Source organism: Pleurodeles waltl, chromosome 4_1, assembly GCF_031143425.1.
Source record: "Pleurodeles waltl isolate 20211129_DDA chromosome 4_1, aPleWal1.hap1.20221129, whole genome shotgun sequence".
Taxonomy (NCBI): domain Eukaryota; kingdom Metazoa; phylum Chordata; class Amphibia; order Caudata; family Salamandridae; genus Pleurodeles; species Pleurodeles waltl.
The window spans coordinates 187,014,150-187,158,328 of record NC_090442.1 but is presented as its reverse complement, the minus strand read 5'-3'; the positions used below and the strand labels follow the sequence as shown (position 1 = coordinate 187,158,328).

The following is a 144,179-nucleotide window of genomic DNA, read 5'->3' as shown; positions in this document are numbered from 1 at the left end:
CGTCACGCAGGTCATTGACGACAGCTTCATGTGGAGGCGTCGGCAATGTGCCGGCCCTGCATTCTGCTGGGCCGGCGGGCGGGAAACAATGTTTCTGACTACCGCAGCTCATTTGGCTTCTGGAATACTCTCTGTTATTGGCAGGGTGGCAGTGTAACCATGGTGTTTCTCCCTCAATGCCTCTAAACTCTACAAAATTCTCTGAGACTGATTGTTAGGGACACGTTCTGGGAAATGGATAGTCTGTTGCTGTTGTTGATGTGGATGGGTAAGTGAAGCAGAGACCAAATGGCAATTTTAAAAAGGCTTACGCCTGCCAGATATGGAGCTTGATTGCCATGGGGCTCAACTCCAATATGCAGTTATGTGGTGTGGGGACTCAGGGACTTGCAAGACAAGACTACTAGAAGAGCTGATAGAGGCCGAAACTTTACCAGTGTGTTTAATGAGGGAGACAAGGCAGCCAGTCAGACTCCTGTACATAGCTCAGAGAGTGACTGAAGCATGAGAAATAACAGTAAGGGGTGTCCTCAAGCGGGACCCATATTTGAGTGCCCTACCTTTGCAGTGGATACAGCCTGTTCAACAGATTCAACAAAATATGTCCCTGAGAATCTATATCCTGGGAACAGGTTAATTATCTATGCGGAAGCTAGGGAGGCATTCAGCACAGAGAGAGGTCAGTTTCTACAGTTTACAAAACTGGCAGGGTTGGCTAGAGAGTTCCGACCTTGCTTTCAAGATCTGCCCCAGATCAATGTTACCCTAAATATGCTGCTGGCACATGATATGTGATTTCTCAATTCTATAATGCTCTGCAGGCAGACAGACTGAGAATTTCCCCGACAGCCAAGTGGCTATGGAATGAGGAACAGATGGTACTCTAAAGGGAGGAAAAATTGGGGCGAGCACGTGCATTAGGGCAACACATAGCATGCAATGCAAGATTTAAACTGATTCATTTTAATTTTCTGCACTGCACCTATCTCACACTGAACAGGTTGCACAAGACAGACCTGAGTAGGCCAACAGCCTGTGTTTGGTGTGAGGTCAGCAGGGCCACGTTTTCTTATATGATCTGGCAGTGTGGCCCCATACAGGCGTTCTGGCTGGAAGTGGAGCCGACCTTATGAAGGGTCACCACCATAGCTATTGAAGATGAACCTAGACACTGTGTGCTGTTGTATAGTTATTTTAGCCATATTTTAGACACATTATTTTAGCAAACTAGGCCTGCCACTGTGCACTTTAGCCCAGTTACATTTTATTCAGCATTGCTTTATTTTTCTAGCAATAGCCACATTTGCGGTGTTGTTTTATTTCTCTCTATCTAATTGTTCTTTCGCCTAGGAAACCATTATGTTCTCAGTAGGACATTCATTTCATTTTGTGCTTTCTTCAAGGCTGCAGTCAGATAGGGTTGCCGACAAAAGTGTGTTGCTGTGTCTCCAACATTAATACAAATGCACATATTCCTACGTGGGGACCCTTTCTTATAATGTCAACTGTTTTATTAATAAAACGCTCATTTGTCCCATACACATTAGAGGGAGATTCCAGCCAGATGACCGCGACTGCATGCTGATTGCTTCGCTACAGCTGCTTGCCGAGACTGCCGAGCCCCTTGGCTACATGGGGATGGTGTCTCTCTAGAATACAGGCTTCCTTACTCAGATATGAGGGATGATGTCTACCCAAAGGGGAAATCTGAGGGGCGGATTAAGGCTTATTATACAGAGCTCTAACATAGCTTAGGTAGGAGAACTATATATCACTCCTTGAGACAGTATGGTGAGACTGTTTTTGTGTTTCACTCTCCTCATCACAATTTTGCTTTTATTGTGTTTTATCATCCTAGTTATTGCAATACATGCCATTTCATCTAAGATGTAGTTACTTCAATAAATCCTTATTGAACTATATTCTGCCTCTGTTTGTCTTTGACTGTGTGAGACTAACGTAACTGAAAGAAAGGGATGCAATCTGATCGACCATGATTCCCCTGAGGAGTCTTTCTTGTCATGTGCCCGGTTGCCACAGTCATCCTTACTCTTGGGTAGGGATGAGGTCCTACTAGTTAGCCGGAAAATCTGGTTTAGGCAGACAGGCGTCACATGGTGTGGAATTGTACTTAGTACCCCACAGTCTATGCAATTCTGCCGCCCAAATCCAGTAGTCTGATTTGGATAATGAGAACCTATGTGACATGGTGCCACCAATGTTTGGTCAGGCACTAATTTTCGGATATACGGAGACATCCCTGGTATTGAGGACTTTCTCCTCAGCTGAGTAGGTAGCACCCATCTAACGCTGTAGATTGTTCAAGCTTGAACCTTAAAAGGATTAATCCCCACTTGGTGTCCTTATCTCTGAAAAAACATCTTTTACCATTAACATAGCGAACCCACAACAGGTAGCAATTGCAGTAAATATGCGACTACCCCTTACTGCACACTTATTGGCACGTGGCCTAACGGCCCAGGGGGGGTCAAGTCACATTTGTTATTGAGGCCTATCCAGCTTACAGGACAGAAACATTTTATTCTGTGGTCACTTTTCCAGCAGTTAATGGGAACACAAACACATTTCATCACTATACGCCTGCAAACATATCTGCACAATACAGAGCTTATGCATATTTAGAAATATCTTTATCTTATCAAGACCATAATAATTGGCTTGATGGCACGCTACCACATAAAATATTACAAGTGAGGTTAGTTCCTCTGAGCAATGACGACCAGACCTGGCCTTTATTGGCCACATATACACCGCACCCTGATGCAATAACTTTAGAGGTATCCGAGGTATGCCGCTTACGTACAGAACTGACCAAATATACCGACTATTAGTACAGTTTGTAATGCAGACATTTAATACTAACCCAGCATGTGCTGCCCCAGCACAACCACGGGCAGTTACACCAAGCACCAACCCTACAATTGTCCATTCGATCATGGGTAAGGTACCCACCAAACAGGAGGAAATTCCGTTTTGGTTAGCTCAAAAAATAAAAGCGCTGGAAGTAGTCATTCCCCATACGGGTCCTCAGGATAAACATAGAATACTCACTATGTGCTTGCTATTTGGGACGGTTCCCACAGTAGATAATTGCAATACATGGGGCACAGTATTTGTCATGATCTATACTACAGCACATGGTACACCAACACTTGTCAATCTTCCGGAGGTGTTAAACAAATCCAAGATGAATACGGCGCTGCCCAGGCCCTGGACTTGGAGATGAAATTAATGGGAAATTTTGCTACAGTGTCTTCAATTATATTAAGTAACCTTAAAGGGGAAGCAGTTGCACCAGCAGTGCGCATGGGGCTCCAGGACGTTCCTGTACAGGATCAAGAACTTGAGCTGCCGAAGATTATCGCTGAGACCTACTCCAGCATTGGTCAAGGTAGTCTGGGTGCCAGACCAATTAAATCACAATTACAAGGTAGATCTAATAAAGATTCTACAAAGCAAGCACCTGAAGGTTCTAAAAAACGCTGTGAAAACAAACAACAAACACCTAAAAAAAGGAGGGGAATCTCCGCTTTCGGAGACCCCTCAAAAAAGATATAATCTTAGAAACAGAGATAATATAAAACGCCTGACAGATATCAATGTACTGATACAGGCCAATCTCGTTCCTTTCAGGACTCACTGGAAAAACGCAGTGAGATAGGTGGGCGGTCAGAGCAGCAAACAGAGTACGTGAAACCGAGAAAGGACTCACAACGCTCGTCTGAAGTTTCTGTTAAGAAAGAAGAGAAACTTCTCAAAAAAAAAAAACAGTTTAAAAAGAGAAAAGTGGCAGCAGTTGCAATATGATATGCCACTCAGGAAGAGGGCTTTACTGAAGAACAGGAAGTGGGCACTGGCACTGCTAGACAGTACAGCAGAGGTCACAATAGTTCACTGGGATCTTCAATAGCATCTGGAGGTGAAAGCAACTGATGACTTCTTACAAGTTGAGACTGCAGGCATGAATGTCTCCACACCCGACAGGGTGTAAAAAGTAACTCTACAGTTAGAGGGAGACATTGAAAGCATAATAGACACTATCTTTTGGGACTGCGTCGTCACTATTTATGACAATTTACTGGCCGAAAAAGATTGGCCACTAGAATTTGTTTGTTATCTCCAATATGGAGAAGAGGTTATTGAAATATCCTTCTCGCCCCTTGCTTCCAGAAAGTTTGTGGAAATATACGCCATTGATTGGGCAGTGGCGCAGGTACCTGCGATATATCACAACCACGTAGGGTGAGATAAAGATTCCCCCTATCATGTAATTCCAATAACATCTCAACCTCATCCCAATATCCAATAAAACATGAAGCTAAAGCACCCGTGAGGGAAATGCTCAAACAATTAGAGTACCAGGGCGTAATTGAACCCTGCGTCTCTTCAATGAACAATCCATTGTTCCCTTGCCTTTGTCCCTTGGATTGGGTTTGTCATTGTTTTTTTCTTATTTATACATGGTCATTACCTTCCTGGACGCTCTACAGTTGAACTGGTGATGAGGTCTTAAAACCACATTTTTCTTCCCACAAAGTCCGCAGAGGCTTATCCCTAGTGAACATTTCTGCTATAACGATTCCTGATGGGGTTGTTTAGGATAAAGTCTTATTTGATATATATGGCCCGACAGAGGACATTTAAATTCCATATGTATTCAAACATTCCATGAACGATATATTACACCTGGAGTGGTTTCTGATGATTGGGATGTGAAAACAGTTGATTCTATGATGTCTGATTTGCAGTATTATACTGTATTTGAAAATGAGAATGTGTATCAATCCAAAGAAAATTATGGAGATATGTTCTGTTACAATTATTTTGGACATCATTTTATACACAGAGCAAGTACTCCAAAGACAAATTTTAATTACACACAGTGGGAACACTGTCCGACTCCACCAGTGGGGAGTTCTAAAAAGTATACTGAACAAAATTGCTTATTTTTCTGGGCACAACGTTAAAAATGCTGAGTCATATTATTTTAAATTGCCAGTGATGGAAAGTCAACATATTTTATTGACTGATACAAAATCAATTTATTCTGATTCCTTTGTTTCCCGATTGGCTATTGAAGCAAATGATTATTAGCTGAAGTCAATAGACTTGAAATGTGTGTGGGGAACTAAAAATTGGCAAATAAGGGGAAAGGAAGCTTTATTTATAGCATGCTTGATACCTGTTCAAATTATATTTTTAAATGAAACTGTACAACAAACAAGTTGTTTAGGCTTAGCAAAAATTAAGGAATTGAATGCGCCCAGCATTCCTACCCCTGCAAAATTTTACAAATGGCATAAGTATATAAATGCATCTGAAGATCAACTCGATGAATGGGTCCAGAATGGAACATTTAACACATCACTGTCACATCCTGGCAGATGGTTATTGTGGCCTGTAGACACCAATGGGTGCCATACATGTTTTTTGAAATCCATGGGGGGTTTTAGAACAAATAGGACGGACCCTCGCTATGTGTCCCCAGAACTCTCGGGTAATATGTCAACATATAGTGTAGGGAAATTGTGCCAGCAATGGTTGAATAGTTCCTCACTAGATGCTGTTACAGAACACCTCAGTCTCCGATCCGGTGAATCAGACTTACAGGATTTCCTATTAACCCCAGAAGACAACACAGCAAACGCTTCTTTTGTGCAGTATATAATGAAATTTGGAAACTTTCCCAACAAGAAGCGGCTGCCCAGTTAAGGCAAATTGATCAGGAACATTTACAGAAAGCATTCGCCATTGTAGATAATGGTATTAACATCTTGTCCAACAGGATGTACTTTAAATAACATTGTATCCTCTGCAATTCACATAGTACAGAGTGACATGTCATCTTTACACCACGGACAGAGTCAGCTAAGGTCCATTATGCAGTTAGGTTGGACACTACAAACACTGAAAGCAGGTTGTGTTCCCGGGCAAAACGTTGGAGCAAAAGACATATTTTCAGCATTTAATTTAACGCAACAACAACAAATAGTGGCTAAGAAGGAAACGACTTATGTCATGCTAAACATAGAAAAGTTAGAAAAGTTGCCTTTTACTGTGGCTGAAATACCATCTGCTGAATAGCTAATACATGGGATTATAAATCTGCCTATTTCAACACTTCAATTTAAACCCTCTTTGAAACATATTCCAGTAGGCAGGTATGAACGGCTGGGAGATAGTTACATAAATGAGGTGTGGGAGCTTTACTTTTCACACAAATGTTTTAATGGCACGAAAGAGGTCTTTCTTAGCGGTAGTGAATGCGAGACCACTGTGAGCCATTCGATGGTTTGTAAACAGCTGTCCTCGCATGGGCATTGTAGGAAAGTACCATCTTGCCTGGCATGTTACCCCCATTTTTCACTGTATATATGTTGTTTTAGTTGTATGTGTCACTGGGACCCTGGTAACCCAGGGCCCCAGTGCTCATAAGTGTGCCTGAATGTGTTACCTGTGTAGTGACTAACTGTCTCACTGAGGCTCTGCTAATCAGAACCTCAGTGGTTATGCTCTCTCATTTCTTTCCAAATTGTCACTGACAGGCTAGTGACCATTTTTACCAATTTACATTGGCTTACTGGAACACCCTTATAATTCCCTAGTATATGGTACTGAGGTACCCAGGGTATTGGGGTTCCAGGAGATCCCTATGGGCTGCTGCATTTCTTTTGCCACCCATAGGGAGCTCTGACAATTCTTACACAGGCCTGCCACTGCAGCCTGAGTGAAATAACGTCCACGTTATTTCACAGCCATTTTACACTGCACTTAAGTAACTTATAAGTCACCTATATGTCTAACCTTTACCTGGTAAAGGTTAGGTGCAAAGTTACTTAGTGTGAAGGCACCCTGGCACTAGCCAAGGTGCCCCCACATTGTTCAGAGCCAATTCACTGAACTTTGTGAGTGCGGGGACACCATTACACGCGTGCACTACATATAGGTCACTACCTATATGTAGCTTCACCATGGTAACTCCGAATATGGCCATGTAACATGTCTATGATCATGGAATTGCCCCCTCTATGCCATCCTGGCATTGTTGGTACAATTCCATGATCCCAGTGGTCTGTAGCACAGACCCTGGTACTGCCAGACTGCCCTTCCTGGGGTTTCACTGCAGCTGCTGCTGCTGCCAACCCCTCAGACAGGCAGCTGCCCTCCTGGGGTCCAGCCAGGCCTGGCCCAGGATGGCAGAACAAAGAACTTCCTCTGAGAGAGGGTGTGACACCCTCTCCCTTTGGAAAATGGTGTGAAGGCAGGGGAGGAGTAGCCTCCCCCAGCCTCTGGAAATGCTTTGTTGGGCACAGATGTGCCCAATTCTGCATAAGCCAGTGTACACCGGTTCAGGGACCCCTTAGCCCCTGCTCTGGCGCGAAACTGGACAAAGGAAAGGGGAGTGACCACTCCCCTGACCTGCACCTCCCCTGGGAGGTGTCCAGAGCTCCTCCAGTGTGCTCCAGACCTCTGCCATCTTGGAAACAGAGGTGCTGCTGGCACACTGGACTGCTCTGAGTGGCCAGTGCCACCAGGTGATGTCAGAGACTCCTGCTGATAGGCTCCTTCAGGTGTTAGTAGCCTTTCCTCTCTCCTAGGTAGCCAAACCCTCTTTTCTGGCTATTTAGGGTCTCTGTCTCTGGGGAAACTTTAGATAACGAATGCATGAGCTCAGCCGAGTTCCTCTGCATCTCCCTCTTCACCTTCTGATAAGGAATCGACCGCTGACCGCGCTGGAAGCCTGCAAACCTGCAACATAGTAGCAAAGACGACTACTGCAACTCTGTAACGCTGATCCTGCCGCCTTCTCGACTGTTTTCCTGCTTGTGCATGCTGTGGGGGTAGTTTGCCTCCTCTCTGCACCAGAAGCTCCGAAGAAATCTCCCGTGGGTCGACGGAATCTTCCCCCTGCAACCGCAGGCACCAAAAAGCTGCATTACCGGTCCTTTGGGTCTCCTCTCAGCACAACGAGCGAGGTCCCTCGAATCCAGCGATGCTGTCCAAGTGACCCCCACAGTCCAGTGACTCTTCAGCCCAAGTTTGGTGGAGGTAAGTCCTTGCCTCACCTCGCTGGGCTGCATTGCTGGGAACCGCGACTTTGCAGCTACTCCGGCCCCTGTGCACTTCCGGCGGAAATCCTTCGTGCACAGCCAAGCCTGGGTCCACGGCACTCTAACCTGCATTGCACGACTTTCTAAGTTGGTCTCCGGCGATGTGGGACTCCTTTGTGCAACTTCGGCGAGCACCGTTTCACGCATCCTCGTAGTGCCTGTTTCTGGCACTTCTCCGGGTGCTACCTGCTTCAGTGAGAGCTCTTTGTCTTGCTCGACGTCCCCTCTCTCTTCAGGTCCAATTTGCGACCTCCTGGTCTCTCCTGGGCCCCAGCAGCGTCCAAAAACGCCAAACGCACGATTTGCAGCTAGCAAGGCTTGTTGGCGTTCTTTCGGCGGGAAAACACTTCTGCACAACTTTCCACGGCGAGAGGGATCTGTCCACCAAAGGGGAAGTCTCTAGCCCTTTTCGTTCCTGCAGAAACCTCAGCTTCTTCTGTCCAGTCGAAGCTTCTTTGCACCCACAGCTGGCATTTCCTGGGCATCTGCCCATCTCCGACTTGCTTGTGACTTTTGGACTTGGTCCCCTTGTTCCACAGGTACCCTAGATTGGAAATCCACAGTTGTTGCATTGCTGGTTTGTGTCTTTCCTGCATTATTCCTCTAACACGACTTCTTTGTCCTTAGGGGAACTTTAGTGCACTTTGCACTCACTTTTCAGGGTCTTGGGGAGGGTTATTTTTCTAACTCTCACTATTTTCTAATAGTCCCAGCGACCCTCTACAAAGTCACATAGGTTTGGGGTCCATTCGTGGTTCGCATTCCACTTTTGGAGTATATGGTTTGTGTTGCCCCTATCCCTATGTTTCCCCATTGCATCCTATTGTAACTATACATTGTTTGCACTGGTTTCTAAGACTATACTGCATATTTTTGCTATTGTGTATATATATCTTGTGTATATTTCCTATCCTCTCACTGAGGGTACACTCTAAGATACTTTGGCATATTGTCATAAAAATAAAGTACCTTTATTTTTAGTATAACTGTGTATTGTGTTTTCTTATGATATTGTGCATATGACACTAAGTGGTACTGTAGTAGCTTCACACGTCTCCTAGTTCATTCTAAGCTGCTCTGCTAAGCTACCATTATCTATCAGCCTAAGCTGCTAGACACCCTATACACTAATAAGTGATAACTGGGTCACTAATAAGTGATAACTGGGTCTGGTGCAAGGTGCAAGTACCCCTTGGTACTCACTACAAGCCAATCCAGCCTCCTACATTGGTTGTGCAGTGGTGGGATAAGTGCTTGAGACTGCTTACCACTCTTGTCATTGTACTTTTCATAAGAGAAAAATATACAAAACAAGGTCAGTGTATATACACATAGCCAAAAAGTTTTGCATTCCCTCTTTTCACTCTTTTCTAAGTGCTGAAAAGTACTTCTAAAACTTTCAAAAAGTTCTTAAAAGTTAAAAAAGTTTTTTTCTGTCTTTCCAAAAAGTTCTGAAAAGTTTTTTCTCTTTTTCTATCACTTTAACTCTCTCTAAAAAAATGTCTGGCACAGGAAAAAATGTTGAACTGTCCAAACTTGCATATGATCACCTTAGCTGGAAAGGAGCAAGGAGTCTCTGCATAGAGAGAGGTTTGAGTGTAGGGAAGAATCCTTCCTTAGAACTGTTAATTAATATGCTTAGAGTACAGGATAAGGCCATAAGTGCCCAATCTGGTGAAAAAGTAGCTAATGGTTCTCAATCTGATCCAGGGACTCCCCCAGGAAAAGATTCAGGAAAGAAACTTCTCAGCCTGCCCATTACTAGACAGTCTAGCATAGTTGGTACAGAGGTTGAATCACACCATACTGATGGTGTGCTCTCACATTATACTGGTAGCCAAGCTGTTAGGGTGCCCTCTGTAAGGGACAGGTCTCCTTCTGTTCATTCCCATCATACCTCTGTATCTAGAAATGTCCCTCCCACCCACCCTGATGACAGATTGTTAGAAAGGGAGCTCAATAGATTGAGAGTGGAACAAACCAGACTGAAGCTCAAGAAGCAACAGCTGGATTTGGATAGACAGTCTTTAGAATTAGAGAAGGAAAGACAGAAGTTGGGTTTAGATACCCATGGTGGCAGCAGCAGTATTCCCCATAGTCATCCTGCAAAAGAGCATGATTCCAGGAATCTGCACAAGATAGTTCCCCCTTATAAGGAGGGGGATGACATTAACAAGTGGTTTGCTGCACTTGAGAGGGCCTGTGCTGTACAGGATGTCCCTCAAAAGCAGTGGGCTGCTATCCTATGGCTATCATTTAGTGGAAAAGGTAGGGATAGGCTCCTTACTGTAAAAGAAAATGATGCTAATAATTTCCAAGTTCTTAAGAATGCACTCCTGGATGGTTATGGCTTAACCACTGAACAGTACAGGATAAAGTTCAGAGAGACCAAAAAGGAGTCTTCACAAGACTGGGTTGATTTCATTGACCAGGCAGTGAAGGCCTTGGAGGGGTGGTTACATGGCAGTAAAGTTACTGATTATGACAGCCTGTATAACTTAATCCTGAGAGAGCATATTCTTAATAATTGTGTGTCTGATTTGTTGCACCAGTACTTGGTGGACTCTGATCTGACCTCTCCCCAAGAATTGGGAAAGAAGGCAGACAAATGGGTCAGAACAAGAGTGAACAGAAAAGTTCATACAGGGGGTGACAAAGATGGCAACAAAAAGAAGGATGGTAAGTCTTCTGACAAGGGTGGGGACAAATCTAAAAATGAGTCTTCATCAGGCCCACAAAAACACTCTGGTGGGGGTGGTGGGTCCAAATCCTCCTTTAATCAGAACAAGGAAAAGAAACCATGGTGCTATTTATGTAAAATAAAAGGCCATTGGACAACAGATCCCAGTTGTCCAAAGAAAGGCACCACAGCTCCTACCACTACAACCCCTACTGCTACACCTAGTGTCCCTACTAATAGCAGTGGTGGTGGGAGCAAACCTACTAATAGCCAATCCAAGGGAGTAGCTGGGCTCACTTTTGGTAATTTAGTTGGGGTTGGTCTGATTAGGGAGACCACAGAGGCTACTTTAGTCTCTGAAGGGGCTATTGATTTAGCTACTTTGGTTGCTTGCCCCCATAACTTGGAGAAGTACAAGCAACTAACCCTAATAAATGGTGTTGAGGTCCAGGCCTACAGGGACACAGGTGCCAGTGTCACAATGGTGATTGAGAAACTGGTGCACCCTGAACAACACATACTTGGACACCAGTACCAAGTAACCGATGCTCACAACATAACACAAAGCCACCCCATGGCTGTTGTAAATCTCAACTGGGGGGGGGTAACTGGTCCAAAGAAAGTTGTGGTAGCTTCAGATTTACCTGTAGACTGTCTATTAGGGAATGATTTGGAGACATCAGCTTGGTCAGATGTGGAGTTGGAGGCCCATGCAGCAATGCTGGGCATCCCAGGGCATATTTTTGCTTTGACAAGGGCTCAGGCCAAAAAGCAAAAAGGACAGGGAAGCTTGGATCCTGGAACAATGGACCAAGTGCTCCCTAAAGCTAGGGCTAGTAGAAGCAAACCACTTCCTACTATCCCTCCCTCTACAGTGGATTCAACTTCTGAGGAAGAAGAATTCCCTCCCTGTGCAGAACCTACACCAGAGGAGCTGGAAGCAGACACTGCTGAGCTTTTGGGTGAAGGGGGGCCTGCCAGGGAGGAGCTGAGTGTGGCACAGCAAACCTGTCCCACATTAGAGGGTCTCAGACAGCAAGCTGTCAAACAGGCTAATGGGGATGTCAGTGACTCTCACAGAGTTTACTGGGAGGACAACCTCTTGTACACTGAGCATAGGGATCCTAAACCTGGAGCTGCCAGGAGATTAATGATTCCTCAGGAGTACAGAAAGTTCCTCCTAACACTGGCACATGACATTCCCCTAGCTGGGCACCTGGGTCAAATGAAAACTTGGGACAGATTGGTTCCATTGTTTCATTGGCCTAGGATGTCTGAGGACACAAAGGAATTTTGTAAGTCCTGTGAAACCTGTCAAGCCAGTGGCAAGACAGGTGGCACTCCAAAGGCACCCCTTATCCCACTGCCTGTGGTTGGGGTTCCCTTTCAAAGGGTAGGGGTTGACATAGTTGGCCCCCTTGACCCTCCTACTGCTTCAGGCAATAGGTTTATCTTAGTGGTAGTGGACCATGCCACAAGATATCCTGAAGCTATTCCTTTAAGGACCACTACAGCACCTGCAGTGGCAAAGGCCCTCCTGGGAATATTTTCCAGGGTGGGCTTCCCAAAGGAAGTAGTATCAGACAGGGGAAGTAATTTCATGTCTGCATACTTAAAGGCCATGTGGAAGGAGTGTGGTGTAACTTACAAGTTCACAACACCCTATCATCCACAAACAAATGGACTGGTGGAGAGATTTAATAAAACTCTCAAAGGCATGATTATGGGTCTCCCTGAAAAACTCCGCAGGAGATGGGATATCCTTCTACCATGCCTCCTTTTTGCCTACAGGGAGGTACCCCAGAAAGGAGTGGGCTTCAGCCCCTTTGAACTTCTTTTTGGACACCCTGTTAGGGGTCCACTCACACTTGTAAAGGAGGGTTGGGAACAACCTTTAAAAGCTCCTAAGCAGGATATTGTGGATTATGTACTTGGCCTCAGATCAAGGATGGCTGAGTACATGAAAAAGGCCAGTAAAAACCTTCAGGCCAGCCAAGAGCTCCAGAAGCAATGGCATGATCAGAAGGCTGTTTTGGTTCAGTACCAACCAGGGCAGAAAGTGTGGGTCTTGGAGCCTGTGGCCCCAAGAGCACTCCAAGACAAATGGAGTGGACCCCACACAATTGTTGAAAAGAAGGGTGAAGTCACCTACTTGGTTGACTTAGGCACTGCCAGGAGTCCCCTTAGGGTGCTCCATGTCAACCGCCTGAAACCCTACTATGACAGGGCTGATCTCACCCTGCTCATGGCAACAGATGAGGGACAGGAAGAAGACAGTGATCCTCTACCTGATCTCTTCTCTTCCACAGAACAAGATGCTCTTGTGGAAGGTGTAGTTTTGGCTGATTGTCTTACTGCTGAGCAGAAAGATAATTGCATAAATCTCCTAGGACAATTTTCAGAACTCTTCTCTACTGTGCCAGGCACCACTTCTTGGTGTGAGCACACTATAGATACTGGAGACAGTTTACCTGTCAAAAGTAAGATCTATAGGCAGCCTGACCATGTCAGGGACTGCATAAAGCAAGAAGTTCAGAAAATGTTGGAACTAGGAGTGGTTGAGCACTCTGACAGTCCATGGGCTTCTCCTGTGGTACTGGTACCAAAACCCAATTCTAAAGATGGAAAGAAGGAAATGAGGTTTTGTGTAGACTATAAAGGTCTCAACTTGGTAACCAAAACTGATGCTCACCCTATACCCAGGGCAGATGAGCTTATAGATACACTGGCATCTGCCAAGTATCTAAGCACTTTTGATTTGACTGCAGGGTATTGGCAGATCAAATTGTCAGAAGATGCTAAACCTAAGACTGCATTTTCTACCATTGGAGGACATTACCAGTTTACTGTAATGCCTTTTGGTTTGAAAAATGCACCTGCCACTTTTCAGAGGTTGGTGAACACAGTCCTGCAAGGGCTGGAAGCTTTCAGTGCAGCATATTTGGACGATATAGCTGTCTTTAGCTCCAGCTGGGATGATCACCTGGTCCACCTTTGGAAAGTTTTGGAGGCCCTGCAAAAGGCAGGCCTCACTATCAAGGCTTCAAAGTGCCAGATAGGGCAGGGTAAGGTGGTTTATCTGGGACACCTTGTTGGTGGGGAACAGATTGCACCACTTCAGGGGAAAATCCAAACTATTATTGATTGGGTTCCCCCTACCACTCAGACTCAGGTGAGAGCCTTCCTAGGCCTCACTGGGTATTACAGGAGGTTCATTAAGAACTATGGCTCCATTGCAGCCCCTCTTAATGACCTCACATCCAAGAAAATGCCTAAAAAGGTATTATGGACAGCAAGCTGTCAGAAAGCTTTTGAGGAGCTGAAGCAGGCCATGTGCTCTGCACCTGTCCTGAAAAGCCCTTGTTACTCTAAAAAATTCTATGTCCAAACTGATGCATCTGAATTAGGAGTAGGGGCAGTCCTATCACAACTTAATTCTGAGGGCCAGGATCAACCTGTTGCTTTTATTAGTAGGAGGTTGACCCCTAGAGAAAAGCGTTGGTCTGCCATTGAGAGGGAGGCCTTTGCTGTGGTCTGGGCTCTGAAGAAGTTGAGGCCATACCTGTTTGGCACTCACTTCATTGTTCAGACAGACCACAAACCTCTACTTTGGCTAAAACAAATGAAAGGTGAAAATCCTAAATTGTTGAGGTGGTCCATATCCCTACAGGGAATGGACTATACAGTGGAACATAGACCTGGGAGTAGCCACTCCAATGCAGATGGACTCTCCAGATATTTCCACTTAGACAATGAAGTCTCATCAGGTAATGGCTAGTCTTATTGTCCTTCGTTTGGGGGGGGGTTGTGTAGGAAAGTACCATCTTGCCTGGCATGTTACCCCCATTTTTCACTGTATATATGTTGTTTTAGTTGTATGTGTCACTGGGACCCTGGTAACCCAGGGCCCCAGTGCTCATAAGTGTGCCTGAATGTGTTACCTGTGTAGTGACTAACTGTCTCACTGAGGCTCTGCTAATCAGAACCTCAGTGGTTATGCTCTCTCATTTCTTTCCAAATTGTCACTGACAGGCTAGTGACCATTTTTACCAATTTACATTGGCTTACTGGAACACCCTTATAATTCCCTAGTATATGGTACTGAGGTACCCAGGGTATTGGGGTTCCAGGAGATCCCTATGGGCTGCAGCATTTCTTTTGCCACCCATAGGGAGCTCTGACAATTCTTACACAGGCCTGCCACTGCAGCCTGAGTGAAATAACGTCCACGTTATTTCACAGCCATTTTACACTGCACTTAAGTAACTTATAAGTCACCTATATGTCTAACCTTTACCTGGTAAAGGTTAGGTGCAAAGTTACTTAGTGTGAAGGCACCCTGGCACTAGCCAAGGTGCCCCCACATTGTTCAGAGCCAATTCACTGAACTTTGTGAGTGCGGGGACACCATTACACGCGTGCACTACATATAGGTCACTACCTATATGTAGCTTCACCATGGTAACTCCGAATATGGCCATGTAACATGTCTATGATCATGGAATTGCCCCCTCTATGCCATCCTGGCATTGTTGGTACAATTCCATGATCCCAGTGGTCTGTAGCACAGACCCTGGTACTGCCAGACTGCCCTTCCTGGGGTTTCACTGCAGCTGCTGCTGCTGCCAACCCCTCAGACAGGCAGCTGCCCTCCTGGGGTCCAGCCAGGCCTGGCCCAGGATGGCAGAACAAAGAACTTCCTCTGAGAGAGGGTGTGACACCCTCTCCCTTTGGAAAATGGTGTGAAGGCAGGGGAGGAGTAGCCTCCCCCAGCCTCTGGAAATGCTTTGTTGGGCACAGATGTGCCCAATTCTGCATAAGCCAGTCTACACCGGTTCAGGGACCCCTTAGCCCCTGCTCTGGCGCGAAACTGGACAAAGGAAAGGGGAGTGACCACTCCCCTGACCTGCACCTCCCCTGGGAGGTGTCCAGAGCTCCTCTAGTGTGCTCCAGACCTCTGCCATCTTGGAAACAGAGGTGCTGCTGGCACACTGGACTGCTCTGAGTGGCCAGTGCCACCAGGTGACGTCAGAGACTCCTGCTGATAGGCTCCTTCAGGTGTTAGTAGCCTTTCCTCTCTCCTAGGTAGCCAAACCCTCTTTTCTGGCTATTTAGGGTCTCTGTCTCTGGGGAAACTTTAGATAACGAATGCATGAGCTCAGCCGAGTTCCTCTGCATCTCCCTCTTCACCTTCTGATAAGGAATCGACCGCTGACCGCGCTGGAAGCCTGCAAACCTGCAACATAGTAGCAAAGACGACTACTGCAACTCTGTAACGCTGATCCTGCCGCCTTCTCGACTGTTTTCCTGCTTGTGCATGCTGTGGGGGTAGTTTGCCTCCTCTCTGCACCAGAAGCTCTGAAGAAATCTCCCGTGGGTCGACGGAATCTTCCCCCTGCAACCGCAGGCACCAAAAAGCTGCATTACCGGTCCCTTGGGTCTCCTCTCAGCACGACGAGCGAGGTCCCTCGAATCCAGCGATGCTGTCCAAGTGACCCCCACAGTCCAGTGACTCTTCAGCCCAAGTTTGGTGGAGGTAAGTCCTTGCCTCACCTCGCTGGGCTGCATTGCTGGGAACCGCGACTTTGCAGCTACTCCGGCCCCTGTGCACTTTCGGCGGAAATCCTTTGTGCACAGCCAAGCCTGGGTCCACGGCACTCTAACCTGCATTGCACGACTTTCTAAGTTGGTCTCCGGCGACGTGGGACTCCTTTGTGCAACTTCGGCGAGCACCGTTTCACGCATCCTCGTAGTGCCTGTTTCTGGCACTTCTCCGGGTGCTACCTGCTTCAGTGAGAGCTCTTTGTCTTGCTCGACGTCCCCTCTCTCTTCAGGTCCAATTTGCGACCTCCTGGTCTCTCCTGGGCCCCAGCAGCGTCCAAAAACGCCAAACGCCCGATTTGCAGCTAGCAAGGCTTGTTGGCGTTCTTTCGGCGGGAAAACACTTCTGCACGACTCTCCACGGCGAGAGGGATCTGTCCACCAAAGGGGAAGTCTCTAGCCCTTTTCGTTCCTGCAGAAACCTCAGCTTCTTCTGTCCAGTCGAAGCTTCTTTGCACCCACAGCTGGCATTTCCTGGGCATCTGCCCATCTCCGACTTGCTTGTGACTTTTGGACTTGGTCCCCTTGTTCCACAGGTACCCTAGATTGGAAATCCACAGTTGTTGCATTGCTGGTTTGTGTCTTTCCTGCATTATTCCTCTAACACGACTTCTTTGTCCTTAGGGGAACTTTAGTGCACTTTGCACTCACTTTTCAGGGTCTTGGGGAGGGTTATTTTTCTAACTCTCACTATTTTCTAATAGTCCCAGCGACCCTCTACAAAGTCACATAGGTTTGGGGTCCATTCGTGGTTCGCATTCCACTTTTGGAGTATATGGTTTGTGTTGCCCCTATCCCTATGTTTCCCCATTGCATCCTATTGTAACTATACATTGTTTGCACTGGTTTCTAAGACTATACTGCATATTTTTGCTATTGTGTATATATATCTTGTGTATATTTCCTATCCTCTCACTGAGGGTACACTCTAAGATACTTTGGCATATTGTCATAAAAATAAAGTACCTTTATTTTTAGTATAACTGTGTATTGTGTTTTCTTATGATATTGTGCATATGACACTAAGTGGTACTGTAGTAGCTTCACACGTCTCCTAGTTCATTCTAAGCTGCTCTGCTAAGCTACCATTATCTATCAGCCTAAGCTGCTAGACACCCTATACACTAATAAGTGATAACTGGGTCTGGTGCAAGGTGCAAGTACCCCTTGGTACTCACTACAAGCCAATCCAGCCTCCTACATTGGTTGTGCAGTGGTGGGATAAGTGCTTGAGACTGCTTACCACTCTTGTCATTGTACTTTTCATAAGAGAAAAATATACAAAACAAGGTCAGTGTATATACACATAGCCAAAAAGTTTTGCATTCCCTCTTTTCACTCTTTTCTAAGTGCTGAAAAGTACTTCTAAAACTTTCAAAAAGTTCTTAAAAGTTTAAAAAGTTTTTTTCTGTCTTTCCAAAAAGTTCTGAAAAGTTTTTTCTCTTTTTCTATCACTTTAACTCTCTCTAAAAAATGTCTGGCACAGGAAAAAATGTTGAACTGTCCAAACTTGCATATGATCACCTTAGCTGGAAAGGAGCAAGGAGTCTCTGCATAGAGAGAGGTTTGAGTGTAGGGAAGAATCCTTCCTTAGAACTGTTAATTAATATGCTTAGAGTACAGGATAAGGCCATAAGTGCCCAATCTGGTGAAAAAGTAGCTAATGGTTCTCAATCTGATCCAGGGACTCCCCCAGGAAAAGATTCAGGAAAGAAACTTCTCAGCCTGCCCATTACTAGACAGTCTAGCATAGTTGGTACAGAGGTTGAATCACACCATACTGATGGTGTGCTCTCACATTATACTGGTAGCCAAGCTGTTAGGGTGCCCTCTGTAAGGGACAGGTCTCCTTCTGTTCATTCCCATCATACCTCTGTATCTAGAAATGTCCCTCCCACCCACCCTGATGACAGATTGTTAGAAAGGGAGCTCAATAGATTGAGAGTGGAACAAACCAGACTGAAGCTCAAGAAGCAACAGCTGGATTTGGATAGACAGTCTTTAGAATTAGAGAAGGAAAGACAGAAGTTGGGTTTAGATACCCATGGTGGCAGCAGCAGTATTCCCCATAGTCATCCTGCAAAAGAGCATGATTCCAGGAATCTGCACAAGATAGTTCCCCCTTATAAGGAGGGGGATGACATTAACAAGTGGTTTGCTGCACTTGAGAGGGCCTGTGCTGTACAGGATGTCCCTCAAAAGCAGTGGGCTGCTATCCTATGGCTATCATTTAGTGGAAAAGGTAGGGATAGGCTCCTTACTGTAAAAGAAAATGATGCTAATAATTTCCAAGTTCTTAAGAATGCACTCCTGGATGGTTATGGCTTAACCACTGAACAGTACAGGATAAAGTTCAGAGAGACCAAAAAGGAGTCTTCACAAGACTGGGTTGATTTCATTGACCAGGCAGTGAAGGCCTTGGAGGGGTGGTTACATGGCAGTAAAGTTACTGATTATGACAGCCTGTATAACTTAATCCTGAGAGAGCATATTCTTAATAATTGTGTGTCTGATTTGTTGCACCAGTACTTGGTGGACTCTGATCTGACCTCTCCCCAAGAATTGGGAAAGAAGGCAGACAAATGGGTCAGAACAAGAGTGAACAGAAAAGTTCATACAGGGGGTGACAAAGATGGCAACAAAAAGAAGGATGGTAAGTCTTCTGACAAGGGTGGGGACAAATCTAAAAATGAGTCTTCATCAGGCCCACAAAAACACTCTGGTGGGGGTGGTGGGTCCAAATCCTCCTTTAATCAGAACAAGGAAAAGAAACCATGGTGCTATTTATGTAAAATAAAAGGCCATTGGACAACAGATCCCAGTTGTCCAAAGAAAGGCACCACAGCTCCTACCACTACAACCCCTACTGCTACACCTAGTGTCCCTACTAATAGCAGTGGTGGTGGGAGCAAACCTACTAATAGCCAATCCAAGGGAGTAGCTGGGCTCACTTTTGGTAATTTAGTTGGGGTTGGTCTGATTAGGGAGACCACAGAGGCTACTTTAGTCTCTGAAGGGGCTATTGATTTAGCCACTTTGGTTGCTTGCCCCCATAACTTGGAGAAGTACAAGCAACTAACCCTAATAAATGGTGTTGAGGTCCAGGCCTACAGGGACACAGGTGCCAGTGTCACAATGGTGATTGAGAAACTGGTGCACCCTGAACAACACATACTTGGACACCAGTACCAAGTAACCGATGCTCACAACATAACACAAAGCCACCCCATGGCTGTTGTAAATCTCAACTGGGGGGGGGTAACTGGTCCAAAGAAAGTTGTGGTAGCTTCAGATTTACCTGTAGACTGTCTATTAGGGAATGATTTGGAGACATCAGCTTGGTCAGATGTGGAGTTGGAGGCCCATGCAGCAATGCTGGGCATCCCAGGGCATATTTTTGCTTTGACAAGGGCTCAGGCCAAAAAGCAAAAAGGACAGGGAAGCTTGGATCCTGGAACAATGGACCAAGTGCTCCCTAAAGCTAGGGCTAGTAGAAGCAAACCACTTCCTACTATCCCTCCCTCTACAGTGGATTCAACTTCTGAGGAAGAAGAATTCCCTCCCTGTGCAGAACCTACACCAGAGGAGCTGGAAGCAGACACTGCTGAGCTTTTGGGTGAAGGGGGGCCTGCCAGGGAGGAGCTGAGTGTGGCACAGCAAACCTGTCCCACATTAGAGGGTCTCAGACAGCAAGCTGTCAAACAGGCTAATGGGGATGTCAGTGACTCTCACAGAGTTTACTGGGAGGACAACCTCTTGTACACTGAGCATAGGGATCCTAAACCTGGAGCTGCCAGGAGATTAATGATTCCTCAGGAGTACAGAAAGTTCCTCCTAACACTGGCACATGACATTCCCCTAGCTGGGCACCTGGGTCAAATGAAAACTTGGGACAGATTGGTTCCATTGTTTCATTGGCCTAGGATGTCTGAGGACACAAAGGAATTTTGTAAGTCCTGTGAAACCTGTCAAGCCAGTGGCAAGACAGGTGGCACTCCAAAGGCACCCCTTATCCCACTGCCTGTGGTTGGGGTTCCCTTTCAAAGGGTAGGGGTTGACATAGTTGGCCCCCTTGACCCTCCTACTGCTTCAGGCAATAGGTTTATCTTAGTGGTAGTGGACCATGCCACAAGATATCCTGAAGCTATTCCTTTAAGGACCACTACAGCACCTGCAGTGGCAAAGGCCCTCCTGGGAATATTTTCCAGGGTGGGCTTCCCAAAGGAAGTAGTATCAGACAGGGGAAGTAATTTCATGTCTGCATACTTAAAGGCCATGTGGAAGGAGTGTGGTGTAACTTACAAGTTCACAACACCCTATCATCCACAAACAAATGGACTGGTGGAGAGATTTAATAAAACTCTCAAAGGCATGATTATGGGTCTCCCTGAAAAACTCCGCAGGAGATGGGATATCCTTCTACCATGCCTCCTTTTTGCCTACAGGGAGGTACCCCAGAAAGGAGTGGGCTTCAGCCCCTTTGAACTTCTTTTTGGACACCCTGTTAGGGGTCCACTCACACTTGTAAAGGAGGGTTGGGAACAACCTTTAAAAGCTCCTAAGCAGGATATTGTGGATTATGTACTTGGCCTCAGATCAAGGATGGCTGAGTACATGAAAAAGGCCAGTAAAAACCTTCAGGCCAGCCAAGAGCTCCAGAAGCAATGGCATGATCAGAAGGCTGTTTTGGTTCAGTACCAACCAGGGCAGAAAGTGTGGGTCTTGGAGCCTGTGGCCCCAAGAGCACTCCAAGACAAATGGAGTGGACCCCACACAATTGTTGAAAAGAAGGGTGAAGTCACCTACTTGGTTGACTTAGGCACTGCCAGGAGTCCCCTTAGGGTGCTCCATGTCAACCGCCTGAAACCCTACTATGACAGGGCTGATCTCACCCTGCTCATGGCAACAGATGAGGGACAGGAAGAAGACAGTGATCCTCTACCTGATCTCTTCTCTTCCACAGAACAAGATGCTCTTGTGGAAGGTGTAGTTTTGGCTGATTGTCTTACTGCTGAGCAGAAAGATAATTGCATAAATCTCCTAGGACAATTTTCAGAACTCTTCTCTACTGTGCCAGGCACCACTTCTTGGTGTGAGCACACTATAGATACTGGAGACAGTTTACCTGTCAAAAGTAAGATCTATAGGCAGCCTGACCATGTCAGGGACTGCATAAAGCAAGAAGTTCAGAAAATGTTGGAACTAGGAGTGGTTGAGCACTCTGACAGTCCATGGGCTTCTCCTGTGGTACTGGTACCAAAACCCAATTCTAAAGATGGAAAGAAGGAAATGAGGTTTTGTGTAGACTATAGAGGTCTCAACTTGGTAACCAAAACTGATGCTCACCCTATACCCAGGGCAGATGAGCTTATAGATACACTGGCATCTGCCAAGTATCTAAGCACTTTTGATTTGACTGCAGGGTATTGGCAGATCAAATTGTCAGAAGATGCTAAACCTAAGACTGCATTTTCTACCATTGGAGGACATTACCAGTTTACTGTAATGCCTTTTGGTTTGAAAAATGCACCTGCCACTTTTCAGAGGTTGGTGAACACAGTCCTGCAAGGGCTGGAAGCTTTCAGTGCAGCATATTTGGACGATATAGCTGTCTTTAGCTCCAGCTGGGATGATCACCTGGTCCACCTTTGGAAAGTTTTGGAGGCCCTGCAAAAGGCAGGCCTCACTATCAAGGCTTCAAAGTGCCAGATAGGGCAGGGTAAGGTGGTTTATCTGGGACACCTTGTTGGTGGGGAACAGATTGCACCACTTCAGGGGAAAATCCAAACTATTATTGATTCGGTTCCCCCTACCACTCAGACTCAGGTGAGAGCCTTCCTAGGCCTCACTGGGTATTACAGGAGGTTCATTAAGAACTATGGCTCCATTGCAGCCCCTCTTAATGACCTCACATCCAAGAAAATGCCTAAAAAGGTATTATGGACAGCAAGCTGTCAGAAAGCTTTTGAGGAGCTGAAGCAGGCCATGTGCTCTGCACCTGTCCTGAAAAGCCCTTGTTACTCTAAAAAATTCTATGTCCAAACTGATGCATCTGAATTAGGAGTAGGGGCAGTCCTATCACAACTTAATTCTGAGGGCCAGGATCAACCTGTTGCTTTTATTAGTAGGAGGTTGACCCCTAGAGAAAAGCGTTGGTCTGCCATTGAGAGGGAGGCCTTTGCTGTGGTCTGGGCTCTGAAGAAGTTGAGGCCATACCTGTTTGGCACTCACTTCATTGTTCAGACAGACCACAAACCTCTACTTTGGCTAAAACAAATGAAAGGTGAAAATCCTAAATTGTTGAGGTGGTCCATATCCCTACAGGGAATGGACTATACAGTGGAACATAGACCTGGGAGTAGCCACTCCAATGCAGATGGACTCTCCAGATATTTCCACTTAGACAATGAAGACTCATCAGGTAATGGCTAGTCTTATTGTCCTTCGTTTGGGGGGGGGTTGTGTAGGAAAGTACCATCTTGCCTGGCATGTTACCCCCATTTTTCACTGTATATATGTTGTTTTAGTTGTATGTGTCACTGGGACCCTGGTAACCCAGGGCCCCAGTGCTCATAAGTGTGCCTGAATGTGTTACCTGTGTAGTGACTAACTGTCTCACTGAGGCTCTGCTAATCAGAACCTCAGTGGTTATGCTCTCTCATTTCTTTCCAAATTGTCACTGACAGGCTAGTGACCATTTTTACCAATTTACATTGGCTTACTGGAACACCCTTATAATTCCCTAGTATATGGTACTGAGGTACCCAGGGTATTGGGGTTCCAGGAGATCCCTATGGAATGCAGCATTTCTTTTGCCACCCATAGGGAGCTCTGACAATTCTTACACAGGCCTGCCACTGCAGCCTGAGTGAAATAACGTCCACGTTATTTCACAGCCATTTTACACTGCACTTAAGTAACTTATAAGTCACCTATATGTCTAACCTTTACCTGGTAAAGGTTAGGTGCAAAGTTACTTAGTGTGAAGGCACCCTGGCACTAGCCAAGGTGCCCCCACATTGTTCAGAGCCAATTCACTGAACTTTGTGAGTGCGGGGACACCATTACACGCGTGCACTACATATAGGTCACTACCTATATGTAGCTTCACCATGGTAACTCCGAATATGGCCATGTAACATGTCTATGATCATGGAATTGCCCCCTCTATGCCATCCTGGCATTGTTGGTACAATTCCATGATCCCAGTGGTCTGTAGCACAGACCCTGGTACTGCCAGACTGCCCTTCCTGGGGTTTCACTGCAGCTGCTGCTGCTGCCAACCCCTCAGACAGGCAGCTGCCCTCCTGGGGTCCAGCCAGGCCTGGCCCAGGATGGCAGAACAAAGAACTTCCTCTGAGAGAGGGTGTGACACCCTCTCCCTTTGGAAAATGGTGTGAAGGCAGGGGAGGAGTAGCCTCCCCCAGCCTCTGGAAATGCTTTGTTGGGCACAGATGTGCCCAATTCTGCATAAGCCAGTCTACACCGGTTCAGGGACCCCTTAGCCCCTGCTCTGGCGCGAAACTGGACAAAGGAAAGGGGAGTGACCACTCCCCTGACCTGCACCTCCCCTGGGAGGTGTCCAGAGCTCCTCTAGTGTGCTCCAGACCTCTGCCATCTTGGAAACAGAGGTGCTGCTGGCACACTGGACTGCTCTGAGTGGCCAGTGCCACCAGGTGACGTCAGAGACTCCTGCTGATAGGCTCCTTCAGGTGTTAGTAGCCTTTCCTCTCTCCTAGGTAGCCAAACCCTCTTTTCTGGCTATTTAGGGTCTCTGTCTCTGGGGAAACTTTAGATAACGAATGCATGAGCTCAGCCGAGTTCCTCTGCATCTCCCTCTTCACCTTCTGATAAGGAATCGACCGCTGACCGCGCTGGAAGCCTGCAAACCTGCAACATAGTAGCAAAGACGACTACTGCAACTCTGTAACGCTGATCCTGCCGCCTTCTCGACTGTTTTCCTGCTTGTGCATGCTGTGGGGGTAGTTTGCCTCCTCTCTGCACCAGAAGCTCTGAAGAAATCTCCCGTGGGTCGACGGAATCTTCCCCCTGCAACCGCAGGCACCAAAAAGCTGCATTACCGGTCCCTTGGGTCTCCTCTCAGCACGACGAGCGAGGTCCCTCGAATCCAGCGATGCTGTCCAAGTGACCCCCACAGTCCAGTGACTCTTCAGCCCAAGTTTGGTGGAGGTAAGTCCTTGCCTCACCTCGCTGGGCTGCATTGCTGGGAACCGCGACTTTGCAGCTACTCCGGCCCCTGTGCACTTCCGGCGGAAATCCTTCGTGCACAGCCAAGCCTGGGTCCACGGCACTCTAACCTGCATTGCACGACATTCTAAGTTGGTCTCCGGCGACGTGGGACTCCTTTGTGCAACTTCGGCGAGCACCGTTTCACGCATCCTTGTAGTGCCTGTTTCTGGCACTTCTCCGGGTGCTACCTGCTTCAGTGAGGGCTCTTTGTCTTGCTCGACGTCCCCTCTCTCTTCAGGTCCAATTTGCGACCTCCTGGTCCCTCCTGGGCCCCAGCAGCGTCCAAAAACGCCAAACGCACGATTTGCAGCTAGCAAGGCTTGTTGGCGTTCTTTTGGCGAGAAAACACTTCTGCACGACTCTCCACGGCGAGAGGGATCTGTCCACCAAAGGGGAAGTCTCTAGCCCTTTTCGTTCCTGCAGAAACCTCAGCTTCTTCTGTCCAGTCGAAGCTTCTTTGCACCCACAGCTGGCATTTCCTGGGCATCTGCCCATCTCCGACTTGCTTGTGACTTTTGGACTTGGTCCCCTTGTTCCACAGGTACCCTAGATTGGAAATTCACAGTTGTTGCATTGCTGGTTTGTGTCTTTCCTGCATTATTCCTCTAACACGACTTCTTTGTCCTTAGGGGAACTTTAGTGCACTTTGCACTCACTTTTCAGGGTCTTGGGGAGGGTTATTTTTCTAACTCTCACTATTTTCTAATAGTCCCAGCGACCCTCTACAAAGTCACATAGGTTTGGGGTCCATTCGTGGTTCGCATTCCACTTTTGGAGTATATGGTTTGTGTTGCCCCTATCCCTATGTTTCCCCATTGCATCCTATTGTAACTATACATTGTTTGCACTGGTTTCTAAGACTATACTGCATATTTTTGCTATTGTGTATATATATCTTGTGTATATTTCCTATCCTCTCACTGAGGGTACACTCTAAGATACTTTGGCATATTGTCATAAAAATAAAGTACCTTTATTTTTAGTATAACTGTGTATTGTGTTTTCTTATGATATTGTGCATATGACACTAAGTGGTACTGTAGTAGCTTCACACGTCTCCTAGTTCAGCCTAAGCTGCTCTGCTAAGCTACCATTATCTATCAGCCTAAGCTGCTAGACACCCTATACACTAATAAGGGATAACTGGGTCTGGTGCAAGGTGCAAGTACCCCTTGGTACTCACTACAAGCCAATCCAGCCTCCTACAGGCATGTAATGCCTTGGCAGCGAACTTGCCTTGTTATCTGAAGGGAGTTCCAGTCCCCTTGATTAGACCTGCGTTCAAGGTGCTCTGAAATGGCAGATATGTGCTCCTTAACAGTGAGAGCTGTTGTGGAATGCGAGCCGGAATAGCTTATGTCATTTTGTTCTCCCAAATTGTCACATGTTGCGGGAATGTTCTTTTTCCCCCTACACAACAAAGAGGAGTAGCAGACATTTGGCCTCATAGTGCTACTTCTGATGTGAATTTTGACAAGTAGAACAGACTCAAGGCTTTATTGTTTCAAACGCATGTAGTGCTTACATCTGCACATGAGACCTATGCGCTTCAAGTTGCGAGGTCATCTGAAGAAACTTGATTCCTTTCAAGCACAAATTTTCCAAGACTCTTTGGTGAACTTGTGGGACGAACATTCAACGCCTCCAGTACTACTGGAATTGCACACTTCTTTAAGGCTGTTGGTTTTGGTTCTCCTCTATATTTGGCTTAATACCTTGAGCCATACACTCAATATTTTTAAGTATTTTCGGGGATTTCCGATTACTTTGGCTATAATAGGTGGCATCTTGCTGTTGCTTCTTTTTCTGCGCAATGGCTGTCCCTTCACAGCAAGGAGGACTGAAAGCGCTCCCACCAGTGCAACTGTGTCATGAACGCATGATGTAGTATTTCGGAGCACCACTCCTGAAACAACTGGAGTGTGACGACTGGTCTTTGTCATTCTAACCGGTTTTGGATTGTGTGCAGCCCGTGTTTCAATGCTTTTGGTGCCTTTTCGAATGTGCACTGAAAGTTTGTCTTTCTCCGCCGTGCTTACTTTCATTTGACGCTAATCTATTGATGTTCTCGATGAGGGCTCATTACCAGACATGTGCGTTGAGGGTGGGTTTGCTACAGGAAACTGTCTATGAGTTGCCCTTTGTGGATAGAGTGACTCTTAACTTAACATTGGGCACAACACAAAATGCTGCTGCCTCAGCTGGAGCTCAGGCTTTGGAACACAAGTGCTCTGTAGTGTAACGCTGCGCCTTGATGCGGCGTCTCTCTCTGCCTCCACGGTAGGAACGCGCTGCCGTTATTTGGAGCGTCGTTCCTCGCGTTATTTGGTTTCCTTGGCAGCCCGTCCTGGGAAGCGTGTATTGCGATCCCGTTCGCGTTGCCCTTACCTGTGACTCATTTTTTTTCTCCCCTGTCGGTGTTGGCCTTCTTCTGGTCTTTTTTCTTTCTTTTTCCTTGTCTTTGTCTTCTGCCTTTTTCATGTCCATGTTGTGTCCATCTTGTCTTCTTCCTGTTTGTAATTCCCAGCATGCTCTCTTTATTATATACTTCTTTTTTTTTCCTATTCTTGTCTATGGGCTTTTTCCCAATTCAAGATGGTGTTCTTTTCCTTTCCTGTGATGTCACTTCCCCTTTTTCAGTAAAAAAGCCATTCAGTCTTGCTCTATCTTGCGTTGCAAACACTTCCCTTTGGTTGTGCTCTTCGCTCCTGTTCATTGTTCCTGCTTTTTGCCTTGGAGTATTTTTGCCTTGTTTTGTTCCTGTTGTCAAGTCCTGTTTTTCTTCTTTTTTAGGAGTTCCTGTTTGAAGTTTATCCTCAGTTCTTGGGGTTTTTTCCTCTGGGACTCCGTCTGGAAGGTACGGTCTGCTTTGGCGTTCCCTGTCAAGCAGCACCGTGGCTACTAGAAAGGGTCGCCCCTATCTGGGATTATCCAGAACCTGTAGAAGACCGGGTTTGTTCTCCAACCTTGTATCCAGAGGTGAGAAGTCAAGTGCAGTTCGTGACAGATTGCAACGCCAAAAGATTCCACGTTGCGAGGCAGCCATGGAAGATCCACAGGGAGAGGCGGCAGAAAATGCTCAAGCCATGCTGCAGACAGTCCAACGACAAGCCCAAGAGTTACAACAATTACGGGCTGAAAACGCTGCACTACGACAGGTCTTGTCTTCCGGGCAATGGACATACCACCCGTATCTGCCACTACTCCTCGATATTCAGGAGATCCTCTGAAGATAAAGGAGTTTTTGGATGCCATAATGGTTTTCTTTGCCTTTCGTCCACTCCAGTTTTCCTCTGATAAGGCTAAGGTGGGCTATCTGATCAGCGCCTTGTCTGGTCCTGCGCTTGCTTGGGCGACTCCTCTGGTCTCCGCAGAAGATCCAGTCCTGGCTAATTATCGTGCTTTCCTGACTCTTTTCAAACAGATGTTTGAGAGGCCTAGGGTAGAAGCAGCAGCTGAAAAGGCCTTATGTGACATTCAGCAGGGCAATCAGAATGTTCTGCAGTATATAACTCGTTTCAAACAGCTGGCAGCTGAAACCTCTTGGGTGGAACGCATCTTTATAACCTTATTCCACCGAGGCCTGCGTGAAGAAATTAAAGATGAACTTGTACATTCTCCTCCAGCTTGTTCCTTGAAGGAATTGATGGATCAAGTCATGAACATCGAATATAGACTTTGGGAGCGCAAGATGGAGAGACGTAGAACGCGAGTTTCATACCAGTCTGGTAATTTTCGTACCAGTAGTCGGCGAACGGACGAAGTTCCATCCGAAGCCTCTCCATTCCCCCCGGAAGAACCCATGCAGATTGATCTTGTTTGTGATCCATTAACTGAATCAGAAAGGGAGGATAGAAGACAAAAGGGACTTTGTCTGTATTGTGGTAAGGCTGGCCATCTGATTCGTAGTTGTCCGGTACGTCCCTCAAGACCTGCGGGAAACGCCAACTCCTGTCCCCTGTAATGAGGAAGGAGACGGGAGGAGCTGAAGTACCATCGATATGTTCCTCCAGAGAAAGTATGTCCACCCTGTTTATCCTCTCGGTCAAGTTACAAAGTTGACAGGATCAAGAAGAACATCTCCTGGTGCTCATAGATTGTGGAGCCAATGGAATCTATTTGGATGAGGCCTGGGCCATGAATAAAGGAATTTCCAGTATTCCTAAAGAAACTCCTGAGCAGGTATACACGGTTGATGGCTCTCCTTTAACATCAGGTCCTGTGGTGGCCTCAATTCCTACACTTTGTTTGACATTTGGGGGGCATCAAGAACATGTTGCCTTTAATCTTATGGCCTCACCAAATCACACCATGATTTTAGGAATGCCCTGGTTAACTCGACACAACCCCTATATCAATTGGGAAACAAGAACAATATCTCTAACGTCTTTGTTTTGTCAGCAGAACTGTTATTCCACTAACTCCTATTGGTCTCCTAAAAGGTCCCGTCAGTCAACTAAGGATAATACTAACTCTATAAATATGATCCAGGGAGTTCCAGATTGTTATCAGGAATATATTGGAATTTTTCAGAAACCCAGTAATCCCATTTTACCGCCTCATTGAATCTATGACTGTGCTATTCCATTAGTTCCTGAGGAAGTCGTACCGTTTGGTTGAATGTATTCTCTGACAGACGAAGAAAAGAAGGTACTAAAGGAATACTTAGATGATAACTTACAGAACGGATTAATTGCTCCTTCTACGTCTCCTGCTGGGGCTCCTCTTTTCTTTGTCCCCAAAAAGACAAAAGATCTGTGTCAATGTGTTGACTTTCGCAAACTCAAAAGAATAACAATTAAGGATCGTTACCTGTTATCCTTAATTAGGGATATATTGGATGCCATTCAAGGAATCAAGATGTTCACCAAATTAGATTTAAGGGGTGCCTATCATCTTCTACGGATCAAAGAAGGAGATGAATGGAAGACAGCTTTCCGTACTCCTTTTTAGGCACTATGAGTACTGTGTCATGCCTTTCGGATTGACCAATGCACCTTCTGTTTTCCAACGATTTATGGACTCAGGCCCTCATTCTGACCTTGGCGGTCGGCGGAGAGGCGGCGGTCGGACCGCGAACAGACCGGCGGTCAAAAAAATGGCATTCTGACCGCGGCGGTCACCGCCGCGATCGACCGCCACTTCCCCACTCCGACAGCCACGGCGGTCATGACCGACGGGCTGGAGTCTGCGCACTCCGGTCCGGCGGTCGACCCAAGACCGCCAACGGTATCATGACCCTGCTTACCGCCGCGGTTTCTGGCGGTCGGGAACCGCAATGCGAACCATGGCGGTAGGCACTATCGGGGCCAGGGAATTCCTTCCCTGGCACTGATAGGGGTCTCCCCCATACCCCACTGCCCCCCCGAGTCCTCCCCCCACACCCTCCACCCCCCTGCCACCCCCCAGAGGTGGTACGAACCCCCTCCCCACCCCCACCCCGACATGCACATACACGCACCCCGACATGCACACACCCCCAACATGCACATATACACACCCCTACACACACACATACACAACGGGGACACATACCCGCACACATACATGCCGACATGCGCACCCGCCGAACTACACACATTGCCCATAGGCACAGCAGCACTCCCCGCCCGCATGCACGCACTCACACACCCCCTCTACACACTCACACGCACACCCCCATGCACGCACACATCACACAACACCCCCCCACCCCCTCCCCTCACGGACGATCAACTTACCTTGTGCGTTGGTCCTCCGGGAGGCGACAGGAGCCATGGGGAGGTGACCGCCAACAGAAGACCGCCAACAGAAGACCGCCACACAGAAATGTGGGTCGTAATTCTGTGGGCGGTGTTCTGCTGGCGTGGCGGTGGAGGTTGACCAGTCTCCACTTTCCCGCCGACCGCCAGTGTGGCTGCTGGCGGTTTTCCGGCGGAACGCTCCCAGCGGTCGGAATGCGCACAGCGGCATACCGCTGCGGTCGGCGGTCTTCACCGCGGCGGTAACTCGGCGGTCTTGCGAAAAGACCGCCAAGGTCAGAATGACCCCCTCAGTGTTCTCTGATTTATTAAACCAATATGTAGTCATCTATTTGGATGATATCTTGATATATTCCCGTGGTCCTGAGCAACATACAGAACATGTACTGCAGGTCCTGAAAAGACTTAAGAAGAACCAGTTATTTTGTAAACCAGAGAAGTGTGAAGTCCATAAGACCGAAGTGAAGTATTTGGGATTCAGTATCAATCAACACGGAATATCCATGGCCCCTGACAAGGTCAGCGCCATCTTAGATTGGCCTTCTCCAGCGTCAATAAAGGAAAAGCAATGTTTCCGTGGTCTATCAAACTTCTATTGTCAGTTTATCCAGAACTTTGCCCACCTACAAAGTTTCATTACACAAACAATCAAGAAAGAGAACCAGAAGAAGGGCTTTGTCTGGACCGAGAATGCTGAATGCGCTTTCCAAGAATTAAAGAAGGCCTTTACCCAAGCACCCATTTTGCGACACCTGGGCATCACCAAAAAATGTATCGTTGTGACTGATGCCTCAGACAGAGCCATTGGGGCAGTTCTGCTGCAGAAACAAGACAACGATGGATTAGGACATCCTATCTTTTATCTTTCTCATATCTTATCAGAAGCAGGACGCAATTATTCAGTACTGGAACAAGAATGACTTGCTCTCAAAGTAGCATGTAAGGAATGGAAGCATTTCTTGATGGGTTCCAGAGAGCCTATTGAAGCCAGGACTGACTATCGCAATTTACAATGTCTTCAGAGTTTCCAGTGTCGCAACAGTCATCAAGCAAGATGGGCCTTCTTCTTTAGCCAGTACGATTTTGTGATCACGTACATACCTGGCTCCCAGAATTCAGTGGCAGATACTTTATCCTGTAGATATCCTGACATAGCCAAGAACTCTTCTCCACATCTTATTGAGTCTAGTAGAATCATCGGAGCTACCCAATCTTTTCAAGAACGTGTTAAATCAGAGTACCAGTTTCTTTCCACTTCAGAATGGGATAGAGTGACTCCATTTTTGCAGAAGAAGGACGACTACTTCTATCATCAGCAGGCTCTTTTCTTACCTACCAAGAAAGTTCAGACAGAGCATTACAAATGTGTCATGATTCACCGATAGCCGGGCATCGTGGAATCAGAAAGACCCAGGAGCTGCTTCAACGATCATTTTGGTGGCCTTCGCTTAAGACAGATACAGAAATCTATGTTTCAGCATGTCCAGTATGTACTCAGACTAAGACACCCCGAAATAAGGCAGCAGGTTTATTAGGGCCTTTACCGGTTCCCTCAGCTCCTTAGTGTACTCTATCCACGGATTTCATATGTTCTTTACCTACCTCCTCTGGTAACCATGTAATCATGGTAACAGTAGATTCATTCACCAAGATGGCACATTTCACAGCCTTAAAAAAATAACGGACAGCCCCAGAAATGAGTCTCATCTTCGTGCGGATATTTTTCGCCTCCATGGTCTCCCGCAAGAGGTCATTTCGGACAGAGGGCCACAATATGTGTAACGTTTCTGGAGAGCCTTTTGTGCCTCATTAAACATTGAGATCTCCTTGTCCTCTGGTTTCCATCCACAAACGAATGGTCAAACTGAAAGAGTGAATCAGGAACTCCAACAGTATCTGAGATGTTACTGTAATGCCACACAAAGTAATTGGTCGGAGTTTCCTGCTCTTGCCGACTTCTCCTATAATAACACGGTGCATAGTGCGACCAAGGCCACACCTTTTTGTTGCACCTATGGGTTTCATCCGAGGACCATCTCTACTGTTTCCAGTACATCCTCTTTTGTTCCTGCAGTCACTTCTTTTGCACATCAGATCCGCCAAATCCAGGGCCTACTTCATACAACTCTCTTAGCTTAGAAACAAGCAATGAAACGAAAAGCGGATCGGTATCGACAAACAGCACCTTCGTATCAAGTAGGCCACAAGGTGTGGCTTTCCTCTAGATTTCTACCTTCCCGATTTTCTGTCAACAAATTCAAACCACGTTTTTATGGACCCTTTCGGATTTTGCAAATCTTGAATCCTGTTCTTGTGCGCCTGCGCTTACCTCATACCTGGACGGTTCATCCAGTTTTTCATGTGTCCCAATTAAAACCCTTTATTCCTGATCCGTACCACTGACATTTCCAGCGTCCTCCTACTCTTTCCATTGACGGACAGCCTGAATATGAAGTCCAGGAAATTTGTGATTCCTGATTTTCTTCAGCGCAGACTGCAATTTTTGGTTCACTGGAAGGGCTACCCTCTCAGTGACTATTCTTGGGAAGATGCTTCCTCCGTCCATGCTCCCCGTTTGGTTCGCCTGTTTTTTGACCGTCACCCTGGCAAACCTGGGGCCTCGGGGAGGGGACCTACTGTAACGCTGCGCCTTGACGCGGTGTCTCTCTCTGCCTCCGCAGTAGGAACGCGCTGCTGATATTTGGATGTTCCCCGCATTTTTTGGTTTCCTAGGCAGCGTGTCCTGGGAAGCGTGTATTGCGCTCCCGGTCGCGTTGCCCTTACCTGTAAGGCATTTTTTTTCTCCCCTGTCGGTGGTGGCCTTCTTCTGGTCTTTTTTCTTTCTTTTTCCTTGCCTTTGTCTTCTGCCTTTTTCATGTCCATGTTGTGTCCATCTTGTCTTCTTCCTGTTTGTATTTCCCAGCATGCTCTCTTTCTTATATACTGCTTTCTTTTTCCTATTCTTGTCTATGGGCTTTTTCCCAATTCAAGATGGTGTTCTTTTCCTTTCCTGTGATGTCACTTCCCCTTTTTCAGTATATAAGCAACTCAGTCTTGCTCTATCTTGCGTTGCAAACACTTCCCTTTGGTTGTGCTCTTTGCTCCTGTTCATAGTTCCTGCTTTTTGCCTTGGAGTATTTTTGCCTTGTTTTGTTCCTGTTGTCAAGTCCTCTTTTTCTTCTTCTTTTTTAGGAGTTCCTGTTTGAGGTTTTTCCCCAGTTCTTGTTTTTTTTTCCTATGGGACTGCTTCTGGAGGGTACGGTCTGCTTTGGCGTTCCCTGTCAAGTGGCACCGTGGCTACTAGAAAGGGTCGCCCCTATCTGGGATTATCCAGAACCTGTAGAAGACCGGGTTTGTTCTCCAACCCTGTATCCAGAGGTGAGAAGTCAAGTGCAGTTTGTGACATGTAGTTTTCCTTGGCAACAATTTTGTTACTTTACCACCTACTGAAGTGGAACATTTCCTTGCGTCAATTGTCCCTAATATAATTGGTGATTTTTGGCGGCATTATTGAAGTTTTAAATCATCCTTCTTTTCCTTCATACTCAAGTGTCTTTTAACTTGTCATCATTGACGTTTATGTTTGAATGCTTTATTGATAGAATTCTATTAGGCTTCATTTTATTTTAAAGTTTTAAACCACCTTTGAACCGGCAAGAGGAGGGTGTTATATAGCTATTTTAGCCATATTTTAGACACATTATTTTAGCAAACTAGGCCTGCTGTTGTGCACTATAGCCTAGTTCCATTTTATTCAGCATCCCTTTATTTTTCTATCAATAACCACATTTGCAGTATTGTTTTATTTCTCACTATCTGATTGTTCTTTCGCCTAGGAAAGCATTAGGACGTTCATTTCACTTGTGCTTTCTTCAAGGCTGCAGTCAGATAAGGTTGCCGGCAAAAGTGGTACGCTGTGTCTCCAACATTCATAGAAATGCACATATTCCTACGTGGAGACCCTTGCTTAGAATGTCAACTGTTTTATTATAAAAACACTCCTTTGTCCCATACACGTTAGAGGGAGATTCCAGCCAGATGACCACAACGGGATGCGATCTGATTGACCACGATTACCCTGAGGTGTCTCTCTGGTCATGCGTCCGTTTGCTACAGTCATCCCTACTCTTGGGTAGAGATGAGGCGCTGCTAGCTAGCCAGAAAACTCAGATTAGGCCGACAGGCATCACATGGTGTGGAATTGTACTTAGTACCCCACAGTCTATGCAGCCCAAATCCAGTAGCCTCATTTGGATAATGAGAACCTATGTGACAGTGCTAGGGCTAATACCACATCAAAACAGAGGAAAGAGTAGGTATAAACTCCCCTCTCTGGGGCTAGTGCTAGGCAAACGTCACCTGCCAACACATTGTCTTTCTCCTTATACATGCTGATGCACTGATATGAGGGAATGGGCACTAGCGGAGGAAAGACGGATGAGAGAAGTGGGTGCTGATGAAAAACTGGAGGAAGATTTATAATTGTGGAGAACCATGCTGAACAAGCTTTCGGAGACTTGGGAGAGGATGGATGCGGAGGGGCTGGAGTCACCAGAGTGACTAGGTGGCTGCACTAACACACCTGGGCAGTGGTGGGCATGTCCACTATAGAGGAGTAGTCAGTTACAGGTTAGACCACTAAACCTCCCAATCAGAAGTACGGGACGGGGATAATCAACCCACAGAAGGCAGCTTTCTTTGTGTTACATGTGTGCTGTGGTTTCTGAGGGGCAGTTGGTACTGTTACATGTACTGTTTACCATTATACCTTATTGGAGCTGTTGCTTGCACTTTGTATGAACAAGCAATAAAGATATATTTCAAAAAAAGATATCCTCCAATCTAAAAAAAAAAAAGAATAGACATGTTATGAGTCTCCTTGAAACATTGCAGATGCCTGCCTAAGTGTTGATTGTAAAGTGTGCAGCACACAAGTGTGGAAACGATAATCTTACCGCTGGTAATCGTTATGCTGATGAAATTACCAGATATGTGTTCTTGGATCTTGCATGTTAATTGGGGACTTTTCAAATTAATCGGAAATTGACAGGTCTCCGAGCCTTTTGTTGATGGTTGCTGATACATGGGTAGATTTGAAGGGTTTGCAGGAAGAGGTGCCAGAATGTGAGCAGGAGTGGGGCATAAAAACAGGGTATATGAAAAAAGACAATGAGATGTGAGTTTCAGTAGATGGCAGACCTGTGTTACCAGGCTCTATGTTGCCCACTATGGCCCATTACTTTTACGGTGCCACCTAGATAGGCGGAGATAAGATGGTTTGCCTTGTTAGGACCTATTGGTTCAAATCCTGATTTTGAGTCCTTGTAGCAGAACTCCGTCACTGGTATGTTACATGCCAACAGCTAAATGCAGGAAGGAGGACATTTCAGGAATAGTGGAGAAGATAAATGGTACACTGAGGTCTTGTCTTGCTTAGGTGTGTGTAGCCACATCTTTGAAATGTCTGGATGCCCTTCTGTTGCTATTACAGAATTTGAAAAGCATCCTGGAATGGAGAATAGGATTGTCCTCACAAGAAATTCTCATGGGCAAACCATGTGAGTACCCTCTGTGCCTGCAACTGTGCTTGTAAATATTGCCGACAATATGGTTCTTGAATACTGCAAAGGACAGGATGATGTTGTTCCATTCTGTCCCTCACCAGGTTGAGTTGGTGACCCCCATTCCAAGGCAAGAACAGTCCTCAGTGCTGGTGAATGGGTTATGGTAAAGAAGCATGTGAAGAAGTCATGCCTTTATCTGCCATTCTGTGGCCTCTATCACATAATCCTGGACACAAACACTGCTGTTAAATGCAGAGATTTTCTGAATGGAATCATACTTCGCACAACTGGAGAGCGAGGCAAGCTTGAGAAGTGGTGCTGGACACTGCTAAGGCACAAAGGCCAAACCTGGTGCAACGTGACAGCTTCCAAAGAAGAAGAAGAGTGCGCACAACTGTCTCAAAGCCAGCCCGAAATAAGTGCAGAAACGGTGGTAAATGGGCCAAGAGTAACAGCAATGACTGAAGATAAAGAAACTGTAAATGCAAACTCTGAGCGTGGAATAAAAACAGGCAGGGCGATCAGTTGGGTGCCAAGGAATGAGAGGTGGCCAAGAACAGGTAAGCGATTAAGAGTTTCAATGTCTCAAGAGCACATCCCAGACACCATTGACGAGGAGACAGAGAACAGTGAACAAAGTGACAGGGAACTAAGAGTAGTCAGACGATCAAGAATAACACAGATGCCTAGTTGGAGGTTCTCAGCTCCTGAATGGACCTACTTTGCTGAGAGTGAAGCTGACTTGAAAATACATGAGACTGAGGACCGACAGATTGATTTTGGAAAAACCTCTGTGATTAAAGCTGTCACACTTTGACTTTGATTACATTTTTGATTTTGACTGATCTGAAGTCAACTGACATTTCTAAATGATTAAATTTTTAGATTGAACTTTGTGGTGGCCCAGGCTCCAGTAAAAAGTAGGGATGCCATTTTAGAAGAAGATTGATGTAGACTTAAGGATTGATGTTGAAGCAGTTGAATTTGATATTCATTGTAAATAAGTCAACAGTGTTGCCGATTTGAACAGGTAGAAGCAACTAACAGAAATGATTGTCTTATGCTATTTTGAGTCTTGTGTTTTTCCTTTCTGATTCGCAAGAAACCATGTTGATCCTTTCACTAAACCATAGAGCAACAGTGGCCATGGTATCATTCATTTCTATCATTCTTATGATATGCTTATTAATATGTCTAAGATCCCCTGCAGAGCAGACTATTTGTAAAGCTAAGCCTACTACTGCTCCGTAGGAGAGCAGCTTAGTTTTTATTTGAAATTATTACACAGAAATAGTTCCGAGGGAACTTTTACAACTAATGTGTTTTTCAATCTTTTGCATGAGTAGCCTCATTTGATACATGCAAAATATTGCGATGTGCATAGCCATTCCCCTGCATCTGTGGCAGTGGGCATGATCTACCATCATATTTTGTATCATCAGGGACACTTTGAATATTATTTTTCAAATTATGATGTGGTCTGTTCTGAGGTGCTCATTCATAAACATTTGAACACCCATACTAATGACAAAACTATGGATAGTGTGTACCGCTTTTTTAGGTCCCAATTTAAGCTTGACATTGCCCAAACCCATAGAATGTAGATAAATTAGATAATTAAGGATCTGTGGTTCCTTAGAGAGCCAAACACCGTGCTTCTCAAATAGTAGCTACTATATCTGTAGTTTTAATCCCCTCTATAGGAGTAGCTTTAAATCATTTGAAGATTAGGAGGGTGCCTAACTTAGTAGATAAACGTTCAACCAGCACAGCTGGTTCATTCTTAGCTGTTAACACAAAATTAGTTCCTTTAGAGCTATGGTTTTGCAGAATAGGCTTGTTCTAGATATTTTGCTCATGAAAGAAGGTAGAGTTTATAGAATGTTACATGTCCAACAATGGTGTACGTATGTGCCAGATAAGAGCAGGGAGATCAATAAGTATGTGAAGAATATCACAAGTCTATCTAAAGAATTGACGGAGCTGAAAGACACAGGTACATGAGACACAATTTGAAAGGGTTTTTTTGCTGTAGGCAAATGGCTTAGTGGGATTGGCAGTAGGCTTTTAGGTGCTATAGTTGGACCCTTATTGATTATTGGTATTTGTGTGATTTGTTTGTTTGTGATGTGAAGGGATTTAATCTGATTAAAGGGGAGAGAGCTTCAGACAAGAAAGGAGGAGGGAAAGATGCTGAAAGAAAGAAGATGAAAAGAAACATTGAGGAAATAGAACTGGAAGAGAGGCAGTGTTGTGTCTATGATGAGTTGAAGGAGTTAGAGGAACCTAGACGTAAGCAACAGCAGTCAACACCTGGTTTTTGAGTTGTCATTGTGAAGAAATGAAGTGTATTATATAGTGTGACCATGCTGTACAATACACTACCAACCCCTTTAGGACCAGTCAGGTTTTTTGTGCTAAACTATAGCTCAACCCTGGGTAGCTGTGGCTCTGAGCAGTCAGGCTTAGACAAAAGAACAACTGTAAAGCATATACACAGAACCAAAACACTTGAAGAAGAAAGACATTTGACATTCAAGAAATCTGACACCAATTTATGAAAATAGATTATATTTTTATGAATTTATGAACATCAAAATGAAAAAGGTCCACCAGAGGGTTTTGTAGATATAGATTTTACAAGATAGAATAAATCAAGGCTGATCACTTAACCACGAACAAGCATTTGTAAATTCAACAATTTATTCAAGAAAACCTTTGCAGGGTGTTATGCAGTTACTTAAAGTTACCTTGGCTGAACCAGTCAAGAGGACCAGCCAGGAGTGAAAAAAACAGTTACCTTGCCAGGAAAAACAGTCTTTAGTCCAGTTCAAGCATCAGTAGTTCCTTGCCATTGACTTTTGTGGAGTGGTTCTAATACAAGGTATAAAGGATGCTGAAAATGCTCATAGATGCTGTGCAGTCTGTGGAGGTCTTCATGGGGCTGCTCCTCGGTCCTGGTGAGGTGGTTCTGGGCACAGGAGTGGACATCCCTCAAAGTCCTCTCAGGGTCAGTAGAAGTCCAGTCGCCACTGGGCTACAAGTAAACCAGCACAGCAGAATCTGCAATTTCCTTCTTTTGGTGATAACTCTCCTTCTGGGTGACCAAGCTGCACTCCAACAGCTTTCCTGGGTCCAGAAGACTTGAGTTAAACTTTTGAGCATCAGGTCCTGCTCTCTTAGGCTGCACGGAGGCGATAAGTGATGATCCAGTGATCTTGGCCACCTCCTCGCCAGGCATGCTACTTCAGCTTTTGTGGCCCTGTGCTGCGAACAGGAAGTAACTGGTCCAGAAAGACAATCTCCATGAGCAGAACACAGCAGGTAGAGCCTGTTCCTTTGGTTGCCCAATGTGCAGCAGGTGCAGTCCAACTTTGGGGCAGCCTCTCCTTTGCCGGGTCCAGGGTCAGCAGTTCAGTCCTTGTTTGGTCCTCTTCTCCAGTCAAGCAAGCTCTGAGTTCTGTCCTTTTTATGCCCAGCAAGTGCCTTTAGGGGAGGTCATGGTCACTTGCCAATGAGATGCAAGGTTCACTGCTGCCTGATGATAACTTCCTGTGATGTGTGACATCTAGCTATCCCAGAGTGCTCTATTCTGCCCTCTCCCAAGATGTCAGGAACCATCTTTTGGTATGTGGAGCTGGATAGCTCACTCAAGAGTTGTGGCTATCTATGTGCTACACACCAATGGAAAACTGGTGTGGCCAGTGATTCCCCTTCTCTGTCCCTGATGCCAACTTGTCTACCCGAACAAAAGAGCAGTCCCTCTCTAGTGTGTCCACCATTTGCCCTTCAAAGGCAGCTTCCCCTCTGAAGCTCACCTTTTGGGCCAACATGCCTTGTGGCTTCCTGGCAGGAGGTAACACCTCCTCCAGTGGCAGGCCTCTATTGTTAGCTATCCTGGGAGTTGTTGGCACGTCTCCCCGGGTGAGCAGAAGGCTGTCTCGTTATCAGACCCAGCAAATGGCCAGTGGAACACTGGACAACAGAGTGGCAACTCTATAAAAATTGCGCTTGGCAACAAGTTACATTAATTTTTACTTGGGCATCAAGTCAGACTTAATGTAACAAGTTGATTGATACCTTAAATTACGAACTTTGGTAGTCCCACTAAGAAGTTAGCAGAATTAAGGAACTGTTAAAAGGTTTAAAACTGAGTCCCGACAGAAAACCATTAAGGTTCCACATTACCTCAAAGAAACATCAAGTGTAATGCATCTTTCCAGGTGTATTTCAGTCAGAATACTGATGTTAGTTGGACGGTGAGTTAGTACAATACATTTATTTTTGCACACTTATGGTGTCAGCAGCCTTTGCATATTGGCCATCGACTCTTTGTTTACCTTTGGGCCACTGAAGGTGGCCCACAGGGGAGCGACCCTTGACCTCAGGGTAGGTCGCTCCCCTGCCCTCACAGCGCCACCAGACCCTCTGTGCCTGCCTTCTCACTGTGTCTGTGGTGTTGCCTGTACCCCGAGTGTCTGTGCTGTCGCCTGTATGTGATCGCGCTCCCCTTCACTTTCTGTCCCCCTGAGTGTCTGTTTGGCCGTTTGTGACCGCGCTCCCCTTCACTTTCTGTACCCCTGAGTGTCTGTTTGCCCGTTTGTGATCGCGCTCCCCTTTCTCTCCCGTGTATCCCGAGTGCCTGCTGTTCTAACTGCCCCCGCAGTCCCCCTCGTCCTCCGCCGCTTTTCCCTTGTTTTTCTCTCGTTTTTGTACCCTTTTTGGTACTTTTTGTTTTCCCAGGCCTCCTCGCCTTTCTCGAGGCCTACCGCCGCTTTTCCTGCTTTTTTCCCACCTACCCGCCCCCCTCCCGCCTCCCAGCTGACCCCACCTCCCCGGCTACCCTTAAATGGCGGCCGCTGCGAGGCAGTGGTAGCGACCCTTGACCTCAGGGTAGGTCGCCCCCTGCCCTCACAGCGCCACCAGACCCTCTGTGCCTGCCTTCTCACTGTGTCTGTGGTGTTGCCTGTACCCCGAGTGTCTGTGCTGTCGCCCGTTTGTGATCGCGCTCCCCTTCACTTTCTGTCCCCCTGAGTGTCTGTTTGGCCGTTTGTGACCACGCTCCCCTTCACTTTCTGTACACCTGAGTGTCTGTTTGCCCGTTTGTGATCGCGCTCCCCTTTCTCTCCCGTGTATCCCGAGTGCCTGTTGTTCTAACTGCCCCCGCCGTCCCCCTCGTCCTCCGCCGCTTTTCCCTCGTTTTTCTCTCGTTTTTGTACCCTTTTTGGTACTTTTTGTTTTCCCAGGCCTCCTCGCCTTTCTCGAGGCCTACCGCCGCTTTTCCCGCTTTTTTCCCACCTACCCGCCCCCCTCCCGCCTCCCAGCTGACCCCGCCTCCCCGGCTACCCTTAAATGGCGGCCGCTGCGAGGCAGTGGTAGCGACCCTTGACCTCAGGGTAGGTCGCCCCCTGCCCTCACAGCGCCACCAGACCCTCTGTGCCTGCCTTCTCACTGTGTCTGTGGTGTTGCCTGTACCCCGAGTGTCTGTGCTGTCGCCCGTTTGTGATCGCGCTCCCCTTCACTTTCTGTCCCCCTGAGTGTCTGTTTGGCCGTTTGTGACCGCGCTCCCCTTCACTTTCTGTACCCCTGAGTGTCTGTTTGCCCGTTTGTGATCGCGCTCCCCTTTCTCTCCTGTGTATCCCGAGTGCCTGTTGTTCTAACTGCCCCCGCCATCCCCCTCGTCCTCCGCCGCTTTTCCCTCGTTTTTCTCTCGTTTTTGTACCCTTTTTGGTACTTTTTGTTTTCCCAGGCCTCCTCGCCTTTCTCGAGGCCTACCGCCGCTTTTCCTGCTTTTTTCCCACCTACCCGCCCCCCTCCCGCCTCCCAGCTGACCCCGCCTCCCCGGCTACCCTTAAATGGCGGCCGCTGCGAGGCAGTGGTAGCGACCCTTGACCTCAGGGTAGGTCGCTCCCCTGCCCTCACAGCGCCACCAGACCCTCTGTGCCTGCCTTCTCACTGTGTCTGTGGTGTTGCCTGTACCCCGAGTGTCTGTGCTGTCGCCCGTTTGTGATCGCGCTCCCCTTCACTTTCTGTCCCCCTGAGTGTCTGTTTGGCCGTTTGTGACCACGCTCCCCTTCACTTTCTGTACCCCTGAGTGTCTGTTTGCCCGTTTGTGATCGCGCTCCCCTTTCTCTCCCGTGTATCCCGAGTGCCTGTTGTTCTAACTGCCCCCGCCGTCCCCCTCGTCCTCCGCCGCTTTTCCCTCGTTTTTCTCTCGTTTTTGTACCCTTTTTGGTACTTTTTGTTTTCCCAGGCCTTTCTCGAGGCCTACCGCCGCTTTTCCCGCTTTTTTCCCACCTACCCGCCCCCCTCCCGCCTCCCAGCTGACCCCGCCTCCCCGGCTACCCTTAAATGGCGGCCGCTGCGAGGCCGCGCAGCGGGCGCGCCTAAGGCAAGCCCGTCTGCGCCCGTCCGCGCCTGGACCACGCCCAGCGCCCGAACCCCTGGCCCCCGCAACCCCTGCCTGACCTACGACTCCGCCACCCTCGCCATCCTCAACACCGGCCGCACGCCGGACTGCTACCGCGCCACCCCGAAACGAACCCACGGACCCTTCACCTGCAGCAACTGCCGCTTCACCAGTCAACGGACTCACACCGCTCCCGTCAAAATCGACTCCCCCGGAAGCAATCTCCACTGCATCCTGGTCAACACCCGATCCGTCCACAGGCACGCCATCGAACTGTGGAACCTCATCAACTCAACGAACCCGGACATCGCCTTCCTCACCGAGACCTGGATGAACCCCTCCTCGGCACCCGACATTGCCATAGCCATCCCCGACGGCTACAAAATCATCCGGAAAGACCGCACCAACCGCATCGGAGGAGGCATCGCCATCGCACACAAAAGCTCCATCCGTATCTCGACACACACCGACAACTCACTCCCCGACGCCGAACACCTCCACTTTGCGATCCACAGCGACCCCAAGACCACCCTCAGAGGCACCCTCATGTACAGACCACCAGGACCACGCACCAAGTTCAGCGAAGACATCGCAGACTTCGTCAACCCTCACGCACTCTCATCCACCGACTACATCCTCCTAGGAGACCTCAACTTTCACCTGGAGAACCACACCGACAACAACACCACCGCCTTACTGGACAACCTCACCAACCTGGGACTGAAACAGCTAGTCAACACCCCCACCCACTACGCCGGACATACGCTCGACCCCATCTTCTCCTCCAGCAAACACACCACCTTCAGCCACACCACCGAACTCACCTGGTCGGACCACAGCTGTGTCCACTTCAGCTTCAAGAAGACCACCGTGCATCACCACACCCAGCAACCACCAAGAAGACACTGGAACCGAATCACCACAGAACAGCTCGCATCAACCCTCTCCCAGAACCAACCCACCAGCACCACCGACCCCAACAAAGCCGCCTACAACCTCACGAGCTGGATCGCCGACTGCGCCAACCTCCTGGCCCCCCTTAAGACTCAAGCTAACACCAACAACCACAAGAAAAACTCCTGGTTCACCCCCGACCTCAAGGACTCCAAGAAAGAATGCTGCACCCGCGAGAAGGCGTGGCGCCTCAACCAGACCGAGGAGAACATGTCAGCTCTCAAGGACGCCACCCGCCAACACCACCAACACCTCCGCGCCGCACGAAAAACAGCCTACCAGAACAGACTCGACAACAACGCCCACAACAGCAAGGAACTATTTGGCATCGTCAAAGAGCTCTCCAACCCGGACGCAGAAAACAACTCCATCCCTCCCTCACAGGACCTCTGCGACTCCCTCGCTGCCTTCTTCCACCACAAGATCACCGACATATACGACAGCTTCACCACCACCAACACGAACCCCCCCTCGGAACCCGCCACCGACATCACCACCATCCTCACCTGGAGCCCAACCACCACCGAGGAAACCACCCGAGTCATGAACTCGATCCACTCTGGATCCCCTTCCGACCCCTGCCCGCACCACATCTACAACAAGGCCAACAACATCATCGCACCCCACCTCCGAGACGTCATCAACGCATCCATCACCTCCGCCACCTTCCCAGAGAGCTGGAAACACGCAGAGCTCAACGCCCTCTTAAAGAAACCCACAGCAGACCCCAACGAACTCAAAAACTACCGACCCATCTCTCTCCTACCGTTCCCCGCCAAAGTGATTGAGAAAATCATCAACGCTCAACTCACCACCGCCCTGGAATCCAACGACTCCCTCGACCCCACACAGTTCGGCTTCAGGGCTAACCACAGCACCGAAACCGCCCTCATCGCAGCCACGGACGACATCAGATCCCTGACCGACAAGGGAGAAACCGTGGCCCTCATACTCCTGGACCTCTCTGCAGCCTTCGACACGGTCTGCCACTGTACCCTGATACACCGCCTCAGCAACACCGGCATCAGAGGCAAGGCCCTGGAATGGATCGTCTCGTTCCTCTCCGGAAGAACTCAGAGAGTCCGCCTGCCCCCCTTCAGATCTACAGCCACGGAGATCATCTGCGGCATACCCCAAGGATCCTCCCTCAGCCCCACTCTCTTCAACGTCTACATGACCCCCCTGGCGAACATCGCACGCAAACACGGACTCGACCTCATATCCTACGCCGACGACACCCAGCTCATCTTATCCCTCACCAACAACCCCACCTCAGCAAGGACCAGACTACACGAAGGCATGAAGGAAGTAGCGAACTGGATGACAGACAGCCGGCTGAAACTGAACACAGATAAAACGGAGGTCCTCATCCTCGGCCCTACTCCCAACGCATGGGATGACTCCTGGTGGCCTCCCGCCCTAGGCAGCACTCCCCAACCCACCGACCACGCACGCAACCTCGGCTTCATCCTGGACTCATCCCTCTCCATGGCCAGACAGGTTAACTCGGTGACCTCAGCATGCTTCAACACCCTCCGCATGCTCCGCAAGATCTTCCGCTGGATCCCCACCGACACCAGGAAGACCGTCACTCACGCCCTCGTCACCAGTCGCTTGGACTACGGGAACACTCTGTACGCCGGCATCACCACCAAGCTGCAGAGGAAACTGCAACGGATCCAGAACGCTGCTGCACGACTCATCCTGGACATACCCCGCCACCACCACATCTCCGGACACCTGAGGAAACTTCATTGGCTCCCAGTCAACAAAAGAATCACCTTTAGACTCCTCTCCCACGCACACAAAGCCCTGCACAACCTCGGACCTAAACTCATCAACAACCACGTCTCCTTCTACACTCCTCCGCGCACTCTACGCTCAACCGGACAAGCCCTGGCAGCCGTACCCCGCATCCGCAAAGCCACCGCCGGAGGGAGATCCTTCTCTTTCCTGGCAGCGAAGACCTGGAACTCTCTACCCAGCCACCTTCGCAGCATACCCGATCACCTCTCCTTCAGAAGGCAGCTCAAGACCTGGCTCTATGAGCACTGACCCCCCCCCCCCCCCCCCCCCCAGCGCCTTGAGACCCTTTAAGGGTGAGTAGCGCGCTTTATAAATGCGAATGATTGATTGATTGATTGATTGACTGAATCACAGCTCTTGTCTTACCTTTTGTAGGAGTTTGTGTGTTAAATAATTTGTGCATTTTTAACAACATGCAGAATAAGGATCTACACTCACGTGTACACCTTATATGATGATATTGCCTTTAAAACAATGTTGATATGACCTCTTAAAGTACCTTTTCTTAGCTTCTGCTAACTAGCCCTCAGTTAGGCCTCAACGCCAACTTTTCGTGTGTGTTTATTTCTGAATTATTTGTTCTTGCTATTCTTGAAGAAACCTTCTTCATCACGGGCATAGTAATATTTCAACTGCTCAAGGTATATTCCGCTAGCTTGCTGTATTGCATGTATTGACAAACGTTCACTGTTGTTCTGTAACTAGTTGTAGCTAGTTTGTTCCATCATCTCCTGCATGATTTCAGCCACTCTAGCTGAATCAATAGTCATGCACTGGGATAGTGCTTAGGTGGTAAGGCCATATAACGATTGATAAATCTGTTCTCCGATTTGCCGAAATTGTATTCTGTTTACTCACACCATATTGGAACTGTGCTCTCAATCTATTCCTATGGAACATTTCACTTAAATTCGGTGGTGAGCCAGAGAACTCTGGAGACTTTTCCGGAGCTAGTAAGAATGTTGTCCAATTTTTTTACTGGTTTGCTACTCATTTGGGACTGATATTTTTTGACTTTGCTTATGCTCCTTCATTGCCCTTTTAAAGACAGTCTTCTTGGCAATGAATTCGTGCATCTGCACTTACAATTTCTGTATTGTACCTTATGAATTTATGTAACAAATATTTCAATTTTTTAAAAATCTTGACCTAAAACTCACTCACTTCCTTAGTCTGTCCTTACCTAATGATTTTGTGACATGCTGTATGGTGCCTTGTCATGCTACACATTGCCTCATAAAATGAGGTTTAACAGCGTCCCAGACGGATCCACCTGTGGTGTCGTTTTTGGGTGTGAGATTTTAGGGATGCCGCGCCAACACTTTATACAGTGGGACAGGGTGTGTGTTCCTTGTCTACAATAGTCGGATGGACAAGAAAAGGCTCATTTGCTATATACACTTTATGCTTCAAGAAAAAACGCGCCATGGGCATTTCAACATGCTATGTCACAAATAAAGAATGTGTGTTCGGCCTGGGGAAAAGCTACGCTGCTTCCTTATCTATAGCCCCCAGTGGATCTCCACAGGCTGTTTCCCGTGTTTGCTACAGGTGCCGTCTACCTTAAGTGCCAACAGAGGAGTACATTTGGGGAGTGCCAGGTATGCAAACAGACAGGATGAAAGAAGGGGCTCCTCGCTCCAGCCCCGTCCGCGCCGGATGTCAGGGCTCTGCTCACTGAGGGGAAGCGTAACCTGGTAACCGGCGGCGGCCGTGCGCATGGTACGGCCCAAAGCAGCCTCCCCCCTCCGCGCCGCAGTGGTTCTGCCCGCTGCCCCCACAGAGCGGCGGCATCACGAGGACCCGGGTGCTGGGGCGCGCGCCCTGCCTCCTGTCGCGACATGGGCCTGCCAATCGTGATCTGCTCGGCTGAAAGGACCTGAGTCGGAGGGAGACCCGGGCACCGATGGCCCAGCGGAGCCGCGGTGAGGCAACGCGGATACCTGGGGTCCGGAGGAGCGGCGCGCAGCCCGGAGCCGGGGGCCCCGTCCACGCAGCAGCCCCGCGGGGACCACTGAGGCAAGCGGCGGGGGGTCGGGGAAGCGGGCTGTGATGTGCGGGGGAAGTCCACGCAGAGCGACCTGCAGCCCGGGGCTCTCGCTGCTCCAGCCTCTTGTAATCACGATTTAGGGGGACTCGCTTAACATCCGACTCTCCGATTTTAAAATCACGCAGTTGCTGTAGCCTCCTAATTACCCCAGGCACCCCTGACCCCCAAAGAGGACGGGGTAGGTGATGGGGTGCTGCGCTGAAGGGTGGCCGTGGATCTCTGCTGTGCAGCAGGGAAGGGCGCCCAGAGCTCTCCCAGCCTTCACTTCACAGTGCCCCCGCCACCAGCTTGTTCTCTTTATTTTCATGCATTTGTGCTCTCCTGTCGTAGCTCCTTATAAACAGGTGTGTAATTATGCACCTTCCCCTGAATCGGGTCACTCACCGGCCGCAGGGGCCTGTGTTACGCCCCCCCCCCCCCCGGCGAAGCGTATGTAAATATCACATAGCATAAACCCTGAAGAAACGAAGCACTGGCATAATGGATGGTACTAACATAAAACGCATTTTAGAAACCTTGGAAAGATGCAAGACCGTGACACCGCTGGCAATCATGGCAGTGCCAGTGCTAGAGAAGTTATGCAAAGATCCTTGTAGCAGCATATACCCCCAGCTCACTGATTAGAAGAGGTGTTCCGTCTACTGTGCATCACACAATGTGATGGGAGGAATTCTTGCAATAAGTTTAACTACTGTCAGTCACTTGGGATGGCATTCCAATCCATTTACTTTTGCTCACCATGCCACTTTACTGTGCACCCAGCTATGTGCATAGCAGTCTTGACCAGCGGTGCTCTGCTCAGAAAGCGCCGTGGGCGAATCCAAATTTGGCGCCCCCTCCCTCTCTTCCCCTTTGATTGCCATATGTCTTGAAAGTTTGAGAGGAGTAAGAGAACGGCGAGGGGTGCAATATTAAGGATCGCCGTAGAATGGGAAAAAAACTGACAAGGGCACCAGAAGCATTCGGCAGCCTTTTTGGGAGGGGGGTAGAGTTTAAACACACTTTAGTTTACACCAAATTTAGAGGGAAGCTGCTGCAGGGAAACTCCAGCGCCCCCCTTGGAGGTCTGCGTCCTGGGCGTGGGTCCAGTTCGCACATGCGAAGGGTCGCCATGATCTTGATCCTGCTCCAGTATGATCATCCTAGCCCTAACTGTCAGCCATTCCTTCCAGGACTCCAGCTTTTCTTCATCCCCTTGTTCCTTTTGCAGCTCTTAAGAGTAGGCAGGGGAAGTTTGTTGCTTTGGTCATTGGCCTGTACTCTTCGTAATTGCTGTTCAGTGTTGTCTATAAGGACAGTAACAAAGGTAGGCCTCTGCAGTTTCCTAGTAGCCAACCAGCTACTCACCAGTAGAGCAGAACTGAGTAACCCATCCAGGCCAGGCGTTTTCTTTGCATCCTGAGACGAGTGGGACTTAGTCTTGATTATCCCATTTCAAAATCAGGATTACAAGCACCAAAATACAGTGCTATGATCCTGGACTGTACGAGTTACTCACGTCTGCACATAGGGAACTGACGACTCCTCTCATAGGTGTTGTTATTAAGACCCCAAAGCCCAACTCAGTGGTATTGGGGTCTTACTTGTGTCAGAGATATGTAATTGGCTGATTCTGAGTGGACTATAATTTGAACCTGCGATATGCCCAAACCCCTGTCAAGCGCGCAGGACCATGTGATCTGTTTTATTGGCTTAAGTCGCTGTGCGCCTAGGGTGCCACGGACTGAAGATGCTGTGGCATGCCTTCTGGAGAAGGCTCCCTCTGCACTCACACTTCGGAGATCTCAAGGCGGCACTGCACTGAGCATCATAATGGCGAGAGCACGTCACTTGTTGTGCTCGGTGCGCCCTGTTTGCGCGTCTGGACCACTGCAATGTTGTGTCTGCTTGAGGGCTCTGTGTACGTGGCGTCGGGGCGGCTGAGGCTGCATGGCTGAGAACCTTTTTGTGTGGCAGGCGAGTGTCTGTCTGGAGAGACCTGTGCCCTTGCTGAAGGGGTCTTTACATGATGGTGTCTATGGGAGTATCTCGGTGAAGGAATGGCCTTTGCAGGTCGTTACTGGGGCATGCTGACGTGGTACCTGACGCTATGTGCGCACAGGCTTTGCGTCGTTTAGGGGTCTGATGAAGTCGAGGGTGGGGGTCCGTTTTGGTGCCACTGTTTGTGAAGATAGTTGAGGTACGTGACCATAATTGTTGGTTTGTGTGTACTTTACGTGGCGTCTTTGGGGTTGTGCGAGTCAGGTTGTTAGTGGGCATGCAGTTGCAGTTTGTTAGTCTATATCGGTCCATCTCTTACCAGGTGAGAGGATTCCTACGCAAACTTTCTCATTGCTTCACTTTCGGTTTTACTAATCTGACTTTTGCACTGAATAGCAGACCTCTGAACTTTCCCAGTTCCACGCGCGAGTAGCTCATCCAGTCTGTTTTTGTTTCACGCTGCAATTTGTAGCCCTATTTAACCAATTATGCCTGCACAAGATGAACTACTCGCGCATAGAATGGGACATTGAGATTTCTGTTATAGTTTTTCCACGCGTTCCTCACATCACCAGCCTCATACATTTTAACAGCATCCATTGAGCTCATACTTCTTTGGCTAATTCATCATCAATACATATGCTAGTGAGATCTTGCAATCTTTCATAGAAATGGTGAAAAGGTTTGTTTTCTCTTGTTTGTGCTTGGCGCAAAACAAATCTTTTGTAGTCTGGATTTAACTGTGGGTTAAAGTTTGCCTCTATTGTTGCCACCACCGGGTTGTAGTTGGATAGGTTTCCAGTATGGGGTAGGTTCAGGCATAATTTTATTATCTCTTTTCCTGTGTAGTGCAGAAGTAGGGAGCTTTTCAGTTTGGCATTAGCCTCCCTCGTGGCTACGAAGTTATTGTTGAGGCAGCCCAGCTACAAGCCCACTGGAAAGATGGGCCAATGAATGGCAGAAACCATTGCACTAATGCCATATCCGGTAGAGGACCAGTAGCATCCGGTACAGGAGAATGCACTGGAGTGGGGCTGTTGCCTCCTTGGTTCCTGCCATCCTTAATAGTACAACCTGCACCTTGGGGAAATATGTCATCTTCAATAATTCCCATCTCTGTGGAGTGCCTGATAGTTTTACAGTAGTTTGGGGTAGGCAGAAAAACTTGGTGCCTCGACTGTCTACTCCGCTTCTCAGGAAAGGGCTACTGCACTGAGTTCAGGTGTGTGCTCATTCATTATCGCTATTAATGTTTCTTGCTGAACTCTCGAAATGGGGCCACGTTTTGATCTCATCTGTGGGCTGTGCTAATGCAAGTTATGAGGTGGTCAGTCCTAATGTGATTTTATGCTTCATATATTTGGTAATTATTTTCTTTCATTGTTGAACTTGAATTGTTGCACCGACTCAGACATGTCTGTTTAGCTTCTTTGGGATCCCTGCACTCTGTGATGTGGTAAGCAGAGCCTGATTGCGCCATGCACCAACAATGTCAGACTAGGGATCAAGCACAGCGGTTGTCTGCAGCATCACGCTCACCAATAGTGAGTTGAGGGGGTAATTGCAAAGATGATTTCCTATGCTTTTGGGCTCTGGGTGGGATTAGGCTGGTACACACCAGTTCCCTGTTTATCGCCTGTATGGCGACTTTGTGCATACATGTGCAAGTGCTAGGTGGTACTCTGCAACTACCAGCATCTCTCTTACAGCGAGTTGGCCTCTTATCTCAAGACAGCTACAGCACTTTCTGGTGGTTCAGGACCCAAGTCCAGAGCACAGCTCCTAGTGATCAGACAACTTGACAGAAGACACTGCAAGGCAGACCTTCCTCTGGGAATTTAATGTGGCAATCTCTTTTATCCTGCAGGCAGTTCCTCCTTCTCTAGGCAGTCTTCAGCTGGCCTTGTATGGCTCTGCCTCAGATTTGTGGCTTACTTGAAAACAAGACTGTCAATCAAAATTCGTTGCTCTGGCACATAATAGCCTTCTTTCCTATGCTAATGTGTTGTGTATGGCACAAGAACCTTGGGTAGCCAACCCTGGGTTTCTACCGATTGTTATCTCTGGCTGGCAGACCAGTTGTACATTTAATCTGTCCTTTCAGTTTTGGGTTGTTGGAGAGTTTCACACAGTGTGTCCCACCCATATTTGCTGAATTGCAAAATCATCATGGAGATAGGATGGAGGTGGATATGCCCTAACAGGAGAGATGGATGACAAAGGCACAACTGAGAGAGTGATGTTTCAACTGCTATACAAATCAGCGTGCAGTAACACTTCTTGGGAAGGAGACAGGGTTTGCCTTTGCACTTCTTCAAAGACCTGGCTCACTTTAAATGGGAGGTCTCTGGAATATCCCAGGGCTTTCCCTCAATCAGCATCTATGCTAAGCAGGCCCATCTCTAGTGGTTTTGTCAGCCATCTACAAACAGTTCGAAGTTGAAGGTATTCCCCCGATAAAGTGAAGCACAACACACACTCTATGCTCACCTTATCTCATTCATGCAGAGAAAGCATGCTCTCTCCATTCATGTGGCACCTGGATGGAAGTAAGGACCTGCCTGAAGGGGACTAGACAGACCTTTTAAAACAAAGGCCTTTGGGCATCTGAGAAGGTTACAGCTAAAAAGAGTGAATCAATTTTCCTATAAGTAAATGTTGTCACCACTTTGTTGTCCCTTCGAGCCCAGTGAGAGGATCATAGTCTTTCTCTAAAGAAAGAATGCACTTTTAGTGCCCTCCATGACATCAGACCTGCAGTCTAAGACCCCCCAGTAAACCTGTCTGATCGTTGAATTTACAGAGAAAAAACCTACAAAGACATACTGTGATTTTCCTGGCAGTGTAGCCCAGAACAGGGGAGCATAATGTACAGAGCCATGCAGAGGAAATTTTTGCCCCAACACCTGTTTATCTCACATTTTGTAACTTATTTTTATGGAGCTAGCATGGACATATTACTTGCCTGTTGTAAAAACCGGGCTAATTAGCTATATCCTCTGTAATGTGGTTGGCCTCCCTTTTATGTTTCTGGTGCAGTCATTGTAGTAGTGCAGCTTTTGTGCATATTTGTGACTATAAGTGAGCGAGACCCTGCCATGCATGAAAGGGATGCACAGTATTTCCTACAGCTCCCCACTTTATTAATGTAATAAGACAATTTTGGACATTATACAAGGCAAAGTAAAATTCCATGGTGCTGATGATGGAAGGAAATGTATCATATTAAGAGTACAATATTACCTTCAATAAATCTAATTCTCACATATGTCTGTAGTCGCAGAAGATGAACTTAGGGACAGGGGTAGGTGTTTAAGCCACAGCTATGCACTGTGTCAACTGGCCTATCTGGGCCTTTATCTTAAATTTCTGTAAACCAAAGCCATTGACTTACCCAAAAGACCATGTCTGCTCCCTTACTTGGCAAGACCCTTCCTGTATAATCTCCTAAGATTCTTCTGCAACTCGTAGTAGATGGCTAATCCCCTAGTATGTTGTGATGTGCAGTATCACAAGTATATAATGATTAAAACAATCTCACAGGTGTCCTTATGTGGCACTAACATTTTTAGGTCTCACCTGCCAGACATCTCTCAGGTTGCTAAAGACTTATTTTTAGCTTAGAAGAATTTGCAGTGGATTTGCAGCCATTCCATTGCTTACCATCAGTTGACTTTACTGTCATTCCTATTTGCTTACTCCTTATTTGATGACTTTCCCTGTACCATCTTGCCATCTTGTGTTTGACCCCCCTTTCGAGCATAGCCTCTTTACCATCCCTTTGCCTGGTTGGGTTGTAAACTTCCTCTGTTCCGTCTTGCTTAACTTCTATTTCTGTTCAGTCAACCACTCCATGAGAGTGCTATGTTTTCAGTTCTCTCCCTGATGTGCTTTTGCCTATCCCTGGCCCCGTGCTCTGTGTTGCACTTACCCTTGTGTGCTTACCCTACACTCAGTGTTACTCTCTTCCTCTTGTGCCTTTTCCCTGCAAACCCCTCTTCCACGGTGCTCTAAGTTGCTCTCCCTTGTGTGCTTATCCTCCCCTGAAAACACTATGTGATTCTCCTTGTTTGCTTTCCTCTCCAAACTCCTCTCTCCCCAATGCTTCATATTACTTGCTTCTAAAAGTGCCTCTCTCCCTAAAAAAAATAAAAATCCTATGAGCGTCATGTTGCTCTCCCCCTTGTGTGACATCCCTGGCTTCATGTTTCTCCCTCCGATATGTGCTTCTCTCCCGCACAACCCTCATCCCCTTGCTCGGTGTTGGCCTCCCTCTGTACTTGTCTGTGCCAGAAAACACCCTTATGTGTTCCATGTTGCTTTTACTCTCGTGTTGCCATGTACTGCCTGTTGCTTTCTCCCTAGTGCACTCTCTCTGGAAACTCCCCGTCCTTGTGCTCCATGTTGATCTCTCCCGTGTATGCTTCTTCTCCATGAAAACACTCTCCGCCTCCATGATCTGCGTCGTGCTCTCGCTCGTTCGCTTCCCCACTGTGCAAATGTGATTCATGCCCCTCCGCAGTCCATGTTGATCTGTCCATCCTGTGCTGCCCCCTCCCCCGTCCTTTCCCCCATTCCCAAACATCTTGTAAAAGTAAATAGATCCAAAATCCGAGACCAATTGGCTTTGCCAATGCTCATTGGACTACTGTTTTTCCATCTAGGGCCTTGTACCTTGTTTTCACAACAGTAGATTGTTGTCCTCCAGCCCCCCTTATCATGTCGCACCGTTTAACCTAAACAGTCCCTTTCATCTCTTGTAGCCCACTCTTTCCTTTGAATCAGTCAGTGCCTGTCACTACAAGAAACTGCCCGACTGCTTTATGTCAAACAGCATCCCTGCTGGTGAAACTTCAGTGGCATGCACAATCCGATAGCTTAGCTGCTCAAACGAGGGATCAGAGGCCTGATGCTGCGGCAGTATTAGCAATGTTTAAAAAAATGTATAATTTATGCCTACAGCATGTCTTTGTAGCAGACGGTTTGATATCTGTACTGAATGATAGACTTTTAGGGAACACCATAGTGATTGCATTGCCCTGTCTGCTGGGAATAAGTGTTGTATTTTGCAGCTCAGCTCAAAAGTAAAACATGAGGAGAATATTTTGCATAATGGTATTGAAACTTCCTGTTTCAGGCCAATTTAGTATCTTGCACAGTTTTTACAAGTTTCTTACCCCGCCACAAAATACTGAGTATTCAAATATTGTGGAAACTCAAGTATTGACTGTACATGTGATCTAAGGAACCGCTGTGAAATGCAGAAATAGACAGCAGTTTATTGATAATGCCATGTATTGGAAACATTTATTAATGCTACCTCTTTTACTACAACTGATATACACTAGCATTTGTATGTGTGTATATCTATCTTTCTATCCATATATCTGACTATAGCCGTGAAATAAAGAATTAAGGAAAATGATTCACAGCTCCCAAAGCACTTTGCAGAACATAACCATTGTCAGGGCTACTAAGATTATGTGTCATTGTCGCGTAGGTTCTCATTATCCTAATGAGACTACTGGTTTCGGGTGGCAGAATTACCTGTACCGCGGGGACTGAGTCTGAACCCACACCATGTGACACCTATCGGCCTAATCCAGGTTTGCTCCGGCTAACTAGCAGTGCCTCATCTCCACCCAAGAGCAGGGATGACTAGGGCAACCGGGCGTATGATGTAACTGACTCCTCAGGGAAATCGTGGTCACTCAGATCTCATCCGTTTCTCTCAGTTACATTAGTCTCACATATGCAAGGACAGTCGGAGGCAGAGTATAGTTCAATAAGGTTTCATGGAAGTAACTGCATCTTAGATAATAAAGCGTATATTGCAATAACTAGGTCAATGAAACACAATAAGATTAAAATTGTGACAAGGAGAGTAAAACACAAGAATAAAACTACCACATTGTCAGTAGAGTTTACAAAGATAGTTCCTACATAAGCTATGTTAGACAACAGCATGTTAAGCTCTAATTCTGCCCTTCGCGTTCTCCCTGGGAAAACATCATCCCTCATACCTGAGCAAGAGGTCTGTAGTCTACATAAGCAGCTGTAGCAAAGCAATTGGTAATCAGCATACAGTTGTGGTCATCTGGCTGGAATCTCCCTCTAATGTACATGGGTCAAAGTAGTGTTTTTATAATAAAACAGCTGATGTTCCAAGAAAGGATCGCCACGTAAGAATGTGTATGTTTCTGTGAACATTGGAGACAAAGCGTACCACTTTTGCCGGAAACCTATCTTACTGCAGCCTTGAGAATAGCACAGAGTTGTCCTAGGCGAAGAACAGCTAGATAGAGAAAATAAAACAAGACCGCAAATGTTGCTAATGTTAAAATAATATAACAAAGCTAAAATAAAACATATCTAGATTAAAGTGCACAGTGGCAGGCATATATATATTTATTTTTATATATATATATATTCTACTAAAATTCATCCTAAGGCATATGTATGGGAATGTCAATAATGACAAGTTAAAAGACACTTGAGCATGTTTTTAAAAGGACAATTTAAAATATTAATTGTGGCGTCAAGAAAAGGCCGAATTTCATAAGTCAGTCATTCTTAAAGTCGCCAATTGAAGACAGGAAATCTTCCACTTTGGTAGGTGGTAAAGTTGGAAGTTCATCGCCAAGGAAAACCAAGGAGCATTCGTGTTCCAAAGCCTGAGCTCCAGCTGAGGCAGCAGCATTCAGTGGTGAGCCACATAATCCACAAAGGGCAACCCATTAACAGCTTCCTGTAGCAAACGCATCCTCAATGCGCATGTCTGGTAATGAGCCCTCAGCGACAACATCAAAAGATCAGCGTCCAATGAAAGCAAGCGCTGTGTAGAAAGACAAACTTTCAGTGCACATTCGAAAGGGCACCAGAGGCACCGAAACACGGAATGCACACACTGCAAAACCGGTCTGAATGACAGAGACCAGTCGCACTCCAATTGCTCCAGTAGTAGTGCTCCAAAGTACTGCATCATGCGTTCACGACATAGCTGCGCTGGTGGAAGCTCTTTCAGTCCTCCTTGTTGTAACGGGACAGTCATTGTGCATAAAAAGTAGCAATAGCAAGATGCCACCTATGATAGCCAAAGTTACTGGAAATCCCCTGAAAATACTGGAAAATATTAAGTGAATGGCTGAAGGTATTAAGCCAAATATAGAGGAGAAGGTGTGAAAGAAACCAGAACCCGCAGCCTTAAAGAAATTTGCGATTCCATTGGTACTGGACACATTAAATATCCTTCCCACGAGCTCACCAAAGTGTCTTGGAAAGTTAGCACTTAAAAGGGACTGTTTCTCTGTGGATGACCTCGCAACCTGAAGCGCATAGGTCTCGCATGCAGATATAAGCGCCACATGTTTTTGAAACAATAAAACCTTGAGTCTGCTCAACAAAATTTACATTTGAAGTAGCGATATGGGGCCAAATCTCAGCTACTTCCCTCTGTCATGAAGGAGGAAAAAGTACATTCCTGCAGCATGTAACTACTTTGGAGACCGAAACGACACAAACTATTCCGGCTCGCATCCCATAACAGCTCTCACTATAAAGGAGCACATAGCTGCCATTCGAGAGCACCTGGAACGCAGGTCTAATCAAGGGGACTGGGACTCCCTGCAGATAACAAGCCAAGTTCGCTGCCGAATCGTTGCACGCCCTGTGCAAGGACAGCTGTTTGCAAACCATCGAATGGCTGACAGAAGTCTCGCATTCACTCCAGCTAAGAATGACCTCTGTCATGCTACTGAGACATATGTACAAGAAGGGTAACCCCCACACCTTGTGTATGTAACTATATCCTGGCTTTTCATATCTGCCCACTGGAATGTGTTTTAAACAGGACTTGAATTGAAGTGTTTAAATAGGCAGATTGATGACCCCATGTATTAACCACTCAGCCGATGGTATTTCAACCACAGTGAAAGGCAACTTTTCTAATTTCTCAATATTTAACATGACATAAGTCGCTTCTTTTTTAGCCATTAGTTGTTGTTGCGTTATATTAAATGTGAAAAATATGTCCCTCGCACTGATGTGTTGCTAGGGAACGCGAGCTGCCTTCAGTGTTTGTAGTGTCGAACCTAACTGCATAATGGATCTTAGTTGACTCTGTCAATGGTGTAAAGAGGACATGTTGCTCTGTACTATGTCTTGTGCAGAGGAGACGATGTTGTTTAAGGTGTATATCCGGTCGGTCAGGGTATTAATCCCATTATCTACTACAGACAATGCCGTCTGTAAATTTTCCTTATTGATTTTCCTTAACCGGGCAGCAGCTTCTTGTTGAGACAGCTTCCAAATGTCATTATAGACTGCATATAAGAAGTGCTTTGTTGTTTTCTGGGGCCTAACAGGAAATCCTGTAAGTCAGTATTATTACACAGGAGACTGAGGTGTTCTTTAACAGCATCTAGTGAGGAACTCTTCAACCACTCTGGCATAGTTTCCCTTCAGTGTATGCTGTCACTATACCCGCGTGTTCAGATGACACATAGCAAGGGTCAGGCCTACATGTTCTAGAACTCCTGTGGTGGTTACAAAACGTTTATGACGCCCATTGGTATCTGTTGGCCACAATAACCACCCACCAGGGCGTGAAAGTGAAACATTAAATGTGCCGTTTTGGACCCTTTCATCGAGCTGATCATCTGTAGCATCAATAAACTTTTGCCATTTATAAAATTTTGCGTGGGCAGGAATACTGGGCCCATTCAAATCCTTAATTTTTGCTGTTTCTGTTGTACAGTTTCATTTAAAAATATCATTTGAACAGGTATCAGGCATGCTCTAAATAAAGCTTCCTTTCCCCTTATTTGCCAATTTTTTGTTCCCCACACACTTTGTAAGTCAGTCAACTTCAGCCAATATTCTTTGCCTTCAATAGCCAACCGGGAAACTTGAATAAATGAATTTTTTATCTGTCAATAATATTTGTACATTTTTCATAAATGGTAATTTCAAATAATAAAACTCAGCATTTTTAACATTGTGCTCGGAAAATATGCAAATTTTCCAGAATATATTTTAAAACTTCCTTTTGGAGGAGTTGGACAATGTTTCCATTGTGTATAATTAAAGATAGTTTTCGGGGTACTTGCTCTGTGAATGAAATGGTGTCCATAATAATTATAGCAGAACATGCCACCATAATTCTCTTTGGATTGGTAAACATCCTCACTTTCAAATACAGTAAAATACTGCAACTCAATCATCATAGAATCAACTGTTTTTACATCCTAGTCATCAGAAACAACTCGAGGTATAATTATATCATTCATAGAAAGTTTAAACACATATAGTAATTGAATGACCTCCGTCGGGCTGTATATATCAAATGTGACTTTATCCCAAACAATCCCATCAGGAATTGGTATAGCAGAAATGTTACAGTAAGAAAAGTCTCAGCGGACCTTGTGAGACGAAAAATGGGGTTTTAGGACCTCATCCACCAGTTCAACTGTTGACCGTTCAGGAAGGTAATGACCATGTATTTGTAGAAAGAAAACAATAACAAAGCCAGCCCAAAGGAGGAAAGCTAATATAATCAAGGAAAGCCACAGATAGTTCCATGGGAAAACAAAGTAATTTGTTTTGAGCCAAAATATCAGCTTATGTGTTTTTTTATAGTTCAGCTGTAGAGGAGGCAGATGAGTCTGAAAAGGTGTCAGTAATGTTGGCAAAATATCCAGAAGCAGTTTGTGCAAAAACCACCCGCGTGGTTCGTAATAGACAATGTCATCTGTCTGTGTAGAATTTGAGACTGATTGTTCAACATTTTCTGTGTTGCTTGTTCTAAGAGAAGCTAGTGGAACTAATGAAAGATAATTTTCCACCCTCCGCAAGCTCGGAGAGGTGTCTGCATTGCTGCTCAAAACTTGTAGGAGGACATCTTGACCAGTAGTGAGAGTGATACGGATACTACTGGTGTTCCTCTCGGTCTGCTGTGCAGGATCGGCCATATGGTGTAACTTGACATTGTCGATGGAGACAAAGTGATTATCTTTAGAACCAGGTAGCAGTTGTAGAATAACAGTTCTGGTACTGTGTATTCCCAGGACTGGAACCGGTGCAAGATAGGAAGTACAGAACTCCTTTTTTCACAGCAACCTTTTCACATACTAGATCGCCAACCATTGGAATGTAGCCAGTAGATGTTAGTGGTACATCCTTAATTCCTAAGGAGGCAGCACTGGCGGACGTGTTGTCGTCACTGAACTGTTGTAATTCCTGCAAGACAGTGACACGCTCATTTATGTCAAAAGGTGTTTCTGCTGCCTCCACGCCAGGACCATCAAGATCTGGAACATTCATTTGAGTTCCAAACAGGCACTCGTATGAAGTACGACCCGCCAGGGACCTTCTAGGCAGATTATTAAGTGCTCTCTGGACTCCATACAGGTGATTAAGCCAACTATGACCCATACCTTATACTCTGCTGTTAAGGGTTGTTTAAAATCTCGGTTTCGTCGCTCCATGATACTATTTCCCTCGGGATGATATGGATACGAGTAATGTAGTTGGACCCTTAAGAAAGCCATGGCGTCCCTGAATGCCCTTGAGGCGAAAGCAGGGCCCTGGTCCGAGTGGAAAGCACATCTGCATATGTGCCGATAAAGACTTGCAAATCTTTAATAATAGTCCGAGCGTCAGCCGAGCATTGTGGTCACACCCATAGAAATCTGGAGCAGGAGTCAACAGTGACTAAGATGTATTTATATGCACTGCCAGGTGTCAAAGGACTGCAGTGGTCTAGGTACACACATAGCAATGGTTTGTTAGAAATTAGGAGGGGTGTCTGCGGTGGGCGTTTGACGTTGGTCACCTTAATGTGTTGGCAGATATCACAACAAAGGACATACTGCTTGGTCTGTTTGGATAGACCTGGCCACCAATAACAAGCCTGCAATAATATTGTAGCTGCCACACCAGCATGGGCAGAGGCAACTCCCTTATGCGTTGCTTTGATTAACTCTCATCTTAGGTCTTTATTGGGAATTATGCGAACTGCCACGCCTGGTATTTTTACTTCTGCGTCAAGGAAGCCTCCAATTCGGTAGGAATATTTAACGGGATATCCTTTAGGTAAAGGTGTGCCGTCAGCCAAGGCTTTCACAGCAACCAGCATTTCACTGTCCGGTTTCATTCTAGAACGAGTTACTGCAGCAACAGAAGCCATAGCTACTGCTGATTTGGCTGCTTCATCAGCCAGTGTATTTACTGCAATGTGTATGCCAACTCGCTGGTATCCACGTGTATGTACAACATGGACATTTGGTAGCGTTTTCCTTCAGATCCCCTACTTTCCCCCACAGAAGTCTGTGTTTGATGGTGTTACCTTTGGAATCTCTGAACTCATTCTGGCCCCATTAATGCAGATATTCATTGAAGGACTGGACACAATAGCACGAATCACAGACAATCGTCTTTAGCTGGTCAGGATCCGTATGTTCCAGTGCCATCACCAGAGCCTTTAGCTCTGCTAGTTTTGCAGTGCAATCCCCTAGGGTTTGCATAAAGATATGTTGTGGATAGAATTTACTATCTTCCATATAGCCGCTTATGACTGTGTAAGCAGCGGAGTATTGATGCTTTGGGCCTATAGCAGGTTGTGCTGAGCCATCAGTGTACATGACTCTTTGATATTGATCAATAGGCAATGTATTTGCTGGAACTGGGTATTCTAGTTCATACTGCAAAAATTCTTGAGTTTGTAACTTTGGGTCGAAAATATAGTCAACATCAGTGGCTGCCAGAGACGTTGCCCATTGGATCCAAAATGGATGTAATGCTTTAGCATTTGGAATGCTGGCTTTGGTAACTGCTTCAAGGGCTGGGATTGGAGATACAACAGTAATGCTTTTGCCCTGGGCTAATGGTCTTTCTTTAATGACAGGCATCTGAACAGCAGTGAGAATTTTCTCAATGGGAGCAAAACGTTGTTCTGCTGTAGAGTACAAATGTGATTTGTATGCAATCGGGACTGTCCACCACCCCACCTCAGTGAATGTAACATAGGTGAAACCAATGGCACCTTTAATTACTCAGATGACTGGATTTTTTTTATTGTCCCTTTTGTGTAAGTGTTATGCCGCAAGCATGTCTTGTTGCAATGCTCTGAGAATGCATGTTTGTTCAACTGTCCAAAGTTTGCTGGAAAAGTCAGGACGTATCAAGTCATATAAGGCTTTGATGCATAATCTGGAATGTATGTTCTGCCAAAATTTAGAAAACCCAATAGTGATTGGAGGTTTTTAATTGTATTTGGAGGTTGTAACTGTGCGCATTTTTCTAAGAATTGTAGCGCTAGGCTCTTTCCTTCACTTGATAATTCGTATCCCAGAAACAGGACACTAAGGAAGGCTTTTTTTTTTTTTCTTGAAGTTGAATTTATAGCCGAATTCGGCAAATCCTACAACAATGTGGGCTACCCGTCTTAAATGTTGCAGTAATTCATCGTCTGCAAGGTAGATATCATCTACGTAGGATAATGCTTCAGGGTCAGTGTCGTGCAATATTGAAGTCACACGAGCCGCGAACAGTCCTAGACAGTGGTAAACAACAGAATTTTCTGGGAGCCTATTGCTCTGAAACTTGTTAAGTCTCTACTCTCGGGCACTATATTTTGGCAGAAGAAACCATTGGAAATATCCAATTTTGTTTTGTATTTTTCACGCACTATGTTATTCATAAGTGCTGTGCTATGAGAGTTTTGTATAGCATACATGCTTGTATGACAGTTTAAGTGTCTATAGTCTCTAAGACTATTCTGTATGAATGGTCCGGTTTAGCTACAGGGAATGGAGGATTATTAATTGGTGAGACATAGGGTTCGATTACGCCCTGCCACTCTAGTTGTGTGGGGATTTCCCTCACAGGTGCTTTAGCATCAAGTTTGATTGGATACTGGAGTTGAGGTTGGTTGATTCCTAATTGGAATTATGCAATAGGGGGAATCTTTATCCCACCCTACGTGGTTGTGATATATAACGCGGGTGCCTGTGCCAATGCCAAATCAGTGGTGTAGGATTCTGCGAGCTCATCGGGAACAACAGGCGAGAAAAAAGGTTTGATAACCTCTTCCCTATATGGGCAAGTACAGACAGTCAGGTGGCCAATACTTTTTGGCCAGTAAAATATCATAAATGTTAACGACGCGGTCCCAAAAAGATTGCATTGATTGTGCGTTCAATGTCTCCTTCTAACTGTATCGTTACTTTGTACACCCTGTCAGGAGTGGAGTCACGCATGTCCGCAGTTTGAACTTGTAGGAAGTCATCAGTTGCTTTCACCTCCAGATGCTCTTGAAGATTCCGGCGAACTATTGTGACCTTTGCTGCGCTGTCTAGCAGAGCTAGTACCCACCTCTTGTTCTTCAGTACAGCCCTCTTCTTGAGTGGCATGGTGAATCGCAACTGCTGCCACTTTTTTCTTTTTAAATTGGAGTTTGTGTTGGGGAAGTTTCTCTTTTTTTTTTTTTAACAGAAACTTCTGTTGAGCGTTGTGATTCCTGTCTCGGTTTCACATACTCAGTTCTTCGCTCTGACCGCCCACTTCTCTCACTGCGTTTTTCCGGTGAGTCCTGAAAGGAGCGAGATTGGCGTATATCAGTATATTGATATCTGTCGGGCATTTTTATATTATCTCTATTTCTGAGATTATATCTATGCTGTGGGGCCTCGTATGCGGAGATTCTCCCCTTTCTTTTTTAGGTGCTTGTTGTTTTTTTAACCCCGCGTTCTTTTAAAACCCACAGGGGCTTGCTTGGTAGAATCTTTATTAGATTTACCTTGAAACTGTGAAGTCTAGAGCCGGGGCAGCCCCGTATTCATCTTGAATTTGTTTTAACACTTCCGGTATATTGGCAAGTGTCGGTGTACCGTGTGCAGTACTATAGAGCGTGGCAAATACCATGCCACAAGTAATGCAGTTATCTACTGTGGGAATAATCCCAAATGGCAAGCACATAGTTAATATGTGAGGTCCCGTATGGGGAAATACTGCTTCCAGTGCATTTATTTTTTGAGCTAACCAAAATGGAATCTCTTCCCGTTTGGCGGGTACCTTATCCATGATCGAATGTACAGTCACAGGATTAATGCCTGGCATTGCTGCATGTGGTTGCACCGGGGCAGCACGTGCTGGGTTTGTATTTAATGTTTGCATTACAAACTGTACTGATAGTCTGTATATTGCCGTAAATTCAGCATGTATGCAGCGAACCTCCGCTACCGTCAAGGTTGCTGCATCAGAGTGTGGTGTATATGTGCCCAATAAAGGCCAGATAGGACCATCATTACTTAGAGGACCTAACCTAACGTGTAGGACTGTATTTGGTAGGGCGCCATCAAGCCAATTATTATGGTCATGATAAGGTAGAGGTATTTCTAAATATGCATAATAAGCGCTATATTGTGCAGGTGTGTTTGCTGGTGTATATTGGTGAAATGTATTTGTGTTCCCATCAACTGCTGGAAATGTGACCCAAGAATAGAATGTTTTTCTGTTCTGTATGCTGCATGAGCTTCAACAACAAATGTAACTGGAACCCCCTGGGCTGTGAGGCCATGTGCCAATAAATGTGCAGTAAGGGGTTGTCGCATATTGACTGCAACTGCTATTGTTGCAGGTTCACCATGGTGAATGGTAAATCTTGTTCAGAGATAAGCACGCAAAATGGGGATTATCCTTTTAGAGTTCAAGCTTGAACAACCTACAGCGTTAGTTAGGTACTTCCTACTTAGCTGAGGAGGAAAAATCCTCAATACCACGGACGGCTCCGTAAATAGTACTGAGGTGTCTTTGCATATAGTGATACAGATCTACTTAGTAGGACCCAAAAATTAGTGCCTGACCAAATGTTGGCGGCGCCATGTCGCGTAGGTTCTCAATATCCTAATGAGACTACTGGATTCGGCCGGCAGAATCACCTGTATTGCACAGGTCTGAGTCTGAAACCCGCACCATGTGACACCTGTCGGTCTAATCCAGGTTTGTTCTAGCTAACTAGCAGTGCCTCATCTCCACCCAAGAGCAGGGATTACTAGGGCAGCCGGGCACATGACATAACTGACTACTCAGGGGAATCGTGGTCACTCAGATCTCATCCTTTTCTCTCAGTTACATTAGTCTCACATATGCAAGGACAGTCAGAGGCAGAGTATAGTTCAATAAGGTTTTATAGAAGTAACTGCATCTTAGCTAATAAAGCATGTATTGCAATAACTAGGACGATGAAGCATAATAAGATTAAAATTGTGAAAAGGAGAGTAAAACACAAGAATAACGCTACCATATTGTCCCTAGAGTTTATGAAAATAGTTCCTATCTAAGCTATGTTTGAGCACAGCATGCTAAGCTCTAATTCTGCCCTTCAGGTTCCCCATGGGAAGACATCATCCCTCATACCTGAGAAAGAGGTCTGTAGTCTACATAAGCAGCTGTAGCGAAGCAATTGGTAATCCGCATGCAGTTGTGGTAATCTGGCTGGAATCTCCCTCTAATGTACATGGGTCAAAGTAGTGTTTTTATAATAAAACAGCTGATGTTCCAAGAAAGGATCCCCACGTAAGAGTGTGTATGTTTCTGTGAACACTGGAGACAAAGCGTACCACTTTTGCCAGCTACCTATCTCCCTGCAGCCTTGAGAAAAGCACAGAGTGAAAGAAATGTCTTGTTTAAGAACGCAGTGCTGACCTAGGCAGAGAACAGCTAGATAGAGAAAATAAAACAAGACCCCAAATGTGGCTAATGCTAAAATAATATAAGGAAGCTAAAATAAAACATATCTAGATTAAAGTGCACACTGGCAGGCCTAGTTTGCTAAAATAACGTGTATAAAACTATAGCTAAAATGGCTACACAACAGCATGGAGGACAAAATTATGTGGCAGGTTTGCTAAATTATGAAGCAAAAATACAATTTGTATGGCATATTTCCTGGCAGTATTATTTTAATACATTCGAGTTAGAAATACTTTTTTTGTGAAATCTTCAGATTATTTGATTAATGAAATGGTAAATGCGGTGAATCCATTGTTATGTGGTAAACTCTGCAGCCACAAAATAACATAAATCTATTGGCTTTCACCTTCAACCATTGTTTTATCAATTATTTATGAAAGGTAAACAAAACCTAAAACGTGGGAGTTCTGGTGACTTGTGTGTATATATATATATATATATATATATATATATATATATATATATATAATCTGCACAAATCACCCCCTCCCAGAAAAAAACTATCTCCCTCCTTTGGCTCTTTCATGGAAAGCTTTGCGCTGACCCATCAAACGTGAGCCTAGAAAAAGGCAGGAAGGGGGTCTAAAAGGGCAGTTTCCTATGTTAATTCCCATAGCAAACCTTTCTCTCCATTACAAAAAAAGGTGAATGGAATTTAACCAACTTTGCTAAAAGTAGATCTTTACTCAGAAAACGACCTGTTTGTTATTTGGCGTAAATCTGTTCATCCCCCTCTTAAACAGTGTTTAAAAAGGGTCTCAGGTTGGGCACAAAAGTGTTAAAGTTAGCTGTTCTTGACTGTTGGTGTCCAAATATGCTCTGGTTGACCAGTGTAACGGGCTGATCACCCTTGATTGAGACAGGCCACAACATGGACAATGTGTTTTGGCTGCCATTACAGGAGTCGGAGATATGCTGCTCAGCGAATTGCATTGTAGTGAATGTCCGGTTTTGTGGGTCATAAAACAGATCACATACAAAGGGTGATAACAGATTTTAGCCACAACATGAGTCATTTGTTGGTGATAACACACTCATTATACTCATTTTAGGAGTTCTAGTAAGTTCTCAAGTGATATTACTCTGTGAAAAATGCTGACCCTTAGCTGGGATTTGATGAACCATGTTTGAGAGAAAACTGTCTTCTCTCGTGATCTTCTTAAAGTGCTCCAGAAGCTACACTATATTTTCTATAGGTTTACAATATCTTCCACAGCCATGTGAGAACACAGTCTAATATTCTGCCAAAAATATTTACTTCCAGCAGCAGCCTGACAGTAGACTGGCAAGTGGTTTTTATTTTTATTTTTTTATTTTTTTTACTGCAGCTTCATTAGAGTGTTTTAAAGAAGAACTAGAGCCCTAACACTCTGCATTTATGACAAATGTGTGCCACACTTCATTGTCTTGGAAACAAAGCTGTAAACCTGAAAGGAATTTCCCAAAGAAGCTACTGCAGTAAATTAAGAAATAAGGGGGTTATTTTGTTATAGAATTTATGGTTAGTGTTGTAGAACAGTGGCTCCCAAATGTTCGAGAACCAAGGCTCAATTTTTAGAACAGACTTTCGCATCCCACCAAGATTTAATGGATATGAAAGTGGCTTTTTTGTTTTTATGTAACTGAAGCATGTGGCAGCGCACTGTTATTTACGGACAGCAAATATTCCATTGAAATTTTCACAAATTTACAGTTGTACTGATAAAACAATATTGCTCACAAAAGATAATGTGTGTAAATCAGGTTTCAGAGAATGTGTTTGATTTGTGCATCACAAAGTAAAGTACCTTTATTTGCTTTGATCCTATGAAAATATTTGTTTCCATCACACTTCTGAATTACAAAATAAAAAGTGATTCATTTTTGTTTTCCTAACTGCTGAGCTTGTACAGCTCATTTACAGGTATTTACATTCTGTTGTGTGTTACAAAAAACATTTACATGCGGCAAACTTCCATTTAACACTCCGTGTACCCCAGCAAGATTATAACATGATTTTTACTTTCTCTGGCTGAAAAGTGAGGGGAGTTTGTAAGCACAAATCCCCATGCTAATAATAAACAGCAATTTGTCAGAAGACATAGCCTGACATTTGATCTCTCTTTGAAGCACAGAAAATGTGACAATATAAATACAGAATTTAAAGGCATCTTTATTCATTGCCTGGACTTTCACAACCCACAAAAATTAGTTTGTGAACCCTGAGTAGGTCGCGACCCACAGTTTGAGAAACTCTGCTCTAGAAAGCTAAAATGAGGACATATTTTCTATGCGCTCTCAAATATCTTGTTCATCCATTTTAATAAAACATTCTGACATGCAGAGTAAAACGTACTTACAGCATCAGTCTTAGCAGTTAATTCCATAGTAATAAACTGCAGCTTCACCAAAGTTCCAATGAACAACTAGAGCACTAACATTTTGAATTCAACACAAAAGTGAGGCACTCCTGGATCACATTTTGTTGGAATAGGAGTTGTTGAATTTAAAGCCTTTGCTCAGGAGTAGTCTGAAGTAAACAAACTTTGAGATGTTAATGCAGGCATGAAACCAGTGGGTTAAAAAAACAATTTATATAAAAAATTTATGTATGTTCACTGGAAAATACCAAAGGTTAAAAAACAATTTAAAGTCACATTATACTTCGGTGTTGGAATGAGACAAAACACAGAAATGTATTTATAGCTTAGTGAACCAATTATAACTTACGCCTCCATCATGCATTGCTTATAACCTTGCATATTACATTACTCATGACATATTAAATGACATCTCAGTCATAGTCTCCAGCCAGACTCTGCATGCAATCCGGATCACGACTTGGATTTGGTGCCTAGACTCCAGTAAATCAAAGCACTTAACCGTCTACCAGCATCAGGCCTTCACTGCACACGATTTTCAGCCCTTAGACAAGTTTGACATGAGTTTCACCAGTGGCCAGGGTCTGCATCCACTCCTTCATAAGCGACCAACCCCCACTGTGCACAGACTTCGGAATACAAATTGAAGGTTGTGTGCAAGGCGCGATATCACACCAGACCATCTATGCCACATGAAATAGGCAGGGCCACTGGAATTATGCAGCAGGGGAGGGCCATATTATGCTGCAAGGTTGAGTAAATTATCCAACAAGAAAAAGCAAAATTATACGGTGTATTGTTGCACATTTTTTAGACAGTATTCATTTTTTGTCAGTTTTACACTTGTTAACACTGTCCGGGCATTGGTTGCACTTCATTAGTACCGTGCCAGTTTAACCCCAAAAAATAGCACTAAACAACAGAAAGGTGGTAGGTCAAGCTTTGTAAAGGGCCCTCCACTGCGCAGCAACACGTGTTGCTGCGTTGTTATGAACTTATTAACCGTTTAAGCTAGTAACTTTTTTGTTTTTGTTAAAATCTGCAGATTGTGCATCAGATGATGGATTATGCTGCAAATGCAGTAAATCTACATTAATGTGGAAATGCCATTGCCACTCAATTGCATAATTCCAGGGGCCCTGACAATAGGGGATGTGTTAGGGGATTGGCCTATGGCAACACCCTGTGCACACCCCTCCACCTAAGCCCTACTTGCTCAGCCTTCAGCCCTTTTAGAGGCAACGATTGACCAAAGGGTTAAGTTGTTCATTGATGTTCACCAGCCAGCTCTCCACAAGTGATGTACAGCTACTGCACCTATCCTTTGGGTGAATATAAGCAAAAAGGCAATGACATCCATCAAATGTGTTTCATAAAATTTCTTTGGCATGTTTTGAAAGCTCACATACACGCTTCTAAGGGTCCGACTATCAATTTCAGTTGTTCTATCACTCCTTGTTGAAAAAACCTATAGCACACTGTCCGAATCATTGGTTGATCTCATTAGTAATTTCAACAATGCAGTTATTTAAATATAATCAGTGATACAATCAATGTCATTTAACATGTCATGAGTGATGTAATCTGTGAAGTCATAAGCAGTGCATGTTGTATGTCACAACTTATAGTTGGTTTGCTAAACTATAACTGGCATGATTCATTGTTTCTTTGGATGTTTTAATGTTAAGTGGTATTAAAATTGTGTTTCTATATTTATGTATCTGTTTATATAAATGTACACACACACCACTAATATGTGTTTGTGTATGTGTATATATATATATATATATATATATATATAAAATTACCTACTGGTAGTCGCCAGTAGGTCGTTATAGTTGGGACCTAGTTTTCATAGATCAAGCATTTTTTGTTTTGATAACTTTAGTGCAGTTTGATGAATCTTTGCGAAAGTTTCTAAACTAGTTCGCCACTCCCCTCACTTCTGTCTTGAAAGTTTGGGGGTGATTCATCAAGTAGGGGCTGACAGAAAGGGGGGTCCCAAAACATGTTTTCCCCATACAATTTCCAATGAGGATTTTGAACACGACTAGAGTCTGAACCGCTGAATGGCATTTCACCCAATTTGACAGAACGCTAGATCTTGGTCCAGAAAGATCTCTTTTTGAAGATATTAAAGAACAAATATCTGACAAATCATGGTGTGGTCTGGTAGGCTACCACCACTTCAACCAGGAACTGTTGGCAGCCAACTTGGGACTTGAACTCAGCCAAGACCCAAGAAAATAGTTTTTTTTTAAAACAGAGTGGACAGGGTAATTAAACCCTGACACCCCCTCCCCCTCAGGTCAGGTGGTAAAAAAACATTTTTGGAGACAATTCACAGAAGATCTGCAAATCCCTGGCAAAAAAAAGTGTGGTCTCCTGCACTTGTTTTCTAATTTGCCCCCTGCATGGGCTCGGTCCTCAATGGGAACTCTTACAAATATAAACATAGCAGGTGCCCAGTTGAAGCTCCACTTCTGTAAAGGACATATCCTCCAAATTCTTTAACTTGTCCAAGGCAAAGCAGTTGTATTTTCTCTGCAGTTCCACGTTGAAACACCATCTCAAAAACATGATGGAGGTGAATGTATCATTGCTCTGTTGGAGCACAATCTCTTCTTTAGTGACTATGATGAGTGGGATCTTTCCTGTCGTCTCCTGGTGAGAGCAGAGTCCATCCTTCATTCTTTAATTACTCTGAGTATGTAAATGCGCGAAATGACTTTGAAGCTTCTCCCTTTGGCCCCACCCTGTATACTTTAGTAGTAAGCAACAGTCTTCTTGCCTTTTTCCACCTTGATGGACACCTTCCCAAAGGGCTCACAAGCGTTGGTGATGCAGAGTAATAAGATCACAGCTCCACAAAGAATCCCTTACGTCATATAATTAAGAGGAAGTGCCCTTATTTGGTGGAGATTCAACTCTGTAGTCTCCCTGTCCCCTCCCTGTCTTCTCTATACGACGACTCCTGTTGGCACAGATTTCAGTATGAAGACGCATGAGGAGCAATCACAGTGCAAAAATTACACCACACAATGTCATTGAAAAAATTACTTTGTGGTTCTTTATGCAGCCGTAGTGTAGGATATGCACTATACATTTACCCAACAAGGTAATGCTTGCTACTTAGCCAGTAGAAAGTATTCAGTTTGGGTTGACATTTTAAGCAAAAACTGTGGACTCTTGGATAAATAAGCAGGTAAGGATCCATTCTGGCACTGATGATCTCTTCACATATAAATGAAACCTTAACAGGAAGCACTTACAGATATAGGCCCTCATTATGAACATGACGGTCTGTTCCGCTCCGCCGGCGGTGGCAGTAGAAACCGCCAACAAAGGAGCGGGCCGGACCGCCAAATAATGAACCAAACGGAACACATGCATCCCACGCACCACCCACCTCCAGGAAAGGAGTCCCGCTGATGACGGCAGAGTCCGCCCACAGGCCGTCGGAAAGGACCATCCCGCCCATCAAATTATGAACCACCATTCCGCCACCAGTTCCGGGGCGGGAACCCCCGCCACACAAAGCCAGGCGGAAATGAAACAAATAGAAGGAAAGACTCACCAGAGCTCCACAAAATGTGCAGCGGCAGCCATGGACAGAGAGCTGCTGATCATGCCAGCCTTGCTCCTTGCCATATACCTACACGACCGAGACCGCCGACGAAGACTCACTGAGCTAAACAGTGGCAACAGGGCCAATGGCCAGTCCATAAAATTCACATTGTCCTTGGCCACAACTGGCCACACCTGACTCCCACAAGTGCTGGGTACTCCACTGAACGGGGCACCATATGGGGATCCAGGCACCTCACGGAAGGGGGGCAGGGGGGTGGGGATTTTCGACTGGGGTGGGACTTTGACTTGCGTGAGGCGGTAGGGGGGGTGGGCTTCTCCTTTGAAGGGGGTGGGGGCTGTTTGGCTCGGGTGGAGCTGGATGGCCTAGGCTCTGAGCGGGCCGCCTTCTTCACCGGGGAAGGGGCATGGGAATGGGAAGGCTCGACCGGGGTGGGCTATGATGTGGAAGGAGCGGAAAGGGCAAGGAGGTGGGCATGTTTGGGGACAAGACTGGGTGGGCCAGTGGGTTGGAACAGGTCTGCACGGGAGTGGAAAAGTTTCTTGGGAGCAATGGAGGTGGGCGTGGAGGCAGAGGGAGTTGATGTATGGGGTGTAGGTGTGCGTGTAGTGGGTGCAGGTGACTGCTCAGTATGTTGTGGTGTGGTGGATGTCTGATGGGTGGGTGTCTTGGTGCGTTTGTGTGTTTTGGGAGGTGGGGGGTGAACACAGTGGGAGAAGACAGACAGCAGTGTGAATGTATGTTGGGTGGGTGTCTGCAAGTCTGGTGAGTGTGCTGCATGGTTCAACTACAGTAGAGGTGGTGAGTGCAGGTGTGGTGTATGGGGTGCATGTATGGCTGTCTGCTATCGTGGTGAGTGCAGGAAGAGGAGCAGTAACAGTGAGTGAAGGTGCAGTGCATGAGGGTGTAGATGTAGAGGGTACAGACAGGGAGGCGGAAGAAGTGGGCACACTGGGGGAAGTAGACGTTGTGTGTGCAGGTGTCTGTTTGCTGTGTGAATGCTTGTGGTGGGAGGTGTGGTGCCTGTGTTTTGAAGTGTGCCTCTTGTGTGTTGATGTGCCTGTAAGCAGGTCTGATTGTGTGCTTTGGACGGGTGAAGGGAGTGGGGTGCTGAAAGGCGTGGAGGAGGTTGGAGGGGGGACGGAATGGCCAGGGAAACTAGCTGCTGTCCGAGAGGTGGCCACAGCCTGAAAAGATCTCTGTAGGGCAGACACGGCACCGTGAATGCCATCCAGATAGGCATTGGTCTGCTGCACCTCTGATGCCAGACCCTGGATGGCATTGGCAATGGTTGTCTGCCCTACCAAAATGGTTCTCAGGAGGTCAATTAGCCTCCTCTGTGAGGGCAGCAGGGCTGACTGGGGCAGGGGAGGAGGTGCCTGGGGCGAAGGGGACGCCCACCTTTCTGGGTGGGCAGGCACGGGCAACTTGGTGGGGAGCAGAAGGGAGTGCGGTGATGGTATGGGTGGTGGCGGCAGATCTCACGGTAGTGGTGTGTCCACTATGGTCTGTCACTGCCGGAGGACCCCCATCGGGGGAGGTCTCAGAGTCACTACCTCCTGTGGTAGTAGCCTCCCCTGTGGAAGTCCCCTCGCCCTCCCACCTACTGGTCCTCTGGGCGTCCGTTGTCTCTGTCTCGGAGGATCTGTGGGCCGCTGCCTCCCCACTTGCCGATGCCTTAGCTCCCTCGCCTGATGTTAATGCTGTACCAAACCAACACAAGAGAACAGGGATGGGGAGACAAAACAGGAGAGACACTTGTAAATAGCTGAATGCTGATACACAATGGCCAGACATACACCCACCCAGCAGACACACCCAACAGGCAGCACCCAGCACTATGCCCATGGCCATGCCCCTGACTACTGAGCAGAATACTGACCTACACCAATCCCCTGAAATAGTATTGGAGCTGAGGTAGGTGAAACCTGACAGGGACACCCCTACACCCTTTGGGGAACATACAGTAGATGGACACCAGTCAAATTCCCTGCTCTAAGCAGCATGAGCCCTATCGCACACACTCATCCTTCCAGACTGAAGTATGGTCTGTGAGTACTCACCCCCTTGTGACTGCTAAGCGCACATCCAGATCTGGGTACGCCACCGCCAGGATCCGACGCATGAGGGGTCCAGTGCTCGACGGACACCCATTCCACGTTGGGAAGACTTCCCAGCCGGGCCTTAGTGATCTTTCGCTCCCAGCGCTGCAGGTCCTCCCACCTTTTTCGACAGTGGATGCTCCACCGGTTGTAGACCCCCAGGGTCTGTACCTCCTTGGCGATGGCATGCCAATGTGCCCTCTTCTGGTGGGTGCTGACCTTGTAGGGTGACACAGAAATGGAACACAGAGGTCAGGCACTTGCACGATGGGAACAGCTGGCAGAATGTCAAATGTAGGACTGACGGTACTCTCAGACATGCAGGACAGTGGCACGCAGCATTCCATGCACCATGGCCCATACAGGCTCACAGGAGCACACATATGTGCAAGCCACTCCATCCATTACTCACACAGTGCCCCCCAAACCCGGACTCCCCTGTACCTCTGGCCGTCCGTAGAGTCTGTCGTACAGGGGCAGGACACCTTCCACTAGCTTCTCCAGTTCTTCCTGGGTGAAGGCCGGGGCCCTTTCCCCCACACCATGTGGAACACCATAGCCAGAGGCAGGCGACAGCAGTACACAGAGTGGAGTACCTGTCCGCACGAGATCAGGGAGTCAAGTGATCGAACGATGACAAGCGCGGGTACGTACCGCACGGTATGCACCGTCGCCGCCGGCAGCGATCATGATACGCCAGGATTCCCCATTGGCATCCATGTTAGCCAATGAGGGTGCGAACAGCGGTCAACACCGCCGTATGCTGTGACGTCAACCGCTAACGATATTAGGTCACTTCCACAACAAAGGGGCAGAACTACAGTGGGCAGACATTTTTCCATCACCTACGCATCTTGAAATTCATACTACTCACAATGCAGGGCCTACTAGCCACATGAAGCACCTAGACCTCTAGCCATTGCGTATAGTAGCACACATGATTTACTCTGTTCCCTCCTAGTGATGTACATGTACATCTGTTAGGTTGCAGTTATTGTACAGACACTCCTATGAACAATGCACTGCATATATTTAGCAAATATGCCAATGTATGTGTGCACATCACTCCTTTTTGTAACCCCTCATAGGTACCGACTTATGTGGTGAGGAAGGGCACCATCGGTGTACAGATCACTTGTGGATATGGGGACCATGGTGGAGCGTCAGATCATTATCACTTACTATTCAGGACCTATGTGCATTACTGGGTCCTGCACTGACTCCCGGAAATCGTAATCAGCATGCCATTCCAACTGAGGTGCAGGTGCTCCCCGCACTCCATTTCCTGGCCACAGGCTCATTTCAAGTGACAGTGGGCATGGGTGCTGGTTTCTCACAGCCAATATTTAGCCAGGTACTGACAAGATTTCTGAATGCATTTGTACAACATCTGCAATCCTAAGTGCGATTCCCCCAAAGTACTGACCTCCCTGCCATCAAGTCTGACTTCTATGCCTTTGCAAACATTCCCCATGTCATAGGTGCCATCAATGGCACCCACATAGCTATCATCCCCCCCAAGAGTGAGTGAACAGGTATACAGAAACAGGAAGAACTTTCACTCCATGAACATCCCATTGGTATGTACTGCAGACCAGTACATTTCCCATGTGAATGCCATGTTTCCGGGTTCTGTCCATGATTCATTTGTTTTGAGGAACAGTAGTGTGCCACAGAAGATGGAACAACTACAAGAGGACAGTGGGTGGATCATAGGTAAGTCTGCCTGTCACTAACTGACACATTGCAGAAAACCTGCCTGTCTGACTAAGGGACATTACAATGACGACTCTGTATTGACCCATTTTCTAGGTGATTCTGGCTATCCAAACTTGCGTTGGCTCCTGGCACCAGTGAGGAATCCCAGGACGGATGCAGAGAGGAAATACAGTGAGGCCCATGGACGTACTAGGAGGGTGATAGAGCGTACTATAGGTCTCCTGAAGGCTAGATTCCGGTGTCTACATATCTGTGGGTCTATGGGCCTGATAAGGTGTGTAGAATAGTGGTGGCCTGCTGCATGCTTCACAACGTGGCTGTGAGACATTATATCCCCCTTTTGGAGGTGGAGGGTGCTATAGGTCCTGATCAGCTACCTCAGAGAGGTGAGGAGAGTGATGGTGAGGATGAGGAAGGGGAAGATGTCAATTCCAGGAACCAACTGATACAACTCTACTTCCAATAACTGTCTGGGACTTAAGCCTTTAATTGTGGTTAGTGACTGATACTGTCAGTGTGCCATGTCATATAGGGGGGGGATTGGTCATGACAGGCGACACATGGATGTCTTCTGCATGGTACGGACAGACAATATTTGCATTCCCTCCTTGCCTAATTTGAAACACACATTACCACCACCAAACACAAATTGACAATAAAGTTGTTCTCTGCCAGTAGCAGTCATACTCCACTTTGTTAAGCATAAGACAGGGGACAGTGTTACAGGTGAGAAATGTGTTTTATTGGTCGAATACAGTGAATTGTGCTATATACAGTGATGGAAGTTGCAAGGGTTGGGTGTCCTCAAAACGACTTGGGGGCAGCCCTGTTGGATGTCATAGGTGGGTCCTATTTGTAGTATAGTACTTCAGTTTGCCCTCAGCTAAGTGTTGTTGGTGAATGGGTGGGCTGGTTGCTTTTCAGTAGTAGCAGTGCCAATTGCTGGAGTGGGGCTTGTTCTTGGCTGGGTTTCCAGTGCTATAATTTTTCCTGAGACTACGTTTGGGCGCCTGCTGTGGAGCTTCTTTGGGTGGCATGGTTGGCCCTTGTGATTCCTGGGAGGGTATTTCCTGTGCTGTTTCTGCTGCTTGGGTCATCTGTTGCTGGTTGTCCAGGGCTGTTGTGAGGGCCTCTTATCCGGTGTGGGTGTCTGACTGTTTGTTGACCAACTGCAGCAGGTCTCCAGAAATGGTGGCCATTGTGGCATTGTGTTCTTTCTACTGCTCCATGGTCTGTTGGTGTTGTTGCTGCTGCATCCTCTGACTTTGCTCCAGGGTGGACACAATCTGTGCCAGCCTGTCTTGGGTATGTTGGTAGGCCCCCAATACCTCTGCAATGACGTCCTGGGCTGCTGCATTCATCCGGTGCCCTACCCCCTGACCCACAGGGGCACTTCAACTTGCCCTAGCCCCCTGTGCCTGTGTCCCCTGCGCAGGTCTTGATGTGCCACTTGTACTGGGGCCCTCGCCTTTCTGCATGTTGGGAGTGGGAGACTCTGGCCTCTGTAGCTGTGTTCCACCTGTCTGTGCCCTGGGTACACTGGTGTGGGTACGCCTCCCCTGGCCTGCTGGTCTTGACTGGGTGTTAGGGGTGACAGTGGGTTCCTGGGTGGGGCTGCTGCATGGTGAGCATCCAGGGCTGTGTGAGGGGCCTGCCTGCTCATCAGTGTCCAGGGGTCCTTTGCCAAGGTCTTGTGATGTGCCTCTGTCTTCCTGGAGTGCTGTGGCACTCCTTGTCCCCTCCATTAGGGTTGCATGGGTGGTGGTGCCTGTTGTGGGACATAGACATGCCTGTTACATATGCCTGAGCGGTTGAGGTGTACAGAACTGTGCAATTTTGTGCTGGTGTGACTTTCAGTGGCCTTCCAGGGTGCCTTTGTGAGGTGGACATTGCATTTAGTGGCAGTGGTGGGGTTACATTGTGGTGGGGGGTATTATTCCATTGTGGGTACATGCAGGGGTAGGTGGCTGTGCACAGCTGGAGTGATGTGGGCCTGGTAGTGAGTTGTGGGTCATGCAGGGTGGTGGATGTGGTGGGTAATGGCTGGCTGGGGTGTGGGTCGAGTTGGGTGTGGGTGGGGTGATGTGGTGCATGCATTGCAGATGTGTTATATATGGGGTAATTGTCGATGACTTACCCGAGTCCATTCGTCCAGTGAGTCCCTCTGGGTGCAGGATGGCGAGTACCTTCTCCTCCCAGTCGGTGTAGTCGGGTGGTGTTGGTGGCGGTCCTCCCCCAGTCTTCTGCACTGCAATGTGGTGCCTGGGTGCCATGCCACGGACCTTCCCCCTCAGGTCGTTCCGTCTCTTGCGGATGTCGTCCCTTGAGCGTGGATGGTGTCCCACTGCATTCACCCTGTTGACAATGGTATGCCACAGCTCCAATTTCCGCGTGGTGGGTGTGTGCTGCACCTCGGGCCCGAATATTTGTGGCTCTACCTTCAGGATCTCGTCCACCATGGTCCTTAGCTCCCTTTCGGTGAAGCGTGGATTTTTGGGGGGGACATGGTGAGGGTGGTGGATGGCGTTGGGACTCGGGACGGGGTATGGGTGCTCCTGTGTGGGTCGATATGCGTGTCCTGTATGCTGGCGTTCGCTGTCTGGCTCTGGTGGTCTCCATCTTCTGGTCCTGGTTTCGTTGCAAGGGATTGTGGGGTGTGTCTGGGGGTGTTTTTATGGGGTTCTGGATGTGTGTCAGGTGTGTGGGTGATAGGCCTAGCCAATGTGTGCACTTGTTGCTGTTGAGTCCATTTGCCCCCCCATGGCGGTCGCAGCCGCCAGTGGTCGTCCGGCCTCCACTGTCCGCCGAGGTGATTTGTGCATCATTATTTGGAGGGCGGGATGTGGGTGTGCTTGGCGGTGGCGGGGCGGGGTGGGGTGGGCCGTATTCCTGCCGACAGGGTCCTCGGGGGGAGTGGTGGTCTGCGATTTTTTTTTTTTTTTTTTTTTTTTGGTGGGGTTGGGTTTTTCAATCATTATATGGCGGGATTCTGTTCACCGCCGACACGGTGGTCGGCGGTCTTTCCCGCCATGTTCCTAATGACCGCCATAAACTTAACAGATGCCCCAGTTGAAGCTCCTCTTCTGTAAAGTACACATCCTCCCAACTTCTTGAACTTATCCACCGCAAAACAAGCATGCCCCTCTCCCACTTATAAATATGGCCATGCCTCGTCCCTCTGAGAAATGTGGTCCCTGGCAGGCATGGCTCCTCCACTGTGGCGAAGGAACATTGCGCCCCCCACCCACCAGCAGCAGGAGCTGCAAAATGAAAAATAAAAATGGTAATAAACAGTTTTTATTATCGTTTTTATTTTTCAGGGGGGCGGGGCCATGGGTGATGACAGGGACAGGGGTGAGTGCACATGTTGGGCCGGCCAAACACACATGCTTACTAGGTTCTTTCCAACCCGCCACTGTGTTGCCGGGTTGAAGAGAGCAGGGAGAGGCTCCCACTCAGCCTCGGAGCTCCAAGTCAGGGCACTCCGGCCAATCCTAATGCTGCTCTCATGTGAGAGCAGCTTTGGCCTGCGGCCAGAACCACCCCCACCCCTATCGGCCATGCGCAGAAATTCACAGGAAAAAAACCAAATGTTACATGAATGTTATACTTGGGAAATAGAATTAAAAAATTTTTTAGAAATTCACTAAAAATCAAAAGGGTATTGGGACGTTATAGTTAGGATCACAGCTTACACACAAAACCATAGAAATTCAGCACTTAAAGTTAGTTATCTCAAGTAACTATAACTCATACCCTAAGGTAACTAACTATAACTCGCTCCCTCGCCATGCACTGCTAGTTACCCAACACATTACAACAGCCATAACATGTTCTATGACATCATTGACAATATGTCAGCAACAATTTCTATAAAATTATTGTTGCAAAAACTGCATGAATGGGGCGCCACTGCACTCTACACCAGTCTTCTCTGCAGCACTGTACTACACACCACTATACTCTACAACGCTCTGTCTCATGGCAATGCACTCTAAGCCACTCTATTTTACAACATTGCACTCTGTGTAACTTTACTCTGCCCCACTTACTCCACTGCACTCTAACACCACTCTATGCCACTGTGCACTGGACCACTCTACACTGCACGAGTGCATCCTGTGCCAGTGCACTCTATGCCACTACAATCTACACCACTCTAATCTACTGTGCACCACTGCACTATACATCTCTCTGCTCTGCACCACTCTACTCTATGCCAGTGCACTCTGTCCCATTCTGCTATGCACCACTGCACTCTTCGCCACTGCACTCTACACCACCCAAGTCTAGGCCACTCCACTGTACTCTGCACCACTCCACTCTGCAACACTGCATTCTGTGTCACTGCAATTTGTGCCAATTGCCTCTATACCACTACTCAGTCACTGCAGTCTACCCTGCACCACTCTACACCATTTCACTCTACTCTGAAACTATATACTCAATGTGACTACACTCTGCGCCACTCTACTCCACTCTGCGCCACTCCACTCCACTGTGCTCTGCGCCACTTTACTCTAAACGTTTGCACTCTTTGCACCACTTCTACTGCAATCTGGGCAAAATACTCTGCAACACTCCACACCACTGCACGCTACAACCCTGCATTCTATGCTGCACCACTCTACGCCACTCTATTCTGCAACACTACCCCACTGCGCACTAAACCTTCTCTACTGTAAACCACTGCACTCTACGCCAATGCACTGACTACTTTACTCAAAACCAATGCACTTTACGCCACTCTTTTTTTTTCTACTTTGCATCATTGTTCTATACGCCCTCGATCTCTCTTCTACTCTCTGCCAATGCACTATACACCGCTGCACTCTCCCCCACTGCACCATACGCCACTGTATGCTACTCTGCACTGCTCAAATCTACGCTTCTCTACTGTACTTTAAGCCGCTGCACTCTGCACTACTCAATACTACCCTGCACCACTCCACACTACCCTGCCCCACTCTATGCCACTTCGCTCTACTTCAAAACAATCTACTGTACACTACTAGAGTCTATTCTGCACCACTCTTCTCTATGCCACTGCACTCTACACCGCTCTACTCTACATCACTGCACTGTACGCCAATGCACTCTACACCTTTTTACTCAAAACCAATGCACTCTAGGCCACTGCTCTCTACTCCAATCCACTCTCTACCACTGTACTTTACGCTGCTTCACTCTAGGCCACTCTACTCTACTCTGACACTCTACTCTACAACTCTAAATACTATGATACTCCATTCTAAAGCTCTACTGCATTAAACTGTACTCCACTCTGACATTCTACTTCATTTCACTCCGACACTCCGCATTACTCCAGTCTGTGATGCTCTGTGCAACTCCCTCTATGCCACTGCATGCCACATTACGCTACTCTATTTTGTGACACACTACTTTACTCTGTTCTACTCCACTCTACGCTACTCCTCTCCACTCTGTGCCACTCCACTCAATGACACTCCAATCTGCTCTACACCACTCGACTCTACAACACTCCTCCACTCTGTCATTCCACTCTCCTACACTACTCCACTCCACAACAGTCTACTGTGCTGTACACCACTCTGAGCAACATCCTCTACGCCCCTCCCCTCTGCTCTACACCACTAGAGGTTATGGAATGTGCAGAAGCTGAATGGGAGCATATTTTCCGTAAATTCCCACTAGCTTCCTCAGCGAGGTGAGAATAAAGTCTGACATTCTGAGTAATACATTAGCAGCAGCCTGTCGGTGGATTGCCTAGTGTTCTACTGCAGCCTCCTTGTTATAATAAACACCTAGGAAGTTAACGTTCTTATTTATAAGTGTAGCACACATGAAGCCATTTTGATGGAATCAAATCTGTAAAAGTAAAAGCATTTCCTAGAGAGGATACTGCAGTAAATGAATAAATGAGGAAGGTTTATTATAAAAAATAAAAAAAATTCCAAGATGGCTGCCCAAGAAAGAGAACCCAAATGTAGCTGAACTATCACCCACATTTAGCCCAATGATAGAAGTGGGCAAAATGCGTCAGTAAGTAGGGCAACAAGCAATCGTTTTGCATAAAAAAAACGTGCAAATAACAAGTTTGAACGCTTTTTGTTGTTATTTGAGAACACTGAAAATGTGGGCTCAATTTGCTTTCAACCGATAACCATAATTTCTATGACAAAACAACCCCTTCATTTTGTCAATTTCTAAAGGAGATTCTTTTGCTTAACAGTTTTGATTCCATCAAGATGGTTTCAGGTGTTCCACACGTTTGTCATCAATACGGAATGTTGGTGCGCTAGTTGTTCATTAGATCACAGTAGAAAGGGAGGGGGCAAGTGTTTGGGCAAAGGAGGGTAGAGATGAGGGAGCAGAGGCAGCAACTGGACGACAGCAGGCAGGCGGGGGCGGCAGCACAACAGACCATGTAGGGCATGTGGGTGGGGCAGTGGCAGAACTACAGATTATGGAGGACAGGAGGGAGGGGTTGGGGCACAGACTCGGATAAAGGAAGGCAGTGGGTGTTGGGGCAGGAGCAAACCATGAAGAATAGGTGAGTGAGGCCGTGGTATCACAACAGATCATGGAGTGCTGGAGTGAGGGATAGTGGCAGTAGAGTGGGCCATGGAGGAAAGGAGGGATAGGGTAGAAGCAAGGACTCAGATGATGGAGGGCAGGAGGGAGGTGGCACGGGCGGCAAGCCGATCAAGCACAGCTGACCACACAGAGCTGGCTGGAGGTAGGGCAGTGGCAGTACAGTGGACTTTGGAGGGCTGGAGTTAGGGGCCACGGGCACTTACACATACAATAATGGGCAGGAGGGAGAGGGCAGGGGCTGCAAGCTGACTACTCACAGCAGGTGGGGGGGGGCAGGGGCAGGGGCAGGGGCATGCACATGGACAATGGAGGGCTCGTGGGAGGGACAGCACAATGGGCCATGGAGGGCAGGAGGGAGAGGATAGGGGAATGGACTTGGACAGTGGAAGGCAGGGGGAAGAGGGCATTGACAGATAGCAACTGACTATGCTGGACAGGTGGGAGGAACAATGACAGCACAACAGACCTCACAGGACAGACAGAAGGGGCAGTGGAGGCTCCATGGACTATGGAGGGCAGGAGGGAGGAGACAGGGGAATACGCAGAGACAACTGATGAGAAGGGGAGCAGTGCAAGGGCAGCAAGCTAACCACTCGGAGCAGGTGTAAAGGTTAGTGACAGCACAATAAACCACGCAGGGCTGGACTGTGGGAGCAGGGGCATGGACTCTCGACAACAGGGAGTGGAGGGAGGGGCAGCAATCTAACCACCTAGTGTAAGCAGGATGGGCAGTGGCAGCATATCGCACCGTGCAGGACAGGAGGGAGGGGGCAGGGGCATGGTCTTGAACAACAAAGGGCTGGGAGGGGCACAGGGGTAGCAAGTTAGCACAGAAGGCAAGCGTTACATGCAGAATTCAAACTCTCATAAACATAGCAGTCTCGAGTGGGCATGTAAGCGTTCTGAAGTATGTTTGAAGACTTGGTCATCTATTGTTTTCTTTGTGAGTAAATGACTAATATCTTGTTTCGATTACCTAAGGATGAATGCCCTTATCAGGCCTAACATGGTTTTGGAATGGTCTGATGTTAACAGGGACTTATCAGTAGACAAGTTTGTCAAGGGATAATCACACATGTTGCTATCTTTGTTGACCAACAGGTCACTGACCAGCATTGCAGCAGATTTAACAAGGATCCAATAAATCCAAAAGCACTGTAGTTACAGTGTTATAATAGTTATTCAAGAGGCTTTGTATGGCTTCAGTACTGTTGGGCATGATGCTAAGCTCCAAACAAATGATATTCAATGCAGGGCTTCATAGGTGATTGTCTGTGTTACCTAGTTGTGCGCTAGCTTTGTGTTTGTACTGTGGAAGACCCACACACAAACGCAGGAAAGATTTTTGCAATATAGACTGTACAAAATGGAGCACATGAATACCCTCAAATTTACAAAGTGATTTCTCATGCTTTGAACACCAAAACCCTAATCAGTCTAACATCAGATTAAATACCCAAAGATCCTTTCACATTCCAGCCGTAGACCAAATGCTTTCGTTTTTTTATTTTTTATTATCTATTATTATTTCCAAATCCCATCTTTGTTTTTTGACTGTGTAAGAAAATGAATTATTAAATGGGTTGGAGGGTAGTCCCCAACAAGTAACAAAGTCAATAACCTGGTATCTGCAGTCAAAGGTTTCAGTAACCCTTGGTAGCTATGGCAATAGAAGACATGCTGAACTTAGAGAAAATGTGAAAAGCATTTATAAGTATCAAAAAAGTTAGTCAAAGATACAACACAGTGAAAATATCTCTCTCCAATTTATAAGAAGAGAAAAAAATGTAACATGCAAAATGACATTAAAAACAAAAATCCAATGGGGGGACCGGAGATGTGAAATATAAAAGATTTACAGTGAAAAGCACCAGGAAAAATAAAGCGCCAAATGTAAGTCAATGGTCATAGTAGGCTTGGGCCACGTTGCAATTTCAGGCTGAAAACAGTGGGGCCCACATTGGATACATCAAGTGGATTGGTCCCAGTGAAACTCTGGAAGTCAAAAAAGTTTCTAATTTCTACTTCAGATAGGGACATTGTCACTTTTTTGAAGAAAAGCTTAGAAATGTCTTCTAAGTGCCAATGTAGAAAGAGATTTTCTAAGGAAGAAAAATCCTCCTAGAGCACGCGCTGTGGAACTAAAAGGCAAATACCTGATGGAGGTTGGTTCTGCTGGTGCTCTGGAGCTTTGGACATTTCAATCTGACTATTTCTCGGCGCAGAATGGGACTTAGTTGGTTTTTCAGCATTGTAGGGACCTTTGAGCAAGAAGAATCTGAAATCCAGTGTGGTGCCTTCGAACTGGTGGTCGGAAACTTTTTATGGTGGGTCATGCTGAAGTGCTGAAGTTCTGGAAGAAAAGTTCTCAAAAGTTTCAAACCTACTTTCTGGTGCCCAAACAACCACTGGGGTACACTTCTAAGGCCTTCAGGACCCTGGGGGAGGTAATTAAAGTCTCACAGGGTATCAGGCAGCAGCTAACAGCAGGAGCCAGATCAGGTCCGGTTGCTACTAGTCAGATAGATACTTTAGGAAATGGCCTCTTTCAGCTTATTCTGGCCCTGTTCGCACACAAGAGGTCAACCAACTAACCCTTGGAGTTTACTCACAAAGCAAGTGTAGGCTTTCTTATGTTCTTCCACAAGTCCTGAAAGTATTCTATGGAGGGCGCCTTAAGGAGCCTCCTTTATAGTTGGCCACTAGCTAGTAGTTTGGTGACTCATGCCTCCTCCCTAACCAATGGGGTAAAAGCCCCAGTCAGTAACCCTTCCCATTTTTTCAGCAGTACCTGTTTGCCCTACTGCAAACAATTACACACTGTTCCTCACTCGCAAACTCCAAGATGAAGAAACCCTTCTTCCCTTGTGCAGAGCCGTCCCTCAAAAACGATTCTGGGGTGTCTTTCCTCCCACTGGGTTTGGTAACAGCATGGTAGGGGGACAAAGGCTGAGCCCTTTCCAGGTGTTACCCAGGATTTACTTTTGACAGGGAATGACCTTCTGAAGTTCAGTTCCTGGGCCCCCCACAACTTGTCTTCCTTCTAGGAAGTTTTCACACGTCTTTCAGATCTCATTCAGGCCAAGTACAGGCTGGCCAGTGGCTGGAGAGTTAATGCATTTTAGCCTTCAGCAGCTTTAGACAGGGTAAATGTAACTTTCTAAAAGGGGTGTTTCCTGTATATATTTAATTTTAAAAAAACATTAAATAAAAACTGGACTTCTCCATTTTTTTGGGTTCTTACAGAAGATATATATTTATTTATTTAAATCTCATTCTGTTTAAAAAGAAAAACGGGTTCCTGTACACATGCATGCCATAGCAAATAAAAGATTCTGCATAACCAGATGCGAAATATTTAGAGATATTACACTAAAGTATCAGAAATCAACTAAAGTTCATCTGCCTGGACCGAGTACCAATGGGGGAAAGGGAAGGCAGTAAAACCTTACTATTAAACGATGAATGGAATCAAAATACATCATTAATCTTCAGACAAAGATACCCTTGGGCATAAACAGTGACGAGGAGCTGTGAGAACATATAGGAGATTAATATAATTAGCAGTTTATGCACCCAGTGATTAGTGTATGCCCGCTCAGGGCTTTATGACTACCATTTACTGGCAGAACTACTAATGTAACAGCATTGTTGTTCTCAGATGTATTATGGTATGAATTATTGAAACATTGATCATTAGGTTAACAGTTCAGAACTATGACCTAGATATATCAGGTATCTGAAATTATTCAGTGCCTAATTCTTTGAATTTTTTAATCTTTTGGATATTATTGTGGAATATCTTTGCATTGGTATATAGATCAAATCAAGGATTTGAGTCTATTGATTTAATATTGCCAGTAATGTTAGTATGTATTGAATACAAAGGCAGTAACATACATTTAAAGATAGAACAATAGGTTGAGCTTTTAAACAATGATCTGTTTTATGCTGAAATCCTTTGTTTATGATTTACCAACGATCACGGGTTGCCTTAAAAGGGAGGTGTTTGTGTGCAATTCATTGACATTGAAAAGGGTTAAGAGGTGAAACGCATCTATGAAAGTAGCGTAAAACAAAGTATAATATAATGAAGAATGTCCCACGAATGGCAGTCATTTATTATGGCAGAAATGTTTTGCGGAATAAAAAAAGAATATTTATATATATATTACACATTCTGAAGATGAATGATGTACTTTTAGACATATATATATTTTAAACTTTTTATTGAAGCTACAAAGAACCATACAGCATAATGTGAGTGGTATGTAAACGTGGGCAGACAGTTAAGCATTGGTAGGACAATTAGTCAAATATTAACTCATTCAACATGTTTGAGTACGAGAAACTAGTCGCACTCATCCCCCCCTCAGCCAAGTATACTAAGCAATGCCAAAGACCTCAACGAAAGTCTGCCATGCCATTCAGAGTCCCCAAAGGTATATACCCCCATTATGCCTCATTCCCCTCCCTCGTATTCAGTATCAGTGTTGTCACTATCCAGCATAGTCAGCTCTTGTCTTGGGTTAACAAATATTTCACAAAGTTTAAGCCATGTATCCAGATCGGCTTGCAGTTTGACATTGTGGCGGTTCATTTTCATATACATTTCCTCAGCAACCGACCATTGGCTCACATCGTGACACCAGCGATTATAGTTTGGGGCGTTTTGGCTCATTCATGTAATAGCCACCCTACGTTTAGCCAGAACTAAAGCCAAATGTACGAACTTGTACGCCAGTTTCTTCCTCTTCGGTCATGTAATATTACCAAGGAGGCAACACTGAGCAGTCTGTGCAAACGTTATACCAGTATGTACCTCATTTATTGTTTGTGTCCAAAAAGACTGTACCTCCCTGCAGTACCAGGATAAATGCATAACGTCCACCCATTTATAGCCACATCTTGTACAGGCATCTGTATGATGCAGGGCGATCCGATGTAGTCCCTTAGGTGTAAGGTACGTTCTACTGGGATAATTATAATGCACTAATCTAAAGCGTTGTCATACTATATACAGAGTGGTTTTTTTTCTTCAAAATGACCATTTCCAATTATTGAAACACTTGTTTCTAACTGGTGTGTTATACCTAATGAACAACTTACATATCCCCTTTCAAAGACTGGGTGTTTGCTATATCAAAGACTTTCTAAGGCCTATCATTGTCTACTGGAAAGGGACGTCCATGTTGCAGTCAGGTTTGGGAGACTGATTTTGGAGGCATGTTGTTTTCGTAACACAAAAGTGACTTCACACTCGATTCGATCTTCTGATGACTTCACAGGCTTGACCTGTTGCCCTACTTTTAGCCAGTCAGCAGTCTTCTAATTACCAACGAGTGATTAGGGATAGAGGAAGGAGTGGAAACTACAGAATGTTAAACGCTCAGAGCCCTGTATCAGTCTTGTCTTGGGCCTACCTATTTTTACTAATTCTTTAAAATGTACACCGAGTGCGCTTTATCTCCTGCTGCAGGATTACTCTCTCACCTCATAGTATTGGATGTTCCACATATCCTTCTCCCTCCTATAGAGTTCTTGCTTTGCAGTGCGTGAAGGGCTATTTTACACTTCAACCATACACTGAATCAATCAAATTGTTACCTTTATAGATGACCTGAAAACAGAAAACAATTGTTTATTTTGATTTTTTTCACTTTGAAAGGATTTTTTTATATATTACAATGAGACCTCAAAATACCACACAGACCAATTGTATTGTCTTTTCCAATGGTTGTGTTACCTCCTTGACTTCTGAAACCAGGACTGGTACATTCACTAGGTTTAAGCACCTTGCAGAACGGACAATGTGTATATTCTCTTAAGGTTTGTTGAGCTTTGGAAATGGACCTTTTGTATATGATCTTTCCCAGGTAAACTCTCTTTCCCCCGACTGGAATGTCTTGGAGAATACACAACATGTACTTTCTCTTCTCCAGGACTGGTGTGCTTTGACGAATTCACACTGCTTACATTCTCTTCTCCGGGTTTGGTGTGTCGTGGAGAATCCACAACATGTACACTTCTCTTCTCGAGGTTTGATGTGTCTTTCAGCATGCACAGTATTTACATTCTCGCCTCCAAGGTGATGTGTCTTAGCGAATGTCCAGCTCGTACATTATCCAGAAGTTATGTCTTGCAGGACAGACAATGTGTATATTCGCTCAAGGACTGGAAAGTATCTGCAACACTTATTTACCGCAGCAGTTGACATCTGTTCTTGTACAGTTTTGGCTTTGGTGAAGTCAAGCGTCTGCATGAGCCAAGATCATTTTTCCAGGGTCAGCTAAGGACCTCCAGGCAAATCCTGCCCTTGGTTTTCAATTTCTGTTGCCACAGACACTGGGCTCTGTTGGCAGTGAGAGATCTCTGCTGCTTCACTTTTCAGCGCAGCAACACAGGATACATCCAATGTCCTGTAGCACTGTATCACATTGAAGCTTGTCCTGCTGAGCTAACTGCAAACCATTAAATTCACGCAGAGCCAGTCAGACGGTTAATGTTCTGAATAAAGCTCCATTTTGCTCGAGTTGTTGCATCGTAAATGGTAAGCGCGGCCCTTCCTGCTTACCGTCACATCTGTTTGCTCAAAGACTGAGCACAGCGTTTGTTAGCAAGACGACTACACTTTGACCCAGCACTTCTCAAGAGGGTGAGAACCTTCATTTAATGTCTTGTATTGTGTTGAGCGACATTGTTTGCTCCACCCTTTCTGCTTTCCTGTCACATTTCCTTGCAAGCCTTTACTCCAACGTGCTTGCCTTGCACGTCTGCTGATCTCTAGGGACATCCCAGAGATTTTCAAATATTAGTGAGAGATTGAAGCCTGCAGATATATAAATCTTTTTAATCAAACAGCAACTAAAGTCAGCAATGTGATCTTTCATTTATGTGTGATGATATAGCCTGGAGTTGATACCCTGCCATTAGCCAATCTCCACAGAACAACAAACCTGAAGAAGAGAATAATCACATTATCTATTGTCTGTCCTGCAAGTCACATGTTGTGCATTCTCCGAGACGTTCTAGTCGTGGGGAAAAGAGCGTACCAGGAGAAGATAATATAATCAATGTCCATTTCCAAAACTCAACAAGCTTTAAGAGACTATACACATTGTCTGTCCTGCAAGGCACATTAACCCTGGAGAATGTACATGCTGTGCATTCTGCAAGCTCCCCTAACCTGGAGAAGAGAATGTACACAGTGTGGATTCTTCAAAGTTCACAAGTCCTGGAGAAAAGAAGGTACATGTTGTGCATTCTCCAAGACACTCTGTTCTTGGGGAAGAGAATATAGCTTCAGAAGATAATGTACATAAGGTCCATTTTACAAAACTCACAACTAGAAAATAGAATACACACATGGTCCTTTTTCCAAAGCTCACCAAAACTAGAGAAGAGAATATTCATGTTGTGCATTGTCCAAGACATTCCAGATTTGGATAAGATAATATACACATGGTCCATGCTCCAAACCTGACCAAAACTGAAGTACAGATTATACATTCTGTCCATTCTCAAGACACATCTAACCTGAAGAAGGGAGTAGACACATTGTCTATCCTCCAAGACACACCACACCTGGAGAAAATATTATACACAGACCTAGAGAAGAGAGTGAGCACTGTGTCATCTAATACCAAACCAGGAGACTAGAATGTAAATGTTGTGCAATCTCTAAGACACCCCCAACCAGGAGAAGAGAATGTATACGTTATACATTCTTTAAAACACAACAAACTTGGCGAATAGCATTACAAGTTGTGCATTCCCCAAGGCACACCTTAATCTGGAGAAGATAATATACACATGGCCCTTTTTCCAAACCTAATCAAAACTGAAGTTGAGAACAGACTTGGGGCCTGATTAAAAGTTTTGCTGATGGTTTTGCCCATCTGCCGATCTTCCGACGGGGAGGTTGCAGCCATAGTGGCTACCTCCCCGTCGGGCCCATTTGAGTTTCCCGCTAGGCCTCGCTGGAAACACCTTAAAGCATTGTCTCCGGCTCGTAATGGAGCCAGCGGCAATGCTGTAGGATGCAGGGTGCACCAGCACCCTAGCAATGTCACTGTCTGCTTTGCGATGGTGCTGGCCAGGGGGAACCCTGCACTGCCCATGCCAAGTGCAGGGCCCCCTCTGTGGCCCCCTGCACCTGTTTTCCGCCAGCCTTTTCATGGCGGTGTTACTGTCATGAAATTGCTGGCGGAGAATGAAGTCGTATTCCCAAGGCAGCGCTGCCCTGGCAGATTAGGACCACCACAACCGCCAGACTGCGTGGACAACTAATCCTGGCAGTGCAGGCGGTCCGACTGCGGCACGACCACCGTGGTCATAATGTGGCGCTCGGACCAAAAGCCACCGCAAGTAACTTGGTACAGTTAAAAAGAAATACTCCAAACTTAGAGAATATATACATTGCCTGTTCAGCAAGACACATCAAACCTGGAGAAATGAATGCACACGTTGTGAATTCTGCAAGACACAACAAACCTGGAGAAGAGAATGTAATCTGTGTGCAGTCTGCAAGACATACCAAGCCTGGAAAAAAGCATGTGTTCGATGTGCATTCTCCAACACACAGGAAACTTCAAGAAGAGAATGTACACGTTTTGCGTTCTGCGAGACACACCAAACCTCAAGAAGATAATATCCACATGGTGCATTTTCAAAATTCACCAAACCTGAAGAGAATACACATGTTTTCTTCAGGACACATCAAACCTGGAGAAGAGAAGGTACACTTTGTGCATTGACCAAGACACACCAGACTTGGTGCAGATAATTTAAACATTGTGCATTCTCCAAAACACTCCAAACCCAAAAAGATATTATCTTCCAGTAACCAAATGCCAAAGGAGCTTTACGCTATTTATTAGTTGGGAAACATGGTTAGGATGGCAGAAACATCATTTAATCCTAGAAAAACAGACTGGCAAACAATGGACAATCACCTCTGTTCTCGAAAACATTGAGCTTGGTGAGGAGGAGACAGGCCCTGTGTGTCATTTACTTCCTGCCATGGCTTCTAAAAGATTAGAAATGCACTGTTTTATTTTGGATTACTGGGGTGGGTTTGGAGAAGATACAGCATGTGTAGGTCTATTATAGTGAAGACACAGCTCCCGTTCTGAGGCTTAGAAAGCTCTGTAAGAGTGTGGAATAACTATCCCCCTTTCAGCAATCAGAGCATGTTCAGATGAAATCAGGGAGGAAAGAGAGGCCTCATCCAGCAGGAGGCCTCAGCTGGTCACTTGTATGACAGTCACACGTGTGTACATTTTTTGGTACTTGAACTACGGGTGTGTGGGTGATGGGGGCATATTTATTTATTGTCATTGGGACTGTTGTGTTTGAGTATTGGTGTATTTGAACAAGCAGTGAAGGTCCACTTGTTATCAAAGGAACAGAGCACAAGAAAATCAGATTTTTATTTGCCAATCTAGATACGGCAGCTGCTGTGGCTGTACTTTCGATGACGTGGCAGTGGCAGACTAGCGCCCTTTTAAAGCTCCTTAATCTACGGGAAGGAATCGATGCTTTCAGGTTATCCAAGAAGGAGGTCACGATTTATATAGCTGTGGCTTCTCTGCACTGTGCAGGCTGACTGCAGTCCCCCGAGCCCCTCCTGTGTGCCCTTGCTTTCAATGGCCAGGGCCCCATGGTGACCATCAGCGAAAAGAATGACCCACTTTGGCGTTCCCCTGGTGCCATAGCAACCAGGTCGTCACTGCTGCTGGTTACACACACGGATGCCTGGCGCCTGGTTACACCAACCTGTGCCAATGACCTATACACTGGAGGTGACTGGTAGTGTTCATTAAACACAGGTGAGTCTGCTAGTAGTCAGGAGCGTACAGATATATAACTGCTCCACACAGTACTGAATTCTGGAGGGTACTGAGGGAGAGCTGATACCAACCGTCCTAGTAGGTTTGAGGGTACAGATATGTAGCCACTGCTTACACAGTTCTCAGTCAGAGGGGTACAGATGTAGAACTGTTACTTACAGTGCTAGCATTCTGGAGAGTACTAATAGCTGATAGGTACTGTGGTAGCAGTCTGGAGGATACAGATATGTAGCCGCTAGGTACAGTGTTACAGTCAGGAGGGTACAGATACATAGCCACTACTTACAGAATTAGCAGTCAGAGGTGTACAGATATGTAGACGCTAGTTACACTACTAGCAGTCAGGAGGGTGCAGATATATAGTCGCTAGTTTAAAATAATAGTAGTTAGGAGGGTACAGATAAATAGCCACAAGTTACAATGTTTGTAGACAGGAAGTAACAGATACATAGCTGCCTATTAGAGTGTAGCAGTCCGGAGGATACAGATGTATAGCTGCTAGTTACAGTGCTAGCAGTCAGTGGCGTACAGATATATTGCTGCTAGTTACAGCGCTAGCAGTCAGGAGGGTACAGATATATAGCCACTACTTACAAAGTTAGTAGTTAGTGGGGTACAGATATGTACCCGCTAATTAGCAATACTAGCAGTCAGAAAAGTACAGATACATAGCTGCTTGTTACAGCACTAGCAGTCAGGAGAGTACAGATATATATCCACTACTACAAAGTTGGCACCCAGGAGGGTACAGATATGTGGCCGCTAGTTTATAATACTAGCAGTCAGAAAGGTACAGATATATAGCTGCTAGTCAGGAGGGTACAGCAGTATAGCTGCTAGGTACAATACCAGCAGTCACGAAGGTACAGATACACAGCCGCTAGATATATAGGTGGTAGTCACATAGAGGTGATCCCCACTTCTGCTGATTCACCAGGCTGGGATGTTTTGCTACTGTTGATTACACACCAGTATATGTAGTGGGTTACTACGTCTCTTGTGTGCAGTTTGGTACAACTCTGTGAATTTAGGAGCACACACAAGGTCAGAGCTTTCAATTGTATCAATCAATCAGTCATAATTCATAGAGCGCAAATACTCACCCATAAGGGTCTCGGGGTGCTGAGGGGGTCGGTTCTTTGTGCTTCAGTTGAAGAGCCAGGTCGTAAGGGCCTTCCTGAATTGAGGCAACGATGGTGACTGCCTGGGGTGAAGAGACAAGGTGTTCCATCTTTTTGCCGCAAGGTAGGCAAGGGAGCTTGCTCCAGCCCAGGTCTTCTGTATGTGTGGTACTGTGGCTAGTGTCTGTTGAGCGGAGAGGTCTGGCAGGGGAGTAAAAGATGATGCAGTGGTTGAGGTAGGAGGATCCTAGGTCGTGTAGAGCCTTGTATGCGTGGATGAGGAGTTTGAAGTTGATCCTTTTCTCGACAGGAAGCCAGTGGAGTTCTCTTTGGTGTTTGGTGATGTGTTTGCGGCAGGGGACATCCAGGATGAGTCTGATGGAGGTGTTTTGGATGTGCTGTAGTTTCTTCAGGTTCCTCTGGGTGGTGCCGGCGTTAAGGACGTTGCCATAGTCGAGTCTGCTGGCGTCCAGGGAGTGGGTTACGGTTTTGCTACAGGTGTTGGGATCCATTTGAAGATCTTCTGGAGAATGAGTGTGTGAAAACAGGAGGATGCAGCCGAGTTGACTTGGCGGGTCATGGTGAAAGACGAATCCAGGATAAAGCGAAGGTTGCCGAGGGTAGCATGCTAATGTGAAGGGTCCCAGGATGAGAATCTCAGTCTTGCCAGAGTTGAGCTTGAGGAAGCTCTGCCTGATCCATGCGGCGACAGCTTCCATCCTGTTGTGGAAATGTTTCTTGGCAGTTGTATGGTTTTCAGTAAGTGAGATGATCAGCTGGGTGTCATTAGCATAGGAGACAATGTTCAGTCCGTGGTTCCTGATGATGGATGCGACCGGGGCCATGTAAATGTTGAAGAGTTTGGGGCTCAGCGGGGAGCCCTGTGGAACTCTGCAGCTGATCACCATAGGTTTTGACAGGAAAGGCGGGAGTCTGACTCTGTTTCACCGTCAGAAAGTGTACTGGTTCTATGAGTAGAGTGAGATACATAGGAATACAAAGCCGAGATTGCAGAGACAAAACCTGGGCTGAAGGACTGGATGAGTTACACATGAAAGTTGGCAACTGGTTGTGCTGTTCTGATGAATCCATCAAGCAATGTCGGGATTTAGGAACTGATAAACAAGAAAGAAAGTAAAAGAAGTGAATATGTGTTATCTGAGTTTTAGAATTCATCGGGGATACCAGGAGTAGATGTGGACAGTTGTCCACTGGAATGGGTCTGGTGCATGGAATTTGGAGTCACAAGCAAATTGACATTTTCTTATTTGAGTGCTCCACCTTTCATAGCAATAATGCCCTTTTGAGACAATTTGTGGCACTTTTACTCCATTTTATGACTGTGTGGAAGGCAACTACGTGCAATGGCCCTGTTCACAGTGCATAAATCCGTAGAAGAACAGAAGTCGGCGTCTTTCCTTGCCTCTAAACTCTAATGAGCGCTAAACAAATTGCATCTGTACTCCAAATGCCACTGTAGTTTCAAACACTTGGAGCATTTTGAAGCTTGTTTAACAGACATTCTGTTGAAGAAAAAAATCAGAACAGACCAAAGACCTAACCACCAGATCCTCCCACGTTTTACCATTGTAATTTGCCATTCCCTCCTCGTCCGTCTTCCTCGCTCAGTCCTCACTGGTGAGTTTATCCCTTCACCTGCAAAACCTAATTACCAAACTTGATTATTCCTCCCCAATCCAAGATGACTCCCTTTAAAAGGTAAAACAAATAACTCACTTCCTGGGGAGGACTTCCTGTTTCTTTTTTCTGGAGCCGATTGCCATCTTGGCTACAGGTATGTTTTTGTTTACGTTTCTTTTCTTTTGTTCAAGCTTGTTATAGCAGTTTGTGTGTTTGGTTTTTGGTGGTTGCACTCATATGTGCGGCATGCAAGACCACAGGGGGTGTCTGTGGCCAATTGGGCGGTTTGAGACGGTCTTGAGGATGTTTTTTTATGTGTTTTATTTTTATTAATGCCCCTTGTATCCTTTTGGTATTTTAAGGACTTTGGTGCAGGGTGCGTGGCACTTCCTACACTGCCCGGTATGTTTGTTTTATGCAACCAGAAGACCTGTGGCGTCTGCCTGATCTCAAAATGGCACCTCTGCTTTGCGGATGCAGCGCTTCTTTGTAGTTTCGCCTGTACTTTTTGGGCGGGGTGCGCTTGGCCTGCTCCACCATCGTCATGGTTTCCAGACCGACTTAATCAGGAAGTTAGTTCCTGTGTCGGTCTGTGTCCCGCAACCTCTTGACAGCGTTGGTGGTGTTTGTTGCTAGCTCATTTCCTCTTCTTTTTCCAGGGCCCAGATGGAGGTTCTCCGTGTGACCACTATGTTGCAGGAGTAAAGCTTTGTGATCAACTGGAAGAAGTCCTGGATCCAGCCACCCCAAGATCGCCTCTTCATTGGGGCCAGTTTCAGGATGGACTTGGGGAAGGTTTTTGTGTCGGAGGAATGTTGTTTGTCTCTGTTCCCATTTGTCCCCTCTCCTTCGCCCTTTGGCTCGGATGTGGCTTCGCATTCAGGGGGAGATGTCCCCTATATTGTCCCTTGTCCCTTGGGGGAGGTTGCAGCTGCATCCCCTTGTTCATCAAGGAGCTGGCAGCTGACCCAAAGGCTTTTCTGTTTTCTGTCCCCTGTTGTTGTAGACTGTGTTGTGTCTGCGGACGGACAATCAGATTGTCCATTCCTGTCTGACTCAGCAGGGCAGCATGTGTCCAGCTCTGTTTCTTCTTTTCTGGAGCATTTGTCTGTGGGCTGAATTCAAATTCCTGTCTCTCTTGGTAGTCTATCTTCTAAGGAGGGAGAATGGGGCTGCCGATTCTCTGAGTCGGAGGTTTCCATCTTCTATTACGATGTGTCTGGATCTGGCAACATTTCAGTCCATTCTGTCTCGGTTCAGTCACATGTGGCTGGATTTATTTGTCACCGAGCAGAAAGAACTTTTTCACCACTTTGCTGTCTGGTTCCATCCCGAGCTTAGGCTGTGGATGCTCTGTCCATTCCCTGGTGCAGGGATCTCCTTTATTGTTTCCCCCCAACCCTCTTCTCCCTTGGGTAGTTTAGAAAATGGTTGAGGACCAGGTGGAAATTCTGTTGGTTGCCCTGGCTTGGGTGAGGCGACCTTGGTTCCCTTGTCTTATGCATTTCTCGGTCAATCGCCATTGGGTTTTGCCAGTCCATCAGTCCCTGCTCCGTCAGCTGCTTTGTTCTCTGGACACTCTTCAGAGGTTGCGACTTGCGGTTTGGCACTTGAACGGCAGTCCCTCTTAGCTCGAGGATGTTCTTTGGATGTTGCAACATTGATCCAGCAGTCTGGGGACCATCTAACCTTAAATCTTATGCCCGTCATTGGCAGAATTTGCCATTTGGTGTCAGGATCAGGGTTTGTCACCTTTTTCTTGTGACAATCAAGCTGAGCCCACTGTTCCTAAAAAGAACTTCTTTCTTGTGACCCGCCAGCAGTGTTGGAGTTCCTTCGGTACGGTTTCCAGCTGGGTTTGGCTTTCTCTACTCTCCGTAGTCAGAAGATGGCTGCTCAGTCTTATCAGGGGGCTGGTGTTTTGTCTGTTGCTCCTCTGGTGGCTCACTTGCTGTGAAGTTGTTTTCTGCAGTGTCCTGTGGTAAATTCCCCTGTACCTCCCTTATGATTTGCCTTTGGTTCTGCGGTGTTCGCATGGAGCCTCTGGAGTCTGCGGACTTTAAGTTCTTTCAGCCAAGGTTTTTTTCTGGTGGCTGTTTCCTCTGGGGGATGGGTGGGGGCGATAGGGTCTTTGCTGTCCTCCCCTCCTTTTCTTCATTTTTTCTGGCCAAGGGGGTGCTTCATCCTAATCCAGTCTTTCTCTCTAAAGTGGTTTCCTCAATTCATTTGGACTCTGATATTGTTTTGCCTACCTTTTGTCCCTGTCAGGTGTCTGATGAGGAGTTGCAATTGCATTCCTTGGATGTGCATTGTGTGCTTTCGGTGTACTTGCAGCTCACTGCTGGGTTTCGCAAGACTGATTTTTTTTTTTTCTCTCATGGTCTGGCTGAAAGGGGTCCCAGACTTTCTCTCTACTTTACTCCGTTGGATTAAGTTGGCTATTTCTGAGTCCTATTCTTTGTCTGCCCAGTCTGTCCTAGACTCTTGCCCTGGGCAGTCTACTAGGAGTGTTTCTGTCTCCTGGGTGGTTTTAAGGGGGCTTCCATTCTTGACATTTGCTCTGCTGCCACTTGTGCTTTGCCTCGTACTTTTATGGTCCATTATCGTTTATACCTGGGCAGTGAAGTGTCCTCTGACTTTGGTTCTCCTGTGTTGGGTTCTGTGGGTCCTTCTGCAAAATTGTGTTTTTGGGTCATTGCATTAAACTTCTTCAATTTCACTGCCCTGTTTTACTTGTGATTTGTTTACGAAATCAGTTGTATGGCTTGGGTACGTACCCATACATGAGAACTATCAGAGGAAGACAAACGAGGCGGTAATGCCTGGTTACTCACTGGTAATTTTCATTACTCCGAGTCAATGTTTTTCTTGTCACAGTTCTGAGTTCCTGGCCACCTCTCACTGTTTCAACTGCTTTCTTTCCAGGCTTTATGAATTCAGGAAGTCCTCCCCAGGAAGTGAAGTATTTGTATTACCTTTTAATGGGGGCCATCCTGGCCTGGGGAGGAATAGTCAAGTTTGGTACTTAGGTTTTGCAGGTAAAGAGAGAAACTCATACGAGGAAGACATGGTCTTGGCGTAATGAAAATTACCAGTGATTAACCGGGCAATTTCACAAGCAGTGTGTGCCAGAAGCAGTGGAGTCAGAGACACTGGGGAAAGGATTAGCCGAAGAGGTATGCCTCCAGGGCTTAGGGAAGGCCGCAAAGGCAGGGAGCTGATTCAGCGCGACTTGTTAGTGAAGCCACATTGTCTCAGTTGCATGCAGGCATAACAAGAACCAATTAGATAAACTGAAACAACTTTTCTTTAAATAATGACTAGGAATCAGGCCAGCTCTGCTGCAGAGATGTCCTCGTATCCATAAGAGATGAAGAAGAAGTAAATCTACCCTCTGTTGAACAATGAAGGTTGCGTAAACCACAGGACTAGAGTGACTAACAGCACCTGCTATTCAAACCACTGCCTGCTGTCACATAAGCACGTACACTCTCAAGATAGGTTCACATGGTACCCGCGCATAAGTCCATTAGACATTGCATTGCACCACTGATCATCACTGATTCGATGATTTTGATTTTATTTCTCATTAATCGCAGCCTAAATCACAAATGGCTTTTTGGCACAGATACATCACAGAGAGCCAGATGAGACACGAGCGAGCACTTGCAGAGTGACCAGACGAAACAGTTTTGAGGACTTTTCAATATTCCAGATTAGTAGAGGGAGCGTGTTCCAAAGTCTGGGACTGAGTGTTGAGTTTGTGCTGGTGCTAGATGGCCATACTTATTTTTCATCGTCCGAATTTGTCCCAGAAAAGGAGAGAAGAAGACAGAACATGGAGAAAAGAGGAGAAAGAGAAAGGCGAGATCAGTTTGAAAGGGAGATGAAACTTCAGCAATGGAATAAAAACCAGGGATGTGGAATTTAATAAAATAACTACTTGTCCATAGGACAGGTTGCTTCTTAAATCTACTTGTCCTGTAAAAAAAATCTACTTGTCCCTTTGGTGCCATTTAGTGTGGCGACAAATTTTGACAGCAATCTCATTATGTAAGAGCTCTGATAATATCCTCCATGATCATGCCAGGGCTACTACTATAGTAGGGTTTGAATACTTGCAATTTCAGTCCCTACCATAGCAATTTCCTAATTTTGCCACCTTTCCGCAGATCTACATACTGGGGCTGGAGAAAGCAGTAAGCAAAAGTTCCAGAGCTGGAATGCCTTTGAGTCTGCAAACCTACTAACTTGCATGTTTTAAGGATTTTCACCAGCTCTACTCTAATCTTTTCCCATAATGAGAAAGGTTGGAAATTTACTCCTGACAATGGCAGAAGTGAAAGTTCTTTCAGGGTTGGGACAAAAGCGGTTGGAGGGAAAGTGAACTTGTAAACGCTCAATAGATTTTCACTTGAGCAAACCTACACATGTATATTTGCTGTGCTAAAATACAGTTCACAAATACTTTCTAGGAGTGCGATTTCCTGGACTACTTCTGTAAGCTCTTGTGAATTCATGAAAGTCACTGATTCAAAGACGTATACCATGGGTGCACTTTTGTGACTTTCTTTAAGAACTGGGTCCCTAATTAGGTCTGGCATTAACAAAGACATTTTGTTTTTTTATTAAACTTCTATTTCTCTCTCTATCGACTGGCTTTACTGTGAGTGATCAGGTTCTGCTCTTCCACAAGGAGCATATTGGCACCCAAAGAAGTTTTGTTCAGTGGCAGGAACTACTGTGATAATCAGTGGCATAACAAAACTGGAGGGGGGCCCCCCTGTAAAGAACTTGGCGGGCCCCCCTCCAGACTCACTCAGGACAGGTGCTGCTCTGAAGGGGCTCCTTGGAGGGGGGCTTCGGGCCTATGTTACACCACTGGTGGCAATGTGTGCTTTTTGAGACCAAAAAATGTTTTGGGCAGCTCCCACAACAACAAAGTGTTACAAAAGCCATGTCAAAACAAGACATGCATTGACAAAACCAAAAGACTCACAAAACATGTCAGATCGGTTGGATTGCCAGTGCTTGTTTATTTTCATGCTTCCCATAATCTTGTTGAAAATGGTTACACTGATTTTCCATTAGGAATATTTTTGGGGAAATACTAGCATACATCAACACATTTTACTAAATGGCGCTTCAAAGAATTAGCACCTAAAATGTCATTGTAGCGAAGCGTTTTTTTCCTACTTGCATTTGTTTCTGAACATTTTCTTTTGAAACCAAAGAATCATCACTCTTGCTTACAAGCGTCTGCAAACATTTGCATCTCAAATTTGTGATTACACTTTTTTTTTTTTTACTGGAACCACTGTCAGTATTGCAGAGTAACCTTAAAACGTTTATTTACAATGCTCACCCTAATAATGAAGGCTTTTCGTTAATGAACCATAAATACAATTTTGAACAGCATTAACTTATGCACACACATATTACCCCCATTGCAGACTGTTCCCTTCTATGTAAACTGGCAGCCAAAGGGTTTTTGCTGCAAGGGATTGGGCCTACTTGTCCCAAGGACAAAATAAACATGAAAACTTGTTGCCATTGACCCCAAACAGTATGGCCCGGGCTGCGGGTGATAGGAATTCCACATCCTTGAAAAAGAAAGGCAGTGTAGGGAGGTGGGGGAAAGCACCCTATACATCTGTGTACTTCAGACCTTGGCATTTAACCGAACTGGATGTGGGGGAAAAAAAAAGGTTGTTACTTTGAACTTATTGGGGACAGTTCACCAAAGCATGTAGGAGTGTGCAAAAGAGTACTTCTGTAGCGCAACTTCCCATTCTCAAAAATGTCTTTGTGAATCAGCCCCAGTATTATTATTTTTTTAACTTTTTTATTTTAAGAAATCAAACAAGGGTGTGAACCAATAATGGCACCTCCTTCCTTGTGGCCTATCCAATGGTTGGTTGTGAGCAGAGGGACCTGATGGAAACATAGAGGTTTTCATACTTAGCCAGCACAGAGCAGTTAGCATTAGCCACGTCCTATTAGCAAAACTGAATGAAATTACACCCCATCCACCACAGGATTGGCCTCAAGCTGACCTAAAGCGTTGGGTGAAATACTGGGGTCCGGTTGTCCTATTGGATGTTCAGCGGCGTATATTCAGCATAGGAGAGTTTTGTATTCCACAAGCCTCTGAGGGTTGAGATTAGTGTTGAGAAGCCACAATAATACCATTCATTTTTAGTTTACCCAAACCTTATAAAATCAACAGAAAAATAATTTAAAAAAAAACAAATCTAACGATAGAGAGGGCCTCTGCCTCTGCCTACTTGTTGATTGCCTTGACTGAAACATTTGATTGGGTAGATTCTAGTTTTATTGTTTTTTTGCTTTGTAGCCTTAAGGTGGTTATAGTTGATTGTAGTGATAAGCCAGTGATAAAGGCTATAGGCTGTACTGGTTGACTAGGAAAATAAGTTGAAGTTGTCAGATTCCTTAAGCCTAGCCTATTTACTATGAAAAGTTACAACATGGGTTGTAGGCCTGTCTTATTCATTGTGGAAAGCATTTGTTAAAGCCAGTAGGGTTTTAGCAGTAGACTAATATTACATAGTGCTAAAGGCTGTAAACAGGTATTTGTTACACGGACTCTTACAGATTAACATAGTAGGCAAACTTGATAATCATTGTTAGGCCGTCTTGAGGGACATTCTGTATAGTGTGGTCAAGTGTAACTTTGGGCCTACTTGTACTTTTATAACTGTATGTCTGATGTTTGCCAGTTTACGTGCCATGGAGTGGGCCTGTGTTGGTTATGATGACAAGCCAAGGCTATGTGCCTGATTGTTTCAATGGGAAAACATTTGTCAGATTGCATAAGTCTGATCTATTTATCATGAAAGGTTACGACAAAGGCAGTAGGCCTTACTCGTATTTGGAAAAGTATACATTAAAGTCAATCCACATTTAAGGGGTGATTGTAATCACACTGACTTATAGCCTGCAGACAAGTAAAATGTTACATAAAATCTTGTAGCTAAACTATCATATGCACCGCCACTGAAGACAGCGCCACAACAATCATGGAACACCTGAACTTCCAATCCAGACTGACACCAGGACAACCATTAGAGGCACCCTTGCCTACAGACCCCTGGGACCGCATGCTGTGATGCCATCTCCGAATTCACTGCCCTGCTAGCCATGGACTCCAAGCACTACATCCTACTCGGGAACCTTGACTTCCACCTTGACGACTCAAACAACACCAACTCCACCAATCTCCTGGAGAACATGAGCAAGATTGGCCTGATCCAACTGGTCAAAGACCCCACACACTGCGCTGGTCACACCCTGGACCCGACAACCCCAATGTCATCAACTCCACAATCTCCTGGAAAACAAGAGCAACATTGGCCTCACCCAACTGGTCACAGACCCCACACATGGCGCTGGACACATGCTGGACCCAATCTTCACATCTAGTGACAGTATCTAGTACAGCCATGTCCCCAAACTCACCTGGACCGACTACCCCATCGTCCATTTCACCATCATAGTTCCCTGGGCACTACGACCAATCCCCCTAGCTCCTCTCACTGCTGCTGGACCAAAGTAACAGAGAGACCTAGTGGACACAGGCCCTCCACACCATCCAGCCCAATGATGCGTCAGACCTGGAGCAGGCCATCCAGAACATCTCTGGCTGGATGACCAGCCAAACGCACAAAGGAACTCTTCAACATAGTCAGGGTGTTATCCTGCCCATCAGTCACCAAGAACACAGTCTGCCCTTCCCAAGAACTTTGCAACACCTTGCTGGACTACTTCCACAGCAAGATAGCCACCATCTACAACAACTTCATCCCCCAACCCACCAAAGTCGACTTCAACAACAACTTCATCCCCCAACCCACCAAAGTCGACTTCAACAACCTCACCGCACCCACGGAAACCACCCACTCGAACACCTCTTGGGATCCACTCACAACACTACAGCCCTCATGTCCTCCATCCTCTCCGGAGCACCCACGGACCCCTGCTACCAGCATTTCTTCTACCTCAGAACCCAAGAAATCAGTACAGAACTCACCCACATCTTTAGTGCCTCCATCACCACAGTGGCCTTTCCCGACAGATGGAAACACGTAAAGATCAGAACTCTCCTGAAGAAACTCTCTGCTTCCCCTCCAAACCCCCACCCCAACAAACTAAAGAATTACCGCCCCCTCTTGCTGCTTCCATACCCTGCCAAGGTCCTTGAGAAGGCCATCAACCACCAGCTCACCACACACCTAGAGGAACACAACCACAGCACCGAGACAGCCCTGATCACTGCCACTGACGACATCAGATCCCTCCTCGACCACAGCGAAACAGCAGCCCTAATCATCCTTGACCTCTCAGCAGCATTCAGCACCGTATCCCACCACACTCTCATGAACAGACTCAACTACATTGGCATCTAGGGGAGGGCCCTCAGTTGGATTGCATCCTTCCTCACAGAACGAGTAGAGAATCTGCCTGCCACCCTTCACCTCAGAACCCAAGACTGTCGTCTGTGGCATCCTCCAAGGATTGTCCCTCAACACCTACATGACACCCCTCACAGATATCAGAACCCAAGGACTCAACATCATATACTACACAGAAGACATACAACGCATCCTCTCGCTCTCTGAAGACCCCTCCTCCACCATAACAATCTTCTGCAGTGCCATGGCCTGTTCCGTCAACTGGATGAGGACCATCTGCCTGAAGCTCAACATGTACAAGACTGAAGTGCTGATCCACGGGAACAACGCCTCCCCGTGGGACAACAGGTGGTGGCCCTCTGAGCTCGGACTCACCCCCACACCTACAGACCACACTTTAACCTTGGCATAATCCTCAACAGGAAACTCATAAATTAAGTGCCAGATCAGCGCAGTCACCTCCTTCTGCTTCCATACCCTCCGCATGCTCCGAAATATCTTCAGATGGACCACCTGTCAACTCCAGGAAAACAGTCACCCAGACCCTCGTCACCAGCCGGCTCGACTACGAGAACGCGCTCTGCTCCGGCATCACTACCCAACTCCTCAAGAGACTTTAGACCATACAGAACAGAGCAGCCAAACTCATCCTCAACCTTCCCAAATGTACGCACACAACCCCCACTTCAAGAACCTCCACTAGCTCCCCGTCCTGAAGAGATGCCAGTTTAGGCTTCTGACACACTGCTACAGAGCACTGCATGACCAAGGACCAGCATACATCAACCACCGCATTAACTTCCACCAACCTGCAGACACCTGCTCTCCACCTATCTCTACTTTACTCACACACCCCTGCATTTGTCGCAGCCACAGCAGAGATCACACCTTCTCCTGCCTCACCGTGAAGGCCTGGAACGACCATCCCCTCCACCTACGAACATCACCCTCCCTGGCGTAATTCAGAAGAGGACTCAAGATCTGGCTTTTCGACTGAGACCAGCAAAACCTTAGTGCCCGGATACCAATAGAGGAGAAGAGTAGAGCTTTATAAACTTGATTAATTGATTGACTTACTGAATACATGATATGTTAATCGAATTGAATAAAATATAATATTCTTGTCACATATATTAATTTGTACCCTGGCATCTGCAACCTTTTCCACTGACTAATGAATTCACTAGCATACAGGTTAATTATGACCTTTCCTAGCTTTTTGTTGATGTTACAACTTAATCTCCATTGATGTTCTTTTTCATTAATTATTATACATATAATTTTAACAATCTTCCCAGAGACCATGATGTCCACAGTGTGATGTGCATAGCACTGTAATAAGGAAGCTTTCTGTAGAAGCTTGGATTTATTTGCCCAAACAGCCTAGTACTTTAAGCCTGGAGAATACTCTTAAGGGATGAAAAAGACAAGCAATGCATGTGGGTTCTTAGAGGAAAGGTGGGCTGAGTATCCATACTGCTAAGATTGTCTGTTACCATGATCAGGCTGTCAAGAGAGGCAGTAAAGCAGAGCTCAAGGCAGAAGGGGAATTGTCTGATTCCCTTTGGAAACTATTTCCTCATCATAAAAATGTGTTCTGCTGTTTTCCCCAGTGATCTTTCTGAAGGATCCATTTGGTGGACATTTTGCGTGACATAAACCATGTTCTGAAATCACGCGAGTGCACCAGCAATCCATGGTTGGATTATTTGTTAGTGCAGATTTCACAGTAAATGCCAAAGGCATTGTTTGTTGGAGGGTGCCAGGCAGAGGGAGGCTTAAGGGGCTGTCGTTAACTGTTTCAGGGTGACCAAAGAGTTCCCATTGATGTAATGATTCTGATATGTTTTTGGTAGATGCATGAGCCTCATTTTAGAGGTGGGGGGGAGGTGCTGATTCAGACCTGAGTTAGTAGTAAAAAGAAAAACCAAAAGAGGAGTAGCTTTCCGCTCTGTCGTTTGCGGTTAGAAGTAACAAATAAATCCTGAACCAGGCATCACTCATGACGTGAAAGCAGAACAGAGAGGCCTTCTGCCTGAGGACATGGACAATACTTCACATTATCCTAGACTGCTTAAGATTTAGGAGGTAAGGCCAAGGCTTTACTGGCCGACACTTTGTAATATCCAAGAGAATAAAGCAGTATATTGATTATTTAAATTTTCTTAAACATTTTTATTGAGCGTAGACTATGATCAATAAGTGACCTTCCACCCTCACAAGCTCTTAAGAACCAAGCTCTTATATCTCCAAAAACAACCATCTCAAGATTATGTGCTGATAGAACCGTTTCAGCGCACATTGTTGCGCAACTTTAAACTCTACTGAAAGAAAGGATCAAGGAGAGCAAAATAGAGTAAGAAAGATGAAGACAAATTTTCTCCATCCTCACAGTAGCATTTAATCTCAACAAAACCTCCTTGCCCCGGGGAGTAGAGTTGCATTCTCAAGCCCTTCGCAACTCTTATGGTCGGACAGCTGGCCCTTTCAGTCTCCACAAACACCCTCGCTGCTGGCGGATTAAGAAACACGTAGCTTTTCCCTTTGAAATGCACTCTCCGCTTTGCGGGAAAACCATAACGAGGCCTCATGCCAAGCCGCCAACAAATCTTTCTTCATGCTTTGAAGAGCTCTACTTTTAGTTTGCACCACCATACTGAGGTTAGGGAACACTATCCCTTTATTGCCTCTAAAAGGGAGGCATCCATGCCAAGAAGGCTCACGTGTCACTGCTTCTCCTTTTTGAAGGGTGCCCATTTCTGGGACAGTTCCCTGCCCGCTCATCCTCCAGTAACCTCCTACAAATCCTTTTATTGGTAAATATTTTGCTAAGCGGATTTCCCAGGGAGAAATTGCTTACTCTACGGTCGTTCTGACTGTAATAGATGGATAATCACCCCTCCATGTTTTCCCCTCCGGCAAGCGTGGAATACCCAGTATTCTCAGCCAAGAGTCCATGGCCAAATCGTTCAGAGTTTCCACTTCTTTTGTAAACAGACAAACACTGAGACAGTGCAGTCTTTGAAATTTCAGTTTGGCCTCAGTACTTCGTTCCTAGTCATGTAGCAGAGTCTTAGCTTTTATCAGTCGCTGGTCAAGCCCCTTTATTTCAATTAATTTGTCCACTCTTACCTTAAATTCTTCAAGACCCTCCTCGATGGAAGAGACTTTCCTATAAATGCTCTGAATGGTATTTCTCTATTCCCGTGGGTGACCACATTTTCCACTTGTTGAAAAAGTCTCTCTTGTCTGTCACCAGTTTAGTGTTGGCCTCTTTGGGTGTCATTATTAGTCTTCTTGAAGTAATCTCAAGCAAACGACATGCAGTATGTAAAAGCGTGGGTTATTATCTAACATGAGGCGGCATCCGAGAGGATGAGAACATGGCCCATCTGTAGACTGAAGAGTGAGGAGAGGGGAAGACACGTTGTTGTGAGAGAGGAGCGAGTGGAGCTTAGTTAACAGCTGCTTTTCACTTCAGATTTTGGTATTTGTAAGGTGTGATCCAGTGTTTTGTGAACTGGAAGTGCATTCCAAATTCATCGTGAATTTCATAAGAACAATCTTTTGAGGGTAGATGTCTTCCTGAAGCCTGAATATTTAAGATGGAATAAAGTTTGGCTTCTTGGACCTCTTTTCTTCCCGATTAGGTCACGCTTTTATAAGCGGTAGGAAAGCGAGTTAGAATAGACCAGGCTGTTTCTTGTAGATTGAGATTCCAGGGGTTGCAGTTGGAGGGTGATCCGTCTACAGAGTAGAGGACAACTCTAAGGGTGCAAGGCATGTTTTGGGAAGGCCAGTGAATAAGTCCGTACCATATTCAGTCTGTGATATTACTGGTCCTTGTACAGCAAATTTAAGGTATTTCTGGAGAAGAAGAGTTTAATATTGCATAGGAGCTCTGGTTGGCGTCTCAAACTTTTAGTGGCCGTTTTGACATGAGTGTCAAAGATGAGGGACTTACGTTGCCAAATCCCAAGGCCCTTGCCAGATGTCACAAATGTAGGGGTTATTTTGAGTTCCTGCAAGTAGGTGGTCCATCTTTTGGCGAGTCCTTAGAGTTTGTTTAGATGTAGTAGAAGTCTCTCAGATTTCTACTTGTTTGCTCCTGTAAATGTTTTTATGTCTCTAGACTGGCCTAAAAATAACCATAAAAATGTTATGGAGGTCAAGTGACTTGAATAATCTACTCGACCTAACTCAAATACTTTTGATGCATAAACATGTCTAAAATTGTCTGATCCTAGGCAGATATTTTATTTCATCAAGCCACCTTTTTGTCATGAAGCATCTTCAAATATGTACGTTCAGCAAACCCGCTGTACAAAAAAACTCTTTTGCTTGAGTTAGACTTTAGCTCCATGTACAATAAGAGTCTAGCCCACATGCAGGGTATACATGAGCCTTGACTTGCCTCTTAGTTCACTAACAGCATTGTCATTAGTGTGGAGCAGGAATGTTTCTCAGTTCATGGTTAAAAACTCTCCCTTTTAATAAATATATTAATAAAGCATGATGCGCCAGTGCACTGTTATTTACAGACAGCACATTTTCCATTTAAATGGCCACAACATTTTCCACTGACGTGCAGTTTTACTGATAAAACTATAAAACATACAATGTGTGTAAATCTGCTTTCAGCAAATATGTATCCTTTGCACATCACCAAGTTCTGATTTGCTCCTATTATAAGCTTTGTTTCCATCACACTTCAAAATTACAAACAAAATATGCTTTCCTACTTTCCTAACTGCTGTTATAATTATGAATATGTGTACAGTTCATTTACAAGCTATTTAAATGTAGTGTGTTGAAAAGAAACTGAGATTCTACAGTCTTTCCTTTCACACTCCCTGTATCCAAGGACCATTGTCAGACAAAATCATCTAACTTTGCAGTCCGAAAAATAAACACCAATCTGCAGAACAAAATAAGCTGCAATTTGTAGGAAGACATAGGCTGTCATTTGATCTCTGTCTTTTGAATTCACAACAAATGTCACAAAATAAAAACAAGATTTAAAGACCTCTGTATTCCTCATTTACCTACTGGGTGAACAGAACACCTGTTCTTTACCAGCTCATCTCTCTCACTAGAATGGGCCAGTAGGTCCCAAAAATGCCTCACACTGATACAATCTGTCTTGTCATAGAGAGTGGACGAGTAGATTTTTCAAGGCCTGCTAGTTAGTGAAGATGCTTAATTTTTACACAAAAATTGGGTTCATGAGGATGGATTGTGAATGGGTGTGGTAGTGATTAGACCAGTCTAATTTGACAGGGTTAGATTTCCCCAGCACATCCAGCTTTGCACTGTCCAAACACCACAGAGGTACATTTATACGATGTCTAGTGTTCAGCCTTTGTTTTATGCGGGCAGATGTCAGTGTTAGGGAAGGGAGTGATCAATGAGGAATGATTAGAAGTATAGATGGCATTGTTCTGCACCCAGTGAAGTTTAAAGTCTCCAGAAAAGGAGATTGTCACAGGAGGAAAGAAAGTTATTGGGATATAGGCCCTCATTCCAAGTTTGGCGGGCGGCGGTTGCCGCCCGCCAAACTTGGACCGCCAATTGGCCGCTCCGCGGTCAAAAGACCGCGGGGGCCATTCTGACTTTCCTGCTGGGCCGGCGGGCGCCCGCCGGCCCAGCGGCAAAAGGCCTGCAACACAGAAGCCGGCTCCGAATGGAGCCGGCGGTGTTGCAGGTGTGCGACGGGTGCAGTTGCACCCGTCGCGCTTTTCACTGTCTGCTAAGCAGACAGTGAAAAGCATACTGGGGCCCCCAGGGGCCCCAGGACACCCGTTCCCGCCATCCTGTTTCTGGCGGGAAGGGGGTCGGAATCAGGATTCGCCCAGCCGGGGCTAATCCGGCGGGAAACTGCAGGACCCGGTTTTCCGACCGCGGCTTTACAGCCGCGGTCGGAATGGGCAATGAAGCACCGCCAGCCTGTTGGCGGTGCTTCAGTCGTTCGTGGCCCTGGCGGTCAAAGACCGCCAGGGTCAGAATGACCCCTATAGTCTCTAATTTTTCAAAACAGGAATTTTTCTCCAGGGGGTGATACAAAATGTGGAGTCTGAAGGGTGATGTGAGGTTTTTCAGCTCTCAGTGGGGAGGACTTTGAAAAGGTCGGAGCTGTGGGAGTTTAAAAGAGGGAGTCCATGTATGATTGCCACTACTTCTCCCTGTTTGTGCATTCAATGAAGTGGGACTAATTAATATGTTTCTGGTAGCAAAAATCGAGCTGTTGCTTGGAGGGAGAATCAGACCGAGTCTCTTTAAGGACAAGAATGTCAAGCTCGTGCTCTGAGAGCAAAGGTGATATGGCAGCAGCATGAAAGTACTTTGGACGTGTTCCTGTGTCCCAGTGCATGTATGATATTGCAAATGCTTATGCTGATTACATTTCACTGGAAAATATTTCCTCCTTGATTTGGTGTGTCTGGAGCTGGGGGCACACATTGTTGTCTGGGAGCACATGTCGAGGACGCATGCTAGTCAAGGACTCCTGGATATGAGCTTTGCTGTAGATTTTGGAAGGAAGGGGGCATAGGAACAACTGAGGATGGTTTCAGAAAGATGAATTGTCATGTTCTTTAGACAGGGGAGGGACTGCACTGGGAAGAGAAACTGTTAGTTGCCAAATGTGTAATCTGAAATGAGTTGTTAAATTGAAAGCATGGATTGGGTTATAAAAAATGCTTCTGATCTATATCTGGTATTTTGTTTATGATGGTGTTCATGCCCGGAGCAGATGTACAATATAAAAAGCATAATTTGTACCTACATTTTTGTAGTCAGTATGAAAATTAGCTATCCCCGGAGGGATGTTGGAGGTCAGTCTGAAAAGGAGCTGTCTCTTTGGGATGTAGAAGGACAGTCAGCAATGCCTGTCCCCTGGAAGGGATGCGGGAAGTCAATCTAGGAAATTAGATTCTCATACGGATTATGAGGGAGGTCAGTCAGCGCAGTATCCTTCTCCAGAAGATGTCTGTGCTTAGTCTGGGTAGTAACAGTTTCCTGAGTGGAGTGGGGGAGAACTGGAAAGTGCCTGTTCCTTGTGCACGCACAGTTGCTAGACACCATCGGAGGTGCCTGGGCAGGTGTCAGTCACTGGTGGGGGTGGGGGTGGAAATGCTGGATTTGTGCTCAACAAAATTAGAGTGCATATGCATCAGGGGAGAGGTGTTACCAGTGGTCAGGTTCCAATGTAAGAGGAAGGGTGTAGAGAAGGTCTAGAAGGTAATGTCAGTGGCTTGAATCATCTTCACATTTCTGAAGATGCTGATCTGTAACTCACATAATTGATCCTGATATTCAAGAGCTTTCACCATATTTAGATGTTTGTTTGAGATAGTAAAATAGTTACTAAGAGAGGCGATCCACAGATATGTGTGCTTGTATGAAGGAGGAGGCTGGTCTTTACGTTACTTCCCAAAACACCACCATTGGCCCGCCGTTAAAAAAAAAAAAAACATTCCTTGTGATATGTTATACCAGTTTCATTGCGTAGGTTCTACCTAACAGAGGTAACAAACTTCTTCCCAGATTGATGCACAGAGCGTTGGCGGGGCTTTAAGAAGATTGACAGGACTTTAATAACACATCAAACACTTGACCTAGTCTCAGTTGTTCAGCTGTGAGGTCAGACCGTCTTTTGATGGAGAACAATCTTTGCTAGGGTATAGCGGACCTTCCGCCTGACAAATGTAGGTAGAATATGGGTTCTTTGCAAGAATCCATTAGTGTCAGTAAATATTAAATGTGGATAGAGGCAACTGGCCATGACGTTACATCACACCCTTTCTTGTGACTCTGGTCATGAAACCATTTTCTTTTGGGATTTAGGCATATCCATAGGCAGAGGTAGGCACAACCCCTTGCAAAATACCCTTCTGCACAGATGGTGTTTCTTTGTATATGTGTTATCTCAAGTCCCGACTTCTACAGTTATGGAAGGAAGTATGGTTGGAAAGCAAGCCTTTTAAAACCAAAAAATATGCTAATCGCCTTGTCCTCAAAGAGTCCGGCTCACCTTGTCCTTCTTGTCCAATTTCAATGAACAAACACTGCATTTAAACGTTAGGTGTGTGTGGCTCCTCCAGTCTAACTCCTTTCACTGACCTAAATGCCTACTCCCTGTTAAGTCAACTTAGATGATACCTTAAGAATCGGCATCTAAATACTGGTTTCTGGTTTGGTTGAATGAAGAAGTCTAGCGTTGACTGGCAGACTTGGTTTAGCCAGTGCTTGTTTTGTAGTTGTTTTTGTGAAACTTTGTTGGAGGATCTGCGGGCCCCCGCAGCTGTGTGTGTATATGTATGTACAGGGAGTGCAGAATTATGAGGCAAGTTGTATTTTTGAGGATTAATTTTATTATTGAACAACAACCATGTTCTCAATGAACCCAAAAAACTCATTAATATCAAAGCTGAATATTTTTGGAAGTAGTTTTTAGTTTGTTTTTAATTTTAGCTATGTTAGGGGGATATCTGTGTGTGCAGGTGACTATTACTGTGCATAATTATTAGGCAACTTAACAAAAAAATATATATACCCATTTCAATTATTTATTATTACCAGTGAAACCAATATAACATCTCAACATTCACAAATATACATTTCTGACATTCAAAAACAAAACAAAAACAAATCAGTGACCAATATAGCCACCTTTCTTTGCAAGGACACTCAAAAGCCTGCCATCCATGGATTCTGTCAGTGTTTTGATCTGTTCACCATCAACATTGCGTGCAGCAGCAACCACAGCCTCCCAGACACTGTTCAGAGAGGTGTACTGTTTTCCCTCCTTGTAAATCTCACATTTGATGATGGACCACAGGTTCTCAATGGGGTTCAGATCAGGTGAACAAGGAGGCCATGTCATTAGATTTCCTTCTTTTATACCCTTTTTTGCCAGCCACGCTGTGGAGTACTTGGACGCGTGTGATGGAGCATTGTCCTGCATGAAAATCATGTTTTTCTTGAAGGATGCAGACTTCTTCCTGTACCACTGCTTGAAGAAGGTGTCTTCCAGGAACTGGCAGTAGGACTGGGAGTTGAGCTTGACTCCATCCTCAACCCGAAAAGGCCCCACAAGCTCATCTTTGATGATACCAGCCCAAACCAGTACTCCACCTCCACCTTTCTGGCGTCTGAGTCGGACTGGAGCTCTCTGCCCTTTACCAATCCAGCCACGGGCCCATCCATCTGGCCCATCAAGACTCACTCTCATTTCATCAGTCCATAAAACCTTAGAAAAATCAGTCTTGAGATATTTCTTGGCCTAGTCTTGACGTTTCAGCTTGTGTGTCTTGTTCAGTGGTGGTCGTCTTTCAGCCTTTCTTACCTTGGCCATGTCTCTGAGTATTGCACACCTTGTGCTTTTGGGCACTCCAGTGATGAAATATGGCCAAACTGGTGGCAAGTGGCATTGTGGCAGCTGCACGCTTGACTTTTCTCAGTTCATGGGCAGTTATTTTGCGCCTTGGTTTTTCCACACGCTTCTAGCAACCCTGTTGACTATTTTGAATGAAACGCTTGATTGTTCGATGATCACGCTTCAGAAGCTTTGCAATTTTAAGAGTGCTGCATCCCTCTGCAAGATATCTCACTATTTTTTACTTTTCTGAGCCTGTCAAGTCCTTCTTTTGACCCATTTTGCCAAAGGAAAGGAAGTTGCCTAATAATTATGCACACCTGATATAGGGTGTTGATGTCATTAGACCACACCCCTTCTCATTACAGAGATGCACATCACCTAATATGCTTAATTGGTAGTAGGCTTTCGAGCCTATACAGCTTGGAGTAAGACAACATGCATAAAGAGGATGATGTGGTCAAAATACTCATTTGCCTAATAATTCTGCACTCCCTGTATGTATGTATGTATATATATATATATATATATATATGCGCCCACATTATGATATTTAGTATTTCCTGACAGTGGAATGCCCCTGGTGCCATGCCAGTGGGCAGGCGGAGGGATACCTGCTCATAATGAGCTCGTGCGCACGCCTTGGACAGGACTTGGGCTGAGGGAGCCGAAGTTCTTGGAAAAACACCTTTGCACGTGTTTATTTTAATCCAGGAGAAAATTGGCCAGTACCTTCGGCATTCACTGCTCCCTTGGTGGCACGCGTAAGAGGCCTCAGCCGCTCACATCTGCCAGAGATTGATAGGTGCGGAAGTAATTTAACCTCTTCCTAGGCCTTAAGTATGAGTGAAGTCTACTGCCGACGTGTCCCTTTGAACGTTGGCAATTTGTGCAGGTTTGGGAGCACGACAGTCAGGGGCGTATAGAGCAGACGATCAGTAATGTGGCGCATTAATGTGTAACACTTTTTTTTATGCCTTGTTTTTGTTTGACAATACGCGTTTCATTTGTGGGTGAAACGAAATGTGTGTTTCATTGTAGCAGGTGTCCTGTCCCATACCTCCTTCAGTAAGGTTGGAAGTGTAGGGGAACAGCCCGTGAGGTAGATATTCGGCCTGGATCGTGCATGGCGTCCTGAGCCACTCAAGGTGTTTTAGAACCACTCATGGGTTTTAGCCTGCACCTTGGGGACGGTCTGTGGCGTAGATATTCGGCCTGGGTCGTGCATGACGCCCTGAGCGACTCGTGGTTTTTAGCCAGCAGCGTGGGGACAGCCTGTGACGTTGAATGTTAGGCCTGCATTATATTGGCTTTAGGCCAGCAGTTTGGTAATAGCCCGTGACGTAGAAATTCGGCCTGCATCATGCATAACGCCCTGAGCTACTCGCGGCGTTTTAGCCAGCAGCAGATAAATTGCTAGGATTTTTTTTTTTGCTTTCAGTGTTTACTTGTTTTCAGTATTAGCCATAACAAATACATCTAAATAGAATTAAAACCATCAGGGGAAAAAACCTAGGAACTAAAAGGTTAAAAATCTACTATGAGGGAGTCATGTAACCAATTACATGTGGCAGGCGCCTGGCATTGCAGGGCTACCCCCAAACTAAAGCCTATTTTGGTCTCCTCACCATATTCCAGGATGCCCGTAGGTTTTGTTGCAGGAAGATATCTTAGTCAGGGTATTATTACCTTCCACCCTTTAGAAGAGGAACTGTAAGGGCGCTTCCCTCCTTTGCCAAGAACTAGTAAGGAACTGATACGTAGACATTCTTTGGCGCTATGACTGAAGGAGAAGTCTTGTGGCAGGCATTCTGCGTGAGAAACTGATGGGCAAGCATTATGTGGTGTGCAAGTTACGGGCAGGCGTTTTGTAGCGCAATAATTAACGGACAAGCATTCTGCTGCGGTATTCAGTGCCAATGTTCCGTTGGCACAGAACCCCCGGTGATCATGGGCATCCGTTTGGACCTTTCAACATATATTTGCCATGATTGATAAATTACATATTTATATTTATCGTTATTACCAATGTCGAGTATCATCACTACACTGTTCGCTGGGTTCAATATGGTTGTAACTGCCCAATTCGATGTCACTGGAATTTCAGGGACTGAAACACTTTAAATTGCCTATCACGGGTGTACCTTGGGGATTCGTTATGTTGGCACCTTAGTTTTTGCACACGGAGAAGGAGATGTGTGCGGAAATGAGCTTACACTCGCACCTCACGTCTTTAGCCAGATATGTGCTCCTAGTTGTGCAGATACCGGAGCATCCGTCAGTCACACAGGCACGCGCTGGAATCTGGAATATTGGTGGGATCTGGGCACATTTGTCCAGCTGCCACACAAGATAGGGCACAAAGCAGGCAAGTTGCGAAAATGTCCCTTTTGCCTGCTTTCCACATTTGGTCTCCACTGTGCTCGTGACACGCATGAGCCGTGGACCCTAAATTTACCATCCCTACGCATATCGAGATGTAAACAACATTCGTCAATAACAAATTATTTTCCCAAACTAATCGAAATGTACACAGTATTTTAAATCCTCGCTCTAGAAGGTATCCCTGGTTATCACTGGGACTGTAGTTTAGTTTCCACCTACCTTCTCCAGTTATAACCTATTTACCCACTCGGTAACATATGATTTTGCTGCATTCTGCTAGACAGTATAATATTGGCTCCTCATACTGTATGACCAGAGATGTGTTCTTAGAGGTCGCTCTATATGGTTCAAGACAATTGAGAACCGAACAGTATTAAAAGCAACCCTTAATGCAACTGAAAGATTGATTATAGGCTCTAAAATCAGTCACATCACGCATGTGCACTGGTTCAGCTTGAACGGCTTCCATTGCATGCCATGTCCATGTTCACGTTAAACGGAGTCATCTTTAAAGCTCTGAAGCTAAACACAACTTAATATCTAAGCAACTCAAGATAACCAGAACAAGAATACCTCTTGGTTCAGCAAACAAGCTCCACTTACGAGCCTAAGACTGTAGAAAGATCGTAACACGTTCTTTCTCAGGCTTTTGTCCTGAAATATTGAACACTATACTCCCAGAGACAAGGCAGAACAGGCTCCTTCTCAAACACCTCAAGTCCTTTGTAAACCTTTCGCCAATCTTCCCTTTACCATTATTCTACCAAACTAACTCCCAAACGTATCAACTAACATGTATTTTTCTTACAATCATAGGTTGCTAACATAAGTTTCAAAAGCTCAACTATGTGTTTGTATAATTGTATATATGAACTAATAGTAACATAAAGGCATATGCTGCCTTAGTCTTCCCAACTTCTGTATAGTACTCTTACACCCTTTGAGATAAAGGTCTGGCTACAATATCAAATTGTAACTACCTCTTGCAAGATGGGCTAATGATTGTGATCACATAACCTACACCTCTGTTTTTTTTGGGGTACCCAATTCAAGTGCTTGCCAAAGAAGCACCGGTTCGATCAGTGACCCTACTGGTTTTGAGGTCTTGCATGTGTAAGCATGGGCTCTTGCTTGCAACAGTTAATGTATTCAACAAGGGGCTTGAACCCGCCTGTTATTTACCATTCGTGGGCTTCATTGTCACTCTCATTTGATGCCTTCTAATTGAACAGCATGAGCCAGCTTCACTTCCTCTTCTTTCTGCTAGAGCATGGACCAAGTACTGATTGCTACATCTGGGTTAGGGTCCTTCCACTGCTGGCAGTGTGCGTGAAGTACTATTTTGTTATTCACTTTATTCTTCCCCTGCTGTCCTTATTGCTCCCCCACCTCGTCTGCACTGCTTCACCCACTCCTGCTCTGTCACTGTTACTTTTTCTCCTCCCACCCTCATTCATGTTGCTTCATCAAATCCCACCCTCATTCATGTTGCTTCTTCCCCTCCCATCCTCATCCGTGTTCTTCCCCTCCCATCCGTGTTCTTCTATCACTCTCACCCACCCGCACATGTTGCTTATTCTCATCGCACCCCGTCCGATCCCCTCTCATCCCTTCATTGTCCCTCTTGCTTATTCCCCTACTTCTCATCGCCATAAGGAGAGAAAAAAGTGCTATGCAGAAGCCAGCGATGGCCGCTTCATAGCGCTTTTTTTTTACTGTATTGTTCCCTCCTTCATCCATCCATCCAACCTTCCATGTACAGTCTTGTCCATTTATCTATACACGTGCCCATTCAACAGTTCTTTCATCCAATCAGTCACTAATCTGCACAAGTACACATAACATCATCAATCAATGCCTTTTCATTAAAAACGTACGTGTTTGCGTTTCCTTTTCATTGCAACCTTTTCATTTCAGTAATGACAGTTTACAGTGAGCTCTGTTTCACATGCAGGTAGGAATCGTCCTCCGCATCAAGGAAAAAATATGTGGGAAAACAAACTCTTGTATATCAAATATAGTTGCATTCACTGTTGCAAACTTGGGTACGAAACCCACTACAGCAACGAGCCTTAAAAGCAAAGCAAGAAAGGAGCAAAACTATTGAATTTTACTTCAAAAGAAGTATAACTGGATAACAATAATACGTTGTTAGGAAGCACCAACACAAAGGAAGAAGATAAAGGTGATATTTTAATTTTTTTTGTCACAAAATCTTACACTAAATCAAAAATGTAAATCAACTTTGGCATACTCTCAAACATGATTGTGATCTTCATAGTATAACATTTCTACATCACAAGGTCACCAAAATTGTATTACTCAGTAGATCAGGAGGAACACAACTAGGTATCTTATCCTGGTGCGAAGGCAGAAGTCGCAACTTTTCATGACTTCTGAAAAAGGTGATGACATTGCATCCAGGGCTTAAAAGAACAGTGTGCCAGTGTGTAATGACTTCGTTTTTTCTGGCTGCAGGATTTATTTTAAGAATGCCAAGCTTGAAGTTGTTCCAGTGTACACCATGCAAACCACCTTGCCAGGAAGGAAGGTGCAGAGCCCAAAAATATCTGTTTCCGGTCACAGGTTGGAAGAGAGTCCTTTTCCTGACTGGAAGCGAGGGAGACAGAGGTTTTAGGGACTTTACTCAATTGGTTTGTCATTGGGGTACATACACCTTCACAGTCCAATCCAAATCAAATTATAGAGTGCAAAGTTATCACCCCCAGGGGTATCCAGGCGCTGGGAGTGGTGGCTGTGAGCTGGTGGGCTTATTCCTCAAAGAGCCATGTTTTGAGCTTTCTCATGAAATCAATAAGGGTGTGCGTGGTACTCACCGGAGTAGGTAGGTTATTCCTGTACTTGGCAGCGAGGTAGAAGAAGACGTGGCCTCCACTTCGGTGCAACAAATGATCGGGATTTGGGCCACGATGTATGCACGTAAAAGCTGTGCCAAATGGTATAAATAATAATTAAATAAGAGGGTTGATAGATCCCGAAGTGGCACCCCAACTAATGACCACCCTCAGGGAGGGCTCAGAAAGAGGGTGTGAAATAGTTTGGGTAGGGCTAGGGCAAAACAACGCAGCCCCTTTTGAGTGAGTGGTAATATGCACCAAGGCTTGTGTAGGGAAGGATGATCAACAGTGGCAAACTTGGTAAACCGTTTTGAGCAAAATTAGTGGCCCACACCACAAGCACCCACTGCCGTCCTTTGATCATCGAGCACTGACATTGCTCCTGGATGGAAGCCTTTCTGGAAAGAGTGCAGGATCCCAATGGATTCGGCATACATTGCAAAGTGACGGCTTTCTCAGTGTTTGTATTTATGTATGTGGAAGTTCTGAATTGGCATGAACGTTTTTTAATTCTTTGGGGCCAAACATCGTTTTTTTTTGTTTGCTTTTTAATTATACTGCGACCATTGCAATGTCGAGGGCATCAAGAGCAGGGCCCGAGGAGACTAAAAAGTTAATTATCATTCACAAAATGCAAGGTGTGCTTGCCGTATTCTTAATTTGTTTTTTTTAACATGGATTATTGCATGGCTGTAACAGCCCCCTGAAAAGAAAGAGGTAACCACAGCAGAGTCCAAATACAGAAACAGATGGAGGACATCAGGAGGTAAATGATTATTTAAAAGGGTTCAACCAATTTTACAATCTCACAGGACCTTTTCAGTGGAAAGAGAGAGGATTTCTAGTATTCTTTTATTTTCTTTTGTTTAATGAATGCTTGGTTCCCCTACACATAACCAACTTGTACAGAAGGTGAGGTTGATTTCTCGTTTGTTTCCAGTAGCAGTCTTCGTAGCCTTGCTTAGTCTCAGTGTTATGGGTTTGATGCCATTGGTATTTTAGATGCAGTCGTTTCAGTATAAATCTCCCAAACAAGGATTTAACCATTTCTTATCAGAGTTTCGGGTTTATGTTGGACTGATTTTTCTTGCGGCATCGATGCTTCGATTACACGTAGAAAGCAGAAGTGTGAGGCCTAGTGCTCCAGTGGAGCAGTGATTTAACTTTCAGTGGCATTACATCAGCAATGCTTGAACTCTCACTATTGGTGGGATGATCTTTGGTTAATGCTATTGACATTTTACTGATTATTCAACTCCATAGCGAGTTTTGATAATCAGGAGATTTAAACCTAAAATGAAAATAAAGATAAAAAAACAGTTTTTAAAGGCATAATTAGTCTTTTCTTAGTCATTGCATTGATTCAAAGCCTTTAAGAACATTCTTGTGGAATGGAACCACCTCTGTTTACCGGCCTGTTTGGTTTGTTTCTGTATCGTGTATCTCGGAGTGGATTTCAAGATGGAGTCCCTGCTTCCTTTTTTATTATTATTCTTCAGAAGCAGGTGGTGTGCAGGATACACTCCATGGATTACATCTGCATTATACACCCCTTCTACTAACTAATGGAAATAAGCAGTTCCTTTATGCAGTCCTTAGACACCCATTCGAAGCATTTGGTGCAGTGCCGTCGGGTCTCTTGAGAAATTAAGATGTCCAGAGAGCCACGAAGAGTTTTGGAGGATTTGCCGATTTTACCCTGTAAGAAAAAAAACTTTAACCTAGGGAAGGAACAAGGTGGCCTTGAACTTATCCCAGATCAAGAATGGTCTTTTTCTGCTCCTTGGAGCTTTCTGCTTTGATTTCCGGCATTGCACATGCAGCTGTTTTTTATACCGTTTTTAGTCTTGTTTTGTTTGGTAGATGCTGTGAACAGACAGCCGAAGACAGCTGCACTCCTTTGTGGTCAGCGAATGTCGGTTGTTGTGGTGTGGACAAGGCCCAACAGCTTCTTTCCCAAGTCCTCTTTTCTGTTCGGTAAGGAGACTGCAAGGTATGTCCCCACACGCCATACCTACTCATGCTCGGGGCAGTGTGGTGTACATTACACCACTTGGCTAGATGGAAGGGTGTACTCGGATGTGCTTTGTCCCCCTCCTCCCTGGAGGGAAGAATTGAAGCAGAGAAAATGTTTGTCTTTGGTTACCTTAGACTTGAATGAGGGAACATCTTTGCCTCCTTCCACAGATCCAGGCTCTGTTTCAAAGTAGTGATAGAAATCCACTATGGCCTTCTTCATGAGTAGATCACTGCAGCTCGTCAGGGCGACTTGGTAATCAGGCCCCCATCTTTTACCAACTCACAATGGCTAAGGGAAACGTTGTTCTTTTCATTTTCTGGATTAAATTCCTAGTTGGCCTCGGATAGCATGTTGCTACCTGTGATGTGACAACCAAGTAGTTGTAAGCCGATTTCACAAGGGAAAAGAAGGTATGGATCCTGGGATATTTGGAGTGAAAGGTTGCAGGGATCCGTGATATTTGTTAGGGTTGTGTTGAAAATAAAGACGATATTAAAAAGTAAAAAAAATCTACCGAGATGTACAGTAATAAAAAGTGTGATACACTTGAGGATCCTCTGTCATGGTGTAAGGTTCCTTGTGAATCGTGCGCTCCATTAACTTGTTTTTGTTTGTATTCACGTGGGAATCTGCAGAAGATTTCTGGAAAGTGAGGAGGTGGCCTAAAGTCTGTGAAAGAGAAAGCAGATGTTGAGGGGGATGGTGTTGTGTAGGGTGGTGGCTGCACAGCTATAAATAGCTGATGTTGTTCTGCATATTCAGCGGTGCATCGCTGTTGACTTGGCGGACTCTGACATGGTTCCTAAATGCAGGGCCACCCCCTCCTTTTCCAGCTGTTGTTTTTGTCATTATCAGTTAGTTCACTCATATAATGCAGAGAAATTGGCCAATAGCAGCCGGGCTGCAGGTATGGATCCCTTTATATAAACATAAGGTAGGCGTCAGATCTGGAAAAGTAGTAAGGCTTTCCACTCTACAGTTGTCTGTAGGGTTTGTCAGTCTTGTCGACCAAGCTTCTGGAGCGTCAATGTTTTCAACTGGAAAGTGGCGGTGGGAGGTGCTCAGGAAAAAGAGTTCTCCGGGGAGACTGTCTACCAGGACATTTGATGGTGGATCATGTTATGTTAGGCTCTGTATTCGCACAGCTCACCCGGGAGTGTGTCCTGGCATCTTTCGGTATCCCCCTTCTCTGGATCTCCACACGGGGTCAGTCCCAGAAGACGAGCCACAGAGACAGACCATCTGCTAAACAGGTTATTCACCAAGAAAGGAAACCTGAAGCACACGCTACAAAACCCTCAAATAAAAAATGAGCAAACTTGGTAGGCCATTGCCCGTCCTGTTTCTCACCATGAGCCTGTGTGTGCTTCTGAGAGGAGTCCGGGGGGGGGGGGGGAGAGATCGGCTGCTCATCTGGAATTTCCTCTCTTTCCAATTAAAAGAAAAGGGGGCATAAACACCTGTAGCAGAAGGGTTTGTGTTTTGTAGCACAGACATTGCAAATTAAATAATTGTTAGTACTCGATGCAAAAATTAAAGATGAGAGAGAGGTATGTCATAGGATTATTAAACTGTATCTGAAATAAAGATGGTAATTCAGGCAGTAGGGCAATCACATGCCTGGAAACTGGCACTGATAGCCTTTGGTCTCCCCCCAGATGCAAGGCGTGGTCTTGCAACTCGGGCTTAAACTCAGGGATGCTCGTCACAGTTTTTTGGTTCTGCGTGTTTGGTGTGGCTTGTTCTTCTCGGATAGATTTACGCCTGACACTACATACATTTGAAAGCAATTAAGAGATTCTTGAATTCTGCATTCTGGAGTAGGCAGAAGGCTGCACATCTTGAAGGTCAAAGCAGAGTTTAGTTGTCTTTGAGGTCATGTGATACTTTGGATCAAAGGTTGTAATGAAAGTTTACTGTCTGTAATGGACTAGAGTGATGGATAAGCTTCTTCTCACAGTTAAAATCTAGAAGCTACAGAACGTGACTGCTGATCACTTTGTTTTCATAGAGATTTTCATCAGCTTGTTGTAAACCCCTCTGTGTTCAGCAGTTCTGCATTTCGCACTCTTTCCTGAATACGCCAGGCCAGATGCAGTACCGTGGGCATACTGGTGGCCATCTTTGTATGGGCAGCAGAGCATTTGAGATTGCCACACCTGGTAGCTCAGTTCGCCAGGTTCAGCAAGCGCTAGTTCGCTTCTTGCTGAACAAGTGTTGAAAGTGCAGTTTGCAGACGAACAACTTAGTGGGGTTTCTGTAGTGGCAGCTTCGTTATCGGCGCGTGTTGCTAGTAGGCTTCCTCTTGGCTCTTGGATGTATGGCTTGTTTGCCTGGTGCGGCCCATGGTCAGATGATGATATCCTCCTCTGTACAAAATGGATTTACTTCTACGCTTTCTGGGCAGGTAAATGTTGTGGTGCAGAATTTGAACCTGTCAGGCACTCGGTAAGCACCTTCGTCAGTGAAGGTCAATGTTTTGGCATCCATTTGCACTCGCATCGCCTTCTACATGTGATGCATTTGAAACCCTCACCAAATAATAGCGCATATATGCTGTGGCGAGCACGCGAGGGCAGGCTCTGTCCATAGCAGATGCTGCGTGCACGGATCAGAATGCACACCCGTGTCAGAGCGGCTGGTGCCGAGAGGGTGCCAGGCAGTGTGTGCGCTGCACACGGGTCATTAATCCACGCCGTACATACACGGCGGCGCGTGCCTGGGGAATCATCATCTGTTACCGAAGGCCGCCTTCATTTCCCAGCGCCAGGCTGCTGGCCGCGGTGCTGAATACCTGGAGAACATTAATCAAGGCAATTACTGCTCTCCCGAGCGGGCGAGTCTCTGGCGGTTCCTTCGGAGGGCGTGCTCCGCAGAGCCGGGCTTTCCTCGGAGAGAGAGGAGTGTGGGTCTGAAGCTGTGCGTTAGTAAAGAGTCCTGATTCCGAGGTGTCCTGAGATGGAGAGGGGGACAGATAGACCGATGCAGGCCTAGAGCAGGGCGGTGGACTCGGAGCCGTTCACGAGGCAGGCGCCCCTCTGCTGAGGTATCCTGAGAGGGAGGGAAGGATGAGGGAGAGGGATGCGGACCGATATCAGGGCGGTGAACTCTGAACTGTCTACGAGCCAGGTGCCCTGCTGCCGACGTTTCCTCAGAGAGAGATGGGAAGAGGTGTGGGTGGGCCTGGAGCAGGGGTGGTGGACTCTGAGCTGTGCACGAGACTGTTGCTGAGGTTTCCTCCGAGAGAGAGAGAGGTGCGGGCTTGGAGTAGGGTCTATGGACTCTGTCCTGTCCAAGAAGCATATGCAAAAAAAACAAGCATTTGCAATGCAATAGGTCTCGCGTTTGCTTGAGCTGCAGCTATTAGCATTGTAAACTCCTAACCGGACTTTTCTTGCCACATAAATTGAAAATGAAAATAAAACAGTTTCACAAAACTAACTGAACTTTTCTTGCCATATAAACTGAAAAGTAAAAGTTTCACATAAGTGACCTCACGGCTATCGTCAGTGCAAAGCAGACACACAAAGGGAAATAAAAGTTCACTCGTAGTGAAACCTGTCAGCAAAAGTGCAGTTATCCATGTAACCGGAACCGACAAAAGTGCACTTAACTATGTAACAGGGTCGATGTCATGCAAATCGCTCAACTTCTGCCCAGCGAGATCACACTGTGAAAAAAGAGAAAAGGTAGTCCAGAAACCTAGTGGAAAACGTGGAGCTTCGTATGTTTTCAGTACTTGGTCGCTGCGCTCGAGGAGGGCTAAACACTGGAAAAGGCATGACTTATGCATGCCTTTCAGTAATGAAAGAAAGCAGATTTTAGAAGGCAAGCTCACGAACCAATGAAAGAAACTGACGTGACATAGGCGTGGTTTAAAGCCCAAAGAGAGATTACAACACAGGACGGAGTGCGCTCGCCCATAACAAGGTGATGGATTTAATGTTTGAATTAATCTCAGCCACTGGCAATTGCTTGGGGCGGCCGCTTCCACTCCATTGTTTTTTTTTTTTTTTTGCCCACCATGCCATCCTAGTTTGGACCCAGCCATATGCAAATCAGTCTTATACCTGCTCCCCATGGGAACAGTCCAACCTGAACTGGCAGGCTAAGTCCTCCCTGGATTGCAAACTTGCAAACATGCATTTCTGTTCCAGTTCCGGGGTACCACCCCTCATTTGGGTTGAACTGTTTCCGTGGGGATCAGGGTCAAGTCTGACTTGCATATGGCTGGGTCCAAACTGTGGTGGCACAGTGGGCTAAAAATATCGATTGGGATGCAACCCAAGTGATTGCCACTGGCTGAGATTAATTCAAGCTTTAGATCCATCAACCCGTTGTTTTTGCATTTGCCGCCCTAAGTGCGCCCAGTATGCCCAGACTTTGGTCCAGGGCTCACAGTGCCACTGGATTCAACCTACACTGGCTGATGAGGGGAGATACCCCAAAACCGGTCTCATGATGCTTGTTTCTGGTCCAGGGAGGACCTGGCTTAGCAGTTTGGGTTGGACTGTTCTCAAGGGTAGCAGAGTCAAGACTGATTTGCATATGACTGGGTCCAAACTGGGGTGGCATGGTGTGTAAAGAAAACAATGGATTGAGATGCGGCCCGAGCAATTGCCACTGGCTAAGATTGATTCAAGCATTCCATCCATCAGTTTGTTGTTTTTGCATTTGCCACCCTAAGTGAGCGGGATAGACTCAGATGTGAATCCCGGGCTCTTTGTGCTACTGGATTTAAGCCAGCCTGGCTGATGAGGGGTGATACCCCGAAACCGGTCCCAGGATGCCAGTTTCTGGTCCAGGGAGTACCTGGTGTGACAGTTTAAGCTGGACTGTTCCCATGGGTAACAGGGTCAAGATTCATGTGCATATGGCTGGGTCCAAACTGGGGTGGTGTGGTGGGTAAAGAAACAATGGATTAGGATGTGGCCAGAGCAATTGCCAGTGGCTGAGATTGGGATGGATAGATATATATATATGACAGGCATCCTGCTGCTGAGGTTTCTTCAGAGAGAGACTGGGAGGGGTGTGGCCCTGGAAAGGTGTGAGCCTGGAACAAGGGCATTGGAATCTGAGCTGTCTACAAAACAGGCACCATGCAGCTGAGGTTTCCCTCAGAGAGAAAGGGGTGGGGGCCTAGAGCAGGAGCGGTGGACTTGGAGCTGTCCACGAATCAGGTGCCCTTGCTGCCAAGCTTTCTTCAGAGGGATACACAGAAACAGGAAGAGGTTTGGGCCTGGGGCAGTGGAGTCTTAGTTGTCCACGTGGCAGGCACCCTGCTGCCAAGGTTTCCTCAGAGAAAGGGAGGCTACCTGAGAGCAAAAGAGGAGAAACAGAAAACCAACACAAATGGAAGAACTCTTAAACTACAAGGGAGTAATATACAGACTCTACCTGAGAGAAAGAGAGGAGCAACAGAAAAGGAACCCATTGAATGCACTGTTAAACCATCATGGAGAATTATACACAGCATACCAGGGAGAAGGAGGGGAGCAATAGAAAACCAAGCCTCTGAAAGCACTGTTAAACCACCAGCAAGTATTACACAGAGTCTACCTGGTAACAAGAGGAGCAACACAAAACCAAGGCTTTTGAGGTACTGTTAAGCCACTAGGGAGTACTCCGGAGTCCACCTGGAAAAAAGAGAGAAGCAACAGAAAAGCAACCCATTGGGGGGCCCTGTTCCACCATGAACAATTATACATAGTCAGCCCGGGAACAAGACATGAACAACAGCAAATATGTATGGTGCTCACCCAGGATTGAGTGGGAAGGGCTTGAAGGAGACACAGAAGAGGGAAGGAGACAAGGGTTGAGGTCCAAGACCACAGCAGGTCTAAATGATAAAGATGCCCTCAACTTTACACCACCACCATGGTTATCTTGGCTGGACATCTACATATGGGAGGATCAAACAGAAGGAGGATAGGGTGAGTGGAAGGGATAAACAAGAGCCAGAGGGTTATTCCTGGACCACACAGAAGGATGCAATCCATGTATTTCTAGCAAGAGAAAGAAAAAGGGAGACACTATAACATGGGTGCAGTAACTGGAGGATAGAGGGAATTTATCCCCCCCAGATTTTGGAGTGAGGGGTGCATTAGACAATATCCCCCACCCTCTATAATTTGGAGTGCAATGCAAAGTGAACATTCTACTGCATGTCTATGAATCCATGCTGTACATCAGGTCTTCTTGAGTGAATGTAATAGGAACAGCTAACTCTCTGGGGGACTCCAAGATCCCTTTGTTTTGTGTCAATGAATCACAGTCATTGAGGGGTTCACCCTCTTCTAAAATCATTCCTTTTGTCAAGCCAGGTGAGCCAGAACAGTAATGGATGACGAGTGCTATTATGTGTTAATATGGCTACTGGCTCACTTGATTTGAGAAAACGAAAAGTTTTATGAGAGACTCAGCACCTCAGTGATCACAATTAAATAATTAGCGAAGAAAAGAGGGTCTTGACGCCCTCACAGTGTTCACTCCTTGTGTACCATGTCTTCAAGGAGACTCCTGGGATGTACAGGTTGGGTTCAGACAGACAAGCCCTGTTGATGTTTATGATCTCCAGTGCCTGTGGATACACTCCAAAGAGAAAAGCACACCATTACATTGTATCACACCTTAAACCAATCACACTGACACTATACAGACATACATAGGTGTGTGTTTTGATAATTGTATTTATTGAACTCTATAATAACACTACTTCATGAAGTACCTGAACATTGACCTTTGGTGTTAAACGGAAGAGAGAAGGATGTAACCATATCATGGCTGAATTGCACTATGTAAAACTACAAAACCAGATTTTTGCCTTGACTCTTTTTGTTAGCCTTGGAACTCTACACAATTTATACCTGCTAACCAGAGGTAAAGTACCTGCGCCCCTCCTTTAAACATGGTAGAATTATTATACCTTTGATTGGCTTAAGAAAAATGTCTATTAGTCCCTAGAATATGTCCTTACAGTGACTAGCACCTCCAAACTGTTTTCACTGTAGCAAGGTTGGCTGTTCCATAGCAAAGAAGTGGGAAACAACATTATGTTTAATAGATGCTATCTGTGCCTAGGAAATAACCATTTTAGAACGTTTTGAAATCTTTATTACATGCCTAATTCACTGGCAAAGTTGGATTTGTGATAAATATTTTTAAAAAGGGGCATTTAGAAAGTCACAGTTGTCTAGCCCAGGAGTTAAATCTGCATTTTGCAGCTCCGTCCTGTCAGCCAGAAAGGAGCATTTCGGGAGGCATGAAAGAGATGTGAACTTGCTCCCAGGAACAGGGCAAAAGGCCTTGGGTATGGGGAGGTGTTGTTGTGTCCTTAACAAAATGGCTCTGTGGGCTGGGCTAAAGGACTTGATTAACTTCAAAGAGGCATACCTTGTCACAAGCAGATGTAGCTAATACCTAGGCCTGTACCCTTCTTTTGTCCCCACAGCCAGACCTGAGCCCACATCACAGTGGGCCGCTTGTTGACAATGTAGTGTCATGTCCTCTTGGATTGTCTAGACCTGCTTGACAGGCCTGCTGAGGTTTTTCATATAACATTTGAGGTACACTTCAAAGGAGAGAAACACGATGCAAATGCAAATTGTTTATATCCAGATCTCCAGATGCCATGGTGAGGATAGGCAAGACATGCTTAACTAAGAAAGGCTGGGCTTTTCTGAATACATATTGCTGTAAATAAGTATGATTGCAGCTCCCATTAGGTAGATGGCAGGTGGTACATGGTGAGGCATGTAGTATCTATTGTTAGGGAAAGTAGCCCTTTGATGGGGCACAGATTATTGTCTCTCTTCCAGATCTCTGGGAGGAGAGGTCATAAATAACTGATGCAGCCTGTTCTCATCTCTTTGGACTTCTGTGGTGGGCACCTGTAGACTGTCATCCTGGACAAAGCATCCTGGCAGACATAGGCCATGCTTGGGAGGTGGCCTGACCAGGATGCATGAAAGGGGAACCAACCCAAACCATTTTTAAGGAAGAACAGGAATACACATCTGTCTGTGAAACCTATATATGGATCGGTGCTCAAGACCCATCTTTAGGTTTCGCCTGCACAGTGCTTGCGTTGTACTTGCAAAATCTTTTCTAATAATAAAAATAAAATCTCAAAAGGGGCTGCCAGCCTGCCCATTACTTACCATTCATAGGCTTCACCTGTCACTCTACTTTCCTAGCTTCTTACTGGTCAGGAGCAGCTTCTTATGACATGACATTGCACTTCCTCTCTTCTTTCCTTGCCTCCGGCTGTTCCGTGGAGCTTGGAGCAAGTACCCTTGCGGATCAGCGGTCAGTGGCTAGCGACCAGTGCCCTTCCACTGGGCACATGCTTCCGAGGTACTTTTTTGTATTTCATCCCCTCCCTTCGTACGGGTGCACAAGTTCTCTCTCACCTCCAGCTGTTCTTTTCCCATACTCCCTTGTATTTCTGTACCAACCCCCTTCCGCTGTTTGTTCTTACCCATGTGGGTGTTGCACATCTACCTCAAAGAGACACATTCATAAGTTATGGCTTGCAGTCAGATCAGGCACGATGGCTATGGATTGGTACATTGCCCTGGGTAGCTACGTTCAGCACTGCATTCCCTAGTGACATCGCAGTTCCTTCCTAGAACCATTTCTTAAAGCTGCACCATAGAGCTTCTCTGATCCAGGCTCTGTAACCAATTCTCAGAATTCAGGTGTCACAATAGTGTGGTGCTCTCCTCATTATGTGGGACGGGGAAGTCCGCCTATGATTCCAGCACCACAGATGTGTAATCTTCTGATGTGTCACAGAGATGTACACCACTGATTCCTGTGTCACAGATATGTACACCACTGATTCATGTGTCACAGAGATGTACACCACTGATTCATGTGTCACAGAAGCATGCTCCTTGTCTCTAAAACATCACAGACGAGCGCCGCTGTGTTTCATAAGTCACAGATTTGTAATACACTAATGCTACAGAAGTGTGCGCTCCTCCGATCCATGTATCAAGTTCCTCTGATGTACATGCCCTGAATTTGTTTTCCTCTGTTGTGTGTGTCATAGGTTAGTGATCCTATGAAGTGCCACTGATGTTTGCTCCTGGTATATGTGCCACGTGCATTTATTTAATAAATGTGTATTTATCCTAAGTTAAGTGCTGGTTTGTTTAATTGGACAATGCAATGTCCACTGCTAAGTGAATAAGTGAGTACAATGCAAAACAGTAAATCTTTTTCACTCATGTGCCATGTATGTGTATTTCTCTGATTCATGTGTCACAGATGTGTACTTCACAGATTCACGTGTCAGATGTGTGATGTTCATATGTCACGGATATGTGCTCCTCTGATTCATGTCACCAAAGCCTACTCTGATTCATGTGTTGCAAATGTGTGTTCTGTTGATTCAGGTGCCACAAGTGTGTGCTCCTTTGATTTATGTGTCACTGATATGTGATGCTTTGCTTCACATGTCACGGATATGTGCCCTTATGACTCATGTGTGTTCTTCCGATTCAGTTTCTATGAATGTGTATTACTTTTTCATGTTGTGCCACTAATCTGTACTTTTCTGATTCACATGTCGTAGCTGTATGTTCCTTTAATACATGTATTAGAAAGTGTGCCCCTTCGATTCATCTGTCACAGCTGTCTTCTCTGATTTTCATGTCACAGCACAAGTGGGCGATCCACTAATTCACGATTGGCAGACCTGGGTTGCTCTGGCTTCAGTGCTGCAGATTTCCACTCCTTAACCAATTGTATTTCACGCAGATTCACTCTTCTTGATTACAAAGTACTTCATAGATAGGAGTCCGATCTGAAGGAGGAATTACTGGATTGTCCTGAGTGCCAGGATATCCTACCTGTGAATGAGGAAAGGAAGTGCCAATCCTGCAGGAGCAGCAGATCGTGGAAGGGATTGCTGTAATTGCTGCTGGCGTAGGGTCATTCTGACAGTAACTCGATAAGCAAGTGCAAGAAAGGACTTGCAGTACTGCCAGATCGGCCAGTTGGACGTTTGTCTTTTATTCCTGTCATAGCCACCAGGCACCTGGAGCTGTGTGCTCGTGTTGCAGGCCCAACTGAAGCTAGGATAAGCTCCTGCTGGTGGCCTGTGTACCCCACAAGTTGACCGTGTGACTGCGTCACTGCCAAATGTTTTGTTGGGTCAGAACCATTCTGGAAGACCAAGTGACCCGAGAGGTGTCCTAGGACAACTCGTCATGACTCAAGGTCATCTTGGAGGCATTGTTTGGCGAAGATTGAGCTAGTCCTCTGCCTCTCCAAAGAATGGTTGTCTGTGGGGGCCTAGCTGTTGTGCTTATGAAAAAGCTCCAATTACTCACAGGACTGTTGGAGTGAGCCACGTTATAAATCAAGTACCCACTGGAGTGAGCTGTGATCTGCCGCCCCACCTCCTGTAAGAGGGCCCACGTCAGAAGCCTCTACTCATGCTGTGACCCTTCAAGTTATGTACTGCATGGCCAGCAGCTGCACAGTTGTTAAGAAGATTGCTGTATGTTTACTGGAGGCTCCTCTTGCCGTTGAGATACTCCTGACATGACAGGGCTGAACATGGCCCAGTGCTGCAACTATGAACTTTGCAAGAGACTGAACAGGTCTATGCCGAAGAGGTTCAGTGCTAGATTTGATTAAAGGGGGAGGGGAGGAGAACGAGCTGCACCTACTGATCTAACTCTAACGCAAAACCTAAGTGGGGTGGGGGAGTCCAAAGACGGGGAGCCATGGGTCTAGGTAGAAAGCTATTCGGCAGAAACCACTAGAGCACAAAGACTCGTACCAATCAACTGTGTATTTATGCATTATTGATTGTGTAGTTGGATTCTCTGTTTTCTGTGTAATTAAGTACTTGCCTTTTCTACAATAGAGGCACTTGGCTGGACATTGGTCTTACTGCAATGCTGAGGGGCTGGTATTAATTCTTGAGGCTGAGTAACCTCCCCACTAACTTCCCTGAGAAGCCTGTAAATGCTCGCCCTCCCCACTACGGAGAGTCCAGTGGGGAAAGTGTTAGTTCTACTTGGCCCAATTTGCAGAGCCATACTACGGCAGTCTCTAGGGTAAAAGGGCAGAACCCCAGCGGTTGTGACCCAGCAACTCATGGTGTCCCTGTGGCCTCTTAAATAGGTTCTGATAGTATGCACATGTTCTATGACATACTAGAGACCATCATGTATTTCCCCACAAAAGACTGGCTGTGGAGTATCTAAAAACAGACTCATTCACTCCTGAGGAAGCCATTGTTGATTTTTATGTTTTCGCCAACCATCCTTCGATGACCAGATTACCTATTCTGGAGCAAGACCTGGGAAAGATGCTCTTCCCTTCATTAGAGCTATGCGTAGAGTGAGTTTAGTTTGTTCAGCACCCCATAGCCTGGCTTTCGAATCTGTTGTGCTACATATTCAGGCCTGCTGTATGTGTGGGAGGATTAACTCTTGGGCAAAAGAAGGAGCTGAATGTTACTCTTGTCATATTGGCCCGGTCAGCGGGCCATGATATACCATCGGGCACCTTTGGAGCCTGCAAGGTATTTAAGGACAATTTTACAACTGCTTACCTCACCGATGTAGGAAAATACCTAGCAGATGGCCTTAGTTCCCATGTGCTGCCTCTGGGCGTCTGAGTATTGGGGTCCATCCGGCTGCTCCTATTTTTATTATTTGAGAAAATTATGGAGGGTATTGCGAGAAGGCATGGTCTGCTGCACAGTCAGTTCTGTGTAGACCACTTAGATGTCAAAATCCAGTTCTGTGTATTAGCTTTGGATATTGTGATAACCTATATTATTCAGTGGGTTGATGATACCCACCATAATGTTGATAACCGCTTAATTTCATTCTGACCACAGACAGGATTCACTCCCCTTATCTGGGTAGCGAGTCCGATGGAGGACAGTTGGCCATGGACGGCATACATCTTGGATGTCATTCAGGATCCAAGCCTGCTCTAATAACTCAGATCGCTAAGCTCAGCATCTGTTTCGACTGCAGCTTGTACATACATGCCCAGGTGGTCCCCACAGTAAGGGCTGTCCTTTCCAATCTAAGGAAACTTGCCAGCCTCATTTCAATTTCAGGTTTCAAGTCGCTATTCCATATCTGTTGTACGACATGTCTACTCTAAGGGATCACCTTCTTCGTATAGCTGCCCTTGAAGCTGCCTAAAAGTTCTTGCTAGTACAGAAGATAATGTTTGGCTTCACTGTGGTTTCTCGCTACCAGCGTTCACGCCTATTCAGTGTGCTATTCACTGGTTGCTCGTAATATTCCATGTCTGGTTCAAGTTGGCGGCAATGGACTTCGAAGCTGTATCGCAGCACGGGCCACGCTATATGCAGACTTGCTTAGGACAGCAGATGGTTGGGGTCAAGGGCCTGGCATACAGTTCTGCACTCCCAACGGCGTTTGTCTCAATGATGGAGAAACTCGTATGTTTAAGGTGCACCTCGTCCTCCTTCATAGTGGTTTTATAAAATAAAAGAATTGTGGTTAAATATAGGTCCCATCGAAATGGGGGCTTTGTCTTGTGGAAATCTACTTCCTGTGCAAAGACTAGCGATGGACATATCATTAAAGCTCCTTTGCTCAGTGGTGGGAATTGGCTTTCCTTGTTTGGTATACTCCTGTTCTTTACTCCATAGATGTGTCTGTGTTGATTTATGCTGTGTATCAAAATAGGATGAACTGATTTGAATAATTTGAAGCTCCGGATTCTAGTACGTGCAGTGGAAAACAATGCCTAGCTGCCAGTGCCCTCACTTTGTCTGCTTTCTGTGAGCCCATTTTAAAATGCTTTCATTATTGACATCGTGCGAATATCTTCCATTATTGCGCTTGCAAACGCCATGCACGTCTTCCAGGTCCAATGCAGTTTGTCTTTGTATCAGGTGAATACAGCCCAAGTACTGACCACGGAGGGTGGGATGTGGCGGGAACCAAAGGGGAAGCTCTCTCGCGCCGTCCGTCACTCACTCTCTTCTCTATATCTCTCACTTTCTGTTTCTCGCACTCTCTCAGCCGCACACCCCCTCTCTGTTACCCCTTGCTAGATACTCTCTCTCTAGAGAGAAGCCGCAGGGAGGTGAAGGCTTGAATGAAATGTACCAGACGAGTGAGTTAATCCTTATTGTGACAGCTTCACTGATGAGACAGTTCTCTTTCCCCATTAGGTGGCCATTCCACAAGCAGGCCGGATATGGACTAGACATGGGGAGCAGGCGTCCGTCTGATCCCAGCAGGGGAAGTCCCCGGAGAATGACACCATGAGTGGACTCTGCAGCAAACAGAGATGTACAGACCGGTGCTCCAGTCCCGCGGCTAGTCCCTTTACTAGGCCCTCTTTTCACTCGAGGTGAGCACGCTGACCTGGCCCTGGAGATGCCTCCGTCACCTGTAGATGGCGCTAGCGTGGTGTTTGCAAAGTTAGTCATACAAGGGGCTGGCTCTACAGCAGAGGGGGTCTTCAAACTGGGGGCTGGGCCCTCCTAGCGGGGCCTCATGTGATCCGGGGGTGGAGGGGTTATATCTAAGCAGGGAGTCTGTCAAAAGGGAAGGGCTTCCAAATACCCCTAAAACTCGCACCCCCCACTTGTAATATTCACACTGTGAATACTGTTACAACTTAGTAGGGCATGCGTGACCAGAATAGTATATTTGGCAGTATGTATTTGATTGCATTTTTAAAACATTAACTGAACTTTACTCAATGTTTAAATAAGTGTAGACATATTTAAACATTGTCAATTTAGTCGAATAATTGTGAAAAATTTTAAAGGGGGCTTTGATGTTTTTCCCCCCACAAGGTTGAAGACCACTGCACTACAGTAAACACTATAGGTTTGCATGACCCCCTCCATCATGGCGGTTCATACAAAGCCATTTAAAACTTTGGTGAACATCCATCATTGGTGACACCAAACTGGTTCACCATCTGTTCTTTTCGAAAAGTAAACTCCAAAATTAGGAGTTTGTTTTTGGAAAAGAAAAAACCCTATTTGCCCTAACAACATGGAAATTTCCTTCCCTGATGTGTGGGTCATACTTTTACTGTTCCTCACTCCAGAATTTTTCTAAAGTCATCCAGCTGCCCACTCTAAATATGGTAGACAGGCTGATAGCTTACAGTCAAACTTTTTTCACCAACAAATTAAATTTTACTCCGTTGGTGTAAACATGGTTATCCACCTGACTCAAAATAGGACCGTCGAACCGAGGGTTTGGCAGACAGGGCACTCTGTCCCCTTTGTGACGGAATACCCTGTCTGCCAAACTATAAATCAGGCCCACAGTTGGCTATCTGCTAATTGTAAAATCTAAGGTCATCCACATGCAGTGATTTCCACCCAGGATGTTTCTATCACCATTCAAATTGTAATACATTTTTTATACTATTGACTGCCTTTTTCATTTTGACCCTAATGGTGTTGTGCATTGGCAGCGTTTTTTTTGAGTGACTCTTGGCAAGCTGAGAGTTGTCTAGCCTTTGTTAGATAAAACTAAATACAATTGTTATAAATTGGAAAGAAAATATTTTCTGCTGGCATTCAAATGAAAAAAAAGAATCCCTCTGGCAGCATTGCAGTCAGGGGAAAAAAAAGAATCCCTCCACCAGATTCTTGTAAATTGGAGCTCATCCGAGAGTGGAAGAGCATTGTCTGACAGCAGCGAACTGCAGACTGCATAAATGTCGTGCTTTCTAAAGTGAGATCGGCGGTAAAACACAGGACTGAAACAGCAGAACTCTGCTGTTGCCATAAAATCAGTGTGTGTTGTACATCTGAGACCTGGCTAGAGTATTTTTCTATAGCCATTCAAATTAAAATACATTTTTTGTACTATTAACTGCATTTTTTAATTGTAACCCTAAACGCTAATGGTATTGTGCAGTGGCAGCATTAAGTCCAAATGTAACGTAGATTTTTTTTCTTCCTGAAATGACTCCTGGCAAGTTTTGTGCTGTCCAGTGTTTGTCAGGTAAAACTAAATACAATTGTTATACATGGGAAAGAAAATACCTTCTGCCAGCATTCAAACAAAAAAAACCTCTGGCAGCAATGCATTCAGGAGAAAAAAGAATCCCTCCACCAGACTGTTTTAAGATCTGTGACTGGGGTGAATGTTTGATTTGTTTCGTATTCCGTCCATTATCTGTTATTTTTGCTTCTGTTGCCCTGAGTGGGAAGGGTATGCCCAGACGTGGGTCCTATGCTCACGGTGCCACTGGATTCAATCTAGCCTGGCTGATGAGGGACAGTACCTCGAAATCAGTCCCAGGATGCTTGTTTTCGGTTCAGGGTGGGCCTGGCAGTTTGATCTGGACTGTTCCCATCAGGAGCAGGGTCAAGACTGCTTTGCATATAGTTGGGTCCAAACTGTGGTGACATGGCGAGCAAAAAAACTGATGGATTCAACCCAGATGTGTGATTGGGGGTGAATGTTTGATCTGTTTCGCATTCCGTCCATCATCTGTTCTTTTTGCTTTTGTTGCCCTAAGTGGGATAGGTATTCCAAAAAGTGTGTCCTGTGCTCACTGTGCCACTAGATTCAACCTAGCCTGGCTGATGAGGGGTGATATCTCGAAACTAGTCCCAGGATGCCTGTTTCCGGTCCAGGGAGGACCAGGCTTGGCAGTTCAGGCTGGACTGTTCCCATAGGGAGCAGGGTCAAGACTGATTTACATATGCTGTTTCCAAACTGGGGTAGCGTGGTGAGCAAAAAACACAGATGGATTAAACCCAGATCTGTGACTGAGGGTGAATGTTTGATTTGTTCCATTTCCGTCCATTATCTGTTCTTTTTGCTATTGATTCAAAAGACAGCTGCCCGGCCCATTCCTAAAGAGAGCATGTTTCTCCAATTCAGTGAAACCTAGGATTCTCTTTAAATACATAGTTTTAGCCCACAACATTGTGCATCGCGATTTTTCTTCTCTCTGTGCAAAATATGTCCATGTGCACTCTGTTTTTCATCTTTGTTCCACTGGCAAATATTTGCTATTGGTTCCCAGAATTAGACCTCCTCATGTTTTGGCTGTGCTTTCTCTGACGCTGCGACAGCTTTGAAAACGTTCTTTTTCAGAAAGGCGTACAGTTTTTAACTTTGTGCCATTGGCATTTATGATTTACCTAGCACCAAGAAGATTCAGTGAACGCTGTGCTTTATAAATAATTTAGATATACTAAACTACAGTTTTTCAACAGGCGGGCGCCTCTGGAACTTTGGTAGAACTGAGTAGGTACTTATATTCCATGTGATTATATTTGAGTGTGGGTAGAACTGCAGAGGATTCAGTTACTTGTCAGCTAAACTCGTGGAAATGGGGGAAAGTGGTTACATGCCATGAGCCTCTGAAAGGCTGAGAGCTAGGGGTAGAGTCTGTGGCGTGTCAGGCAAAACCTGAAAAAAGCTAATAGGGCCTAGGCAGGAAGAGTTGCATTTATGGGGTCTCTTTGAAAAGCAGCTGGCTTGTGACTATCTGGGCCTTTCAGGTCCACCGGACCCTGCCTAGAACACTGCAAAATTCCCGATAAGCATGTTTGTCTCTGCGACCAAGTTCATTTGGGCAGAATGCTTCCTTTCAGTGATGTTATCTTCTCAAACAGGCCTTATGAGGGTTGAATGCTTAGCAGAGGGTTGACAGGTGGTTTGTTAAAGCAAATTTTAAATATTGAGATCATATGGTTATTAACCCCACGGCCCATGCTTAAGCTGTGTTATCCACCATTATGGTCATGCTGTATCTGCCACAAAATGTCTTAAATTATGCTATTGTAACCTACTGTTGTCTGTGCTTGCTTGTAAACATGTTCAGGGAGTTGAGTGTTGACCTACAGAAATCAGAGAGATTGTCATTGGGATGGCACTTCTTACCTCCACGTGGGGTTGCCAAAGCAGGTAGCATGGGACACTGTGGGGAGTGCTTTGTAGTAGAATGTTGTGTTTGAACTGAAGTCTTTGTGGGAAGTGTCTTGGTACCATGCATGAGTGACTTTGGTGGTTTTCTTATTCCGTCTTGGGTCACAGTGCTTAAAGTGTGGTGGTGGTAGGAAAAGTGTGAGAGAGAGAGAGCATAGTTTAGTTGTTGGCTGTTGTACGTTTCATTGCAGGCCCCTTAGGAATATTATTTTGTGTTTGGGTACTAAAAACTATTAAGCCCAGTATTCTGCTCATTAACCAGCTAGAGGCGGACATTTAGCGTGCTCTTGGTGGAATCTAGAGATGAGGATAGGGAGATCCACCAGGAATGTGTACATTAGACAGAATCTCTAATACAGGCTGTTGTACTATTAGAATTCTAAGTACTTTGTTCTGTATCCTTATTTCAATAAGATCCTGGTCTTTACTTCCATACTGAACTTCAGATGCTCCTGCATACTTCATAACGCAGGTGGCAAGAAGTTTAACATTTTTGAATGCTGTTCCTACAGTAGTATATTTCTGTTGGTGATGATCTGGCAGGATGCTATTCCTGAGCAGAACGTTCGGAAGAAATCACATATATGGCTTTGTGAATGATGCAGCATACATTCAAGGCAGAGCGTGTGGCTGTTGGTAGCAGTGTGGTGCATGGAGAACTGATGTCACATGTCCCGCATGTGGAGATGGAGAAGCAGACTTTCTGAAGTGTTTTAGATCCTTTGTAATTCGTGTGTATAAAGAAGCGGGGGGTCCTCTAGGTAAATGGATCATCTACCATAGGGGGAATGGCTTGTAGTTGTGTGAATATCCCGTATGAGGGAAGATTTGCTGCAGTGTCCGCAACGTGTAAAATATTCTTTTGGTTGATTTCATTTACATTTGGGTTCAGGGATAGTTTGGGATCCATGATTACTGTGAGATTGTGTACATACCTTGATGTGGATGATGTAGTATCCAGCTATTTAGGTCAGAATGATGTAGATCAGTAATAATTTGATTATCATCCTCTTTGTTTTGGAGGAAATGAGCTTAAGTTGGTTGATCATCATCCATGCATTCACGGCCCAGTCACTAGACCGATCTAGATGTGCATTTGTCCTTGGGGGTTTTCCGTTTTCAAGATAATCTGTGTGCCCTCTGTGTGGTTATAACATTTCAGGCTGAATGGTTTGATCAGATTGAGATTGAAGACAAGTAGACTTCGTGCGGAGTGCTGTCAATTTGGTGCACTTAACCTGCACCACTGTTTTGCTTTCCTTCTCTTATCTTATCTTATGACCGAGCTTACAAAACTTCTCTGGAATGCACTTCTTAGTTTAAAGAAGACATTTATTATCATTATTACTTCACCACGAGGTTCCTGAAAGACAAAATTAGTAGGTTGGAAGCACACGTTTAAAAGTAGTCGCAGCAATGAAAGCAAAATATATCAAAGTACTTCTCAGTTGCAATGTACACAGCAAATACATGTGATTATATTATAGCATAACTTTAAAGCAAAGCATAAAAGTCAAAATTGCATCACCGTAGGGCCTATCACTCAGCTTCATCTTTCTAAGGGCTGCAAGTTGATGACTCCGGTTCAACTGCGAGCAAGAGATTTTCCACCCAAACGGGAGACAGGCAACTGACGTTCGTTCCTGTCTGAAGTCAAGATCTTTCTCCCCCTCGCTGTTGCCCAGGGCCATCGTTAAAAGCAAACTCAGTGTGGGAACCGAATAAACTTGGAGAGTGGCCAATTCTCCAAACTTCACTCGTTCCCAGACTGGATTGAGAGGTAAACACAAAATCTACGCTCTCTTATCAGCTAGGGTTTGGTGTGAAAAACACTGCTTGGTCTATCATGTGGAAAAACACAGCTTGGAAAAACACAGCTCATCTGCAATGTCTCAACTGCAATGTCTAACTCCACGTTAAAGCCAATAGGCAGCTGACTTAAATACCAAATGTAATGTCTAATGCCATGTTAAAGCCAATAGGCAGCTGACCTACATACCAAATGTAATGTCTAATGCCATGTTAAAGCCAATAGGCAGCTAACCTAAATACCAAATGTAATGTCTAATGCCATGTTAAAGCCAATGGGCAGCTAAACTGAATACAACATGTAATGTGCTACTGGTGAACATTGAGCAACTAATATGCGCAGTGGTGAAACACAAAGTCATTGGTCAAACACAATTAATAGCATAACAACCACATACTCCACTAAGGCAACGTATTTCATCCACTTAGATTCATCTACGATTAAACAAAAGAGCATTTAAGCTTCTAAAATTCATGTGTTGCTGGGCGCCATGGCATTTCATCCACTGATTTTTAACTATACCTGGACACTTTATCCTCTGTTTTTTATTTATATAGCCCTTTGCAGCACAGAGCTTCATCCAAATATTCAACCACACATTAGCAGCAAGGTCATAAGATTCCCACCCCTGGGCATCAGTGTATTTAATTACTGAGATGTATCCACACTTGGGTGGCAGAGCATTTAGTTCCCTTGAGATTTATTGACAAGTGGGTGGTAGACAAACTGTGGGTGCTCAGACACATTCTTAAACAGGCTCACGGTCTGAATTATCAGAGGAAGGTCAGGTCTGTAGACAATAATCCATCTGACATTGTCTTGTGAATCCAGCTGTGAGAAGAGCACTGTACCCAGTGCTTAATTTAGGCCGGTGGGGCATTTCCCTAGAATTTTGTCCAGTGGGGCATTTCCCTGAGGCACACACGGAGGAGAAAGAAGGAAGACTAAAAAGATTGAAAACACACCAGTAAGGGAGAAAGTGGGAATCTGCAAAAGTGAAATAAAGGGTCTGCGAGTGTCTGGTAGTGGATTAAAGAGGCCTGAGGTAGATTCAAATTTAGGTAGCCTTGGTATTCTGTGAGCGGACATAATAGTGCCAGCTTCTGGCTTTTGAGCAGAGCTTTCGGCAACAGCATTCATTATTTTACAAATTATGCACTGACCATACTTCTGCCTCCTCCAGACCCCTAGAGTGTGTCCACCAGCATGTATTAATCCGCCTGCCACCTAGCGAAGCGAGGCTCACCAGCCTGCATTGAGTCCATCTGAGAGGAAGCCTCATAGTCACTGAAGAGAAGTGAGCATTTGTAACTTGTCCACCAGTGTACGTGTCTAGCCAACCCCTGGTCTGAAACCCAAGATGCACAGGCCTTTGCCACGGGTCCATACATAAAAGAAGATTGGGCAACGTCAGAACTACTGCAGCTGTAAATAGTTGGTCTGGTTGGTGTTATTTTAACAATTTTTTCCTATTTTTTTCCCTGTAGAGCTCAGAAGGCTAAAGAGAACATCATGGTCTTTGCCCTCCGAATGGACAACAGTCATCCATCCTTTGTTGTCCCAACTCTCCTACCACTGCACAACAGCAACCCGTCCGAACACCCAATGCTTCTGGAGAGCCCTGATATGACAAGCCAATACCGAGAGATCAGCAGGCATGGTGCCAACAGCACATCCTCACAGGAGCAGCAGCAAGTACTTATGCCTGGGGAAATAGTTGCAGCTAGCCTGGTTTTTGGTGCCCTTTGGCTGCTCTCTGTCTTTGGGAATGCACTGGTTTGCTTGGTCATTCACAGGAGTCGAAGGACCCAATCCACAACCAATTATTTTGTTGTTTCCTTGGCTTGTGCTGACCTGCTTCTTAGTATAGGCAGCACCCCCTTTGTGCTGCTCCAGTTCACTTCGGGTCGATGGGCGCTTGGTGGGGTCATGTGCAAACTGGTAAGGTATTTACAGTATCTGGCTCCAGGAGTCCAGATATATGTTTTGCTCTCAATCTGTGTGGATCGTTTCTACACCATTGTCTACCCTTTGAGTTTCAAGGTGTCCCGCGAGAAAGCCAAGAAAATGATTGTAGCCTCCTGGGTATTTGATGCAGCATTTGTTTCGCCTGCCTTCTTCTTCTACAACTCTGATCTAGGTAGTCATTGCAACTACTTCTTACCAAACTCTTGGGATGGTGCCATCTACGGTGTGGTTCACCTCTTGCTGGGGTACCTCCTCCCATGTGTCTTCATTGTCCTCTTTTATCAGAAGGTCATCAAGTACATTTGGAGGATTGGCACAGATGGGCGGACTGTGAGGCGGACTATGAACATCGTCCCTAGGACCAAAGTAAAAACTATCAAGATGTTCCTGATGTTGAATGCTGTATTTCTGCTGACTTGGCTGCCATTTTACATGGTTCAGCTCTGGCATCCCAACGAAGCGGACAACAGAAAGAGCTCTATGGTGTTTATGGCCATCACCTGGATCTCCTTCAGCTCTTCTGCCTCAAAGCCCACCTTGTACTCTATCTACAATGCCAACTTCAGGAAGGGGATGAAGGAAACCTTCTGCATGTCATCCATGAAGTGCTACCGCAGTAATGCCTACACCATCACCACCAGCTCCAGGGTGGCTAAAAAAAACTATGTTGGCATTTCTGAAATCCCCGCCCCTGCTAAAACAATCACCAAAGATTCCATCTATGACTCGTTCGACAGGGAAGCAAAGGAGAAAAAGCTTGCCTGGCCAATAAACTCAAACCCGCCAAATACGTTTGTGTAATGGAACAATAGTTTGTGTAATCAGTTGGGAAATATTTTTTCTGCAGCAGCAGAGAGCTGCATGTTGATTAACAGTGGCCACTGTAATTTTACACACACACAGATTCATGGGAAGGTAGCCATATGTAACAAAGTACTGGGCTGTCATTTTGAATTTATTAATACGTTTATTAAAACAATTCAGTCTTCATAAATTATAATATTCAGTAACAGACTGGGTGTTTCTCCCACCCAGAAGTAACCCTACAACTGGGCTATGTTTGAGTAGTCTCACTTTATAATATAGGCCGTCACTGAAGGTATTTGCTTAGGGGCAAGAATGTGTTTGTAGTAGGAAATGTTCAGTACAAAACATGGCGGCTTAACCACTCAATCCAGACAGGCTCGCTTACCAAGAGCTTCACACCCTGCTTATAAGGAAATAAAACACGCTAGGATTTTATGAATCCAGACCCTCCAGAGGCCTACCAATCCCCAGCCATGTATGTGAGAAACCATGACATTGCCTGTGCCTGGAGGTCCAAGCCTCCGTGGGCCGCAGCTCTATTCAGGGCTGTGTCCTGGAGCTGCAGGGCATCTAATGGACCACTTTTTCGACTTCGTGTTCTGATATCCTGTTCTCTTTCCTTCTCAATGATTTCTGGAACTCCTATTGTCATAGGCAGAATCCAATAATAATGCGCCTTAAAAAACATAACAAGTGGGCATACGGCCCATGTGAACCCGCCTAACCTTTCCTGCATGTCAGTTCCCGACTGTTCCCACTCAGTTTCTATTTTTGTAACTGTGGGTACAGCGGGGGACTGCTGTCTTTCCAGTCAAGGTCCTCGTGTGTTTATATACAAAACCTAAGACTATTCTATTTTCTGAGGTGGAACGTGGGTTAGTAGTTGTAGCAAGAAATAATGGTTCCTAAGGAATTGCTTTTATGAAGAATCTGGAAACATTTAAGTTGCCTTGAGCAGTGTTTTGTTTTAATTCTTGACTGTCTCTCCATTTAAGGTTGGTCTCATTTCTCGTATAAAAATGTTTTCATTTTACTGCCTTTTCTGCGTGCATGACAAAAGGTACTGCAGGAGTAAAGAATGTATTGGCCGTCAAGGGAAGGTCTTGTTGGCTGACTCGCGTCCAGTCTGCGTTTCCTCCCTTGAATTATGGTCACATTTGCTAATAGTATCAGGGTAATTGAAGAGCCAGCTCCTTTCTATGCAGAAGAGGAGCGGTACAGCAAGGAACAGTTAGCTAATCACTAGATGTACGCAGTCAGAGGAACTCTGTACTGGGTGCAGCACTGGCGTTGGCGAAGCCTTTCCCTCCCTCCTGTGAGAATTGCAGTCCCTTTTCGTTTACCTCCACCATATGTTCAGGGTCAAATATTCGAGATTTACACATCCATCAACGCCATCTGGAGATAAACTGTCTCAAGAATGGGATTCCCAGGGTACTTCAGAACGTATTCTGGACAAGGTACCCGTAGTTCTGTGGGACAGACCCACAGACCTGACTGGGGAGACCTCGGGGGGTTTGTCATCATTGTTTAACTCAAACGTTAGTTTATTATCTCCCCACCTCAGAAAGAGCAGACTGGCTCATGTGCTCCGAAGCATAGAGCAGAGGAGCACAAACAATCACAGAGGCAGGGTGAGGGGCAGAACCGAGGAAGCCTAGTGTAGGGCAATGCTGCATGCTTCTAGCTGCATGGTAAACTAGGACACATGAGGAAGATGCATGGGTATATTGGTTAAACTTGTTACTCTGTACAAGGTTCCTTGACTCAGTGGTCGAGCATAAAATGGCTGTAACCAGACTGGCAATGTCTAATGTAATTCAAACAAGCAACATATGGATAACATACAGGCGTGGAGAAAGGAGAGACCGCTTGAAACAGCGGCTTAGAATCGTGGTCTTGAGTCACAACCTGAACTCTATTAGCGACTCTTGACCCTCGGGTAGGTTGCTTCCCCGCCGCTGCAGCTCCGCCTGCCCAGGCCCCTGCTACGCCTTGCTAGGGTGTTCAGGTATTTCAGGTTCTTCTCTTGACCTTCGACTGTTTCATTCCATTTCTCTTTTGCTCTTTGCTTTCCACTGTTTCCTGCCATTTCTCTTTTGCTCTTTGCTTTCCACTGTTTCCTGCCATTTCTCTTTTGCTCTTTACTTTCCACTGTTTCTTGCCATTTTCCTTTTGCTCTTTGCTTTCCGCTGTTTCTTTTTCTTTTGCTGTGCGCTTTCCTGCTTTTTCCCGCCGCTGCCACCATGCAGCCCCGCCCCTCCTCCCCCCCTTCCCTCTTTTGGCGGCCGCTGCGCGGCAGAGACAGCGACCCTTGACCCTCGGGTAGGTCGCTTCCCCGCCGCTGCAGCTCCGTCTGCCCAGGCCCCTGCCACGCCTTGCTAGGGTGTTCAGGTATTTCAGGTTCTTCTCTTGACCGTCGACTGTTTCTTGCCATTTCTCTTTTGCTCTTTGCTTTCCACTGTTCCCTGCCATTTCTCGTTTGCTCTTTGCTTTCCACTGTTTCCTGCCATTTCTCTTTTGCTCTTTGCTTTCCACTGTTTCTTGCCATTCACCTTTTGCTCTTTGCTTTCCACTGTTTCTTTTTCTTTTGCTGTTCGCTTTTTCCCGCTTTTCCCGCTTTTTTCCGCCGCTGCCACTCGTGCGGCCCGCCCCCCCTGCTCTCATTCGCTGTCCTCCCTCCCGCCTCCCAGCTGACCCCTCCTCCCCCCTTCCCTTTTATGGCGGCCGCTGCGCGGTCGCGCCGCTGGCGCGCCAAAGGCAAGCCCATCTGCGCCCGTCCACGCCTGGACCGTGCCCAGTGCCAGAACCCCTGGCCCACACCGTGCTCAAAACACCCGACTAAGATACGACGCCACCTCCCTCAACCCCGGACGAACAGCCACCTGCTACCAAGCCAGCCCTAAACGTACTCATGGACCCTTCACCTGTCAAGCCTGCAAGTACACATTTCACCGTGCCTGCAGACCTCCCACCGGCCCTCGCACCAACCACCACCTCAAGTGCATCCTCCTCAACACACGCTCCATCCACAAGCACGCCATTGAACTATGGGACCTCCTGGACACAACAGCACCAGACGTCGCCTTCATCACAGAAACCTGGATGAACGCCTCCTCGGCTCCTGACATCGCCATAGCCATCCCCGACAGCTACAAGATCGCCCAGAAGGACCGCATCAACCAAACCGGTGGAGGAATCGCCATCATCTACAGGAACTCCATCAACATCACGACCACCACCGAAGACACCCCCCTCGCCGCCGAACACGTACACTTCTAGATCCACACCGACCCCAGAACCACCCTCAGAGGAACTCTTGTCTACAGGCCCCCGGGCCCACGCGCCCAATTCAGCAAAACCATCACAGATTTCATCAGCCCACACGCCCTAGCCTCTCCAGACTACATCCTCCTCGGGACCTGAACTACCACCTGGAGAAAAACAACAACAACAACACCGCCACCCTGCTCGACAACCTCGCCAACCTCAGACTCAAGCAACTGGTGAACACCCCCACCCACACCGCTGGCCACACACTCGACCCCATCTTCTCCGCCAGCAGCCACATATCCTTCGTCCACTTCACCTTCAAACGGGAGACCCACCACCATCGCACACAACAAATCCCCCGCAGACACTGGAGCAAAATCTCCACAGAGCAGCTCCTCTCAACACTGAACCAAAACCCACCAGCCATCACCACTGACACC

The 144,179-nt window shown here is 45.9% G+C and overlaps 1 protein-coding gene across 1 annotated transcript; it reads left to right on the top strand.

Moving 5' to 3' along the window:
• Positions 1–46,741: 46,741 nt before the first annotated feature.
• Positions 46,742–143,331, top strand: GPR19 (G protein-coupled receptor 19). Its single transcript, XM_069228025.1, has 3 exons — positions 46,742–47,156; positions 132,137–132,318; positions 139,179–143,331. The coding sequence occupies exons 2-3, from the start codon at positions 132,230–132,232 to the stop codon at positions 140,458–140,460; spliced, it is 1,371 nt and encodes a 456-aa protein (XP_069084126.1). The 5' UTR covers positions 46,742–47,156; positions 132,137–132,229; the 3' UTR covers positions 140,461–143,331.
• Positions 143,332–144,179: the final 848 nt, after the last annotated feature.

Coding starts and splice junctions, on each gene's coding strand:
- GPR19 (XM_069228025.1), top strand. CDS start 132,230: ATGAGTGGACTCTGCAGCAAACAGAGATGTACAGACCGGTGCTCCAGT. Junction 132,319..139,178: donor AGGCCCTCTTTTCACTCGAG/GTGAGCACGCTG, acceptor TTTTCCCTGTAG/AGCTCAGAAGGCTAAAGAGA.